This window comes from Oncorhynchus tshawytscha, linkage group LG13, assembly GCF_018296145.1.
Source record: "Oncorhynchus tshawytscha isolate Ot180627B linkage group LG13, Otsh_v2.0, whole genome shotgun sequence".
Taxonomy (NCBI): domain Eukaryota; kingdom Metazoa; phylum Chordata; class Actinopteri; order Salmoniformes; family Salmonidae; genus Oncorhynchus; species Oncorhynchus tshawytscha.
Genome location: NC_056441.1, coordinates 23,502,666 through 23,646,844, shown reverse-complemented (window position 1 = coordinate 23,646,844; position 144,179 = coordinate 23,502,666). Strand labels below are relative to the sequence as shown.

Sequence of the window (144,179 nt, the reverse complement as noted above, 5' to 3'; positions counted from 1 at the left end):
CTTTTTAAAGTAACTGTCAATTGAAAGTCTTAATAGGTCATATTCTGTTAACCCATAACCAATGTTATTGACTCATCCTATACTCTTATTTGTGGCCAAAGCATCAATTGAAGAAAATAAAACACTTAATCTCCACTTCAAACTTGTACCTTTAAACAGAAGTTTAAAAAATGCTTCCTCATAGAGGATGATGTCATTATCCCGTGCACGATGAGCTGGCCAATCAGCGGTCTACTTAACACTAATATGTTTAATGACTGTATACGCCCACCATTCTGATGTTGGGGTATGCCCACACCATTTCAACAGAGAAAAGGTAGATTTTTAACATACTTAATCATTTTTGGGTAGTAAAACTATTGTATTAACCTCATATTGTATTTAATTATAAGTCATAATTCATAGAAATCTGGAAACACCGGACAATTACTTTAACAGCCTTGTTGCAAACGGAGTGGATCAAATCAAATAAAACAAGCTTCATTCTTTTACATTTTTCATACAGGCCAGTAGTGGAGTGAATGCATAGTTGTTGGTCCTCTGTATTTTTAAGTATTGTGGAGGCAGCATCAGCAAGGACAGGGGAGTATGTCAGGGTCAAAAGAAATATGAATGCAGCAGAGTCCAGATAAAAGTGTTGAGGAAACCCTGCCTCAAGCTTCTTAATTAATACCTAACCTTGGCATACAGTTTTATCTTTCAGCAGGACAGTTTCCAATAGGTGGATGTACCTGGATGGTCCTGTCTCAGTCCTGACATCAATGACTCCCAACCAAATATACTAAGCTTGAGCAATGTTTTTGTGTGTTGCCCTAAGAGTGGTCCAAAGTTGGTCGATTCTCATTCAAAATGTTTCACAGCTGTAATGGCTGCCAAAGGTGCTTCCACCAAGTATTTACTCTGGGGTGTGAAGACATACGCAATGAAGACATCTTCATTTTTTTTAAAATTAATTTGGAAAATTGGACATTATCTTTCATTTTTGAAAGGTTGTACATCGAAAGGAAGAAAATCCAATGTAATACTTTAAAAAAATATATTTTTAAGGCAGCAACATGTGAAGACTCTGCCACCCCACTGGGCACACACTAGTTGAACGAACGTTGTTTCCACATCATTTCAATGAAATGACGTTGAACCAAAGTGGAATAGACGTTGAATTGACATCTTTGCCCAGTGGGAGGGGTGTGTAGAATTTCACTCTGCATTGACTGTAAGTGTGTGTTGAGCCTCAACTGAAAGCCATGATCTGTGTTTAATGTTTGACTGATGGCCCATTCATGTTTCTACTAGTACTGTAAGTGTTTTATGTTTTTCTCCTCTGTTTCCACAGGAATGCTGAGATACCTGCCTGACAATAGGTACGTGTCCATGTTGTTTGTGTCTGTCTGTTTCTGTATTATATTGATCTCTCTCTCCCCCTCTCTCTCTGACGCTCTCTTACCCTCCTTACCCCATTACAAAGGCTTTTAAATCAAAATAAATATGATAAGTGTGTCCTCTTATTACGTTTCTGAGCTGAATCATTTTCCAGAGGGAGAGCGAAGGAAGTAGAGGCTGAGCGGGAGAGAGAGAGAGATGGAGAATGAGAGATGGCTCTGTGTTGTAAAGTAGCCGGCCTATTAGGGTTTCTCATCTGGATTAGTGTTCAGAGAGAGGGATGAGGGAGGGAGGGATGGGGAGAGAGATGAGAAGAAAGGGAGAAGAGAATCAAAGGTTCTCAGATAAGACTGAGCACCTCTAGGTAATGACATCGGAGAGAGAGAGAGAGAAAGACAGATAAAAAATAACAATAAGAGGGAGGTAGACACAGATGCAATTTGTCATGTTTCTCCTTTCCCCAACAAGTGTATTTCCATCACAAATACAAACACAGTATCTGTCAACTATCCATGCCAAATACACACAGTGAATAGATCCTTGGGAAAGCTACGTTTTGTCACCGATCCAAGACGGGGATAAATATTGGAAATGGCATGACAGTCCTGTGCCAGCCTGCCTTCTGTTCACATATAGTGCCTTCAGAAAGTATTCCTACCCCTTGACTTATTCCACATTTTGTGGTGTTACAGCCTGAATTCAAAATGGATTAATAGATGTTTCTACCATGATGACAGTGAAAACATGTTTTTAGACATTTTAGCAAATTTATTGAGAATGAAATACAGTATTCACACACCGGGGTCAACACATGTTACAATCACCTGGCAGCTATTACAGCCGTGAGTTCTACTGGGTAAGTCTCTAAGAGCTTTGCACACCTGGATTGTACAATATTTGCCATTTATTATTTTCAAAATTCTTCAAGCTCTGTGAAATTGGTTGTTGATCATTGCTAGACAACCATTTTTCAGGTTTTGCCATAGATTTTCAAGCAGATTTAAGTCAAACCTAACTCTGTCATGGTCTTCTTGGTAAGTAACTCCAGTATATGTTTGGCCTTGTGTTTTAGGTTATTGTCCTGCTGAAATGTGAATTCATCTCCCTGGTCTGGTAGAAAGCAGACTGAACCAGGTTTTTGTCTAGGATTTGCTTAACTCCATTACGTTTATTTTCTATCCTGAAAAACTCAGTCCGTAACGATTACAAGCATACCCATAACATGATGCAGCCACCACTATGCTTGAAAATATAGAGGGTGGTACTCAGTAATGTGTTGCATTGTGTTCAGGACACAAAGGGAATTGCTTTGCCACATTTTCTGCAGTATTATTTCAGTGCCTTGTTGCAAACAAGATGCGTGTTTTGGAATATTTTTTATTCTGTAGTGGCTTCCTTCATTTCACTCTGTCAGTTAGGTTAGTATTGTGGAGTAACCTCTGTCAATTAGGTTAGTATTGTGGAGTAACTACAATGTTGATCCATCCTCAGTTTTCTCCTATCACAGTCATTAAAGTCTGTAACTGTTTTAAAGTCACCACTGGCCTCATGGTGAAATCCCTGAGCGGTTTCCTTCCTACCTGGCAACTGCATTAGGAAGGACGCCTGTTTCTTTGTAGTGACTGGGTGTATTGATACACCATCCAAAGTGTAATAACTTCACCATGCTCAAAGGGATATTCAATGTCTGCTTTTTTTAAATTGCAAGCATACCCATAACATGATGCAGCCACCACAATGCTTGAAAATATGGAGAGTGGTACACAGTAATGTGTTGTATTGGATTTTCCTCCAATATAACACTTTGTATTTAGAACAAAAAGTTCATTGCTTTGCCACATTCTTTGCAATATTACTTTAGGGCCTTGTTGCAAACAGGATGCATGTTTTGGAATGTTATTAATGTTTTTATAATAAATTCAGCCAATTTTCCCCATATTCCCAGGTATTCCAGAAATGCTGTTTGGAGGATTCCAGATTTCCTGCTTATTCCTTATTGATTCCAGAAATATTCTAACCAGGATTTCTGGGATTTTTGAGAAAGTTAACAGAATTTTGAAACCGTAAGCAGCACTGTGTCCAAGACAATAAAGTTGATCTTATACTGCACTCACAAAGACAGCCCCAGATGGACAGCAGATGGGATAAGGAAGCGTGGCCGGCTGCCTAAAGAAACCTGGCAAAGGACTAGGGAGAAGGAGATGAAAACTGGGCCTGTCATGGAAAGCAATCCCAAAAGATTGGCAGCAGTGGCACTCACTTGTGAAAAACCTTATGTTTCACATAGGAACGAAGCAGGTTCAGTGTGTAAGAACGAATTATCTAACAAATGAACAAACAAATGAATGAACAGATTTCATTGATGTGAATTGAAGTGTCTGTGTGTATCTGAGAGCCCAGCAACATGTTCTTACTGAGCTGCTTCAGACAAAGACAGAAAGCTCTCTGTATGACATCACATCATTAAAAGCCTGATTAGTCGACTGGCTTAACAATCCCTGATTAACACTGCAGCACTCATCTCAAGCCTATCGTTAGACACACACACACACGTATTGTATAGTCTCTCTGGCTCTCTCTGTCACTGTCTCCGTTCTTTAATTTTTAGAACAATAAAACCTTGTTAAAACTAGACTCTTTAGTTAAACTCTTCTCCCTTCACCCTCTGTTTCTCTCCTCCTCCCTCTTTCTCAACTCCTCGCTACCAATCCTCTCCTCTGTCCAGAATAACCCAGTTTCAACCTCACCTCCATATTCGCCTCTTTCTCTCCTCCTCATCCCTCCATATCCCCTCCCTCCTTTCCTCTATCAAACACTTTAAATTACACTTGAAAGATTAGTTCCACCAGACCCACTGGCCTGTGTGTGTGTGTGTGTGTGTGTGACAGGTTGGGGGAGTAGATCTGTCAGAGAAGGGCACTAGCCTGTCCAGCGCTTCGCTGCATTTACAATTAAATCAGAGGGAGCGAGAGGGATACGGAGGGGCGGGAGGAGAGAGGTTTGGAAGAAAGGACAGTGATGAGAGAGTAGAACCCCAGTTTTGCTCTTTCAAGAATTGAAACCCAGGTTTTTGCTGAATTTTGCAAAGAGCAATGTAATAGAATTTCATTACTTAATTCCTTCTTTTGAAAGAGAGAGAGTGTGTGCGAGGGAGATAGAGAGAGAGAAAAGAAGGAAGAGAGAGAGAGACAAAATAAGTAAACATTAGTAAGTATGCCACCTACATTTGGAGCAGCTATGTGACAATGGGTAAGCACATTCATATTTTACCATGTTCATTTTAATTGACTATTCTCTTTACTTATATCACTCTCTATGCAAAACACCTGCTCCCCTGTTGTACACACTGCTGCTGTGGTGACAGAATGAGAGCGCTGTGAAAAACACTGACCTTACTTCCTAAACAGAACACACGTTGTTACGGGGTGCTAATTTTGTCACAGCACCCTCCAGCATGGACATGTTGATGCATGATGGTTGGAGTGTGTGTAACTAGTGTAACTAGCAGTAGACGGAAAGGGATATTCGTACAACGTACACACTCGTGTGTGTGTGTGTGTGTGTGTGTGTGTGTGTGTGTGTGTGTGTGTGTGTGTGTGTGTGTGTGTGTGTGTGTGTGTGTGTGTGTGTGTGTGTGTGTGTGTGTGTGTGTGTGTGTGTGTGTGTGTGTGTGTGTGTGCGCGCGGGGGATGTATCATCATCATCTCTCTCTCTCTCTCTCTCTCTCTCTCTCTCTCTCTCTCTCTCAATTCAGTTTAAGGGGCTGTATTGGCATGGGAAACATATGTTTACATTGCCAAAGCAAGTAAAATAAATAATAAACAAAAGTGAAATAAACTATAAAAAGTGAACAGTAAATATTACATTCACAAAAGTTCCAAAATAATAAACACATTTCAAATGTCATTATGTCTATATACAGTGTTGTAACAATGTCCAAATGTCCAAATGGTACAAAAGGGAAAACAAATAAACATAAATATAGGTTGTATTTACAATGGTGTTTGTTCTTCACTGGTTGCCCTTTTCTCGTGGCAACAGGTCACACATCTTGCTGCTGTAATGGCACACTGTGGTATTTCACCCAATAGATATGGGAGTTTATCAAAATTGAATTTGTTTTCAAACTCTTTGTGGATCTGTGTAATCTGAGGGATATATATGTGTCTCTATGGCTCTCCAGTGTGCACACAAAATGAGGGCATTTTTCAATAGCAATGCTATGCTCACTGAGTTTGTACATAGTCAACGATTTCCTTAATTTTGGGTCAGTCACAGTGGTCAGATATTTTGCCACTGTGTACTCTCTTTTTAGGACCACATATCATTCTAGTTTGCACAGTTTTTTTGTAAATTCTTTCCAATGTGTCAGGTAATCATGATTTGGTTGGGTCAAGTTGTATTGCTGTCCTGGGGCTCTGTGGGGTCTGTTTGTGTTGGTGAACAGAGAGCCAGGACCAGCTTGCTTATGGGGCTCTTCTCCAAGTTAATTTCTTTGTGGGTGATGACTTTGTTATGGAAGGTTTGGGAATCACTTCCTTTTAGGTAGTTGTAGAATTTAACAGCTCTATTCTGGATTTGATCATTAGCGGGTATCGGAAGATTCTACTCTGTATGCATCATTTGATGTTTTACGTTGTACACGGAGGATTTTTGGGGCAGAATTCTGCATGCAGAGTCTCAAATTGGATGTTTGTCCCATTTTGTGAATTCTTGGTTGGTGAGTGGACCCCAGACCTCACAACCATGAAGGGCAATGGGTTTTTATCACTGATTCAAGTATTTTTAGCCAGATCCTGATTTGTATGTCAAATGTTATGTTCCTTTTGATGGCATAGAAGGACCTTCTTGCCTTGTCTCTCAGATCGTTCACAGCTTTGTGGAAGTTACCTGTGGCACTGATTTTTATGCCGAGGTGTGTATAGTTTTTTGTGTGCTCTAGGGCAACGGTGTCTAGATGAACTTTGTATTTGTGGTCCTGGCAACTGGACCTTTTTTGGAACACCATTATTTTTGTCTTACTGAGATTTACTGTCAGGGCCCTGGTCTGACAGAATCTGTGCTGAAGATCTAGGTGCTGCTGTAGACCCTCCTTGGTTGGGGACAGAAGCACCAGATCATCAGCAAACAGGAGAAATTTGACTTAAGATTTTAGTAAAGTGAGGTTGGGTGCTGCAGACTGTTCTAGTTCCTTCGCCAATTCGTTGATATATACACTACCGTTCAAAAGTTTGAGGTCACTTAGAAATGTCCTTGTTTTTGAATGAAAGAATATGCTTTTGTCTGTTAAAATCACATCAAATTTATGAGAAATACAGTGTAGACATTGTTCATGTTGTAAATGACTGTTGTAGCTGGAAACGGCAGATTTGTAGGGAATCAAATCAAATCAAATCAAATTTTATTTGTCACATACACATGGTTAGCAGATGTTAATGCGAGTGTAGCGAAATGCTTGTGCTTCTAGTTCCGACAATGCAGTAATAACCAACAAGTAATCTAGCTAACAATTCCAAAACTACTACCTTATAGACACAAGTGTAAGGGGATAAAGAATATGTACATAAAGATATATGAATGATACAGAGCGGCATAGGCAAGATACAGTAGATGGTATTGAGTACAGTATATACAAATGAGATGAGTATGTAAACAAAGTGGCATAGTTAAAGTGGCTAGTGATACATGTATTACATAAGGATGCAGTAGATGATATAGAGTACAGTATATACGTACACATACAGTGCCTTGCGAAAGTATTCGGCCCCCTTGAACTTTGCGACCTTTTGCCACATTTCAGGCTTCAAACATAAAGATATGAAACTGTATTTTTTTGTGAAGAATCAACAACAAGTGGGACACAATCATGAGGTGGAACAACATTTATTGGATATTTCAAACTTTTTTAACAAATCAAAAACTGAAAAATTGGGCGTGCAAAATTATTCAGCCCCTTTACTTTCAGTGCAGCAAACTCTCTCCAGAAGTTCAGTGAGGATCTCTGAATGATCCAATGTTGACCTAAATGACTAATGATGATAAATACAATCCACCTGTGTGTAATCAAGTCTCCGTATAAATGCACCTGCACTGTGAAAGTCTCAGAGGTCCGTTAAAAGCGCAGAGAGCATCATGAAGAACAAGGAACACACCAGGCAGGTCCGAGATACTGTTGTGAAGAAGTTTAAAGCTGGATTTGGATACAAAAATATTTCCCAAGCTTTAAACATCCCAAGGAGCACTGTGCAAGCGATAATATTGAAATGGAAGGAGTATCAGACCACTGCAAATCTACCAAGACCTGGCCGTCCCTCTAAACTTTCAGCTCATACAAGGAGAAGACTGATCAGAGATGCAGCCAAGAGGCCCATGATCACTCTGGATGAACTGCAGAGATCTACAGCTGAGGTGGGAGACTCTGTCCATAGGACAACAATCAGTCGTATATTGCACAAATCTGGCCTTTATGGAAGAGTGGCAAGAAGAAAGCCATTTCTTAAAGATATCCATAAATAGTGTCGTTTAAAGTTAGCCACAAGCCACCTGGGAGACACACCAAACATGTGGAAGAAGGTGCTCTGGTCAGATGAAACCAAAATTGAACTTTTTGGCAACAATGCAAAACGTTATGTTTGGCATAAAAGCAACACAGCTCATCACCCTGAACACACCATCCCCACTGTCAAACATGGTGGTGGCAGCATCATGGTTTGGGCCTGCTTTTCTTCAGCAGGGACAGGGAAGATGGTTAAAAATGATGGGAAGATGGATGGAGCCAAATACAGGACCATTCTGGAAGAAAACCTGATGGAGTCTGCAAAAGACCTGAGACTGGGACGGAGATTTGTCTTCCAACAAGACAATGATCCAAAACATAAAGCAAAATCTACAATGGAATGTTTCAAAAATAAACATATCCAGGTGTTAGAATGGCGAAGTCAAAGTCCAGACCTGAATCCAATCGAGAATCTGTGGAAAGAACTGAAAACTGCTGTTCACAAATGCTCTCCATCCAACCTCACTGAGCTCGAGCTGTTTTGCAAGGAGGAATGGGAAAAAAAATTCAGTCTCTCGATGTGCAAAACATACCCCAAGCGACTTACAGCTGTAATCACAGCAAAAGGTGGCGCTACAAAGTATTAACTTAAGGGGGCTGAATAATTTTGCACGCCCAATTTTTCAGTTTTTGATTTGTTAAAAAAGTTTGAAATATCCAATAAATGTCGTTCCACTTCATGATTGTGTCCCACTTGATGTTGATTCTTCACAAAAAAATACAGTTTTATATCTTTATATCTTTATGTTTGAAGCCTGAAATGTGGCAAAAGGTCGCAAAGTTCAAGGGGGCCGAATACTTTCGCAAGGTGAGATGAATAATGTAGGGTATGTAAACATTATATTAGGTAGCATTGTTTAAAGTGGCTAGTGATATATTTGACATAATTTCCCATCAATTCCCATTATTAAAGTGGCTGGAGTTGAGTCAGTGTGTTGGCAGCAGCCACTCAATGTTAGTGGTGGCTGTTTAACAGTCTGATGGCCTTGAGATAGAAGCTGTTTTTCAGTCTCTCGGTCCCAGCTTTGATGCACCTGTACTGACCTCGCTTTCTGGATGATAGCGGGGTGAACAGGCAGTGGCTCGGGTGGTTGTTGTCCTTGATGATCTTTATGGCCTTCCTGTGACATCAGGTGGTGTAGGTGTCCTGGAGGGCAGGTAGTTTGCCCCCGGTGATGCGTTGTGCAGACCTCACTACCCTCTGGAGAGCCTTACGGTTGTGGGCTGAGCAGTTGCCGTACCAGGCGGTGATACAGCCCGACAGGATGCTCTCGATTGTGCATCTGTAGAAGTTTGTGAGTGCTTTTGGTGACAAGCCGAATTTCTTCAGCCTCCTGAGGTTGAAGAGGCGCTGCTGCGCCTTCTTCACGATGCTGTCTGTGTGTGTGGGTGGACCAATTCAGTTTGTCTGTGATGTGTACGCCGAGGAACTTAAAACTTACTACCCTCTCCACTACTGTTCCATTGATGTGGATAGGGGGGTGTTCCCTCTGCTGTTTCCTGAAGTCCACAATCATCTCCTTAGTGTTGTTGACGTTGAGTGTGAGGTTATTTTCCTGACACCACACTCCGAGGGCCCTCACCTCCTCCCTGTAGGCCGTCTCGTCGTTGTTGGTAATCAAGCCTACCACTGTTGTGTCGTCCGCAAACTTGATGATTGAGTTGGAGGCGTGCGTGGCCACACAGTCGTGGGTGAACAGGGAGTACAGGAGAGGGCTCAGAACGCACCCTTGTGGGGCCCCAGTGTTGAGGATCAGCGGGGTGGAGATGTTGTTGCCTACCCTCACCACCTGGGGGCGGCCCGTCAGGAAGTCCAGTACCCAGTTGCACAGGGGGGGGGGTCGAGACCCAGGGTCTCGATCTTGATGACGAGCTTGGAGGGCACTATGGTGTTAAATGCCGAGCTGTAGTCGATGAACAGCATTCTCACATAGGTATTCCTCTTGTCCAGATGGGTTAGGGCAGTGTGCAGTGTGGTTGAGATTGCATCGTCTGTGGACCTATTTAGGCGGTAAGCAAATTGGAGTGGGTCTAGGGTGTCAGGTAGGGTGGAGGTGATATGGTCCTTGACTAGTCTCTCAAAGCACTTCATGATGATGGAAGTGAGTGCTACGGGGCGGTAGTCATTTAGCTCAGTTACCTTAGCTTTCTTGGGAACAGGAACAATGGTGGCCCTCTTGAAGCATGTGGGAACAACAGACTGGGATAAGGATTGATTGAATATGTCCGTAAACACACCAGCCAGCTGGTCTGCGCATGCTCTGATGGCGCGGCTGGGGATGCCGTCTGGGCCTGCAGCCTTGCGAGGGTTGACATGTTTAAATGTTTTCCTCACGTCGGCTGCAGTGAAGGAGAGTCCGCATGTTTTAGTTGCGGGCCGTGTCAGTGGCACTGTATTGTCCTCAAAGCGGGCAAAAAAGTTATTTAGTCTGCCTGGGAGCAAGACATCCTGGTCCGTGACGGGACTGGTTTTCTTTTTGTAATCAGTGATTGACTGTAGACCCTGCCACATACCTCTTGTGTCTGAGCCGTTGAATTGAGATTCTACTTTGTCTCTATACTAACACTTAGCTTGTTTGATTGCCTTGCGGAGGGAATAGTTACACTGTTTGTATTCCGTCATGTTTCCGGTCACCTTGCCCTGATTAAAAGCAGTGGTTCGCACTTTCAGTTTCACGCGAATGCTACCATCAATCCACGGTTTCTGGTTTGGGAATGTTTTAATCATTGCTATGGGAACGACATCTTCAACGCACGTTCTAATGAACTCGCTCACCGAATCAGCGTATTCGTCAATGTTGTTGTCTGACGCAATACGAAACATATCCCAGTCCACGTGATGGAAGCAGTCTTGGTGTGTGGAATCAGATTGGTCGGACCAGCGTTGAACAGACCTCAGCGCGGGAGCTTCTTGTTTTAGTTTCTGTCTGTAGGCAGGGATCAACAAAATGGAGTCGTGGTCAGCTTTCCTGAAAGGAGAGCGGGGCAGGGCCTTATATGCATCGCGGAAGTTGGAATAGCAATATCCAAGGTTTTTCCAGCCCTGGTTGCGCAATCGATATGCTGATAAAATTTAGGGAGTCTTGTTTTCAGATTAGCCTTGTTAAAATCCCCAGCTACAATGAATGCAGCCTCCGGATATATGGATTCCAGTTTGCAAAGAGTCAAATAAAGTTTGTTCAGAGCCATCGATGTGTCTGCTTGGAGGGGAATATATACGGCTGTGATTAATAATTATAAAATCAAGAGTCGGCTTTCTATTCCGCAACAAAGCCTCCTTCACTCACGCCGCCAAGCTTACCCTAGTAAAACTGACTATCCTACCGATCCTCGACTTCGGCGATGTCATCTACAAAATGGCTTCCAACACTCTACTCAGCAAACTGGATGCAGTCTATCACAGTGCCATCCGTTTTGTCACTAAAGCACCTTATACCACCCACCACTGCGACTTGTATGCTCTGGTCGGCTGGCCCTTGCTACATATTCGTCGCCAGACCCACTGGCTCCAGGTCATCTACAAGTCCATGCTAGGTAAAGCTCCGCCTTATCTCAGTTCACTGGTCACGATGGCAACACCCATCCGTAGCACGCGCTCCAGCAGGTGTATCTCACTGATCATCCCTAAAGCCAACACCTCATTTGGCCGCCTTTCGTTCCAGTACTCTGCTGCCTGTGACTGGAACGAATTGCAAAAATCGCTGAAGTTGGAGACTTTTATCTCCCTCACCAACTTCAAACATCAGCTATCTGAGCAGCTAACCGATCGCTGCAGCTGTACATAGTCTATTGGTAAATAGCCCACCCATTTTCACCTACCTCATCCCCATACTGTTTTTATTTATTTACTTTTCTGCTCTTTTGCACACCAATATCTCTACCTGTACATGACCATCTGATCATTTATCACTCCAGTGTTAATCTGCAAAATTGTAATTATTCGCCTACCTCCTCATGCCTTTTGCACACATTGTATATAGACTCCCCCTTTGTTTTCTACTGTGTTATTGACTTGTTAATTGTTTATTCCATGTGTAACTCTGTGTTGTCTGCTCACACTGCTATGCTTTATCTTGGCCAGGTCGCAGTTGCAAATGAGAACTTGTTCTCAACTAGCCTACCTGGTTAAATAAAGGTGAAATAAATAAATAAAAATAAATAATCACAGAGAATTCCCTTGGTAGATAATACGTTCGACATTTGATTGTGAGGAATTCTAAATCAGGTGAACAGAAGGACTTGAGTTCCTGTATGTTGTTGTGGCCACACCACATCACGTTAACCATGAAGCATACGCCCCCGCCCCTCTTCTTACCAGAAAGATGTTTGTTTCTGTTGGCGCGATGCGTGGAGAAACCAGCTGGCTGCACCGACTCCGATAGCGTCTCTCCAGTGAGCCATGTTTCCGTGAAGCAAAGAACGTTACAGTCTCTGATGTCCCTCTGGAATGCTACCCTTGCTCGGATTTCATCAACCTTGTTGTCAAGAGACTGGACATTGGCGAGGAGAATGCTAGGGAGTGGTGCACGATGTGCCCGTCTCCGGAGTCTGACCAGAAGACCGCTTCGTTTTCCCCTTTTACGAAGTCGTTTTTTGGGGTCGTCGGCTGGGATCCATTCCGTTGTCCTGGGTGAAAGGCAGAACACAGGATCCGCTTCGCGAAAGTCATATTCTTGGTCGTACTAATGGTGAGTTGACGCTGCTCTTATGTTCAGTAGTTCTTCTCGACTGTATGTAATGAAACCTAAGATGACCTGGGGTACCAATGTAAGAAATAACACGTAAAAAAACAAAAAACTGCATAGTTTCCTAGGAACGCGAAGCGAGGCGTCCATCTCTGTCGGCGCCGGAAGTATAATTTATATCTACATAGGCGTCCAGAGGCCCTTATCAGCAACCATCACTCCTGTGTTCCAATGGCACGTTGTGTTAGCTAATCCAAGTTTATCAATTTAAAAGACCAATTGATCATTAGAAAACCCTTTTTCAATTATGTTAGCACAGCTAAAAACGGTTGTTCTGATTAAAGAAGCAATAAAACTGGCCATCGTTAGACTAGTTGAGAATCTGGAGCATCAGCATTTGTGAGTTCAACTACAGGCTCAAAATGGGCAGAAACAAAGACCTTTCTTCTGAAACTCGTCAGTCTATTCTTGTTCTGAGAAATGAAGGCTATTCCATGCGAGAAATTGCCAAGAAACTGAAGATCTCGTACAACGCTGTGTACTACTCCCTTCACAGAACAGCGCAAACTGTCTCTAAACAGAATAGAAAGAGGAGTGGGAGGCCACAATGCACAACTGAGCAAGAGGACAAGTAAATTAGAGTGTCTAGTTTGAGAAACAGATGCCTCACAAGTCCGCAACTGGCAGCTTCATTCAACGGTGAATAGGTGACTCCGGGATGCTGTTGAAGAGGGTGGGGCTTAAGCTGCATCCCTGTCTCACTCCCTGGCCCTGTGGAAAGAAATGTACGTGTTTTTGCCAATATTAACCACACACTTTTTGTTCGTGTACATGGATTTTATAATGTTGTATGTTTCCCCCCACAAATCAAATCAAATGTTATTTGTCACATGCGTCAAATACAACAGGTGTAGACAATACATGGGGTGGCAGGTAGCCTAGTGGTTAGAGCGTTGGACTAGTAACTGAAAGGTTGCAAGTTCAAATCCCAGAGCTGACAAGGTACAAATCTGTCATTCTACCCCTGAACAGGCAGTTAACCCACTGTTCCTAGACCGTCATTGAAAATAAGAATTTGTTCTTAACTCACTTGCCTAGTTAAATAAAAGGTTTTTAAAAAATTACAATGAACAAGCCCTTAACCAACAATGCACTTTTAAGAAAATCCCTAAAAGAGAGAAAGAGATAAGAATAACAAATAATTAAAGAGCAGCAGTAAATAACAATAGCAGGGCTATATACAGGGGGTACCGGTACAGATTCAATGTGTTGGGGCACTTGTGTCGAGGTAATTATGTGCTTATAGGTAGAGTTATTAAAGTGGCTATGCAACGATAATAACAGAGAGTAGCAGCAGTGTGTGGGGGGGCAATGCAAATAGTCTGGGTAGCCATTTGATTAGCTGTTCAGGAGTCTTATGGCTTGGGGGAAGAAGCTGTTTTGAAGCCTCTTGGACCTAGACTTGGCGCTCTGGTACCGCTTGCCATACAGTAGCAGAAAGACAGTCTATGACTAGGGTGGCTGGAGTCTTTGACAATGTTTAGAGCCTTCCTCTGACACTGCCTGGTACAGAGGTCCTGGATGGCAGGAAGCTTGGCCCCGGTGCGTACTGGGCCATACGCACTAACCTCTGTAGTGCCTTGCGGTCTGAGGCCCGAGCAGTTGTCATACCAGGTAGTGATGCAACCAGTCAGGATGCTCTCGATGGTGCAGCTGTTAAACCTTTTGAGGATCTGAGGAACCAAAACCTTTTCAGTCTCCTGAGGGGAATAGGTTTTGTTGTGCCTGCTTCACGACTCTCTTGGTGTGCTTGGACCATGTTAATTTGTTGGTGATGTGAACGCCAAGGAACTTGAAGCTCTCAGCCTGCTCCACTACAGCCCCGTCAATGAGAATGGGGGTGTGCTCGGTCCTCCTATTCCTGTAGTCCACAATTATCTCCTTTGTCTTGATCACGTTATGGGAGAGGTTGTTGTCCTTGCACCACAGGGTCACGTCTCTGGCCTCCTCCCTATAGGCTGTCTCATCGTTGTCAGTGATCAGGCCTACCGCTGTTGTGTCATCAGTCAACTTAATGATGGTGTTGGAGTCATGCCTGGCCATGCAGTCATGAGTGAACAGAGAGTACAGGAGGGGACTGAGCATGCACCCCTGAGGGGCCCCAGTTTTGAGGATCAGCGTGGCAGATGTGTTGTTACCTACCCTTACCACCTCGGGGCGGCCCGTAGGGAAGTCCAGGATCCAGTTGCAGAGGGAGGTGTTTAGCTTAGTGATGAGCTTTGAGGGCATTATGGTGTTGAACGCTGTGCTGGTGTTCCTTTTGTCAAAGTGGGAAAGGGCAGTGTGGCGTGCAATAGAGATTGCATCATCTTTGGATCTGTTGGTGTGGCATGCAAATAGGAGTGAGTCTCGGATTTCTGGGATAATGGTATTAATGTGAGCCAAGGCCAGCCTTTCAAGACATTTCATGGCTACAGACGTGACTGCTACAGGTTGGTAGTCATTTAGGCTCTTTGCCACAGGGACTATGGTGGTCTGCTTGAAACATTTTGGTATTACAGACTCAGACAGGGAGAGTTTGAAAATGTCAGTGAAGACACTTGCCAGTTGGTCAGTGCATGCTCGGAGTACACATCCTGTTAGTCCGTCTGGCCCAGTGGCTGCGGAGAGCGTGATCACACAGTTGTCCGAAACAGCAGATGCTTTCATGCATGTTTCAGTGTTACTTACCTCAAAGCAAGCATAGTCTGGTGGACTCGTGTAGACTCGTGTCACTGGGCATCTCTCGGCTGTGCTTCTCTTTGTAGTCTGTAAAAGTGTGCAAGCCCTGCCACATCCGACGAGCATCGGAGCTAGTGTCATATGATTCGATCTTCGTCCTGTATTGATGCTTTGCCTGTTTGATGGTTCGTCGGAGGGCATAGTGGGATTTTTTATAAGCTTCCGGGTTAGAGTCCTGCTCCTTGAAAGCGAAAGTTCTACCCTTTAGCTCAGTGTGAATGTGGCCAGTAATCCATGGCTTCTGGTTGGGGTGTGTGCGTACAGTCACTGTGGGGACGACATCCTCAATGCACTTATTGATAAAGCCAGTGACTGATGTGGTGTACTCCTCAATGCCACCGTATTCCATTCTGTGCTAGCAAAACAGTCCTGTAGTTTAGCACCTGCTTCATCTGACTATTTTTTTATAGTCCGAGTCACTGGTGCTTCCTGCTTTAATTTTTGCTTGTAAGCAGGAATCAGGAGGATAGAGTTATGGTCAGATTTACCAAATGGAGGTCAATGGAGAGCTTTGTAAGCGTCTCGGTGTGTGGAGTAAAGGTGGTCTAGAATTTTTTTCCCCTCTGGTTGCACATCGAACATGCTGATAGAAATTGGGTAAAACTGATTTAAGTTTCACTGCATTAAAGTCCCCGGCCACTAGGAGCGCCGCCTCTGGATGATTTTTTTCCTGTTTGCTTAATGGGGAATATAGCTCATTAAGTGCAGTTTTAGTGCCAGCCTCGGTCTGTGGTGGTATGTAGACAGCTATGAAAAATACAGATGAAAACTCTCTAGGTAGATAGTGTGGTCCTCAGCTTATCATGAGATACTCTACCTCAGGCGAGCAAAACCTTTAGACTTCCTTAGATATCGTACACCAGCTATTGTTTACAAATATGCGTAGGCCCCCACCGTGTCTTACCAGAGGCTGCTGCTCTGTCCTGCCGATACAGTGTATAACCCGCCAACTGTATGTTCTTAATGTCATTGTTCAGCCACGACTCGGTGAAACATAAGATATTACAGTTTTTAATGTCCCGTTGATAGGAAAAACGTGCTTTCAGTTTGTCCCATTTATTTTCCAGCGATTGAACGCTAGTTAGCAGAATGGAAGGCAAGGGCAGATTAGCCACTCGTCGCCTTTTCCTCACAAGACATCCTGATCTCTTTCCGCGAAACCTACATTTTCTTTTCCAGCAATTGACGGTGATCTGGGCCTGGTCGGGTGTCTGTACATCCCTCGCGTCCGACTCATTGAAGAAGAACTCCTCATCAAATTTGAAATGAGTAATCCCAGTTCTGATGTCCAGAAGCTCTTTTCGGTCTTAAGAGACGGTAGCAGCAACATTATGTTCAAAACAAGTTACGAACAACGTGAAAAAACAAACAAAATAGCATGGTTGGTTAAGAGCCTATAAGACGGCAGCCCTCCCCTCCAACACCACTTTCCATCAATTTGTATAGCAGGCCCTCATGCCAGATTCAAAAGCAGAGTCAAAAGCTTTTTTGAAATCATCAAAGCTCGAGAAGACTTTGCTTTTGTTTTGCTTTGTTTGTTTGTCAATTCGGGTGTTCAGGGCGAATACGTGATCTGTCATACGGTATTTTGTGGGGATTTTTTGTTGTTGTTGACATTTGCTCAGTACATTGTTTTCACTGAGGAATTGTACGAGTTTGCTGTCAATGATAATGCAGAGGATTTTCCCAAGGTTGCTGTTGACGCATATCCCATTGTAGTTATTGGGGTTAAATGTGTCTCCACTTTTGTGGATTGGGTTGATCAGTCCTTGGTTCCAAATATTGGGGAATATGCCAGAGCTGAGGATGATGTTAGAGTTTAAACATAGCCAATTGGAATTTGTGGTCTGTATATTTTGTCATTTCATGTAAGATTCCATCAACACCACAGGCCTTTTTGGGTTGAAGGGTTTGTATTTTGTCCTGTAGTTCATTTAATGTAATTGGAGAATCCAGTGGGATCTTGTAGTCTTTCATAGTTGATTCTGGGATGTGTATTTGATCATGTATATGTTTTTGCTGTTTGTTCTTTGTTATAGAGCAAAAAATATTGGATAAGTGGTTTATCCATAAACCTCCATTTTGGATAGATACCTGTTTGTGTTGTTGTTTGTTTAGAATATACCAATTCTCCCAGAAGTGGTTAGATTCTATGGATTTTTCAATTACATTGAGCTGATTTCTGACGTGCTGATCCTTCTTTTTCCGTTGTTTATTTTTTTAATTGTTTTAGTGATTCACCATGGTGAAGGCGTAGGCTCAGGTTTTCTGGGTCTTTATGTTTTTTGGTTGGATAGGTTTCTCAATTTCTTTCTTAAGTTATTGCATTCTTCATCAAATCATTTGTCATTGTTGTTAATTTTCTTAAGTTGTCTGCTTGAAATGTTTAGATTTGAAAGGGAAGCTGAGAGGTCAAACTGTTATCCTGTTTAGGTTTTCTACTGCCAAGTTTACACTTTCACTATTAAAGTGAAGCATTTTGTCCAGTAACTTGTCTAGAAGGGGTTGAATTTGTGGTTGACCAATTGTTTCTTTCCCACACTACTTTCCTTCCATCTATAGCTTCTTAATAGTATTCAGTTCCTTTGGCTTTGATGCCTCATGATTGAGCATAGCACTGTTCAAGTAGAGTGTGATTTTGCTGTGATCTGATGGAGTGCAGTACTACAGTACTACTGCCAAGAGATGAGGTATAGGTGTACCTACCAAAGGAGTCCCCTCGAAGCCTGCTATTGACTATGTTCATACCCAGCGTTCGACAGAGCTGCAGGAGTTGTGACCCATTTTTGTTGGTCATGTTGTCATAGTTGTGTCTAGGGGGGCATATGGGGGAGGGAATGCTATCACCTCCAGGTAGGTATTTGTCCTCTTGTGTGTTGAGGGTGTCCGGTTCTTGCCCAGTTCTGGCATTTAGGTCACCACAGACTAGTACATGTCCCTGGGCCTCTAGGATGGAGAAGCTGTCATCGTTAATGTATGGGGATTCAGGTATTACACATGAAGACATTTTTCTCTGTTGAGATTCTTTCCTCATTAATTTCTAGCCAGATGTAAAATGTTCCTGTTTTAACTAATTTAATAAAGTGAGTTTGGTCTGCTCTATACCAAATTAGCATACCCCCTGAGTCTCTTCCCTGTTTCACACCTGGTAGTTTGGTGGATGGGACTACCAGCTCTCTGTAACCTAGAGGGCAACCAGTGGGTCCATCTCCTTTATACCATGTTTCTTGTAGGGTGACAATATCTGTATTTCCAATGTCTTTGATGAAGTCTTGGTTCCTGCTCTTTAGACCAAAGGCAGATGACCTCAGACCCTGAATATTCCAGGATAAGATAGTAAAACCTTTATGTTCCATAGTGTCTAGTGTTGTTTTTGTGTGGTTTAGGCCTGGACCATTACAGTAGGTGTGAGCAGAGCATGTTGAGCATCTGATACATACCTCTTAGGTCGCATGATGGGGCTTGGGCGGGTGTAATAGTGGGGGTTAGGCCTGTTGCTCTGCTCATGGCCTGGGCATATGTCCTGCTGTCATGTTGAGGTCCTTGCTGCGGGGGGCATGGGGTGGGCAGAAGGGGCATAGGTCTGATATGGGGGCCCTATATAGGGTGTGGCCAGTGTTTGCTTGGGATGGTCTTAGCCGGTTGGGGTGTGGGTGGTGATGCTGTGGTCTGGGTGTAGGTCCTCTTGGCGTGGCTTCTCTTGGGGGCAGGTCCTTCAGGAGGGCTCTTACAGGTCTGGGAGGGTGTCTCGCTGGTCTGGGCGAGCTGTCTGTTTTTCTGTTGCTCCTGTGTGAGGTGCTGGGGCTACGGTTGAGGGTGACGTCCTTCGGGGTCCTGGCAAAAGTTGGGATTGCTGCCTTAGAGAGGTGGACCTGGTTGTAAAGGCTGTTCAAGTCTAGGGTGGAGTGGTGGGCCAGGTAAACATTAGGTTTTGAGGCACAGTCCCTGGAAATGCTTGCATTCACCCGCTGTATTGTGGCAAGGCGATTGTCTTTTCGTGGTAGCAGGGTGGAGATAACCACTTGTGCGTTGGGCAAAGTGGAAGAAGTTTTTTCAATCACTCCCTTGAGTGCTGTGGCCACCCTTTCTTGCTGGGCCCTCGGGTCATTTGTGCCTGTGTGAATTATGATGTGGCTGGGGGACCCTAGTCTGTCCTCTGACAATAGCTCCAGGGCATGCCTAGTGTTTGGGCACCAGAGTTTAGACACTTTGTGTTTGGGAATAAGTTTATCCTCTGGCTTTTGCGTGTCCTCAGTGGATGTGTAGGGGTTGTCAAGAGAGCTGACAGTGGGCTGTTCTGCTGGTTCTCTAGGGGAGTGTCCTGCTCTCTGTCACACCTCAGCTTTGTCACCTCCTCCTTCAGTGCCATGTGTGCCACTTTAAGTTCAATTAAATTCAATTCAAGGGCTTTATTGGCATGGGAAACATGTGTTAACATTGCCAAAGCAAGTGAGGTAGACAACATACAAAGTGAATATATAAAGTGAAAAACAACAAAAATTAACAGTAAACATTACACATACAGAAGTTTCAAAACAGTAAAGACATTACAAATGTCATATTATATATATATACAGTGTTTTAGCATGTACAAATGGTTAAAGGACACAAGATAAAATAAATAAGCATAAATATGGGTTGTATTTACAATGGTGTTTGTTCTTCACTGGTTGCCCTTTTCTCGTGGCAGCAGGTCACAAATCTTGCTGCTATGATGGCACACTGTGGAATTTCACCCAGTAGATATGGGAGTTTTTCAAAATTGGATTTGTTTTCGAATTCTTTGTGGATCTGTGTAATCTGAGGGAAATATGTCTCTCTAATATGGTCATACATTGGGCAGGAGGTTAGGAAGTGCAGCTCAGTTTCCACCTCATTTTGTGGGCAGTGAGCACATAGCCTGTCTTCTCTTGAGAGCCATGTCTGCCTACGGCGGCCTTTCTCAATAGCAAGGCTATGCTCACTGAGTCTGTACATAGTCAAAGCTTTCCTTAATTTTGGGTCAGTCACAGTGGTCAGGTATTCTGCCGCTGTGTACTCTCTGTGTAGGGCCAAATAGCATTCTAGTTTGCTCTGTTTTTTTGTTAATTCTTTCCAATGTGTTAAGTAATTATCTTTTTGTTTTCTCATGATTTGGTTGGGTCTAATTGTGCTGTTGTACTGGGGCTCTGTAGGGTGTGTTTGTGTTTGTGAACAGAGCCCCAGGACCAGCTTGCTTAGGGGACTCTTCTCCAGGTTCATCTCTCTGTAGGTGATGGCTTTGTAATGGAAGGTTTGTGAATCACTTCCTTTTAGGTGGTTGTAGAATTTAACGGCTCTTTTCTGGATTTTGATAATTAGTGGGTATCGGCCTAATTCTGCTCTAAGTTCTTTCACCTCAGACTGTAGAGCAGCCAGCTCTCTCAGACAGCCGTCCATCTCCACCTTCTGCCCTCAGAGTCTTGTTGTGGGGGCTGTTGTTGTGCTGGTCTGTTTTATGTGTCTGTTCTGTCTGGATTGTGTGGACTAGCTCTCTGAGCTCCACCATGTCTCTCTCCAGCTCTGTGAATATATCCCTCTCAGTGATGGAGGACCAGTTGTGGACCTGGGTGTGATCAGTGCTGGAGGGGGGACTATCCTCGTCTGCAGGACAGTTTGAAGAGGTGTGATCAGACTGACTCAGGATGGGGGAGTCGTTGCAGAGAGAGAGATTTTCCTGCTGTGCTCTCTCTTTGATCCCGTAAAAGTCCTTCTTGAGGATGCCCTGCACCATTACTGTTCCAGACATGTACAAGTTGACGTGTACAAGTTGTTTCAATTTCCTCAATGTCTAGTATTCTGAGTGTCTAGCTTGGGCCAATACCCTCTCTCTTGACACAGGGGTAGTGTGCTCTTATAGCACTGTGCCATGCCAGGGGATGGTGTGTGTTAATATAGCACTGCGCCAGGGGATGGTGTGTGTTAATATAGCACCATGCCAGGGGATGGTGTGTGTTAATATAGCACCATGCCAGGGGATGGTCTGTGTTAATATAGCACCATGCCAGGGGATGGTGTGTGTTAACATAGCACCGCGCCAGGGGATGGTGTGTGTTAATATAGCACAGGGGATGGTGTGTGTTAATATAGCACTGCGCCAGGGGATGGTGTGTGTTAATATAGCACTGCGCCAGGGGATGGTGTGTGTTAATATAGCACTGTGCCATGCCAGGGGATGGTGTGTGTTAATATAGCACTGCGCCAGGGGATGGTGTGTGTTAATATAGCACTGTGCCATGCCAGGGGATGGTGTGTGTTAATATAGCACTGTGCCAGGGGATGGTGTGTGTTAATATAGCACTGCGCCAGGGGATGGTGTGTGTTAATATAGCACTGCGCCAGGGGATGGTGTGTGTTAATATAGCACTGTGCCAGGGGATGGTGTGTGTTAATATAGTACTGTGCCATGCCAGGGGATGGTGTGTGTTAATATAGCACTGTGCCAGGGGATGGTGTGTGTTAATATAGCACTGTGCCAGGGGATGGTGTGTGTTAATATAGCACTGTACCAGGGGATGGTGTGTGCTCTTATAGCACTGTGCCAGGGGATGGTGTGTGTTAATATAGCACTGTACCAGGGGATGGTGTGTGTTAATATAGCACTGTGACATGCCAGGGGATGGTGTGTGTTAATATAGCACTGTGCCATGCCAGGGGATGGTGTGTGTTAATATAGCACTGCGCCAGGGGATGGTGTGTGTTAATATAGCACTGCGCCAGGGGATGGTGTGTATTAATATAGCACTGTGCCATGCCAGGGGATGGTGTGTGTTAATATAGCACTGCGCCAGGGGATGGTGTGTGTTAATATAGCACTGCACCAGGGGATGTCTGTGTTAATATAGCACTGCGCCAGGGGATGGTGTGTGTTAATATAGCACCATGCCAGGGGATGGTCTTTGTGGAAAATGAAGTTGCTTAATTTCCCCTCTTTGTAGCAGTCAGCAAATAGTTTCTCTGGATCGTCCTTGAGGAGCTTTTTTTGTATTTATTCCATGCATTGTTATTTTTTTTATATCCATGGGCTACTGTATTGTAATGACCTCTCCACAGGGATAAGCCATTGGGGCTCTGTATTTTCAAGAGTTTTCACACCTCACTTCAAACTTCAGTGCTAATTGAAGTTGCAGCCAGATCAGTTCTGTCCTAGCAGCTTGGTAGCTTAGTAGCCTTATTTATTCATCTTTATATAACAAAATGACCTAGAGATTATTGTCTTTTACTTTTTGGCTTCAGAAGTAGGTTCAGACTGAACTCACTTAGTTTTGTGTTGGATGGTATTTCCAGGTTTCTTCTGCAGGTTTTGGTTTGTTAGACGTTTTTTCTTGAAAGTCCTTGATAGTAATAGTTCATTCATGTAATATTGACCAAAATCAAGGTTTCAGGTAAGTCATTTTGATTTGGATTGAAGGTTTTGAAGTACTTTGCGAAAAAAAATCCATCCAACTTTAAATCTATATTTTAGAACTAAGAACTCAGGAGCCCATGAGCTCACTACCTCTCTCTTTCTCTCTCTCTCCCACCTCTGCCTCACTCTATCTCTCTCTCTCACCTCTCTTTCTCTAGGTATCTCTCTCTTTAGGTATATCTCTACAACAGTGTAATTGATTCCCAACCCATCAATTTACCACACTGTCCAAAGGATGGTTTAATCACAGGTGAGCTGACATCAATGGTCTAGGGAAAACACACACACACACACACACACACACACACACACACACACACACACAAAACCAGTGGTTTTCTAGGTCACTCTCCACACCATGATATGTAATATTTATAAATGATGGGGACACATGCAGCCTGGGTTAGATACTACATTACATGATGTTTATTATACTGTATATACTTACATTTAGGTTGTATCCCAAATGGCACCCTGTTTCCTTCAAGTGTGTCTTTTATAAATTGACTCTAGCTCAAATCATATCAAATGCATATGCTTGAAGGTGGATTTGAGCTTATCATATAATGTAAAGGATTATGGATTAAACCAACGGATTTACATCAATTAAATGCAATGGATTCAACTAACATAGCCTACAGTTACAGCAGCTTTCTATGTTCCTAAGCTGATAGATAGAGATGTGTTGCTAATTAGATTCACTTAACAGAGAACCCTGTCACTCATACTCCCATATGTGACACATCATGAAATTACAGTATAGAGAGAACCAGTGTGAACTGAGTGAGTCCAATTAGACACACACACACACACGAACACACACACACACACACACACACACACACAAACTTACACACAAACACACACATATCATGTTCTTCTATCCTCGTATGGACCTAAAATTAATTTCCATTCAAAATCCTATTTTTCCTAACCCCTAACCCTAAACCTAACCCCTATGTTTAAAATAGCCTTTGTTCTCGTGGGGACATTTCCCACATCCCCATAAGGCATAATTTCCGTTATTTTATTATCCTTGTGGGAACCTTTGGGGATTTAAGATCCCCTCAAGGATAGAATAACCGACCCACACACACTCTGTACCTTTCAGACAGTGAACCCATTGAAGAAATGAACTACAGAACTGTATGAGTCAACAGGAGAGAACTGGTGTCTTGGACAGAAAAATTACTTTTTATTTTATTTAACCAGGCAAGTCAGTTATTTACAATGACGGCCAAACCCGGACGATGCTGGCCCAATTGAGCAACGCCCTATGAGACTCCCAATTACGGCCGGATGTGATGCAGCCTCGAACGAACCAGGTACTGCAGTGACACCTCTTGCACTGAGATGCAGTATCTTAGGCCACTGCGCCACTCGGGAGCCCTTCCACACATTTACCAGCATCACTGGGACAGGTCCACTGTTTTAGAACATTGCCAATTTCACCAAAATAGCCTCTCAATCACAATGTGTACTACAGTGTACTACCATTGGAATTACCTTAGTTCAAATACGTTTCAAACACACTTAGAGCCACAGTCTGTAACATTCCCAGTAAACTCAGCTCATGAGGTATCGCCATTGATTTGGAAGAATTTGACTTCTTAAATCTAGCTTCAAATCATGTATAAAAAAGGAATATTGCTAAAATGGAATGCCATTCCTTGAGCACAATGCATGACAGCGTAGAAATCAGGTGTATCTGTGAAAATGGAATGGAATGCATACTTCAGCTGGTTCACATTTGGTGCAGTGTGGATCTGAAATAAAGTGTGAGCAATGACATCATACAGGTTAGCTCATCAATTGTGAAAACGTCAGACGCGCGAGAGAGAGAATTAGAGAATAGATGAATGAATAGTCTTACTTGAGAAAAATGATTGGGAAGGGATAAGAGTTTAGACTGCTAAGAGGGTTGTTCTCGGCGATCAATTCGGGTGACAGTTTTCACACCTCAGATATTGTCATGTGGTGGAGACGTGAAAGGAAAATGAGTGAGGAAGAGAGAAAGAGATACAGAAAAAATGGAGAGAGCGTAAAAGAAGTGAAGAGTGGAGAGGGAGGGAGGGAGGGAGGGAGGGAGGGAGGGAGGGAGGGAGGGAGGGAGGGAGGGAGGGAGGGAGGGAGGGAGGGAGGGAGGGAGGGAGGGAGGGAGGGAGGGAGGGAGGGAGGGAGGGAGGGGCGGGACGGGACATATTGTAGAATGAGTCACGACAACCTGGGATCCCTGTCTCTTTCATTCTACACTCAATATATTATTCTATAGGGCTGAATTCAATCCATAATGCCGAAGTTCAGCACTATAGCACAATTTCAATTTAAAGGCAATGTTCCCGCATTCACAGAAACTGCATTCACGGTAAACTATGCATATGTCATCTCAATTGAAAATTACCTTTAAATTTCAACCTCTCTCTCTCTCTCTCTCTCTCTCTCTCTCTTTCACTCTCGCTTTTCCCTTTCAGATCTTGCACATCTTCCCCTTTTCCTTTGTCTCTCTCTCTCTCTCTCTCTCTGTCTCTCTCTGTCTCTCTCTCTCTGTCTCTCTCTCTCTGTCTCTCTCTCTCCCTCTCTCTCTGTCTCTGTCTCTTCCATTCATTCTCCAGCTGTTACATACTGTATGTAGCATCTCATCCTCTCTGTTCAATCTTTCTTTTCCAAATCTCCCTTACTCCCTCACTCCTCTCACATTAGCACAGCTTACATCCCTCCCTACCCCTCTCTCTTTCACCCACCCCCTCTATACCAACCCCTACCCCTCTCTCTTTCTCCCACCCCCTCTATACCAACCCCTACCCCTCTCTCTTTCTCTCACCCCCTCTATACCAACACCTACCCCTCTCTCTTTCTCTCACCCCCTCTATACCAACCCCTAACCCTCTCTCTTTCTCTCACCCCCTCTATACCAACCGCCACCCCTCTCTCTATCTCCCACCCCCTCTATACCAACCCTTACCCTTCTCTCTTTCTCCCAACCCCTCTATACCAACCCCTATCTCTCTCTCTGCCTCCCTGTTTGACTCTCTAGTGCTACATTCTCCTTCTGTCTGGCTCTTAGTCTCTTTCACACTCTTGTTCTCTCTTGCCCCTTTTTCTGACTCTCCCTCTCTCTCCTTTCGCTCCATCTCTCTGAGCCACTTTGACACTTTTCCTCCTTCTCTTTCTCTCTCTCTCTTTCCGCAATCACACACACACACACACACACACACACACACACACACACACACACACACACACACACACACACACACACACACACACACACACACACACACACACACACACACACACACACACACACTAGACACAGACACACACATACTCTCTCTCTCTTTCTCTCTCTCTCTCTCTCTCTCCCTCCCACAAATACATACACGCACACGCTTTCTCTCTCTCTCTCAGTCTCTCTCTCCTCTCTGACGAGGGAACATGTTGCCTAGGAGCAGCAGCAGCAGCAGTGTGCTACACGTGGAGACAACCTCTCTCTGTAATAAACCAGGGACAGGAGGAAGAAAGAAGGAACTGTCTTTTTTTTCCTTGTCTGACCAGACTCTTTGAGGAAGAGGAGGAGAAGGAAGAGGAAAAGGCTCAGTACACAGAGGGATTCAGGATTTGATTGTGACTAGGTGGACTAGCGAGAGGAGGAAAGAAGAGAAGAGAAGAGGAGGAGGAAAAGGAGGAGGAAAGGAGTCTTGATTTGTTTGTTTATCTAACAAAACTCCACAAAGAAGAAGAGGAGGAGGAAAAAGAGAAAGACCTAGTGGGTTTGGACTGGGATAGTGGGTTTTGCACACCCCAAAGTCGCTACCATGTGGCAGGAGGCCTTACGGACGCGGGGGCGCTACCTTTTGGAGCGCGGGGGAGAGGGGGGAGATGGGGGAGAGGGAGTAGATGCCCTGGGGGATGTGTTTGTAGGTTTTGGGGAGACCCCGACACAGGGACAGGTGTGTGTGGGTGTGCCGGGACAGAAGACCCAGGACTGGCTGTATGAGTCCTACTACCGTATGAGCCAACAACACCCTCTCATCGTGTTCCTACTGCTCATAGTGATGGGAGCATGCCTCGCTCTACTGGCTGTGTTCTTTGCCTCCGGACTGGTGAGTGTGAGTGAGTGAGTGAGTGTGTGTGTGTGTGTGTGTGTGTGTGTGTGTGTGTGTGTGTGTGTGTGTGTGTGTGTGTGTGTGTGTGTGTGTGTGTGTGTGTGTGTGTGTGTGTGTGTGTGTGTGTGTGTGTGTGTGTGTGTGTGTGGAGAAGCGGGTTGGGGAGGGACTGTGTGTGTGTTGGGATGGAGAGACTGTGTGTGTGTTGGGATGGAGGGACTGTGTGTGTGTTGGGATGGAGGGACTGTGTGTGTGTTGGGATGGAGGGACTGTGTGTGTGTTGGGATGGAGGGACTGTGTGTGTGTTGGGATGGAGGGACTGTGTGTGTGTTGGGATGGAGGGACTGTGTGTGTTGGGATGGAGGGACTGTGTGTGTGTTGGGATGGAGGGACTGTGTGTGTGTTGGGATGGAGGGACTGTGTGTGTGTTGGGATGGAGGGACTGTGTGTGTGTTGGGATGGAGGGACTGTGTGTGTGTTGGGATGGAGGGACTGTGTGTGTGTTGGGATGGAGGGACTGTGTGTGTGTTGGGATGGAGGGACTGTGTGTGTTGGGATGGAGGGACTGTGTGTGTGTTGGGATGGAGGGACTGTGTGTGTGTTGGGATGGAGGGACTGTGTGTGTGTTGGGATGGAGGGACTGTGTGTGTTGGGATGGAGGGACTGTGTGTGTTGGGATGGAGGGACTGTGTGTGTGTGTGTTGGGATGGAGGGACTGTGTGTGTGTTGGGATGGAGGGACTGTGTGTGTGTTGGGATGGAGGGAATGTGTGTATGTTGGGATGGAGGGACTGTGTGTGTTGGGATGGAGGGACTGTGTGTGTGTTGGGATGGAGGGACTGTGTGTATGTCATGTTGATATAAAATGCAGAGCTGTATTGACTGATTGGAGTGGTGCAGAATATGACAACAGGGCTTATTTCAAGTGCTGTTTCTGCTGTGGGACACACACACACACACTTGAAGAGCGCTGCCTATTACTGAAGTGTGTTCACTATTGTTTGCGTCTCAGCATGTATGTGACAATGAGAGATGAACAGGGCGAGAGAGGGCGGAGAGAGAGAGAAAGGAAGAGTGATGAAAAGAGAGAGAGACACGGTCAGAATGTGTGATTTATCATTCAGTCCATTGATGTGTTTTTCCTCTGCAGAGTGTTATAACACGTCTCGCCCCCACACACACACACACACACACACACACACACACACACACACACACACACACACACACACACACACACACACACACACACACACACACACACACACACACACACACACCTCGCCACCACAGCAGAAAAGTTAGAGTATTGCAGCATCAGCAACAGAGCCAGAAGGGTCCTAAGCTGTTTTCAATGTAACAGCAGAATATAAATTCATAACTCTTGATAGTTCTGGATGGATGTGAAAAAAATAACATATAGTGTGATTCAATGTGGGATTCAACCGTAGGTCTCTCTGCCACTAGAGGATTGACTATGGGAGATTTATCAAGGACTGTGACAATATAGCATGTATAAGTGGGTCAATGTGGAGCATGTACTGTATGTAACTGTTCAACAACAATTCCTTCTTTACTGCCTCTGAAGGAAATAAAGTTCTAATATAGGCTTAGTAATCATATAAACCTATCAGATGCTTTTATCTAAAGTGGCTTACAGTATAATGAATGCTTACATCTTTATGTATGATTCCAGTGGGAACAGAAATCCAAAACCTTGGCATGGTTAGTGCCATGCTCTTACCAAATGAGCAACACAGGACGGAATACATTATACTGAGTTGAACTCTGCCATGCACTGTGTTAAATAAAAACTCCAGCCATCTCATATTATCAGGCTGCCAGAATGCTATTATATAATCAAAGCTAGCTGTTTAGTTTCTAGATGTATCTTCATGCCATTTCTTCAGTCTTCTCTCTCTGATCTATTCCAGGAACACTCCAGCAACAGAACCACAGTGGGTTGTTCTTAGAATGTTTCCTTTCACCTAGTCAAAAACATTCCTGGAATAACACTCTTGGCTAAACCCTGAATGATTGATTATGATGTCGCCTCACAGGTTGTTATCAATGACGTCGTGTCCCGTTCCAATTGAAACATTCCATTCTCAGCTGGGAGGGCAAAAGCCCGTAACCTGCTCCCGTGCATTACAGCGCAAATCACCGCTGGAGCACACCTCAATCTCTCAATATAAGCCACCATTTCATTTGATATAAATACAAGTATACTAGCTATACCTGACAAGTATGTATAGTTTATATACATTTTCCATCCATTGTGGGCTCTGCCTATCAAGCAGCAGAAGGGTGCATTTTCCCATATAATGTAGCTAGGTACCTAGAGAAATGTTTGCAAGCTAGCTAGAAACTTTTCATACCTAGTATAGCTAACATATTTATCCCCATCCCCTTATCTACATTGTTTTACGATCTTTTAAAATCACTGTTGCTGCTGTGCAATGAGACAGACATGACATTGATTGATGGACCAAGTCAAATTGAATAACTAGCTAATGACAGATCATGCCAATTTGGCCAGCTAGGTAATAAGCTAACTTTCAGTGTATACAACTAGGTTAGCTAGCTAGCTAGTTATCTAAATATTGTTTGATTTGCTTCCCAGCTGACAGTAACCAGACAGACCACTAGGACAGGCTTGGACTCAAAATAAATCTTACTACATGTCCATCTCTTTACAAAAGCCTAAGCTATCTCTGACGAACCAAGCTAAATGACAGAAGTTGTTTGCTTAGCTAGCTAGCTAGCTAGACCTACATGTCAAAAAGATAGGCTACCCTCCGAAATGACATAAATACTAATTACAAAAGCCATGCAGCTATATGTTGTAGAGCTAAATAGAGCTAAATGTGCACAATTGCATTGTATGTAAAAATGTTTTATTAAATTAGTAGTTCTGCTTTTAATTGGGTGATCATATTACAACCAAATCATTCTAACATTTCTTAAACAATCCCTTGAATACCGCAAGCAGTTGTCAATAGTTTTAGCGGAACTGGGGTTCTCCCTGCACCCCAGCAGGCAAAACAAATGTTCTGCACCTTATTGGGACGTTTATTGATAACAACCTATGTATTATTGTCATTACTGTGTAAATATTTATATGGTTCATGTATTGTTCCGGTAGGAATGTTATAGTACCGTTACCCATCAGCCAACAAGAATGGCTCAATCAAATACTGTCCGTCTCACCTTGCTGGCTCTAGCCTTTTGGGGGCCCCAAGAGAGATTTGGGTGGGGGGCAGTTCCACATTATATCTGAGTAGGAATGATGAGCCAAATCAATGGGGGCCCCTGGGCACGTGCCCTGAATGCCCGGTCGGTTTTCGGCCATGATTACCACAAGTTTAGATAGCTGGCTAGGCTAACTACCAATCTAAACATTTTAGAAATTGCACCTTATGTATTCTACTATTCTTACTCTCAACAGTAAGTTGAGACCCTGACCGAGTTCCTAAAAAATAATTGGGGTTCTGGGGCCCCCGGAGCAACCACTTTTGTTGCTTATGCCTGGAACTGGCCCTGAGTCTCTATCTCTGCTCTCTCTCTACCTCACCTCTCTCTCCCTGATTCTCTCTTTCCTTTCTCGCTCTTTTCCTCTGTTTCTGTCACATATCTTACATACTAGCAAACAAACAATAGACAGAAAGCACTCCAGTAAGAGTTGTGTTTAATGCAGTCTGTGTACCTGTGGAAACATGAAGAGGATGTTGATGTTTATGTGGTCAGTACAACCACAGAAGCCTAACCAAAGCACCACTAGTACTGCTGAAATGTCAGACACAAAAACAACTGATCTGAGATTTTCTGTGTGTGTGTGTGTGTGGGAGCGTGCATGTGTCGTGAAGTTTTACCCTGAAACCCTGCCTGTGCTGTATCTCAGGAAGTCTCTCATTTCCTATCGAAGCTTATCTTGTGTTTTCAGAGAAAATATCCCTGAAGATTGCTCTCTCATATAGTCCTGAGGTTGCATTGCTTTAAAAGTGTGTGTGTGTGTGTGTGTGTGTGTGTGTGTGTGTAACCAAGTGATAACATGGAAAAAAGGATCATGCAGTAATTGTACCAGACTGTGTGTGTGCATTATACAGTTCAGGGGGTAACGCATTGTGACAGAATACTGGCCACCCATTGTAGGTTGCTATTTATTTCCCTGTTTAGTCCATTTGTTTATGTTTCCACACCCTGGCAATCTCTGGTTGTGAAAAGGACTGCTATTGGAACAGATAGTTAGAATGTTGAACTACTGTATGCCTTCCTGTATATTGGAACAGATTTGACTGTTGAACTACTTATTAATGTCAGTGTGGGTTACTACTGTAATGGTGAAACCCTTGTCTGGACTCGTGTTGTGAGGGTTGAGTCATAACCCGCAGTCCCTGCAGTTACACTACATGACCAAAAGTATGTGGACAAAAACATTGTTTATATACTATACACAAAAGTATGTGGACACCCCATCAAATTGGATTCTGCTATTTTAGGCTCACTCATTGTATAAAATCGAGCACACCGCCATGCAATCGCCATAGACAAACATTGGCAGTAGAATGGCCTGACTGAAGGGCTCAGTAATTTTCAACATGGCAGCGTCATAGGATGTCACCTCAGTTTGTCAAATGTCTAATGGGCACTAACTCCATGTTAATGCCCATGATTTTGGAATGAGATGTTTGACGAGCAGGTGTCCACGTACTTTTGGTCTTGTAATGTATATTAGCGGGTTAGGGTCAGTTGCGGGCCTCAGATTTTCACTTTGTCACATATAGTCGCTGATTGTCTGGCGCTTGCGGATGGGTTATTAGCAATTGCGGGCGGATGCGGGTGAACAAACAGCTGACCCCCGCAACATTAGTCTGGACACTTCTGTTGTTGTTGATGTTGCTGCACCCTCTGTCTCTATTCCAAGATATCCCAGGAAGAGACAGTGATCTGTGATAGCCTTCTTCACACACTTGTCTTCACACTTCACACACCGTCAAACACATGCGCACGCACGCATGCACACACACACACACACACACACACACACACACACACACACACACACACACACACACACACACACACACACACACACACACACACACACACACACACACACACAGACACACACATAGACTGTGGCACTCTTAACACTCTGACACTTTCACACTTCACACTGTCATGTTGTAACACTTCTAGAATAGAAAGCTCTAGGCTCTACAATGGTGGCTGTCCATTAAACATGACAGGGAGGGAGAGGCGAGATATGTCTAATAATCTGCATCATGTGTCGGATAAATTTTCAAGACTTTCAGAAAACATGGAAGTTGCATATTTTTTAAATTATAAATCATGCTACCTATGCTATTCATATACACACGCACACACACATATGGCGGTACGCAAACACACATGCACGAACCCTTCCCTGTTGCTGATAATTCCCTCCCTCTTCCCCCTTTTATAAAGGTGGATTCAGTCAGTCTGAGGTAAAAGGGAGGTAATTGTTCTTGTAGAGAACGGCAGCTGGTAACCTCCCCCCTCTCTCTTTATCCTGCCTGCGAAATAGGCTTAAATAGCTGTAAATGGTTTTAAATAGTTAACAGTATAAAATGTGCAAATGGCAGGAGTTTTCACCACAGATAGGCTTAATGAGAGCAGTAAAGTGGTGAAAGAGCAGGACTATTCAGTTATGTAGTTATAGACTGGGAAGAGATGAGCTGTTCGGTTTGTGTGTTCGTGTGCGTGTGTATGTGTATGTACACATGTGGGTTCCTGCAAGTGTGTGTGTGTGTGTGTGTGTGTGTGTGTGTGTGTGTGTGTGTGTGTGTGTGTGTGTGTGTACACATGTGGGTTCCTGCAAGCGTGTGTGTGTGTGTGTGTGTGTGTGTGTGTGTGTGTGTGTGTGTGTGTGTGTGTGTGTGTGTGTGTGTGTGTGTGTGTGTGTGTCAATAGCAGTGCGTGGGTAAAATGACTGGGGAAGCCAGAAAAAAAAGCAATTTTGCAACCTATGTGTTGTGCTAATTGGGTTGTTTGCTCTATAACCTGTTAGTTCATATGCCTGGACACCGTGATATATAGGCCTCAGACTGAGACAATAAGAAGAGACAGTGGCAGAATAAACTCAAGCACACCTTTGTTTTTTTTCACAAAACTGGATAGCAACCTCTATCCAGTGAAGTCCACAAAGCGTATTGAATGCAACAGACAGTTACATGACCTACAGCATGGTAAACAAGTTAATGTTTTCTGACATTTTCGGACCACTTAACAACTATTGATTTAGAACCATGGAGAGTTACCGCAAGTCGTAAAGAAAACAGGAGCTGCCTCCACTATTCCAGCACCATTTCAACTTCAACATCATCAAATCACCTCTGCTTAGTCTAATACAGTAACAACTAAAAGATACCAAAAATAATTTAGTCCAATCAACGTAAACAAAATATGATGTCCATGGTTCTGATTTCTGTGTGCATGCATGTACGTGCTCGTGCAAGAAGAAAAATAAGTTGACTATCCCTACTAGAGAAACACCAATGCCATCATCCTCTCTTTCATGTTGTCGAAACGGTCTGTGACTCTGTCATACAGTTCACGCTTTTATTTTCTGTTGTCCTAGGCTACCTGGCTATTTTCTGTTGTCCTAGGCTACCTGGCTATTTTCTGTTGTCCTAGGCTACCTGGCTATTTTCTGTTGTCCTAGGCTACCTGGCTATTTTCTGTTGTCCTAGGCTACCTGGCTATTTTTTTGTTATCCTAGGCTACCTGGCTATTTTTTTGTTGTCCTAGGCTACCTGGCTATTTTCTGTTGTCCTAGGCTACCTGGCTATTTTCTGTTGTCCTAGGCTACCTGGCTATTTTCTGTTGTCCTAGGCTACCTGGCTATTTTTTTTTGTTATCCTAGGCTACCTGGCTATTTTTTTGTTATCCTAGGCTACCTGGCTATTTTTTTCTAGGCTACCTGTCCTAGGCTACCTGGCTATTTTCTGTTGTCCTAGGCTACCTGGCTATTTTTTTGTTATCCTAGGCTACCTGGCTATATTTTGTTGTCCTAGGCTACCTGGCTATTTTCTGTTGTCCTAGGCTACCTGGCTATTTTCTGTTGTCCTAGGCTACCTGGCTATTTTCTGTTGTCCTAGGCTACCTGGCTATTTTTTTTCTGTTGTCCTAGGCTACCTGGCTATTTTCTGTTGTCCTAGGCTACCTGGCTATTTTCCTGTTGTCCTAGGCTACCTGGCTATTTTCTGTTGTCCTAGGCTACCTGGCTATTTTCTGTTGTCCTAGGCTACCTGGCTATTTTTTTGTTATCCTAGGCTACCTGGCTATTTTTTTTTGTTGTCCTAGGCTACCTGGCTATTTTCTGTTGTCCTAGGCTACCTGGCTATTTTCTGTTGTCCTAGGCTACCTGGCTATTTTCTGTTGTCCTAGGCTACCTGGCTATTTTCTGTTGTCCTAGGCTACCTGGCTATTTTCTGTTGTCCTAGGCTACCTGGCTATTTTTTTGTTATCCTAGGCTACCTGGCTATTTTTTTTTTTGTTGTCCTAGGCTACCTGGCTATTTTCTGTTGTCCTAGGCTACCTGGCTATTTTCTGTTGTCCTAGGCTACCTGGCTATTTTCTGTTGTCCTAGGCTACCTGGCTATTTTTTTGTTATCCTAGGCTACCTGGCTATTTTTTTGTTATCCTAGGCTACCTGGCTATTTTTTTTTTTCTTGTCCTAGGCTACCTGGCTATTTTCTGTTGTCCTAGGCTACCTGGCTATTTTTTTTGTTATCCTAGGCTACCTGGCTATATTTTGTTGTCCTAGGCTACCTGGCTATTTTCTGTTGTCCTAGGCTACCTGGCTATTTTCTGTTGTCCTAGGCTACCTGGCTATTTTCTGTTGTCCTAGGCTACCTGGCTATTTTCTGTTGTCCTAGGCTACCTGGCTATTTTCTGTTGTCCTAGGCTACCTGGCTATTTTCCTGTTGTCCTAGGCTACCTGGCTATTTTCTGTTGTCCTAGGCTACCTGGCTATTTTCTGTTGTCCTAGGCTACCTGGCTATTTTTTTGTTATCCTAGGCTACCTGGCTATTTTTTTGTTGTCCTAGGCTACCTGGCTATTTTCTGTTGTCCTAGGCTACCTGGCTATTTTCTGTTGTCCTAGGCTACCTGGCTATTTTCTGTTGTCCTAGGCTACCTGGCTATTTTCTGTTGTCCTAGGCTACCTGGCTATTTTCTGTTGTCCTAGGCTACCTGGCTATTTTTTTGTTATCCTAGGCTACCTGGCTATTTTTTTGTTGTCCTAGGCTACCTGGCTATTTTCTGTTGTCCTAGGCTACCTGGCTATTTTCTGTTGTCCTAGGCTACCTGGCTATTTTCTGTTGTCCTAGGCTACATGGCTATTTTTTTGTTATCCTAGGCTACCTGGCTATTTTTTTGTTATGCTAGGCTACCTGGCTATTTTTTGTTGTCCTAGGCTACCTGGCTATTGTTTTGTTATCCTAGGCTACCTGGCTATTTTTTTGTTGTCCTAGGCTACCTGGCAATATTTTTGTTGTCCTAGGCTACCTGGCTATTTTGTTGTTGTCCTAGGCTACCTGGCTATTTTGTTGTTGTCCTAGGCTACCTGGCAATTTTTTTGTTGTCCTAGTCTACCTGGCTATTTTGTTGTTGTCCTAGGCTACCTGGCTATTTTGTTGTTGTCCTAGGCTACCTGGCTATTTTGTTGTTGTCCTAGGCTACCTGACTATTTTTTGTTGTTGTCCTAGACTACCTGGCTATGTTTTGTTATTCTAGGCTACCTGGCTAAAATGCTTCCAAACTTACATTCATGGGTAACGTTAGCTAGTTAACATTAGCCTTCTACATCTAACTACATATTGAACTTCCATCCTCTCAGGCCAGGGGCACAATGTATGAATTAATGGTTGGATCAGAATCGCCTTTATAATCATCGGCCAGTACGGAGAATTAAGTCAAACCAAAAGTCCAAATCCCTATATCTATCCATGGCAAATTTAGGAACACAACTAGATGCAACAATCCAAGCTGGCTTCCATTGACATTCCACTTCCACTTGCATTTCATTCAATGCTACGGGCAGCAACAATGTCATACTCTTTATAACCAGACAGCATCAGAAAGATGGCCTGCACATACAGAAGGGCACTGTTTCGCTTGCTCGGATGCTTTCTCCGGTGCGATACATTCAGCCTCTTGTGAATTGAAGGACAATTATGAAACACAGAGAGACAAAAGATAAGATAAGTATTTTTTTTTGGGGGGGGGCTGACTTCCCTTGACATCCATGAATACACACCACTGGTGTGTGCATATGTATGTGTGTGTCTGCAAGTGTGTTCCTGCGAGCATGTGTGTGTGTGACAAAGGTAAACTAAGGCATTATGTTGCTAATCACACAGTTAGTGAGTCACTGCATTAATTGGTCTTTTATACACAGGATCAAATATTCATGAGCGTGGTTTAGGGATGAAATGAGCATTGGTATTAATGGCTGTGACCGTAGCGGTGTGTTTATTGTGTGTGTTGTGCATGCGTACGTAGATACGTATGTACATGTGTGTCTGCGCTCTGTGTATGCATTGTGAGTGTATATATATTTAAAGCTCATTATAATTCTCTCTGGGTGTTTGTTCTCTGTGATGCTTGGGACGTCAGTAGCTAGCTAGTAGTCCCCTGAGTAAATTTACTGCTGTTAATGCATTTCTCTACCCCCCTAACAATATGTCCCCTTCACCTCAGCCTGGCTCCAAACACCCCGACTCATACTTACTAGCATTGAAACGTAGAGCTCTAGCCTATTCTAGCATAGAAATATAAAGCACCCATGTGTTCTAGCATAGAAATATAAAGCACCCATGTGTTCTAGCATAGAAATATAAAGCACCCATGTGTTCTACCATAGAAATATAGAGCACCCATGTGTTCTACCATAGAAATATAAAGCACCCATGTGTTCTAGCATAGAAATATAGAGCACCCATGTGTTCTAGCATAGAAATATAGAGCACCCATGTGTTCTAGCATAGAAATATAAAGCACCCATGTGTTCTAGCATAGAAATATAAAGCACCCATGTGTTCTACCATAGAAATATAGAGCACCCATGTGTTCTACCATAGAAATATAAAGCACCCATGTGTTCTAGCATAGAAATATAGAGGACCCATGTGTTCTAGCATAGAAATATAGAGCACCCATGTGTTCTAGCATAGAAATATAGAGCACCCATGTGTTCTAGCATAGAAATATAAAGCACCCATGTGTTCTAGCATAGAAATATAGAGCACCCATGTGTTCTAGCATAGAAATATAAAGCACCCATGTGTTCTAGCATAGAAATATAAAGCACCCATGTGTTCTAGCATAGAAATATAATATACCCATGTGTTCTAGCATAGAAATATAGAGCACCCATGTGTTCTAGCATAGAAATATAAAGCACCCATGTGTTCTAGAATAGAAATATAAAGCACCCATGTGTTCTAGCATAGAAATATAGAGCACCCATGTGTTCTAGCATAGAAATATAAAGCACCCATGTGTTCTAGCATAGAAATATAAAGCACCCATGTGTTCTAGCATAGAAATATAATATACCCATGTGTTCTAGCATAGAAATATAGAGCACCCATGTGTTCTAGCATAGAAATATAAAGCACCCATGTGTTCTAGAATAGAAATATAAAATACCCATGTGTTCTAGCATAGAAATATAGAGCACCCATGTGTTCTAGCATAGAAATATAAAGCACCCATGTGTTCTAGCATAGAAGCGTAGAGCAACAATCTATTCAACCATAGAGGGGCGGGAGGTAGCCTAGCAGTAGAAGATAAGAGCATTGGACCAGTAACCAAAAGGTTGCTGGTTCGAATCCCAGAGCCAACGAGGTGAAAAATCTGTCTGTGCCCTTGAACAAGGCACTTAACCCTAATTGCTCCTGTAAGTTGCTCTGGATAAGAGTGTCTACTAAATGACCAAATAAATAAATCAAATAGAACTCTATTGAAGCATATTAGAACATTACTGCATTCTACCATAGAATCATCACAGAACAGCACTTGTCTACCATAGAACCAGAGAGCACCAGTGTATTCTACCATAGAACCAGGGAGCACCAGTGTATTCTACCATAGAATCATCACGGAGCAGCACTATTCTACCATAGAACCAGCGAGCACCAGTGTATTCTACCATAGAATCATCACAGAACAACACTATTCTACCATAGAACCTTATAACAAGAGTGTTTTCTACCATAGAATCATCACAGAACAAAACTATTCTACCATAGAATCATGAAATACAAATCATAAAGCTGCAGAATCATAGACTGTATTCTACTGTTCACAGGATCACCATATGCAGGGACTTCTGATAATATTCTAGGCTCTCAATGTGCTTATGCAAAATGTTCCTCACTTGCAAAATGATGGACTTTTCTGTATTGTTCTATAATTGATAAACTCTTAGAGGGTCAGAAGGGAAGGGTAAATATTTGATTCAGACCCTGTACTCTGGATGTCAGAGAATTAGGCCTTGACCTCCATCCGGCCTCTACCTCTAAGGCAACAGGCTCTCACAGTCTCACTGCAAAATTAGACATTTGTGCACGTTTCTCCAAATTTCAAATAGTTTATTTACACCTCAGTGCCAGTAACTGGGATTGAACATAAGACCCTCAAATTACACCACCATCCATGTCCACAATGCCCTAGCAAAACCCAAGCCTACTAGATTGTACTAATGCTCACTGTTGCCCCTAGTGGCCGGTTTTGACTTGATTTTGGCATTAATTATGACTTGGTTAAGTAAAACAGAAAATCATTCATTCCGATTCGTTTAGGTTTGGGATAGGGTTAAATTTAGGCATTAATTCTGATTGGTTAGGGTTTGCAATTGGCTTAATTAAATTCATGCATTAATTCTAATTGGTTGAGTTTAGAAAAACAACTCCAGGGTTTAGTTTAGCAATTGATTGCCTTTGTTAATTCATTGTGGAGGGTGCAGTGGTCTAAATTACAGTCTCTCATTATATAGATCTGGGTTAAATCCAAGCTCTTTTTTTACTCCAGTGGACAATTTTGACGCCGCCTCCCGACATCCTGGAGACCTACAAAAACATCAAATGTCACCTTGATTCTAGAGGGATCTTCTTGCTAATGGACCTCTGACTACAATACCACACCATCAGGCTACCTGTCACTTTAACCTGGGGGAGACACACACAGTAGCCAGGTGGGGTCATGTCAATGTAGCCTGATAGTGTTTTATTTAACTAAGCAAGTCAGTTAAGAACACATTCTTACTGCCTTGTTCAGGGGCAGAACAACAGATTTTTACCTTGTCAGCTCGGGGATTTGATCTTGCAACCTTCCAGTTATGTGCGTGCATGCGTGTGTGCGTGCGTGTGTGTGAGAGAGTGTGTTGGCATGTGTGTTGACAGGTTTTAAATGCTGACAGTGACAGTGGGAGGATAGAAGTGACACAGAAGTGGCACCTTCTCTGGTCTCTGTCTGTCTGTCTGTCTGTCTGTCTGTCTGTCTGTCTGTCTGTCTGTCTGTCTGTCTGTCTGTCTGTCTGTCTGTCTGTCTGTCTGTCTGTCTGTCTGTGTCTGTCTGTCTGTCTGTCTGTCTGTCTGTCTGTCTGTCTGTCTGTCTGTCTGTCTGTCTGTCTGTCTAATGAGTGCAAACATTTTTAATTGGCTAGGTGTATGTGATTTCTGCGGGAATTGAACACAAAACCAAAACCAATTTTACACACACACACACACACACACACACACACACACACACACACACACAGACACACACACACACACACACACACACACACACACACACACACACACACACAGACAGACACACACACACACACACACACACACACACACACACACACACACACACACACACACACACACACACACACACACACACACACACACATACACACATACACACATACACATACACACACACACACACTTGAAGGAGCTATTTACAGTTCTGAGGGGGGAGCAGAGAGAGAGGCGGTGTGAAGCTGTCTCCTTCAGGAATTGAGGACACAAAAAGTCTCGTTTTTCTCTCCTAGTCTTACTTCCCTCCACTCCCCCACCCTCCCTTCTCTCCCCCCGTCCGCTCCCTCTGTCTCTCTCTCCCTCCCTCTTTCCTTCTCTTTACTTCCCTTCCTCTCTCCTTCCCTCTCTCTCTCCAGAACATGGAGGACCACCTAGCGTTCCTGATCACCGTGCCCACCACCCTCTTCCTCTTCCTCTCCATCTTCATCCTGGTCTGCATAGAGTCCGTCTTCAACCGCATGCTCCGCCTCTTCTCCCTCCTTATATGGGCCTGCCTGGTTGCCATGGGTTACCTCTTCATGTTCTCCGGGGGATCCTCTGTCCTTGGGACCAGGTGAGATGGGGTGGGGTGGGGTGGGGTGGGGTGTGTGTGTGTGTGTGTGTGTGTGTGTGTGTGTGTGTGTGTGTGTGTGTGTGTGCCCGCATGCGTCAGGCGTGCGTGTTGGTCAGAGTTGTGTGTACATGTTTGTGTAGAAGAAGAAAACTGTCCATTAATACTTTATTGTCCATTTGTCCATTAAAGAGAATGTAGCTTTTTTGCTTTTCAACACAATCCCTGGAGATACACATTCAAGTGTTTGGAGTCACAGGGCCAGCCACGGTGCAGCACTCCTAGAACCATTATTTTAGTGGTTGAGTGCCTTGCTCAAGACCACTGTGGCTGGAGATGGTATTTAGAATCATTTACCACTAGATTTTCCTGTCAGATGTGGGATTTGACCTGGCGACCCCCCTCCCTAACCTCTACGCTACCAGCTTGTTGTGTGTGCGTATGTGCTTGTGTGTGTCTTGAATGTATTTGAGAGATAATAAGGTGTGTGCTAATTGTTCCTCATGTGTGATTTAAGTGTTAGGTCACAGGAGGGGAACGATCAGGAGACTGATACATGACCTTTCTAAATATAGGCCTATTCATGTTACTCTCCTTACCCTCTCTCCTTCCCTTTCTCATTCCAATTTCCTTTCCATTTTATCTCGCTCTCTCCCAGTCCCTCCCACGTCTCTCTGTCTCAACTTATTTCGCAAATTCTATTTATATCCCTCTGCCCCTCTACCTCACCTTACCAGGTCTCCTTCCATTTCACCCTCTCTCCCCCTCACTCCCCCTCTCCTTCTTACCTTCTCTCTGTCCCTCCTTTCCCTTCTGTTCCTCTCCTCCTTCCCTCTCTCTCTCAACCTTGCTCTCCTTTCCTTCTCCTACCTTCTCTCTGTCCCTCCTTCCCCCTCTGTTCCTCTCCTCCTTCTCTCTCTCTCTCCCCCTCTCCGTCTCTACCTCTCACTCCTTCGCTCCCCCTTGCACCTGTCCTCTCCCTCACCTCCCTCTCATTCTCCTACCATCTCTCCTTCCCTCCCTCCCTCCACCTCTGTTTCTCTTCTTCCATCCCCCTCTCCCTCTCTGCATCCCACTCTCCAGAGCCGCCTTTTCCTATACGCAGATCATGCGCTGAGTGCAGGGCCCTGCGGTCGCTTGGTGGCACCTGACCAAAAAGGAACTCAGTTGGGTAGTGCACCAGCAGTTTCCACTTGTTATGTCAGTCACTCAATTAGCCCATCTCAGCAAAAAAAAATGTAGGTTGCTAGGTGAGGTCGTCTAGCCAGCTATCTAAACCTTGTAGTAGGCATAATCATCACCAAATTACCGACCGGGCACGCAGGTCATGTGTTCAGGGCCCTGACCTCCAGGGGGCCCCTGTTGATTTTGTTAGTCACTCACACAGACATCATATGACCATGGCATAAGTCATGGCAAAATGTGTAAATTGTAGAAAATGTGCTTTAAAACTGTGAAATGTTCTCCGACCCATAGCAAAATGTGAAGAATTGTAGAAAGTGTGCTTAAAACTGCAACACTTTCTCTACACCCCTTGGCAAAATGTGTAGAATTGCAGGAAATGTACTTTAATCCTGCAAAAAACGTATCCACTGTCAAAACTGTTTTGCCCACGAGGTGGGAGGGACCCCCAACTAAATCTCGCTTAGGGCCCTCAAAACGCTAGAGGCGGCACTGACTCTCTCTCTCCCTCCCTCCCTCATACCCCCTCTCCCTCCCTCCCTCATCCCCTCTCTCCTCCTAGCTTCTCTCATCGTGGTGGAGCTATTTTTATCCATCTCTCCATCTGTGAGAGCATAATCATACTGCATTATTAAACAACCTTTCTCTCTCTCTTTCTCTTTCTCTTTCTCTCTCGCTCTCTCTCTCTCTCTCTCTCTCTCTCTCTCCCTCACTCTCTCTTTCTCCCTCACTCTCTCTCTTTCTCTCTCGCTCTCTCTCTCCCTCACTCTCTCTCTCTCTCTTTCTCTCTCTCTCGCTCACTCTCTCTCTCCCTCGCTCTGTCTCGCTCTCTCTCTTTCTCTCTCTCCCTATTTCTCTTTCACATTCTCTTTCTCTCTCGCTCTCTCTCTCCCTCTTTCTCTTTCACTTTCTCTCTCTACCCCTCTCTACCTCTCTCTCTCTTCCTGTTTCCTCCTTAAACAGACAGTAATCTCGTATCATTACTCCAGTGGTTATTCCACATTCTTAGCAGGCAGCTTGAGGAGGTAACAATGTTGAAAGGAAAACGAGTGTTATTATACATTGCCTTCAGAAAGCATTCAAACCACATTTTGTTGTGCTACAGCCTGGATTTAAAATGGATTCAATTGATATTTTTTCTTCTCACCCATCTACACACAATACCCCATAATGACAAAGTGAAAACATGTTTTTAGACATTTTAGCAAATTTATTGAAAATGAAATACAGAAATATCACATGTACATAAGTATACATAAGTGTATTTACATCAGCTTTGGCAGAAATTAGAGCTGTGAGTCTTTCTGGGTAAGTCTCTAAGAGCATGACATACGTGGATTGTACAATATTTGCAAGGTATTATTTTCTAAATTCTCCAAGCTCTGTTGATCATTGCCAGACAACCATGTTTAAGTCTTGCCATAGATTTTGAAGCAGATTTATGTCAAAAATGTAACTCAGCCATTCAGGAACATTCACTGTCATTTGGGAAGCAACTCCAGTGTATATTTGACCTTGTGTTTTAGGTTATTGTCCTGTCGAAAGGTGAATTCATCTCCCAGTGTCTGGTGGAAAGCAGACTGAACCAGGTTTTCCTCTATGATTTTGCCTGTGTTTACCTCCATTCTGTTTCTTGTTCATACTGAAAAACTTCCCAGTCCTTAATGATGACAAACATACCCATAACATGATGCAACCACCAGTATGCTTGAAAATATGGAGAGATACTCAGTAATGTATTGGATTTGCCCCAAACATAACACTTTGTATTCAGGATAAAAAGTGAATGCTTTGCCACATTTTCTGCAGTATTACTTTAGTGCCTTGTTGCAGGATGCATGTTTTGGAATATTTTTATTCTGTACAGGCTTCCTTCTTTTCACTCTGTCACAATGTTGTTGATCCATCCTCAGTTTTCTTCTAACACAGCCATTAACTGTTTAAAAGTCACCATTGGCCTCATGGTGAAATCCCTGAGCGGTTTCCTTCCTACCTGGCAACTGCGTTAGGAAGGACGCCTGTTTCTTTGTAGTGACTGGGTGTATTGATACACCATCCATGTAATTAATAACTTCACCATGTTCAAAGGAATATTCAATGTCTGTAACACAACAAAATGTGGAAATACTATCTGAAGGCACTGTATGACAGGTAGGTCAGTTATAGAACACCACTCAGGTGTCCTGTGATGATGGTAAATGGCTCAGACTATAAGAAGGAGATAAATGGCTCTTTGCTGTGAGTCAACCAGCCTGGAGCCAGGAGGAAGAACACTCTCAACCATATTGATGGAACCCAATGAGCTAAATAACACTGTCTGTAACTACTGCTGAGACTACAGTCTGTCCTCATACAGAGAGAGAGAGTGTGGGTAGGGATAAACAGAAAAATAGGGGCGGGGACTCCCTATAGACAGAGAGAGACCACAGGCCAGAGAGAAATAAATAATCTGAAAGTTTATAACAGGTTATGTTCTGCTTAGTAACAGAGGCTCTCACAATCTATCACCCCCCAAACACCACAACACACACACACACACACACACACACACACACACACACACACACACACACACACACACACACACACACACACACACACACACACACACACACACACACACACACACACACACACACACCACACCACACACAGAGCAGCCCTTTTAGCTGAGGAGTTGGTTGTGTCTGGGCCTGATTGAATCTCTCAGGAGAGAGCAGGTATTAGTGGAAGGCAGATTGTACTAGAGCTCCACACACCTGGTACCATCAAAACAATACAACCCTCCCTCACACTAACTTGGCTGGATGGCTGGCTCTGGAGCCTACCACACAGAGGAGAAGAGATGGAGAAAGGGAAGGAGAGAGAAGGGGTGGGGAGAGAGGAGATGGAGAGAGAATGGGTGGGAGGAGAGGAGATAGAAGGGGTGGGGAGAGAGGAGATGGAGAGAGAGAGAAAGGGATGGAGAGAGAGAGAAGGGGTGGGGAGAGAGGAGATGGAGAGAGAGAGAAAGGATGGAGAGAGAGAGAAGGGGTGGGGAGAGAGGAGATGGAGAGAGAGAGAAGGGATGGAGACAGAGAAGGAGAGAGAAGGAAGGGAAAGTAGGAGAGAGCTAGAGATATGAAGAGAGAGAAAGAGAGAGAGATGAGATGGGCGAAAAGACAGAGCGCTACAGAAAGAGAGAAAAGGAAAGAGAAAGTCAGAGTCATTGAGTGTGAGAGCGAGTGGGAGAGAGAAAGAATGAGAAAAAAAGGAGAAAGGTATGATTCAGTGAATGGGACAGGGGTCATTAGAATGCAGGGTTGAGAAGAAACAGGGAGACGGGATGCAAGGCTGGGAGGGTGGTTGAGAGGAGACGGGGAGATAATGAAGGCAGAGGGACTAGAGAAATGATAGGGTATTAGAATGCAGGGTTGAGAAGAAACAGGGAGAAAGCGAGATAAGGAAGGTAGAAGGAGTAGAGAAATGATAGGGTATATCAATTCCCCCTGTTCCAACTTAACTCTTTCCAGACCTCACACACACAAATTGGCTCCTGGAAAACTCAGGAGAGATGTGTCTCTATTTTAAAGGTCAACAGTCATAATCATGTTTTTCATGAAATTGGATGATATTTGGATGAAACCAAATCAATGTATGACCAACGTATGAAAAATGACTGTTGCTTCTACATTGATAAAGTTCCTGGTCCCCTCTCCAATGTCAAACACTTGGAAGACAGGATGTGGGATTATTAAGGGACAGGGTGACATCACCCTAACTCTCATTTTATTAATACACCAATGCTAACATGATATTACCTTAGCTAATTTAAATAAGTACTGCCTTGTAACCAACATCGGCGAATGCATGTTTCCGGAGGGGCGTGGTTTATATAGCTAGATAGCTACTCTACTGGTGCCAAAATTTGAATGTAGGGTTGTCAGTAATTAGTTTATACTCATTTATGACAAATATACTGTAATTATGTCTCCACTTTTATCTGTATCTGGTGTTTTAACAAGTTACTGGCTAGCTAGGTCTTCAGGCAGCATGGAACAAAAGGTGGGGAAGGGTCACTCAAAACTCTGATGCAGTTGTCATGTCAACACATCCATCAGTGCTGCTATGAACCACATCACAAGAGACACGAAAAACGGGAGATGGATAAAAAAAATGCAATTTCAACGTTTGTTTGAGTTGCGTTGTGTTTCACCAAATTTGCTTGAGATGATTTTACTGGAACACTGCTCACTGCATTCAAGTTTTTTGGCCATAAAATCTCCAAACAGCTGTCTGTCAATGCAAGCTCATGAATATATGCACCCCGCCCAGTCAGCATGTCTCTTCAAACTTTTTGGAAGTCAGCAATGAGAAAACATTTTTTATTTTATTTTTTATTAGCATTTCTACCCCCCAAGTCTCACACTATATAAGCTGTTGGAAAAGTAGGCCATATAACATTTGACTATAAAAAAATAAAGTGCTAGCAGCAACTAAGCTTTTTGTTTTTCTTTTATGATTGGGTTGGAGGTCAGAGTTGGTGGGTTGGTGGTAAGAATTGCAAAAATCGCTGAAGTTGGAGACTTTTATCTCCCTCACCAACTTCAAACATCAGCTATCTGAGCAGCTAACCGATCGCTGCAGCTGTACATAGTCTATTGGTAAATAGCCCACCCATTTTCACCTACCTCATCCCCATACTGTTTTTATTTATTTACTTTTCTGCTCTTTTGCACACCAATATCTCTACCTGTACATGACCATCTGATCATTTATCACTCCAGTGTTAATCTGCAAAATTGTAACTATTCGTCTACCTCCTCATGCCTTTTGCACACATTGTATATAGACTCCCCCTTTGTTTTCTACTGTGTTATTGACTTGTTAATTTGTTTATTCCATGTGTAACTCTGTGTTGTCTGCTCACACTGCTATGCTTTATCTTGGCCAGGTCGCAGTTGTAAATGAGAACTTGTTCTCAACTAGCCTACCTGGTTAAATAAAGGTGAAATAAAAAAATAAAAAATCTGTGTTGGAAAATAGCTGGGCTAGATAGTGTCACTGTCACTGTCAACCCCTCTCTCTACTCAATATCTTTCTATATCTCTCTATATCTCTCTTTCAACAACCTCTCTCTCCCTCTAGTAGTCAGTCTCTGTCATCTCTCTGTCTTTCCTTTTGTCCTCCTGAACCCTAATCCTGACCTTCTGTTGACTTCCTGTTCCACTTCCTACTTCCGGTCCCTGTCAGACACCACTATTGGTTGTTGTCCATGGTGCTGCGGGGAGTCAGGGTCACAGGTTGTGATGGGATACGCTCTGAGCCATGAGCCCCCTATCTGTTTTGTTTACTTCCTGCGTCCAGCTCCTCCTTTCCTGTTCTGATCCAGGTATATCAGTATTGCTATAACTATAACATGTGATATGATTTGTGCTGTTTTTAACAGATCTGTGCTGCTCAAGGTTCACAATACCACTGTTGTATGATGAGTAGACTTGTTATTGCACGCATGCTAATCTTGTCCATCCACACCAGATACGATCATCACACACAGGTTAAAATATAAAAACCAACTGTGAAACAACTGTACTCATTTGGGGGCATGTCAAACACACATGAAACATTCATGGACATTTAGCTAGCTTGCTATTGCTAGATAATTTGTCCTGGGAGATTAACATTGGGTTGTTATTTTAGAAGTGGCGTGTATTCATGGATGCCAAGGGAAGTCAGGCTTCCCCAAATATAAAAATATATATATACACTACCGGTCAAAAGTTTTAGAACACCAACTTATTCTTTATTTTTACTATTTTCTACATTGTAGAAAAATTAGTGAAGACATCAAAACTATGAAATAACACATACAGTGGGGCAAAAAAGTATTTAGTCAGCCACCAATTGTGCAAGTTCTCCCACTTAAAAAGATGAGAGAGGCCTGTAATTTTCATCATAGGTACACTTCAACTATGACAGACAAAATGAGAAGAAAAAATCCAGAAAATCACATTGTAGGATTTTTAATGAATCTATTTGCAAATTATGGTAGAAAATAAGTATTTGGTCACCTACAAACAAGCAAGATTTCTGGCTCTCACAGACCTGTAACTTCTTCTTTAAGAGGCTCCTCTGTCCTCCACTCGTTACCTGTACTAATGGCACCTGTTTGAACTTATTATCAGTATAAAAGACACCTGTCCACAACCTCAAACAGTCACACTCCAAACTCCACTCTGGCAAGACCAAAGACCTGTCAAAGGACACCAGAAACAAAATTGTAGACCTGCACCAGGCTGTGTGTCTGACTGATGTTGACATTGCCTCCTGTGAAGTATCAGATGAATGGAAAAACAAGATGGCAGACCTGGTTATGAAATATCACAGCATATTTTCCGGAGGGAAACTAGAATGTAGCGAAGCAAGAGACTTTGTGCATAGAATAAGACTGAACGATGAGAGGCCTTTCAGACTTCCTTACCTTAAAAGACACCTGTCCACAACCTCAAACAGTCACACTCCAAACTACACTATGGCCAAAACCAAAGAGCTGTCAAAGGACACCAGAAACAAAATTATAGACCTGCACCAGGCTGGGAAGACTGAATCTGCAATAGGTAAGCAGCATGGTTTGAAGAAATCAACTGTGGGAGCAATTATTAGGAAATGGAAGACATACAAGACCACTGATTATCTCCCTCGATCTGGGGCCCCACGCAAGATCTCACCCTGTGGGGTCAAAATGATCACAAGAACGGTGAGCAAAAATCCCAGAACCACACGGGGGGACCTAGTGAATGACCTGCAGAGAGCTGGGACCAAAGTAACAAAGCCTACCATCAGTAACACATTACGCCGCCAGGGACTCAAATCCTGCAGTGCCAGACGTGTCCCCCTGCTTAAGCCAGTACATGTCCAGGCCCGTCTGAAGTTTGCTAGAGAGAATTTGGATGATCCAGAAAAAGATTGGGAGAATGTCATATGGTCAGATGAAACCAAAATAGAACTTTTTGGTCAAAACTCAACTCGTCGTGTTTGGAGGACAAAGAATGCTGAGTTGCATCCAAAGAACACCATACCTACTGTGAAGCATGGGGGTGGAAACATGCTTTGGGGCTGTTTTTCTGCAAAGGGACCAGGACGACTGATCCGTGTAAAGGAAAGAATGAATGGGGCCATGTATCGTGAGATTTTGAGTGAAAACCTCCTTCCATCAGCAAGGGCATTGAAGATGAAACGTGGCTGGGTCTTTCAGCATGACAATGATCCCAAACACACCGCCCAGGCAACGAAGGAGTGGCTTCGTAAGAAGCATTTCAAGGTCCTGGAGTGGCCTAGCCAGTCTCCAGATCTCAACCCCATAGAAAATCTTTGGAGGGAGTTGAAAGTCTGTGTTGCCCAGCAAGAGCCCCAAAACATCACTGCTCTAGAGGAGATCTGCATGGAGGAATGGGCCAAAATACCAGCAACGGTGTGTGAAAACCTTGTGAAGACTTACAGAAAACGTTTGACCTCTGTCATTGCCAACAAAGGGTATATAACAAATTATTGAGATAAACTTTTGTTATTGACCAAAATACTTATTTTCCACCATAATTTGCAAATAAATTCATTAAAAATCCTACAATGTGATTTTCTGGATTTTTTTCCCCATTTTGTCTGTCATAGTTGAAGTGTACCTATGATGAAAATTACAGGTCTCTCTCATCTTTTTAAGTGGGAGAACTTGCACAATTGGTGGCTGACTAAATACCTTTTTGCCCCACTGTACGGAATCATGTAGTAACCAAAAAAGTGTTAAAGAAATAAAGAAAAACCCTTGAATGAGTAGGTGTTCTAAAACTTTTGACCGGTGGTGTTATTATATAATAATAATGATTTGTCTTTGGTCTCTGTGTTTTCATACTTTTCCGTAAATTTGCAAGTGGCTGAATCTCACCAGAAAAATCATCCGAGCAAGGGAAACAGCACCCCTCTGTCTCAGTATGTGTAGCCCATGTATCTGATGCTACCTGGACCGAAATAGTATGACATGTTGCTACCGTAGCATTTGATTGATTGATGCCAACAAGCATTTGAGCAGTTAAATTCCCCTCAAGGGGGGGCAATTTGGATTTGGCTCCACACCAATCAAATGACATCCTAAGCGAAATGTAATTTTCAGAAAAACGTGTGTTTCTGGTCTGCTTGTGTTGATGTCCTGCAGTAGCTAGCTTGCTACATCGGTCCTTTCCAAAGCCATGGAAGGAGATGGGGATTTGGACCTGTGGTTTTGACTTAATTCTCTGTACAGGCCAATGATCATGACGGCGATTCTGATCTAACAATAAAATGTACTGAAACATGTCCTCCATCTATTGAAAAGTACAGAGGGGTAATGGAAAACAATATCACAACCAGCCAATGGCCTTTCTGATGAATCAGATGCACTTCCAAGCACACTGGCAAATGTTGACCGATGGCAACAAAGTAAAATGCCTGAAAAAAAAGTTGCCACCGTCGTTCTCAACCGGTGTGTGACACTATCCCCAAAACATGAACAATTAGTCTGTGGTAGGCTGAAAGGAGAAGGGCCCTTTTCCATTGGCAGTCCTGTTATTGTAGAGCCCACAACGTACCGTGGAGAACAGAGGAGTTTGTTAGTGGGTCGTACTGTATGCCCACTCTGGGGTGACAAATGGATCCCCATTAATCTCCAAGATTGCCCAGTTACACTGAAGCACAATGCAAAACTGGCAGATGTACAGTCTTCTCCTGTATAGCTTTAGAAGACCTGGAGTTAAACAGCAGCTGCTGTGGACAATGTTATGATAAACAAGATGCTGCACAGAAAATCATTGGAACCACAACTGAACCGAACGCACATATGCTGATGTGTTGAAAGAAATGTGTCTGACTGATGTTGACATTGCCTCCTGTGAAGTATCAGATGAATGGAAAAACAAGATGGCAGACCTGGTTATGAAATATCACAGTATATTTTCCGGAGGGAAACTAGAATGTAGTGAAGGAAGAGACTTTGTGCATAGAATAAGACTGAACGATGAGAGGCCTTTCAGACTTCCTTACCAGAGTGCCACCATGTGACTTCCAAAAACTGAAACAAACCTTGAAGGAAATGGAAGAATGTGACATCCTCGGGAAATCGAATAGTGAGTGGGCATACCCTCTTGTTCTTGTCTGGAAACCAAATGGTGAACTCAGAATCTGTACAGATTTCTGATGGCTCAATGCGAGACCTGAGAAGGATGCTTATCCCCTAACAAATCAAGACGATCCACTGCCGTCAAATAAGTGGCACTTCCTTCTGCGTTTTAGGAAATTCTTGGGCCATGTGACGTCTCAAAAAGGGATTCAGACTGACGAGGGGAAAGGGACGGCCATCAGTGAGATGACATCCTCATGGAGATGGATGGGAAAACCCCTGGACTGAAGAGGGTCCAGTCATTTCTCAGAATGATGAACTATTACTCCCACTTTATCAAAGGGTTTTCAGAAATCGCTAAGCCACTGTACTGTTTAACAGCGGGACAGAAGACCATCCCACAGACTGACACCTGAAGTTAAAAGCAGCTGTGATAAACATGAAGTTGGTTACATGTACTGTATATATATTATATATACTGTGTAGATTTCTTTACTGGACTGATGGCCTGCATCTGATAGTCAGCCTTCCCTCTGCTGAGAAAAGACTGTTCCAGCTAATGGCGAAACTCAAGTCGCACTGAATTATTTCTTCCTCATGCAACAAATTAATAATGACCAGAGAAAGTGGAATATTCCTCGATATTTAAAAAAATACACAAGCCGCTAACAATAACAACGTTATTAACAAAGTTTATCGGAACACTTTGCAATACTCATTCATTGCAGCTGCAGTGCTGGTGGCTTATAAAGTTTATATGGTTTATAAAGGTGCTGAATAACAACTTTTACTGTATTCATAATCTCACAGTATCAATTTTTCTGGGCATTTGAGGCTTCTTTTTACAATCTATGGATTGAGGAAACTGCAGACACGGTGATCTGAGCTATCTGATTGGCCAGAGGTAGGCTTATAGGTGCACTTGATTTGCTCTCTGGGCCTGCCGGGTAGCCGGTGTTCTACCTTCAGACACATAAAATTATTCAAAATGGGAACAATATGCCTTCCCGGCGCTATTGCTGCTGAATCAAGTGCACCTACTTCAAACAGAATGAAACAAGTAAAAAAATAGGAATGCAAGGCTTTATCATAGTGTTTTTACAGAAATGTTTGGTGATCGACTAGGAATACCTTGGAGATCGACCAGCCGATCGCGATCGAAAGGTTGGTGACCACTGCTGGAGGCGAATAACCTCATAATATTTTAGGACTACATTTAGGCTGCATACACAAAATAGTGATGTGACTGACAGAACGTTCAGTTTATTAAGGCCAGGCACTACATCCTGATAGGGTCCTGTGGTGGCATGCACAGCAACAGGGAGCCAGGGAGACATGCAGTTAACCAAATCCCCTACTTTCATCTTGAAATAGAACTGTGACTTTATTCTTAAAATGTTTACTTTATTCTCTCAATTAAATTTGGAGTTTATTGTTGCTTTATTCTTAAAATGTTTCCACTTTGTTCTCTAATTATTTTTTATTTTTTAAAGTACTTTTGTGCAAAAATATCAAATAAATCCAAGTACCACCACCCTTTGCAATTGATTTCCCTCTTTACTTGACCCTAATACTACCCCTTCGGTTTCTATAGATTGTTGACAAAAAAAAGACAATTACTGATTGAAACAATGATTGAATAACAGTTTTGGACGAGATGGGTCCCGTTATGTCTGATGGTTTTGATTGAAGATCTGATAACATTCCATGTCAAAAATATTAAAAAATAGAGAAAATCAGAAAGGGGGAACATACTTTTTCACTGCACTGTGTGTGTACATTTATTTTGCAATGCTCTCGCACACAACGTGGCCAGGGTAGTTTCTATGTGAGGCTTTAGCTCGGTAGGCTAAAGCACACACTTGATCCATTAGTCATGATTAGATTTGCACAATTCTGGACATTTTTCCAAAATTCTGAGGTTTAATAAAAAATTCCAGTTGGAAGATTCCCGGAATCAAAAAGAAATACACAGGAAATCTAGAATCGTACAACCAGGATTTTTTGAAAACCTGGGTATTTTGGGAAAATGACTGGAATTTTGCAACCCTAGTCATGATTCATGCAGTAGACCAAACTTATATGAGTCACAAAAAAGTTTATGCTGATGCCTGGTGGAACAGAGAGCAGTGACAGAAGTGACTCCTTGTAACATTCTGTGACTTCCTCTCTCCCAGGTTGTCATTGTGTAACATGTTGTTAGGTTCTAATTCTTCAGAGTAAATAACTCACGGACACTAGAGAAGCTTAACCAAGTTGAATTCTTCCCAAAGGGTCGATACAGCTGTAATTCAGCCAAAAACATGTCCCCACCATCACAAGTATAGATACTCCACTTTAGACACCCCTCCTTCTCTCTAATCCTTACATTTTATGGTTCCACAGGAAGAGAGTAACAGGATAATAAACCATTATTTCTCCCATCAGGGCATCTGACCTGACCTCCTGACCACCTGACCTCAACCCCTCCTTCGCCTAATCCACAGATGTCCTCTCGTATCACCTATCGCACTCCCGTGGCTCTCTCCCATCCACCCAGCACATTCCACAGACACTCTGTCTTTCTACAGATCTCACTCCTTTATGTACTATGCGTCTGATCTATCATGTCTTTAATATCTCAATGTTCAAAGTTAACCCTGAATCCGACAATGTTAAATTGTCTCCCTGTAATGTTCAATGGGAGAATCTCAATTTGTTTTGCTCTCCTCCGTCCTCTCCTCTCCACTTTGAAACAGGTCAAAGGTAATCGAGGAGCAGAGGCGAGAAGAGGAAACGTGGCACTTGTATGAAATGAGACCCTCCTTCTCCATCAGGCAAAGGATGTTTAAAGGGGTGGAATCCCACAATAAATGTGTAAAGTGCTAAAAACTGAATTTAGCAAGATATTTTAATGCTAAAAGGATAAGATGCATATCATTTTAAAATGTGTGCATGCTTTTCTCCTTCAAGAAAACAACAGCTGATTCAAAGAGGGTGTGGCGGATATAATGACCGTGGACACCGCGAGGATAACCTTGTGCGTCCTCTGCCGAAGTAGATAATCGAGGAGGGGAGCAGACTCCTTTGTTTGCCTACTAACGAATTGACACTCTGCTTGACCACTCAACCACTTATTACTTTCTGGGTCACGGAGGAGAGGAGGACTGAGGAGTCAAGGAGAGGACAAACTTCTCCCCAATTGAGAATCTCCCCATGACTTCCTACTTTTGTGGTGTAACATGTTAAAGTGTCCCCCCTGTTATATCCTGTGTCTTCCTCTCTCTTAGGTCTCCTTCTTCCTGTTCGTCGTGTTTGTGGTGTAACATGTTAAAGTGTCCCCCTGTAATATCCTACCTCATCCTCTCTCCCAGATCTCATTCTTCCTGTTCACACTGTTTGTGGTGTAACATGTTAAAGTGTCCCCCTGTAATATCCTGTGTCTTCCTTTCTCCCAGGTCTCCTTCTTCCTGTTCATAGTGTTTGTGGTTTACACCATGCTGCCGTTCTCCATGAGAGGAGCAGTCATAGCCAGCATCATCACATGTTTATCACACACAATCACACTCAGTGTGTGTCTGGCGTCTACTGCAGAGGCCTTTGAACCACTGGTGTGGCAGGTAAGAGAACACACACACACACACCTTTGTTAAACACATACACACATGCACGAATGCAAAGTGATGGATGAGTACACACACACACACACACACACACACACACACACACACACACACACACACACACACACACACACACACCATGTATCTGATGCTGTCTGGCCAAAAATAGTATGACATGCCAGCATCAGATACATGGGCTACACATACAGTACATGCCCACTGCCTCTGCCGTGACAACAATAGCAGTATTATCAGCAGCATTCTTTTACTAAAGAAATGCTTATTATATCCCCCTAGAGTCTATGGGCCCAGGGCTGGGTGTCTACTAAGCTATCATATGGAATTGTTTTAACATGGTCATATCAAGGATCATTTAGCTATTTGATTTATAATTGTAGGACCCTTGTAGAAATCCCCACAAAAATATATAAAAAAATATTTGATGAAACACTGAATTTTTGCCTTACTGCTATTAGCCCATAGAAACGCATTGAATAACAAATTCACACATGGAAAACCAGATAGTCAAACATTTTATCAAAAGGAAGTCATTTTTAAAGTGTCTGTTCTGTATCTGAGATATAAGAAAGCTCAGGATTTATTTTATTTTTTACTGTGGAATTACCTGTATACCTTTTTTACATGGAAATGCCCTGTTCACTTCCATATATTTTTTGGCCCATGTACCGGTTTACATTCAGACGAGTCCCGTGACACTTGTGGGGGTCATAGAGCAAAACAGAAAAACACCATCGTGGGCGTGAGAGTCTCATCTTTCCATTCAAATTAGTATGTAGCCCAAACCGCTCGGACGCTATAGGCATTTTTCGTGAGAAGACCGATGTCTCCTGGTCTGACAAACACGCCATAGTTCGACCACCTTTCACCTCAGATGGAATTGAGACGCAGACCATGCAAAAAAGATATCTCTAGCTGAAACAGACGGATTTTGATGAGGATTTTAAAATTATTATCATTATTTATTATGTCTCAAGGGGCACATGAGGGCCCTCAAATGGAGAAATTATTGTATTATTATTTATTTATTATATATGTATATTTGTGTATTTACTTTTTATGCACAGCTCATGAGGCCCCTTGATGATGTGAGGCCTGAGGCAATTGCCTCTTCTGCCTAATGGTAAGTCAGTTTGAGCTGCGGATGATGACTCATACCTTTACAGAGTGCCCTCGAACAGAGCTGGAATAGCTGAGTGTGTGTGTGACTCATTGAGACCCATTCTATCCAGCACATTGGCATTTATTGAGATGACTCATGTACTGGAGGCAGCTCTGCAGATTGGTCTCTAGCTGGAACAGCCGTAAAGTCATCAAATCTGATTTGAAACCTATCCCTAACCTTAACCACACTGCTAACCCTAACCTTTAATTAAGACCAAAAAGCTCATTTTTATGAGCCTATCAGCTTTGCCTGGCCTACCTAGCAGAAACCACTCAGTTTTGACTCAGGGCAAGACTCTTGACAAGAAACGTAAAACTGCTTCTATCCAGGGTCCCTCTCTCTCTTTCTCTCTCTCCCTCTCTCCCTGTCTCTTTTTCTCTCTCTCTCTCTCTCTCTCTTTCTCTCTCTCTCTCTCTCCCTCTCTCTCTCTCTCCCTCTACTCTGTGTGTCCTCAGTACACTCTTCATTACCAGAGTAGAGCTCTCAGTCTAAATGAACTGTCCTATAAAGACTGACTAGGGCCGGGGCTAGAGGCTGAGCCTCTGTCCCAAATAGCATCATATTCTCTATGGGCCCTGGTCAAAAGTAATGCACAACATAGGGGATAGCCTGCCTTCTGGGATGCAGCCTTTGAATAAATTAACTGATCACAATAACCTGCTCTACAGAAGCTAGCTAGGTCAGTGGAGCTACAGCAGGCCTTAGTGGTCATTATGTCTGTGCTGCTGGTCAATGCTAACAATATAAGTGCCTATGCAGAAATAAAATGCTAGGATGTTGCTCACAAAGTCTGTCACGTACCTGTGTGTGCAGGCAGGCAGGCAAGTGCACATGCAAACACAGGTACACACACACACACACACAGCCACAGCCAGTCTCAATCCCTCTCAGGTAAACAAACGTGTATGTGTTTTTCTGTGCATGTGTGCGTGCGTGCGTGTGAGCAGGTACATGCCTGCCAAGCGTGTGACAGACTTTGAAGGGTGCATGTTTGTGTGCCTGCATACACACACACACACACACACACACACACACACACACACACACACACATACACATACACCATGGTTTACTGGAAAAACCCTTTCGAGGTCTCTGTAAATAAACGTAAATGTAATAAACGTACTTATTGCCTGGTCTTCTAAAGACCTGTGTCTATTTATTTACAGGGCTTTGATGAGCGTGATGTTGACCCAGTGGGGAACTAAATGAACAAGATGTGTGTACTAGGGCAGGTTTATAGGGCAATAATGTGTTATTGAGTTGTATAGATGGACATTGAGTGATTAGAATATAGGAGAGTGCATCTGCACTGGCGTCAGACACTAACCTTTAGTAGTCTCATCTTTGTGTGTGTTAGAGAGAGGGAGGAGATGAGAGAGAGAGATTTGTATTTCTCTTGATTGAGTCATTCACAGGTGACTCTTTCAGGATTTGATTCAAGTCTCCAATAGCATCTGTGTTCTTCTATACCCCTGCTTTTCCACCAGCTGACCATTGTGATGTTTCATCCTGTCTGTATGAGGCCCAGTTAGGGGGTCTCTCTGATGTGTGATGCCACTGGGATTGCCAGAGGTGAGACCAAGTCACTAATAATATTCAAGTCACAAGCTAGTTTCAAGTCTTAATGTCTGAGTATCATGTCGACTCAGAAGTAGAACGGGTCAAATCTTGAGTCAAGTCCAAGTCGTGTATTCTAAGTTGAGTCTCGAGTCGAGTTTAAAAAAATCTATACATGCAATGTCTTGTTCAACTACAAATTGTGACCTTGGGACTTTAAGGTTCTCTCTGACATTTTAGTCAGAAATTAGTTAGTCACATATAACAGATCTTTAGATGGTTCTTCATATGTCTGTGGAGATTTCTGAAAAAATACATTTTATGTCAAAACTAGAAAGTTCTATCTGCATAAGTCCATTTGAACTTGGCGCTTCAAGTTAAAATATGCAATCCAATCACAAGCCTGCACAAATACAGATGGACCAATCAGAACACGTCTTTGCCATGTCCCTCTAAGTATGGTCTAGCTAGTCTAGCCAGCAATAATGGCCCGCAAGCAAAAAAACAACAATGTCAGAAATCTTCAAGTAAATTATGTTGTCACATCGTTTTTCAGTGATGACAGTAATTTGTCTGACGATGATAATACATTTCTTAATGTATTTGATGATGTGTTCTGACTATCTTGGTAAAATTGCATGGAAATCTTAGTGGGGCAAACACATTTTTCTGGGTGGATGCATGCCAGCAAAGCCACTATACAGCTAAGCAGTAAACATTACAAATGATGTGGGTGAGACACATGGGCTACTAACAGCTTACAACACAACATACACTTAATATTACTTTCTTGGCTACAGTATACACATCTCTGTTGCATATTACATTATTTATGCAGCAGCATACAAGACATTTTTGGACTCACTTTGTTGTGCTGTAATCACTTGAACAGGAAGGTGACGCGGCGGTCCTTCTTGTGGGCTCCAGAAAGAGGCCCGAAATCCCAACTTAGAATTCAGAGTTGGATGACCGCTAAAAATTATTTTCCGTATTTTCCCAGTCAGACCTAGTTTTATCCGAGTTCCCAGTTGTCTTGAACTCACTGAAGTCTGAGATTTTCTAGTTCTGAGTTTCCAGTTGTTTTGAAAGTGGCAGAAGTCATGCTAGATTGATAGCATGGCCAATCTATTCAAACTTTCCTAGCCCATGGCATTACCCCCTTGTTTGTGATATCCAATTAGTAGTTACGATCTTGTCTCATCGCTCCAACTCCCCTACGGACTTGCCAAAATTTAAGCGCCAAGCCGCACTGCTTCTTGCTCATTTAACCAGGAAGCCAGCTGCACCAATGACTCAGAGGTAACACTGTCAAACTGACAACCGGAGTCAGCTTGCAGATGTCCGGCCCAACACAAGGAGCCGCTAGAGCCCGATGAGACAAGGGCATCCCGGACGGCTGAACCCTCCCCGAACCCGGATGATGTTGTGTCAATTGTCTTGCTTGCTAGCTAAGATTTTGAAAGTATGATGTTGACATGATCAGTCCAATCATAGCTACGGTAGATATAACATGATTTGACATCATTTTATCTGTGGCCAATGACCTTGAGCCTTCTTGGATGGGCACTTCTAATGCAACTATGGCAGCACCCAAGGGGCTTGAATTTTGTAGCTCTACCCGTAGATTTTGCGGCGACGTAGTGTCCCCATGAGTGACAGAACACTGAGCCAATCACGGCGCAGCTAGGGAACATTACCAACCCCTACGCTCTGTGTTTTTCGCTGGCTGCCCCACCACCACAGAAAACACTGAACTAGGCTGAAACACCTGCATTTTGGAGCTGCTCTACTTAAGAAAGCAAAAAAGAGACCATGTTTGTATGCGGGCTATTAACTCAATGATGATGTATTTTTGACATTGTTTGCAAATGGATATGTGAAGCATATTAATGCTAAAATAACATGCAAAACAGGAAACAAATTTAAAAAACAGCCCTGAATGACTCGTCGCCACTGGTCTTCTTAAAAACTGAACCTGTCTAACTCAGAAGAGTCAGCTGGAACCTTATAGCTGAACCCAGATTCACATGTCTGAGCCATAAGGTTCTATCTGAGATTGCACACCCCTACAAAAATTGATGTATAAATGTCAGGACTTTGATACTCTGTACTTTAGATACCTTTAAGGTGAGGACCTTCATGGGTTATGAAAGAAGAATTCACGACCAAAAAGTTCTGAAATCTGGGATGTGAAAACTTTGACGCTAAATATCTCAGAACTATGCTTTGCGCAGATAGAACCTTATTGTCCCAAGGTCACGAAATGTTTGTCTATTTATTGAGGCTACCAGAGAGCCCTTTTCATATTTTTTTCTACAGAACATTTTTATTATATAATAATTACTTTTAAAAACAAATTCAAAATGCAAGCATCATAAGTAAATGATACATTCCAAGCAATTTTGGCATACCAAAAGACCACTAAGCCCATGCTAGTAATTGTTGATTGACGCCCCATTGCTGGTGAGCTCGCAAAGTAAACAGATAATATTCTTAATCAAGTTTTGGAGCTGCATATTTATTTATGGCAATCTTCTCTCCCTACAATTTCACGGTGGCACCCGATCTTATAGCTGTACATCAAATCATCCCTCTATTCGCTTAACGTTTTGACCCGCGACCCCCTAAAAGGAGTGGTTGAAAGCTTGAGACCACAGCGCCCGACATGCACGCAGGGCGAAAAAGTGCGCACAGGATGAAATGAAAAAGAACGCACAATCGCTGCGCAAAGCTGTCTGTCATTACAGCCATAAACGATGCGTTTTAAAAACGCAAGATACCTAAATAAACTGCGTTTCACACCAGCGTTTTGAGCTTAAAGTCATTAATGTTAGTAGTCAATGTCAACTAGGGATATCATGTCACATTGTTACTTCTCTGGAGTCCAGACCTAGTAGGATCATACGGCCTACCTCTGTGCAACGGGGGTTGCAGGATCGGAAGGAAAGCATGATCTGTCTGTAACCTTTTTCTTCCTCACAAATATCGTAATTAGTTCGCCAGAAAATGTTACATCTTCATCCCATAGCTACGTATTGAAGGCAGTGTGATGTTACAGCTATCACTGAGGTATATCATTTTATATATATATATATATATATATTTATATATATCATTATAACCCACCCAAACTAGGCCTATCTGAAATATGATCAATGAAATCACCAGGTAGCCTATTGTTCTGGCAAAGATGCGTCCATAGCAGGTTGCTAAACTGTATTTATATGGATAATATTAACGTAGGTAGGCAGGATACTGTGTTAAACCGGATGTAATAAAACAAGCTCTTTCTTGTCACTAAACTGGATATGTGAGCCCGCCTTTTTATTGGTTCTGAAACAGATATTTTTAGACAAAATGTGGTGCATTGCCGTAGGCCTATATGTAGGTAACCAGATCGAATAAGCAAAGCGACTGTTGATTGACAGTTTTCTGGTCCAATCAGAGGGCCGAGTGTGAGTTTGACTATACGATCTTATTTTTTGCAAGGAGAGGGGAAGGGAGGGTAGGACTGGGAGAACGTGCTACACTGTCTCTGGATGTGTGGAGAATAGCCTAATCCACTTAGACTATGTGCCACAAAATGAGTGCCAAAACGTTACAAAACCCGGCCACATAATTTTAAGTAATCAGTCTCAAGTCAAAGTCGAGTCCCGAGTCTTGAGGCTCCAAGTCGACTCCAAGTCACAAGTTATTGAATTTTCAATCAAGTCCAGTCTCAAGTCATCAAATGTCAAGTCATGTGACTCGAGTCCACATCTAAGGTGACTGCATGCACAGCGGATGCGATGGAATGCTATTGGTTGACTGGTAAAATATACCAGTCTGTGAGTAATATTTATTTTCTAGGAGGACTAATTATATTGTATTCTCTTTTCTTTTATTATTCATTCTCCTGTCCCGTCCTCCCCTCCTCTACCTTATACCCTATACCCATTCCTTTCCTTGATCAGATCCTGGCTAACATCATTATCTTTACGTGTGGTAACCTGGCGGGAGCGTACCATAAGCACCTGATGGACCTGGCCCTCAGACAGACCTACCAGGACACCTGCAACTGCATCAAGTCCCCCATCAAACTGGAGTTTGAGAAACACCAGCAGGTAGGCCTGCTAGACACAGACAGTATAGACAACATCCCTACACTCTTAGAAAAACTTCTATCTAGAACCTAAAAGGGTTATTTGGCTGTCCCCATAGGAGAACCCTTTGAAGAACCCTGTTTGATTCCAGTTAGAAACCTTTTGGTTCCAAGTAGAACCGTTTTGGGTTCCATTTAGAACTCTTTCCGCAGAGGGTTCTAAATGTAACCAAAAATGGTTTAACCTTGAACCAAAAAGGGTTCTCCTATGGGGACAGACAAAGAACCCTTTTGGAACCCTTTTTTCTAAGAATGTACACACACATGCATGCACACAGACAGCGTATAAAGCATATTAAGTATTGTGTGTGTGTGTATGTGTGTGTGTGTGTATGTATGTGTGTGTGTGTGTGTGTGTGTGTGTGTGTGTGTGTGTGTGTGTGTGTGTGTGTATGTGTGTGTGTGTGTGTATGTGTGTGTGTGTATGTGTATGTGTATGTGTGTGTGTGTGTGTGTGTGTGTGTGTGTATGGGCGCCTTGGGGGATGTGACTCATAAATGGGGCTCAGTAAAGAGTAGAAAGTGGAGAGGGCCATTATATCCTTCACAGGCTAATTTTCCTAAAAACACAGAGGCAAATTAACACACATACACTTGCATGCACGTACAAACACACACACACACACATACATACACACATACACAAACTCTGAACCCATTTCCTAAAACACAGCAGCAAATTAACTCCAGAATAGGTTTGGGGACTGGATGGGGAACTGGATGGGATTGGTGGCTAAAAATAGACTTTGCTTGTTAACCTCCACTGTCTTCCCTCACTCCCTCCCTCCCTCGCTCTCCTCTCCCTCCATACAACTCTGAATTGAAAAAATTGTTGATCTATTTTGTTTAGGAAATTATGTTTGTGTTTTTTACAAAAACAAAAATCACCCAAAAAATCATAATCTCCTCACATTGAAATCCAGTCATTACTACATAGATATTAATGTCACCTTAATGTCACTGCGTTAAGGCATTATAACGCATGGCTGACTCTTACCTACCACCACATCCTCTGTTACTCTTAGAAGCTGGAACTAGAGTAACTACATGATTTATAGTTTATACATCACTTACAATGACCCGTTGAACTAGTGTCCTAAAGGGCAGGCCAGGGTTGAGAAAACGATTATTGGCGTAAGTAAATGGAGACTTAATAATCATGACAGTAGAAACTGGAGGAAATACATTGATTAAATGAGATAAAATGATATGTGTTCCTAGAGTTGAGAAGGTACCACATCTAAATGTTTGCTTCCCTTCCCAGACTGCTGCTGGAGAGATAATTGACCACATTGTGATTAGTGCTAGTCAGTCTGATTTATACTCACTGCAATCAAGGCCTACTGCAATCAATGCAACCACACACACACACACACACACACACACACACACACACACACACACACACACACACACACACACACACATACACACACACATACACACACACACACACACACACACGCACACATGCACACACACTCACGCACACACACACACAGACAAGGTTAATTGCAGACTGTGAGTCCGGTACATTTCCTGCCATTTAAAAGAGACTAAACACAGTGAATCAGAGGAGGCTGGTGAGAGGAGCCATAGGAGGACGGGCTCATTATAATGGCTGGAAAGGAAGAAATGGAATGATATCAAACATATGGAAACCACATTTTTGACTCCATTCCATTTATTTAATTCCAGACATTATAATGAGCCCATCCTCCTATAGCTCCTCTCACCAGCCTCCTCTGCAGGACATATATTTTAGTAACCTTCCATTAGTATTACTGTTATTACCCATTGAGAGGCCTGGTCCTGATACTGAATTATGCACTCATAAATATCAGTCTTTATGTGTGTATGTGTATGTTTTGTGTGTGTATGCGTACCTAAAGCAGTTAATTTGGACTTCACAGGACTTGTCCTCTCTCTCACAACAGGAAAGGTTACTGTTGTCCCTGCTCCCGGCCCATATCGCCCGTGTGATGAAGGCAGAGATCATTCAGAGGTTACAGGGACCAAGGGACAGGGATTTCGGCCGGGCAGAGGGAACCAACAACTTTCACAACCTCTATGTCCAACGACACACCAACGTTAGGTAAACATCTGTCTACTCTACTCTACTCTACTCTACTCTACTCTACTCTACTCTACTCTACTCTACTCTACTCTACTCTACTCTACTCTACTCTGCTCTGCTCTGCTCTGCTCTGCTCTGCTCTGCTCTACTCTACTCTACTCTACTCTACTCTCCATCCTAGATAGGTCATCTATGCTGTGTCCTGTTTGTGTTATTTGTGTTCATTAGTGTTCTGTAGTGATACTGATATGCTCAGTTAACCCAGGCTCCAGTCTACTGGATTCTATTGGTGATTACTGTTGAAATAGAGAGTTAAGTAGATCCTATATACATACAGTCAATGATCTCCTTCTGCAGATTGAAAGACAAGGAGCTCCACTGAACTCCAATCTGTAGTCATAAGGCCAGTCAAATCATTGTCTATGTATTGAAACTCTATTGGGTTGTTGTTAGTAATGCCTTTTCCATCATGGTGGTAGAACTGAGAGGGATGTAGCAATGTCCTCAGTTTGGAGTGGGTCTCACAAGTTTGTCTGCATGCAAAATCATCTGTCTGTGTGCATGGATATTTCTCGAGAGTGTAGAGCTCAGAAGTAGTTTACCATTGACCTCTATGATTATAGCTAATGGGTTTTCAGGGACTGAGATTCTCCCAGGCAGTTGGGAATGACTGCACCAAAGATGGTTGCTGTCCAACGTCATGTGGTGCTGAAAGGCAGCTCTTATTCAGATTCTGACTGCATAACTGTCGCTGTCCTTGGTGCTGAAATCTCAGATTAGAGGAGAAAAGAAAAGACTGCTGGGCCTCTTACTGAATGGGTATTCCTCTGTCACTTCTCTCTCTCTCTCTGTAGTATTCTGCAGAGCATAAGAAAAGAAAGAGAGGAGGAAAGTAGAAGACACTTGTTTTTTACTTTGTTTTAAGCCCTTTGAATCTCTTCCCTCTTTCTCTCTCTGTTTCTCTCTCTCTGTTTGTTTCAGTATTCTGTATGCAGACATAGTCGGGTTCACTAAACTGGCTGGTGACTGCTCACCCGGAGAACTGGTGCACATGCTGAATGAATTGTTCGGCAAGTTTGACCAGATTGCCAAGGTAATGTTACACACACACAGAGGGATGACACACACACGGATGTACACATGCTAGCACACACACACATACACACACACATGGACACACTCACACAGACAAACTAGCACACTATACCACATTAAGGTAGTTGTGCGTAATATCCGTGGGAAGTTTTCTCTCTTGCTGATCTGTCTGCTGTGTTTTCTCGGATGGAGTGTTAGCTGTTGATTCATGTCAGTACAGCTACAGGCCAACACACACACACACACACACACACACACACACACACACACACACACACACACACACACACACACACACACACACACACGCACACGCACACGCACACACACACTGCCTAGTGCCCCAGCAATTTGTTTGTTATATAATAGACAGAGGAGTTTGGATGTTTTGGCATTGCTGTAAGCAGCCTCACATCTAGTGGGAGTGTGTTTTGGTCATCGTTGTGTGTGTGAGAGGGCATTAGCACATCTGTGTAGGTGTATGTGTTCACTAGGGATGCACAGTAATGTAGTTCCACAAGCTATGCAAAGTTCCTACAAAGTTGATGAAAAGTAGATTTTTGAATATGGTAGTTTATGGCTATTTGCATAATCTGTAAACACCAGGTCATATTTTGATTTTCTTTGGATTTCTTATATTTTATTTAGACAAAGTGAGTTTTTTTATTCTGATTCTGAAAATCACTTTTTCTCTCTCTCTCTTTCCCTCCCTAGCTCTGTGCATCTGTTGCCCCCTCTCCCTATTCCTCTCCCTACTAACTCATGTCTCTCTCTCCCTCTCACCTACTCGCTCGCTCTCTTCTTTTCTCTCTCTCTCCTTTTCTCTCTCTCTCTCTCTCTCTCTCTCTCTCTCTCTCTCTCTCTTGCTCTCTCTCTCTCTCTCTCTCTCTCTCTCTCTCTCTCTCTCTCTCTCTCACTCGCTCCCGCTCCTCTCTCTCTCTCTTCCCTCTCCAGGAGAATGAGTGTATGCGTATAAAGATCCTGGGTGATTGTTATTACTGTGTATCAGGCCTACCAGAGTCTCTACCACACCATGCAGGCAACTGTGTCAAGATGGGACTGGACATGTGTGAGGCCATCAAGTAAAACACCAGCTCTCTGCTTTCACACATGCACATTTAACACACACAAACACACATACAACACACACACACAAACGTACGTACAGTTGAAGTCGGAAGTTTACAGAGCTGGTGTAACTGAGTCAGGTTTGTAGGCCTCCTTGCTCACACATGCTTTTTCAGTTCTGCCCACAAATGTTCTATGGGATTGAGGTCAGGGCTTTGTGATGGCCACGCCAATACCTTGACTTTGTTGTCCTTCAGCCATTTTGCAGCAACTTTGGAAGTATGCTTGGGGTCACTGTCCATTTGGAAGACCCATTTGCGACCAAGTTTTAACTTCCTGACTGATGTCTTGAGATGTTGCTTCAATATATCCAACTAATTTTCCAGTCCCTCATGATGCCATCTATTTTGTGAAGTGCACCAGTCCCTCCTGCAGCAAAGCACCCCCACAACATGATGCTGCCACCCCTGTGCTTCACGGTTGGGATGGTGTTCTTCGGCTTGCAAGCCTCCCCCTTTATCCTCCAAACATAACGATGGCCATTATGGCCAAACAGTTCTATTTTTGTTTCATCAGACCAGAGGACATTTCTCCAAAAAGTATGATCTTTGTCCCCATGTGCAGTTGCAAACTGTAGTCTGGCTTTTTTTATGGCGGTTTTGGAGCAGTGGCTTCTTCCTTGCTGAGCGGCCTTTCAGGTTATGTCTATATAGGACTCATTTTACTGTGGATATAGATACTTTTGTACCTGTTTCCTCCAGCATCTTCACTAGGTCCTTTGCTGTTGTTCTGGGATTGATTCGCACTTTTCCCACCAAAGTACGTTCATCTCTAGGAGACAGAACGCGTCTCATTCCTGAGCGGTATGACGGCTGCGTGGTCCCATGGTGTTTATACTTGCGTACTATTGTTTGTACAGATGAACGTGGTACCTTCAGGCATTTGGAAATTGCTCCCAAGGATGAACCAGACTTGTGGAGGTCTACAATTATTTTTCTGAGGTCTTGGCTGATTTCTTTTGATTTTCCCATGATGTCAAGCAAAGAGGCACTGAGTTTGAAGTTAGGCCTTGAAATACATCCACAGGTACACCTCCAATTGACTCAAATTATGTCAATTAGTCTATCATAACCTTCTAAAGCCATAACATAATTTTCTGGGAGTTTCCAAGCTGTTTAAAGGCACAGTCAACTTAGTGTATGTAAACTTCTGACCCACTGGAATTGTAATACAGTGAATTGTAAGTGAAATTATAGGACCGTAAACAATTGTTAGAAACATTACTTGTGTCTTGCACATGGTAGATGTCCTAACCGACTTGCCAAAACTATAGTTTGTTAACAAGAAATATGTGGAGTGGTTGAAAAACGAGTTTTAATGACTTCAACCTAAGCGTATGTAAACTTCCGACTTCAACTGTATGCACTAGCAGACAAACGCACACACACACACACACATGCACGAGCACATGCACACACAAACACAGGAATGTAGTCATGTACAAACACACACACACACACACAGGCACATAGACACGTACAAACACACACGCTCACACACAAGCCTCTATCCCAGCCAGACTGGGTCTCAGCTGTGTGTGAGCTGTAGTGCAAATACAATGTGAAATAGTGATGATAAACTAATCCTCTCCAGTGCGCCAGCGGGCTAAACACACACACACACACACACACACACACACACACACACACACACTACGCATTCACTCAGACAACCTTTGTCCTGAGACACATACACCCAAACTCAGAATATTTTTCACCCCATAGAAAAAGCAGAGGTTCATTTGAGGTTATACATTTTTACCTTAGGAAGGTGCGGGATGCTACTGGGGTTGACATCAATATGCGAGTCGGGGTGCATTCTGGGAACGTGCTGTGTGGCGTCATCGGCCTCCAGAAGTGGCAATACGATGTCTGGTCGCATGATGTCACTCTAGCCAATCACATGGAGGCAGGGGGCGTGCCAGGGTAAGATCAACCAATAGGGGGTCTGCTGTTTCTTGAAATATTTCCCAAGAGATATTTGCATTCACAAACCATTTGGCTTATGTTCATTAATCAACCTCCACCTCTTCCTCTCTCTTCCTTCCTCCCTCTCTCCACCTCTTCCTCTCTCTTCCTTCCTCCCCCTCTCCACCTCTTCCTCTCTCTTCCTTCCTCCCCCTCTCCACCTCTTCCCCTCTCTTCTCTCCTCCCTCTCTCCACCTCTTCCTCTCTCTTCCTTCCTCCCCCTCTCCACCTCTTCCTCTCTCTTCTCTCCTCCCTCTCTCCACCTCTTCCTCCTCTTCCTTCCTCCCCCTCGCCACCTCTTCCCTTTCTCTTCTCTCCTCCCTCTCTCCACCTCTTCCCTCTCTCTTCCTTCCTCCCTCTTTCCACCTCTTCCCTCTCTCTTCCTTCCTCCCTCTCTCCACCTCTTCCTCTCTCTTCCTTCCTCCCTCTCTCCACCTCTTCCTCTCTCTTCCTTCCTCCCTCTCTCCACCTCTTCCCTCTCTCTTCCTTCCTCCCTCTCTCCACCTCTTCCCTCTCTCTTCCTTCCTCCCTCTCTCCTCTCTTCCCTCTCTCTTCCTTCCTCCCTCTCTTCCCTCTCTCTTCCTTCCTCCCTCTCTCCACCTCTTCCCTCTCTCTTCCTTCCTCCCTCTCTCCACCTCTTCCCTCTCTCTTCCTTCCTCCCTCTCTCCACCTCTTCCCTCTCTCTTCTCTCCTCCCCCAGGCGTGTCCATATCTCCTCAGTAACATTGGAGCATCTGAAGGGCTCCTATAAGGTGGAACCAGGGGAGGGACAAAGTAGAGACTTTTACCTGAAGGAACACGAAGTCATCACCTACCTGGTCATCAACCCCAAGGTGAGACATGAGAATGTGGTCCAAAGGTGGTCCAAACACAACCACAGATATAACATACACTAAAAACTCACGCTTATAAACTACCGATTTATTGGGTATATGCTACTATTTATAATACATTAAAACTGCATGAAGCTGTTTGCTTGATTTGAGAAATAGATCTTAGAGAAGATAAAAAGGGGGGGAGAAATTATACTGCTCTCCATTTTCATTGGTTCACCAGGCTGAGAGGCGGAGCCCCCACCTGTGTACACGTTCTCGTTCTACATTGGACGGAGGGAAGATGAGGGCATCGGTCAGAATGACTCGATACCTGGAGTCGTGGGGGGCGGCAAAACCCTTTGCTAACCTGCACCACAGAGACAGCATGACTACTGAAAACGGCAAGATTAACACTACTGTGAGTAAACACACACACACACACACACACACACACACACACACACACACACACACACACACAAACACATTGATAAACACTCGTGTCCAGCCTCACATTCTGCGATTGTGTGTTTCAGGATGTTCCAATGGGCCAGTATCACTACCAGAGAAGAGAGAGGTGAGACTTTACCCCTACAGATGTGTCATCTTTACTTTACACCAGACCACAGACTTTACACCTACAGATCTGTCATCTTTACTTTACACCAGACCACAGACTTTACCCCTACAGATCTGTCATCTTTACTTTACACCAGACCACAGACTTTACCCCTACAGATCTGTCATCTTTACTTTACACCAGACCACAGACTTTACCCCTACAGATCTGTCATCTTTACTTTACACCAGACCACCAGACTTTACCCCTACAGATCTGTCATCTTTACTTTACACCAGACCACAGACTTTACCCCTACAGATCAGTCATCTTTACTTTACACCAGACCACAGACTTTACCCCTACAGATCAGTCATCTTTACTTTACACCAGACCACCAGACTTTACCCCTACAGATCAGTCATCTTTACTTTACACCAGACCACAGACTTTACCCCTACACATCAGTCATCTTTACTTTACACCAGACCACAGACTTTACCCCCTACAGATCAGTCATCTTTACTTTACACCAGACCACCAGATACAGTCATCTTTACTTTACACCAGACCACAGATCAGTCATCTTTACTTTACACCAGACCACAGACTTTACCCCTACAGATCAGTCATCTTTACTTTACACCAGACCAGACCACAGACTTTACCCCTACAGATCAGTCATCTTTACTTTACACCAGACCACAGACTTTACCCCTACAGATCAGTCATCTTTACTTTACACCAGACCACAGACTTTACCCCTACAGATCAGTCATCTTTACTTTACACCAGACCACAGACTTTACCCCTACAGATCAGTCATCTTTACTTTACACCAGACCACCAGACTTTACCCCTACAGATCAGTCATCTTTACTTTACACCAGACCACAGACTTTACCCCTACAGATCAGTCATCTTTACTTTACACCAGACCACAGACTTTACCCCTACAGATCAGTCATCTTTACTTTACACCAGACCACCAGACTTTACCCCTACAGATCAGTCATCTTTACTTTACACCAGACCACAGACTTTACCCCTACACATCAGTCATCTTTACTTTACACCAGACCACAGACTTTACCCCTACAGATCAGTCATCTTTACTTTACACCAGACCACCAGACTTTACCCCTACAGATCAGTCATCTTTACTTTACACCAGACCACCAGACTTTACCCCTACAGATCAGTCATCTTTACTCTACACCAGACCACAGACTTTACCCCTACAGATCAGTCATCTTTACTTTACACCAGACCACCAGACTTTACCCCTACAGATCAGTCATCTTTACTTTACACCAGACCACAGACTTTACCCCTACAGATCAGTCATCTTTACTCTACACCAGACCACCAGACTTTACCCCTACAGATCAGTCATCTTTACTTTACACCAGACCACCAGACCACAGACTTTACCCCTACAGATCAGTCATCTTTACTTTACACCAGACCACCAGACTTTACCCCTACAGATCAGTCATCTTTACTCTACACCAGACCACAGACTTTACCCCTACAGATCAGTCATCTTTACTTTACACCAGACCACCAGACTTTACCCCTACAGATCAGTCATCTTTACTTTACACCAGACCACAGACTTTACCCCTACAGATCAGTAATCTTTACTCTACACCAGACCACCAGACTTTAACCCTACAGATCAGTCATCTTTACATTACACCAGACCACCAGACTTTACCCCTACAGATCAGTCATCTTTACTTTACACCAGACCACAGACTTTACCCCTACAGATCAGTCATCTTTACTCTACACCAGACCACCATACTTTACCCCTACAGATCAGTCATCTTTACTTTACACCAGACCACAGACTTTACCCCTACAGATCAGTCATCTTTACTTTACACCAGACCACAGACTTTACCCCTACAGATCAGTCATCTTTACTTTACACCAGACCACTACAGATCAGACTTTACCCCTACAGATCAGTCATCTTTACTTTACACCAGACCACAGACTTTACCCCTACACATCAGTCATCTTTACTTTACACCAGACCACAGACTTTACCCCTACAGATCAGTCATCTTTACTTTACACCAGACCACCAGACTTTACCCCTACAGATCAGTCATCTTTACTTTACACCAGACCACCAGACTTTACCCCTACAGATCAGTCATCTTTACTTTACACCAGACCACAGACTTTACCCCTACAGATCAGTCATCTTTACTCTACACCAGACCACAGACTTTACCCCTACAGATCAGTCATCTTTACTTTACACCAGACCACAGACTTTTCCCCTACAGATCAGTCATCTTTACTTTACACCAGACCACCAGACTTTACCCCTACAGATCAGTCATCTTTACTTTACACCAGACCACCAGACTTTACCCCTACAGATCAGTCATCTTTACTTACACCAGACCACAGACTTTACCCCTACAGATCAGTCATCTTTACTTTACACCAGACCACCAGACTTTACCCCTACAGATCAGTCATCTTTACTTTACACCAGACCACAGACTTTACCCCTACAGATCAGTCATCTTTACTTTACACCAGACCACAGTCATCTTTACTTTACACCAGACCACAGATTTTACCCCTACAGATCAGTCATCTTTACTTTACACCAGACCACCAGACTTTACCCCTACAGATCAGTCATCTTTACTTTACACCAGACCACAGACTTTACCCCTACACATCAGTCATCTTTACTTTACACCAGACCACAGACTTTACCCCTACAGATCAGTCATCTTTACTTTACACCAGACCACAGACTTTACCCCTACACATCAGTCATCTTTACTTTACACCAGACCACAGACTTTACCCCTACACATCAGTCATCTTTACTTTACACCAGACCACAGACTTTACCCCTACAGATCAGTAATCTTTACTTTACACCAGACCACCAGACTTTACCCCTACAGATCAGTCATCTTTACTTTACACCAGACCACAGACTTTACCCCTACAGATCAGTCATCTTTACTTTACACCAGACCACCAGACTTTACTACACCCCTACAGATCAGTCATCTTTACTTTACACCAGACCTTTACAGACTTTACCCCACAGATCAGTCATCTTTACCAGACCACAGACTTTTACACCAGACCACCAGACTTTACCCCTACAGATCAGTCATCTTTACTTTACACCAGACAACCAGACTTTACCCCTACAGATCAGTCATCTTTACTCTACACCAGACCACAGACTTTACCCCTACAGATCAGTCATCTTTACTTTACACCAGACCACCAGATTTTACCCCTACCAATCAGTCATCTTTACTCTACACCAGACCACAGACTTTACCCCTACCAATCAGTCATCTTTACTTTACACCAGACCACAGACTTTACCCCTACAGATCAGTCATCTTTACACCAGACCACAGACTTTACCCCTACAGATCAGTCATCTTTACTTTACACCAGACCACCAGACTTTACCCCTACAGATCAGTCATCTTTACTTTACACCAGACCACAGACTTTACCCCTACCAGATCAGTCATCTTTACTTTACACCAGACCACAGACTTTTATCAGTCCCTACAGATCAGTCATCTTTACTTTACACCAGACCACCAGACTTTACCCCTACAGATCAGTCATCTTTACTTTACACCAGACCACAGACTTTACCCCTACAGATCAGTCATCTTTACTTTACACCAGACCACAGACTTTACCCCTACAGATCAGTCATCTTTATCTTTACTACACCAGACCACCAGACTTTACCCCTACAGATCAGTCATCTTTACATTACACCAGACCACCAGACTTTACCCCTACAGATCAGTCATCTTTACTTTACACCAGACCACCAGACTTTACCCCTACAGATCAGTCATCTTTACTTTACACCAGACCACAGACTTTACCCCTACAGATCAGTCATCTTTACTCTACACCAGACCACCATCTTTACTTTTACAGATCAGTCATCTTTTTTACACCAGTCACCACCAGACCACAGACTTTACCCCTACAGATCAGTCATCTTTACTTTACACCAGACCACCAGACTTTACCCCTACAGATCAGTCATCTTTACTTTACACCAGACCACAGACTTTACCCCTACAGATCAGTCATCTTTACTTTACACCAGACCACCAGACCCCTACAGATCAGTCATCTTTACTTTACACCAGACCACAGACTTTACCCCTACAGATCAGTCATCTTTACTTTACACCAGACCACCAGACTTTACCCCTACAGATCAGTCATCTTTACTTTACACCAGACCACAGACTTTACCCCTACAGATCAGTCATCTTTACTTTACACCAGACCACAGACTTTACCCCTACAGATCAGTCATCTTTACTTTACACCAGACCAGACCCAGACTTTACCCCTACAGATCAGTCATCTTTACTTTTTACACCAGACCACAGACTTTACCCCTACAGATCAGTCATCTTTACTTTACACCAGACCACAGACTTTACCCCTACAGATCAGTCATCTTTACTTTTACACCAGACCACAGACTTTACCCCTACAGATCAGTCATCTTTACTTTACACCAGACCACAGACTTTACCCCTACAGATCAGTCATCTTTACTTTACACCAGACCACAGACTTTACCCCTACAGATCAGTAATCTTTACTTTACACCAGACCACCAGACTTTACCCCTACAGATCAGTCATCTTTACTTTACACCAGACCACAGACTTTACCCCTACAGATCAGTCATCTTTACTTTACACCAGACCACCAGACTTTACCCCTACACATCAGTCATCTTTACTTTACACCAGACCACAGACTTTACCCCTACAGATCAGTCATCTTTACTTTACACCAGACCACCAGACTTTACCCCTACAGATCAGTCATCTTTACTTTACACCAGACCACCAGACTTTACCCCTACAGATCAGTCATCTTTACTTTACACCAGACCACCAGACTTTACCCCTACAGATCAGTCATCTTTACTCTACACCAGACCACAGACTTTACCCCTACAGATCAGTCATCTTTACTTTACACCAGACCACAGATCAGATTTTACCCCAGACTTTACCCCCAGATCAGTCATCTTTACTCTACACCAGACCACAGACTTTACCCCTACCAATCAGTCTCTTTACTTTACACCAGACCACAGACTTTACCCCTACAGATCAGTCATCTTTACTTTACACCAGACCACAGACTTTACCCCTACAGATCAGTCATCTTTACTTTACAGACCAGACCACCAGACTTTACCCCTACCAGATCAGTCATCTTTACTTCTACAGACCCAGACCACAGACTTTACCCTTTACCCCTACAGATCAGTCATCTTTACTCTACACCAGACCACAGACTTTACCCCTACAGATCAGTCATCTTTACTCTACACCAGACCACAGACTTTTCCCCTACAGATCAGTCATCTTTACTTTACACCAGACCACAGGCTTTACCCCTACGGATCAGTCATCTTTACTCTACACCAGACCACCAGACTTTACCCCTACAGATCAGTAATCTTTACTCTACACCAGACCACCAGACTTTAACCCTACAGATCAGTCATCTTTACATTACACCAGACCACCAGACTTTACCCCTACAGATCAGTCATCTTTACTTTACACCAGACCACCAGACTTTACCCCTACAGATCAGTCATCTTTACTTTACACCAGACCACAGACTTTACCCCTACAGATCAGTCATCTTTACTTTACACCAGACCACCAGACTTTACCCCTACAGATCAGTCATCTTTACTTTACACCAGACCACCAGACCACAGACTTTACCCCTACAGATCAGTCATCTTTACTTTACACCAGACCACCAGACTTTACCCCTACAGATCAGTCATCTTTATCTTTACTTACACCAGACCACCAGACTTTACCCCTACAGATCAGTCATCTTTACTTTACACCAGACCACCAGACTTTACCCCTACAGATCAGTCATCTTTACTTTACACCAGACCACCAGACTTTACCCCTACAGATCAGTCATCTTTACTTTACACCAGACCACCAGACTTTACCCCTACAGATCAGTCATCTTTACTTTACCCCACCAGACCACCAGACTTTACCCCTACAGATCAGTCATCTTTACTCTACACCAGACCACCAGACTTTACCCCTACAGATCAGTCATCTTTACTTTACACCAGACCACCAGACATTACCCCTACAGATCAGTCATCTTTACATTACACCAGACCACCAGACTTTACCCCTACAGATCAGTCATCTTTCCTTTACACCATTCATGTCTTAAGAACATCCAAACAGGATATAATATTGATCAACGTACTCATATTGTTGGCATCGCTGTACTGTATGTTCTGAATACAGAAAATTGCCTGTCGTTATTGTTCATACATCAAAATGTATTAAAGAAGGGTTTGATGGGTAAGATCATTCCGGCCTAACCTTGGTTTAATGTTATGACTGTTATGTTATTGGTTGTGTAGAACAATACACGGTTGATGTCACTATTTCCTGTGTCAAGACTGTCTAACCATCTGAGTAATGTTGTTCTCTCATCCTCCTCCAGGAATAGATCTATCTATAGACACCAACCTATGGCTCCTTTCTACACCACTATAGATTCCATTACAGATGTAGGACCTTCGTTTCAGCCAGTTTGCTACAGCAGCAAAATAATCCTGCAGCAACAGGAAATGTGTATTATTATGTGGATATTCTTTTAGGAGTTGCTAAAAAAAATGTCTGAAGGGAAAATCAAGTCTGAAATTTCAATGTGGAAATTACAAACTTCCGAAGCTTTATTAAACCTCAAATACACTACAAGTTTTACATTTCCTTCATTGCAGGAAAGTTCACCTGGAACAGGGTGATCAAATTAAGATCCTAGATCGGTGCATGATTCCTATTCATTACAGGTCATCCCCTCTCTTTGTAGGGCTATCTATGTTTGTCCTTGAGTATGCTGTGTCTTGTTCTTCCCCTCAGGACTAAATCTCAGAAGAGACGGTTTGAAGAGGAACTGGAAGAGAGGATGATCAGAACCATCGACGGCATCAACTCCCAGAAGTTAGTACGACTACACACCTGCTTTATTACTAGAACAGTGACAGCCATGTTGTTGTTATGCATCATCAAGTGTGGTAGGTGCTTCACATTGGTGGTAGATGAGGTGAATTCTCCACCTTATTAACTAAAGCTCTTTGAGACCTAGTGAAAAGCCTGTTGTATAATCCATTCATTATCATTTGTATGAAGCACTTAGTTCAGTACCTTTTATGTGACAAGTGGATTTACGTTCAATTTAATTCAATTCAGGAGTGCAGATACTTAAAGAGCAACATAAAATAACAGAGGAAACAATAGTTATTAAAAACATGACATGTAAATGGAGGAAAAAAACGTCCCAATTGCATCGAAATGATGGTTGGAAGGGAGGAAATTGTGAGGTGTCTTGTTTAATATCACTGATGAATTGCTGGTGTCTGTGTGAACCGCTGTCTGAGTGTCTCTGTGTTCTCTTCTCTGTAGGCAGTGGCTGAAGTCTGAGGACATCCAGAGGATCTCACTCTTCTTTCACAACAAGACTCTGGAGAAGGAGGTGCTGTAGGACAACACAGCACTGCAGTTCAGTCAAATGCAATTGAAAAATGAAAATGTCATATTTTGCCAGTGGCCCACTGCTGCCCCCAGACAAAAATGCAGTGACTCCATAAAAAAAAAGATGATTGCTGCGAAAGTTAGAATGTGTTAGATAGTAAGAATGTGTTAGAGAGTTAGAATGTGTTAGAGAGTTAGAATGTGTTAGAGAGTTAGAGTTAGAATGTGTTAGAGAGTTAAAATGTGTTAGAGAGTTAGAATGTGTTAGAGAGTTAGAATGTGTTAGAGAGTTAGAATGTGTTAGAGAGTTAGAATGTGTTAGAGAGTTAGAATGTGTTAGAGAGTTAGAATGTGTTAGAGAGTTAGAATGTGTTAGATAGTAAGAATGTGTTAGAGAGTTAGAATGTGTTAGAGAGTTAGAGTTAGAATGTGTTAGAGAGTTAAAATGTGTTAGAGAGTTAGAATGTGTTAGAGAGTTAGAATGTGTTAGAGAGTTAGAATGTGTTAGAGAGTTAGAATATGTTAGAGAGTTAGAATGTGTTAGAGAGTTAGAATATGTTAGAGAGTTAGAATGTGTTGAAGAGTTAGAATGTGTTAGATAGTTAGAATGGGAAGTTACAGTAAAGAATTGTTCCTTTTGACCACCAGCTGTTGACCATGTGTGTGTTGATGTCCCCAGTATCGAGCCACCACTCTGCCAGCCTTTAAATACTACGTCACCTGTGCCTGTCTCATCTTCTGCTGCATCTTCATAGTGCAGATACTGGTCCTGCCCAAGTAAGTCTGGACCCTACATAGTACACTACATAGTATGGATACAGTACTTGTCCTGTGCATCTGTACTCTTCACAGTGCCTTTCATAGTACTCTTCATGGTACCCACCAGTTCAATGCTACTTAGCATACAATCTGAAAAGTATGGTCTCATAGTGGGAATAGTAGATGTGCTAAAAGCCATTAAAGTCAGTGTTCTTTTCTTTATAAAAACCCAGAACTTTGCAATTACAGTGTCAAGAGACGAAATACATCTTTGATCGATTGAGTCTCACATCAATAAGGTCCCCAACTGCTGCTGCAAATGATACGCCTTAAGATACAGCAATTAAGAGTGAGAAAGAAAGAAAGATAGAGAAGAAAGAAAGAAAGAAAGAAAGAAAGAAAGAACAAAAAGGAAAGAAAACACAGATGAAAAGATATGAATAACGTCTGATGGTTAGAATGTTAATCAAAAGGTCTGGGTCTGAGATGTCGATGATGATGATGAAGATCTCTTTGATGATGACAAAGATAATGATGATGATGAATTCTCGTTATGAAAGGAAAAAAGGTCCAATGCACTGCGTCATCATTTAGTTAATTGTGTGTGTGTTTACAGGAGCCAGGAGGGGTAGAGCCATAGACAGAGACACTCTAGCATCTGAAAGCATCATTGATTTTCTCATTCAGACTAACGTCTCTTCCATTTAGACATGACATCATCATTTTATGACACGCCTAAATCAGCCGTCTACTTGGATAACTTCTGTTAGAAAATATAAACTGTATTCAGGAAATATAGGCCTGCCCTACTGCATAATAGGGGGAAGTATGTAGTACTTAGTGGAAGTGGGTCGCAGTTCACTGGTTCCAATTCAAATACATTATCGTTTTACTGCTCTCTATAGTACCCATCTGGAGGTAGTTAACACATTGTGTGTGTGTGTGTGTGTGTGTGTGTGTGCGTGTGTGTTACAGAACAGCAGTGTTGGGGATCTCCTTCGGCATGGCTTTCCTCCTTTTAGCTCTGATCTTGGTCATATGTTTCTCTAGCCACATCTTGGTAAGTTACACACACACACGCATGCAAACACACACACACACACACACACACACACACACACACACACACACACACAATTTATCAGAGTACCCACATCATCTACTCCTTTCTCTTCATACCTCTTCTCTCTCTCTCGCTCTCTCTCCGTCTCTCTTGTACTCTCTTACCCTGTCTCTCTCTCTCTTTCTGTCTGTCAATCTCTCTCTTTCTCTTGCTCTCTCTTCACTGTCTCTCTTTGTTCTCTCTCTCTCTCTCTGAAATCAACAAAGCATGAGAAGACTTTGCCTTTGTTTTGGTTTGTTTGTTTGTCAATTAGGGTGTGCAGGGTGAATACGTGGTCTGTCTATGATAATTTGTTAAAAAGCCAATTTGACATTTGCTCAGTACATTGTTTTCACTGAGGAAATGTACGAGTCTGCTGTTAATGATAATGCAGTGGATTTTCCCAAGGTTGCTGTTGACGCATATTAGTTATTGGGGTCAAATTTGTCCTCACTATTGTCGATTGGGGTGATCAGTCCTTGTTTCCAAATATTGGGGAAGTTGCAAGAGCTAAGGATGATGTTAAAGCGTTTTAGTATAGCCAATTGTCTGTATATTTTATCATTTCATTGAGGATACCATCAACACCACAGGCCTTTTTGGGTTGGAGGGTTTGTATTTTGTCCTGTAGTTCATTCAATGTAATTGGAGAATCCAGTGGGTTCTGGTAGTTTTTAATAGTTGATTCTAAGATTTGTATTTAATCATGTATATGTTTTTGCTGTTTGTTTTTTGTTATAGAGCCAAAAGGATTGGAGAAGTGGTTTACCCATACATCTCAATTTTGTATAGATAATTATTTGTGTTGTTGTTTGTTTAGAGTTTTCCAATTTTCCCAGAAGTGGTTGGAGTCTATGGATTCTTCAATTACATTGAGCTGATTTCTGATGTGCTGTTCTTTCTTTTTCCATAGTGTATTTTATATTGTTTTAGTGATTCACCATGGTGAATCTCTATCTCTCTTGCACTCTCTCTCGCTCTCTCTCTCTCGCTCTCTCTCTCTCAATGGGTCAGGCTGAATGAACGAGGTTGTCAGTGATGACCTTGGGTTTACTGTTGAAACCGAAAATCCTGTCTATTGTATGCAAGTGTGGAACACACTGAGAGAGAGAGAGAAGTGGGAGGGGGGAGAGAAGAGAGATGGATGAAGAGGGGGAGAGAGAGGAAGAATGAGCTGGGGAAGAGCGAGGGAAGAATAGAGAGGAATAGAGCGAGAGTCACTTTAGACTTTCTGTCTTCATTTAATGAGCCATCTTCATTTGATTAAAAACACCATAGTAACCTCCTCGCACCCAGAGAGAAAGAGACAGGAAGATAGAGAAGGGAGAGAGAGAGAGACAAACTATGGAGAAGGCTTACAGTGTATATTTGATTAAAGCTGCATGGTATTGCAGTCACACCGTATCATTCATTTATCAGCATATGGATTCTCAGATTGCAACAGCTTTGTCTGTCACACCAGCACTGGAGAACAGAGTGTGTGTGTGTGTGTGTGTGTGTGTGTGTGTGTGTGTGTGTGTGTGTGTGTGTGTGTGTGTGTGTGTGTGTGTGTGTGTGTGTGTGTGTGTGTGTGTGTGTGTGTGTGTGTGTGTGTGTGTGTGTGTGTGTGTGTGCGTGCGTGTGTTTGTGTGCGCGTGTGTGTGTGTGTGTGTGTGTGTGTGTGTGTGTGTGTGTGTGTGTGTGTGTGTGTGTGTGTGTGTGTGCGTGTGCGTGTGTGCGTGCGTGTGTGTGTGTGTGTGTGTGTGTGTGCGTGCGTGCGTGTGTTTGTGTGCGCGTGTGTGTGTGTGTGTGCGTGCATGCGTGTTTGCTTCAAAGACAGGCTGTATTCAGCCTGGAACATGGGGTTTTAAACGACAAGACACACACACACACACACTCCTGCATTAGCTGTGTCCTTACAGCAGCAGGGTGAGATGAGATGAAAATAAGAAAGACTGGAAAGTAAACAAATAACAAAGAACCCATAAACACTTTTCTCATCCTCTCTGAAGGCTTTAACCTGAGACCAGACAGTGGAGGAGAGATGAAGCCTGAAAGACTGTAGTCTGGGACTCATTATTTGGTGAAACACATTATTATACAACAACAGGCTGTCTGGCCCTGGTCCCTGCATGGTGTTCTGCCTTGAGATTTGTCCTTAAACCATTTGTGATGTCTCAGAGTGTCTCTGTATACTCTATCTGAGCCAACCCAAATCCTGTGATTGGTAGTAAACACAGTATAGACAGAAAGACAGAACAAAAGACAGATGGGAGGACATGGGATAGTATAGTGCTCAAGACTGCAAACAAACCAAACTGTTTTCAATATTTGAATTGCAAATTCTTATGATTAACAGTGACATGCTTACTTACACTCCCTTCCCAACAATGCAGAGAGAAATAACATGGGTTACCAGTACCGAGTCCATGTGCAGGAGTATGAAGTAACTGAGGTAGACATGTAACTAGGAATAAAGTGACAGATACTAATCAGTGTATGTGATGAGTCAAAGTTAGTGCAAAAAGGGTCAATGCAGATAGTCACAGAGTTAATTATTCACCAGTCTTATAGCTTGGGGGTAGAAGCTGTTCAGGGTCCTGTTGGTTCCAGACAGTACCACTTGCCCTGCGTTAGCAGAGAGAACAGTCTGTAACTTAGGTGGCTGGAGACTTTGGCAATTTTTAGGGCCTTCCTCTGACACCGCCTTGTATAGAAATCCTGGATGGCATGAAGCTTGACCCAGTGATGTACTGGGCCGTACACACTACCTTCTGTATCGCCTTGCGGTCGGATGCCAAGCAGTTTCCATACCAAGTGGTGATGCAGCCAGTCAAGATGCTCTCAACGGTGCAGCTGTAGAGCTTTTGGAGGATCTGAGGGCCCATGACAAATCTTTTCAGCCTCCTGATTGGGAAGAGGCATTGTCGTGCCCTCTTTTGAAATGTTCTTATTTCACCTTGATTTAACCAGGTAGGCCAGTTGAGAACACCTTTATTTAACCAGGTAGGCCAGTTGAGAACACCTTTATTTAACCAGGTAGGCCAGTTGAGAACTTTATTTAACCAGTTCTCATTTACTAGGTAGGCCTGAGAACACCTTTATTTAACCAGGTAGGCCTGGCCAAGATAAAGCAAAGCAGTTTGACAAAAACAACAACACAGAGTTACACATGGGATAAACAAACATACAATCAATAACACAATAGAAAAATCTGTATACAGTGTGTGTAAATGAAGGAGGTAAGGCAATAAATAGGCCATAGTGGAAAAGTAATGACAATTTAGCAATTAACACTGGAGTGATAGATGTGCAGATGAGGATGTGCAAGTAGAAATACTGGTGTGCAAAAGAGCAGAAAAACACAACAAATATGGGATGAGGTAGGTAGTTGGTAGGATGGGCTATTTACAGATGGGCTGTGTACAGCTGCAGCGAACGGTAAACTGCTCTGACAGCTGATGCTTTAAGTTAGTGAGGGAGATATGTCTCCAACTTCAGTGATTTTTGCAATTCATTCCCGTCATTGGCAGCAGAGAACTGGAGGAAAGGCGGCCAAAAGAGGTGTTGGCTTTGGGGATGACCAGTGAAATATACCTGCTGGAGCACGTGCTACAGGTGGGTGTTGCTATGGTGACCAGTGAGTTGAGATAAGGCGGGGCTTTACCTAGCAAAGACTTATAGATGATCTGGAGCCAGTGGGTTTGGTGATGAATATGTAGCGAGGACCAGCCAACAGGTCACAGTGGTGGGTAGTATATGGGACTTTGGTGACAAAACGGATGGCACTGTGATAGACTGCATCCAATTTGCTGAGTAGAGTGTTGAAGGCTATTTTGTAATTGACATTGCCGAAGTCAAGGATCGGTAGGATAGTCAGTTTTACGAGGGTATGTTTGGCAGCATGAGTGAAGGATGCTTTGTTGCGAATAGGAAGCCGATTCTAGATTTCATTTTTGATTGGAGGTGCTTAATTATGTGTCTGGAATGAGAGTTTACAGTCTAGCCAGACACCTAGGTATTTATAGTTGTCCACATATTCTAAGTCAGAACCGTCCAGAGTAGTGATGCTAGTCGGGCGGGTGCAGGCAGCGATCGGTTGGAGAGCATGCATTTAGTTTTTCTAGCATTTAAGAGCAGTTGGAGGCAACGGAAGGAGTGTTGTATGGCATTGAAGCTCTTCTGAAAGTTTGTTAACACAGTCTCCAAAGAAGGGGCCAGATGTATACAGAAAGGTGTCGTCTGCGTAGAGGTGGATCAGGGAATCACCCGCAGCAAGAGTGACATCATTGATATATACAGAGAAAAGAGTTGACTCTTCACGACTGTGTTGATGTGTTTGGACCATGATAGATCCTTAGAGATGTGGACACAGATGAACTTGATGATCAGCTCCTTTGTCTTGCTGACGTTGTCCTGGCACCACACTGCCAGGTCTCTCTGACCTCCTCCCTATAGGCTGTCTCGTCGTCATTGGTGATCAGGCCTACCACCTTTCTGTCATCAGCAGCATATCACCCTGCATCCCAATCCTGGCTTTCCTCTGAAGCTAAGCTGGGTTGGTCCTTGTCGGTCCCTGGATGGGATACCAGATGCTGCTGGAAGTGGTGTTGGAGGGCCAGTAGGAGGAACTCCTTCCTCTCTTCAAAAAAAATAAATGTCCCAGGCCAGTGATTGGGACATTGCCCTGCGTAAGGTGCTGTCTTTCGGATGGGACGTTAAACGGGTGTCCTGACTCTTTGTGGACACTAAAGATCCCATGGCACTTATCGTAAGAGTAGGGGTGTTAACCGTGGTGTCCTGGCTACATTCCCAATCTGGCCCTCATACCATCATGGCAACCTAGTCATCCCCAGCTTCCAATTGGCTCATTCATCCCCTCCCGCTCCCCTGTAACTATTCCCCAGGTTGTTGCTGAAAATGAGAATGTGTCCTCAGTCAACTTACCTGGTAAAATAAGGGGGTAAAAATGTATGATGGTGTTGGAGTTGTGGGTGAATAGGGAGTACAGGAGGGTACTAAGCACTCACCCCTGAGGGGTCCCTGGGTTTGAGGGTCAGCATGACAGGTGTGCTGTTGCCTACCCTTACCACCTGGGGGGGGGCAGTCAGGAAGTCCAGGATCCAGTTGCAGAGGAAAGTGTTCAGTTACAGGGTCCTTAGCTTTGTGATGAGCTTGGAGGGCACTATGGTGTTTAACACTGAGCTGTAGTCAATGAACAGCATTCTCACATAGGTGTTCCTCTTGTCCAGGTAGGAGAGGGCAGTGTGGAGTGCAATAGAGATTGCATCATCTGTGGATATGTTGGGGCGGTATTCAAATTGGAGTGGATCCAGGGTGTCTGAGATGATGGTGTTGATGTGAGCCATGACCAGCATTTCAAGCACTTCTTGGCTACAGATGTGAGTGCTATGAGGCGATAGTCATTTATACAGGTTATTGTAGCGTTTTTGGGCACAGGGACTATGGTGGTCTGCTTGAGCATGTAGGTACTACAGACTTGGCCAGGGAGAGGTTGAAAATGTCAGTGAAAACACTTGCCAGCTGTAATTTGTCTGGCCCTGTGGTCTTGTGAATGTTAACCTGTTTAACCTTTTACTGCATAGGCTAAATCAGGGACACACAGAGTGATTATTAGTAGTCTTAAACAAATCTACTTTGAAACAAAAGTACTTTATTTCCCTACCTCAAAAGGAAGACACCTGTACCATGTCTGATATACAGTCGAAATGCATAACATTTTGAGGTTGCATTCCAATATTACACTTTATGTTCATCACATAAGACTGAAATATAACAAAAGTGTTTGACATAGAAACACGGGATTTTCATCATTTTAAAAATATGAACATTCCACGCATGAGGCCAAAAAGAGCGCACTTTTGGTAATTGACTGCAGGAAAGGGCTACAGGTCGTACAACGGGCTACAGAGAACGTAATCAGCTTCAATGATAGTTTGTAAGCCCTGCCACATTCTCAGAACCGGCATAGTAGTAGTAGTTTCATTGAAGGGTAGCGGGATTTCTTAGAAGCATCCAGATAAGTGTCCTTGAAAGGGGCAGCTCTAGCCTTTAGCTCAGGCCAAGATGTTGCCTGTAATCCATGGCTTCTGGTTCGGATATGTACATACCGTCACTATGGGGACGACATCATCAATGCACTTATTAATGAAGCTGGTGACTGATGTGGTAAACTTCTCAATGTCATCGGACGAATCCCGGAACACATTCCAGTCTGTGCTAGCAAAACAGTCCTGTAGCTCAGCATCCACTTCATCGTACCATCTCCGTATTCAGCGCGTCACTGGTGCTGTTTGAGTTTTTGCTTGTAAGCAAGAATCATGAGGATAGAGTTAAAGGCAATTTATGCTTGATCCAAAAATGTGGTCAGAGGCTCCGTATTGAGGGTGTGACGCAGCGCCGTGTGTCTCAAAAATGTGGTCAGAGGCTCCGTATTGAGGGTGTGATGCAGCGCCGTGTGTCTCAAAATTGTGGTCAGAGGCTCCGTATTGAGGGTGTGACGCAGCGCCGTGTGTCTCAAAAATGTTGTGACAATGCGGAATGCTCCGTATAGCTCTGCATTGACATGTTTGGTTGACGGTTGGTGGTGTTGGACCTCACTTCCTTGACAACTTCCTTCACAACAGGTCTGCTCTGCTACGCGAAGCACAAGAAGTATGAATGCCCTGACTTTTGCAGAAGTCATATTGTAGTAAAGGCTGTGTGGCCACTGCAGACATCGGATTGACCATGTAGAGCATTTTATGGTCATATTTGCCAAACGGAGGGCCAGGGAGAGCTTTGTATGTGGAATAAAGATGATCTAGAGTTTTTTGCCTTTAGTTGCACAGGTGACATGCTGGTAGAAATGAGGTAAAACAGATTTCTGTTTTCCTGCATTAATATCACCGACCACTAGGAGCGCTGCCTCTGGATAAGTATTTTCTTGTTTGCTTATTCCCTATACAGCTCATTGAGTGTGGTCTTATTGACAGCACCAGTTTGTGGTGGTAAATAGATATAGATGAAAACTATTTTGGTCAATTGTATGGTTTACAGCTTATCATAAGCTATTCTAACTCCGGCGAGCAGAACCTCCCACCTTGAGCTTACCCGACGCTGCCGTCCTGTCGTGCTGATGCATATTATCCATGTCCTTATTCAGCCACAACTCCGAGAAACATAGGATATTACAGTTCTTCACGTCCCGTTGATAGGATTTATGTAATTGTAAAGTAGAAATCTTCATCCAAATCGAGATTAGTGGTCACTGTTCTGATGTCCAGAAGCTCTTTTCGGTCATAGGAAACGATGGCAGAAACATTATGTACAATTAAGATCAGCCAACAAAAAAGCCCCATAAAATTACAGAGTTGGTCAGGACTCTCTTTCTCTGGTAACTCTGTCCCTGGTCTCTCTCTCTTTCTCTGTCTCTGGTCTCTCTCTCTCTGGTCTCTTTCTCTTTCTCTCTACTTAAGATTTTACTCACTATTCTGATCTCTTTTCCCTGTCCCATTGTCATTTTATCTGTCCCCCTGCTTGTCTCACTGTCCCCTCTCTCTCTCTCCCTCCCTTTCTCCCTTCCTTCCTTCCTTCCTTCCTTCCTTCCTTCCTCCTTCTCTCTCTCTGTCTCTCTCAGCAGGGAGGTAAAGGATCGTGGTGCTCTCTCCCCTGGCTCCCTACTTCCTCACGCATCATCATCGCCAACAAACCCTGGCTCCGATTGGTCCTCACCATGACAACCACCGCTCTTATACTGGTCATGGCTGTGTTCAACATGGTGTGTGTGTGTGTGTGTGTGTGTGCGCGTGAGTGTAGAGGATGTGCCAGGCGAGTCTTCCGTTATAGCCATCAAAATGGTACTTGCAATGTAATGAATGTCATTCCACTGGTAGATCACACTGGAATACAGCCTAGTAGGGCTAAAATCTAACTTCTCTTCTTTCTCTCTTCAAAAACCTCTTTCCAGTTCTTCCTGGAAGATGAGGTTTTGACCACACACCCTACCATGAACCTGACCAATGACAGCATTCTCAGCTCCCACAGCCACACCCACCTCACGGATGGAAATAAGTTCTACTTACCTGTGAGTACATCTACCAGCCATGTAGGCACAGGTGGGCCACCCACAGGGAAGCCAAGCCCAAGTCCAATCAAACTGAAAAATCTGTTTAAAAAAATGTATGCTCTCTACTTGTCAGTCAAATCAATAAAATGTCATTTGTCACATGCTTCGTAAACAACAGGTGTAGACTAACAGTGAAATGCTTACTTTCGGCTCCTTTTCCAACAATGCATAGTTATAGAAATATACAAATAACATGGCTATATACAGGGAGTACCAGTACTGTTGTGTCGTCAGCAAATTTGATGATGGTGTTGGAGTCATGCGCTCCCCTGTAACTATTCCCTTGGTTGTTGCTGAAAATGAGAAAGTGTCCTCAATCAACTTACCTGGTAAAATAAGTGGGGAAAAATGTATGATGGTGTTGGAGTCGTGGGTGAACAGGGATTACTGGAGGGGATTAAGCACACACCCCTGAGGGGCCCCCGTGTTGATGCTCAGTGTGGCGGATGTGTTGTTGTCTACCCTCACCGCTTGGGGGAGGCCCGTCAGGAAGTCCAGGATCCGGTTGCAAAGGGAGGTGGTCAGTCCCAGGGTCCTGAGTTTGATGATGAGTTTGGAGGAGACTATGGTGTTGAATGCTGCGCTGTAGTCAATGAACAGCATTCTTACATGGGTATTCCTTTTGTCCAGGTGGGTGAGGGTAGTATGGAGTGCAATAGAGGTTGCATCATCTTGATTTTGATCTGTTGCGGCGGTATGTGAATTGGAATGGGTCCAGGGTGTCTGGGATGATGGTGTTGATGTGAGCCATGACCAGCCTTTCAAAACCTTTCATGGCTATAGATGTGAGTTCTAAGGGGTAATTTAGGCAGGTTACCTTGGTGTTCTTGGGCACAGGGACTATGGGGGTCTGCTTGAAACAAGTTGGTATTACAGACCTTGTCATGGGTCCCCAGATCCCCAAAAGTTGCACTATCAGGAGCATCCTGTTGGAATCGGCTAAACTTTGAACATTGAGATATTAAATACATGATAGAGAAGAAGCTTTGAATAGAAAGAGTCTGTAGAAAGCCAGAAGGTTTTGGAATGTGTTTGATGGAGGAGAGGAGAGCGACATGTTGATATAGGGAAGACAGATGAATATGTGTGGATTTGTTGAAGGAGGGTTTGAGGTCAGGAGGTGAGGGGTGAGGTCAGTTCCCCTTAAGGGAGTAATCAGGGTTTAGAATCTGGTTACCTTGTTCCTGTTGGGCATAAACTAAGGATGGAGAGAGGGAGTGTCTTAAGTAAGATGTATATAACTGTGATGGAGAAAAATGTTTTGCGGTCTGATTACAGCTGTACAGAACCTTTGGGTGTCCGTGGGTTATTAACCTCTCTAGTGTCCGTGGGTTATTTACTCAGAAAAATAAGAACCTAACAATCCTGACCGGTTGCATCAGCGCCTGGTATGGCAACTGCTCGGCATCCAACCTTTAGTCACTACAGAGGGTAGTGTGTACGGCCCAGTACATCAGTGGGGCCAAGCTTCTTGCAATCCAGGACCTACAGTTGAAGTCGGAAGTTTACAAACACCTTAGCCAAATACATTTAAACTTCGTTTTTCACAATTCCTGACATTTAATCCAAGTAAAAATTCCCTGTTTTAGGTCAGTTAGGATCACCACTTTATTTTAAGAATGTGAAATGTCAGAATAATAGTAGAGAGAATGATTTATTTCAGCTTTTATTTCTTTCATCACATTCCCAGTGGGTCAGAAGTTTACATACACTAAATTAGTATTTGGTAGCATTGCCTTTACATTGTTTAACTTGGGTCAAATGTTTCGGGTAGCCTTCCACAAGCTTCCACAATAAGTTGGGTGAATTTTGGCCCATTCCTACTGACAGAGCTGGTGTAACAGAATCAGGTTTGTAGGCTCGCACATGCTTTTTCAGGTCTGCCTACATATTTTCTATAGGATTGAGGTCAGGGCTTTGTGATGGCCACTCCAATACCTTGACTTTGTTGTCCTTCAGCCATTTTGCAACAACTTTGGATGTATGTTTGGAGTCATAGTCCATTTGGAAGACCCATTTGTGAGCAAGTTTTAACTTCCTGACTGATGTCTTGAGATCATGATGCCATCTATTTTGTGAAGTGCACCAGTCCCTCCTGCAGCAAAGCACCCCCACAACATGATGCTGCCACCCCCGTGCTTCACGGTTGGGATGGTGTTCTTCGGCTTGCAAGCCTCCCCATTTTTCCTCCAAACATAATGATGGTCATTAACAGTTCTATTTTTGTTTCATCAGACCAGAGGCCTTTCTCCAAAAAGTACAATCTTTGTCCCCATGTGCCGTTGCAAACCGTAGTCTGGCATTTCTATGGCAGTTTTGAAGCAGTGGCTTCTTCCTTGCTGAGCGGCCTATCAGGTTATGTCGATATAGGACTCATTTTACTGTGGATATAGATACGCTTGTAACTGTTTCCTCCAGCATCTTCACATGGTCCTTTGCTGTTGTTCTGGGATTGATTTGAGCTTTTCGCACCAAAGTGCGTTCATCTCTAGGAGACAGAATGCGTCTAATAAAATAACCTGTCTGTAAACAATTGTTGGAGAAATGACTTGTGTCATGCACAAAGTAGATGTCCTAACCAACTTGCCAAAACAATAGTTTGTTAACAAGATATTTTTGGAGTGGTTGAAAAATGAGTTTTAATGACTCCAACCTAAGTGTATGTAAACTTCCGACTTCAACTGAATATACTAGGCGTCAGTGGAAGGCCCCAAAAAATGTCAAAGACTCCAGTCACCCTAGTCATAGATTGTTCCCTCTGCTACAGCACGACAAGCGGTACCTGAGGGCAAAGTCTAGGTCCAAAAGGCTCCTTAACAGCTTCTACCCCCAAGCTACAAGACTGCTGAACAATTAATTAAATAGCCACCCGGACTATTTACATTGACACCCTCCCCCTTTGTTTTTACACTGCTGCTATTCACTATTTATTATTTATGCATAGTCACTTTACCCCCACCTACATTTACAAATGACCTTGACTAACCTGTACCCCCGCACATTGATTCGGTACCGGTACCCTCTGAATATGGCCTCATTTTATTGTGTTATTTTTTCTCCTCTTTTTTACTTTAGTTTATTTAGTAAATCTTTTCTTAACTTTATTTCTTGAACCTGATTGTTGGTTCAGTGTTTGTAAGTAAGCATTTTGCGATAAGGTTTATACCTGTCGTATTCGGCGCATGTAACACATACAATTTCATTTGATTTGAATTGATGTCTGTGCCCAGTGGGATACGTCACTGTGCTTCTATGGCTATATGCACCATGTCACTGTGCTTCTATGGCTATATGCACCATGTCACTGTGCTTCTATGGCTATATGCACCATGTCACTGTGCTTCTATGGCTATATGCACCATGTCACTGTGCTTCTATGGCTATATGCACCATGTCACTGTGCTTCTATGGCTATATGCACCATGTCACTGTGCTTCTATGGCTATATGCACCATGTCACTGTGCTTCTATGGCTATATGCACCATGTCACTGTGCTTCTATGGCTATATGCACCATGTCACTGTGCTTCTATGGCTATATGCACCATGTCACTGTGCTTCTATGGCTATATGCACCATGTCACTGTGCTTCTATGGCTATATGCACCATGCCACTGTGCTTCTATGGCTATATGCACCATGTCACTGTGCTTCTATGGCTATATGCACCATGTCACTGTGCTTCTATGGCTATATGCACCATGCCACTGTGCTTCTATGGCTATATGCACCATGTCACTGTGCTTCTATGGCTATATGCACCATGTCACTGTGCTTCTATGGCTATATGCACCATGCCACTGTGCTTCTATGGCTATATGCACCATGTCATTGTGCTTCTATGGCTATATGCACCATGTCATTGTGCTTCTATGGCTATATGCACCATGTCACTGTGCTTCTATGGCTATATGCACCATGTCATTGTGCTTCTATGGCTATATGCACCATGCCACTGTGCTTCTATGGCTATATGCACCATGTCATTGTGCTTCTATGGCTATATGCACCATGTCACTGTGCTTCTATGGCTATATGCACCATGTCACTGTGCTTCTATGGCTATATGCACCATGTCACTGTGCTTCTATGGCTATATGCACCATGTCACTGTGCTTCTATGGCTATATGCACCATGTCACTGTGCTTCTATGGCTATATGCACCATGTCACTGTGCTTCTATGGCTATATGCACCATGTCACTGTGCTTCTATGGCTATATGCACCATGTCACTGTGCTTCTATGGCTATATGCACCATGTCACTGTGCTTCTATGGCTATATGCACCATGTCACTGTGCTTCTATGGCTATATGCACCATGCCACTGCCTACTTCATTTGTTCATTTAGCAAACATGACAGCTCATAATCCAGTGCCTTTATCACAGTAAACACACTTACAGTATATTTGAACTTTAATTAGCTTAAAAATGCTATATGTTCGCTCTGCCTCATGGCAAAATGTGTAGAATAGCGTAAGATTGGCTATAAAACAGCATCATTTTCTCTCAGTCTCATGGCAAAATGTGTAGAATAGCATGAGATTAGCTGTTTCCTCTCCTAAAAAATACAGTACCAGTAAAAAGTGTGGACACACCTATTCATTCCAGTGTTTTTCTCAAAATAACACATATGGAATCATCTAGTAACCAAAAAAAGTGTTAAACAATCCAAATATATTTTAGATTTTAGATTCTTCAAAGTAGCCACCCTCGACGTAACTTCCGGCGCCGACAGAGATGGCCGCCTCGCTTCGCGTTCCTAGGAAACTAGGCAGTTTTTTGTTTTTTTACGTGTTATTTCTTACACTAGTACCCCAGGTCATCTTAGGTTTCATTACATACAGCCGAGAAGAACTACTGAATATAAGATCAGCGTCAACTCACCATCAGTACGACCAAGAATATGTTTTTCGCGATGCGGATCCTGTGTTCTGCCTTACAACCAGTGCCACGGAATGGTTCCCATGCAGCGACCCAAAAACGACTCAGAAAAGAGGGAAACGAAGCGGTCTTCTGGTCAGACTCCGGAGACGGGCACATCGTGCACCACTCCCTAGCATTCTTCTTGCCAATGTCCAGTCTCTTGACAACAAGGTTGATGAAATCCGAGCAAGGGTAGCATTCCAGAGGGATATCAGAGACTGTAACGTTCTCTGCTTCACGGAAACATGGCTAACTGGAGAGACGCAATCCGAAGCGGTGCAGCCAGCGGGTTTCTCCACGCATCACGCCGACAGAAACGAACATCTTTCTGGTAAGAAGAGGGGCGGGGGCGTATGCCTTATGGCCAACGTGACATGGTGTGATGAAAGAAACATACAGGAACTCAAATCCTTCTGTTCACCTGATTTAGAATTCCTCACAATCAAATATAGACCGCATTATCTACCAAGAGAATTCTCTTCGATTATAATCACAGCCGTATATATCCCCCCCCAAGCAGACACATCGATGGCTCTGAACAAACTTTATTTAACTCTCTGCAAACTGGAAACGATTTATCCGGAGGCTGCATTCATTGTAGCTGGGGATTTTAACAAGGCTAATCTGAAAACAAGACTCCCTAAATTTTATCAGCATATCGATTGCGCAACCAGGGGTGGAAAGACCCTGGATCATTGTTACTCTAACTTCCGCGACGCATATAAGGCCCTGCCCCGCCCCCCTTTCGGAAAAGCTGACCACGACTCCATTTTGTTGATCCCTGCCTACAGACAGAAACTAAAACAAGAAGCTCCCACGCTGAGGTCTGTCCAACACTGGTCCGACCAAGCTGACTCCACACTCCAAGACTGCTTCCATCACGTGGACTGGGAGATGTTTCGTATTGCGTCAGACAACAACATTGACGAATACGCTGATTCGGTGTGCGAGTTCATTAGAACGTGCGTTGAAGATGTCGTTCCCATAGCAACGATTAAAACATTCCCTAACCAGAAACCGTGGATTGATGGCAGCATTCGTGTGGAACTGAAGGCGCGAACCACTGCTTTTAATCAGGGCAAGGTGTCTGGTAACATGACTGAATACAAACAGTGCAGCTATTCCCTCCGCAAGGCTATCAAACAAGCTAAGCGCCAGTACAGAGACAAAGTAGAATCTCAATTCAACGGCTCAGACACAAGAGGCATGTGGCAGGGTCTACAGTCAATCACGGACTACAGGAAGAAACCCAGCCCAGTCACGGACCAGGATGTCTTGCTCCCAGGCAGACTAAATAACTTTTTGCCCGCTTTGAGGACAATACAGTGCCACTGACACGGCCTGCAACGAAAACATGCGGTCTCTCCTTCACTGCAGCCGAAGTGAGTAAGACATTTAAACGTGTTAACCCTCGCAAGGCTGCAGGCCCAGACGGCATCCCCAGCCGCGCCCTCAGAGCATGCGCAGACCAGCTGGCCGGTGTGTTTACGGACATATTCAACCAATCCCTATACCAGTCTGCTGTTCCCACATGCTTCAAGAGGGCCACCATTGTTCCTGTTCCCAAGAAAGCTAAGGTAACTGAGCTAAACGACTACCGCCCCGTAGCACTCACATCCGTCATCATGAAGTGCTTTGAGAGACTAGTCAAGGACCATATCACCTCCACCCTACCTGGCACCCTTGACCCACTCCAATTTGCTTACCGCCCAAATAGGTCCACAGACGATGCAATCTCAACCACACTGCACACTGCCCTAACCCATCTGGACAAGAGGAATACCTATGTGAGAATGCTGTTCATCGACTACAGCTCGGCATTCAACACCATAGTACCCTCCAAGCTCGTCATCAAGCTCGAGACCCTGGGTCTCGACCCCGCCCTGTGCAACTGGGTACTGGACTTCCTGACGGGCCGCCCCCAGGTGGTGAGGGTAGGCAACAACATCTCCTCCCCGCTGATCCTCAACACTGGGGCCCCACAAGGGTGCGTTCTGAGCCCTCTCCTGTACTCCCTGTTCACCCACGACTGCGTGGCCACGCACGCCTCCAACTCAATCATCAAGTTTGCGGACGACACAACAGTGGTAGGCTTGATTACCAACAACGACGAGACGGCCTACAGGGAGGAGGTGAGGGCCCTCGGAGTGTGGTGTCAGGAAAATAACCTCACACTCAACGTCAACAAAACTAAGGAGATGATTGTGGACTTCAGGAAACAGCAGAGGGAACACCCCCCCCATCCACATCGATGGAACAGTAGTGGAGAGGGTAGCAAGTTTTAAGTTCCTCGGCATACACATCACAGACAAACTGAATTGGTCCACTCACACAGACAGCATCGTGAGGAAGGCGCAGCAGCGCCTCTTCAACCTCAGGAGGCTGAAGAAATTCGGCTTGTCACCAAAAGCACTCACAAACTTCTACAGATGCACAATCGAGAGCATCCTGGCGGGCTGTATCACCGCCTGGTATGGCAACTGCACCGCCCTCAACCGTAAGGCTCTCCAGAGGGTAGTGAGGTCTGCACAACGCATCACCGGGGGCAAACTACCTGCCCTCCAGGACACCTACACCACCCGATGCTACAGGAAGGCCATAAAGATCATCAAGGACATCAACCACCCGAGCCACTGCCTGTTCACCCCACTGTCATCCAGAAGGCGAGGTCAGTACAGGTGCATCAAAGCTGGGACCGAGAGACTGAAAAACAGCTTCTATCTCAAGGCCATCAGACTGTTAAACAGCCACCACTAACATTGAGTGGCTACTGCCAACATACTGTCAATGACACTGACTCTACTCCAGCCACTTTAATCATGGGAATTGATGGGAAATGATGTAAATATATCACTAGCCACTTTAAACAATGCTACCTTATATAATGTTACTTACCCTACATTATTCATCTCATATGCATACGTAGATACTGTACTCTATATCATCGACTGCATCCTTATGTAATACATGTATCACTAGCCACTTTAACTATGCCACTTGGTTTACATACTCATCTCATATGTATATACTGTACTCGATATCATCTACTGTATCTTGCCTATGCTGCTCTGTACCATCACTCATTCATATATCCTTATGTACATATTCTTTATCCCCTTACACTGTGTATAAGACAGTAGTTTTTTTTGGAATTGTTAGTTAGATTACTTGTTGGTTATTACTGCATTGTCGGAACTAGAAGCACAAGCATTTCGCTACACTCGCATTAACATCTGCTAACCATGTGTATGTGACAAATAAAATTTGATTTGATTTGATTTGCCTTGATGACAGCTTAATGCGTTTGAGCCAATCAGTTGTGTTGTGACAAAGTAGGGGTGGTATACAGAAGATAGCCTTATTTGGTAAAAGACCAAGTCCATATTGTGGCAAGAAGAGCTCAAATAAGCAAAGAGAAACATACATTACTTTAAGACATGAAGGTCAGTTAATACTGAACATTTCAAGAACTTGGAAAAACCATCAAGTGCTATGATGAAACTGGCTCTCATGAAGACCGCCACAGGAAAGGAAGACCCAGAGTTACTTCTGCTGCAGAGGATAAGTTCATTAGAGTTAACTGCACCTCAGATTGCAGCCCAAATACATGCTTCAAAGAGTTCAAGTAACAGACACATCTCAACATCAATTGTTCAGAGGAGACTGCGTGAATCAGGCCATGGTCAGATTGCTGCAAAGAAACCACTACTAAAGGACACCAATCAGAAGAGACTTGCTTGGGCCAAGAAATACGAGCAATGGACATAAGACCGGTGGAAATCTGTCCTTTGATCTGATGAGTCCAAATTAGAGATTTTTGGTTCCAACCGCTGTGTCTTTGGGAGACGCAGAGGAGGTGAACGGATGATCTCCGCATGTGTGGTTCCCACCGTGAAGCATGGAGGAGGTGGGATGGTGTGGGTTTGCTTTGCTGGTGACACTGTTGGTGATTTATTTAGAATTCATGGCCCACTTAATCAGCATGGCTACCACAGCATTCTGCAGCAACACGCCATCTCATCTGGTTTGCGCTTCGTGGGACTATCATTTGTTTTTCAACAGGACAATGACCCAAAACACACTGTGTAAGGGCTACGTGACCAAGAAGGAGAGTGATGGAGTGCTGCGTCAGATGACCTGGCCTCCACAATCAACCGACCTCAACCAAATTGAGATGGTTTGGGATGAGTTGGTCTGCGGAGTGAAGAAAAAGCAGACAGTAAGTGCTCAGCATATGTGGGAACTCCTTCAAGACTATTGGAAAAGCATTCCTCATGAAGCTGGTTGAGAGAATGCCAAGAGTGTGCAAAGTTGTCATCAAAGGGAAGGGGTGGCTACTTTGAATAATCGAATTTGTTTAACACTTTTTGGTTACTATATGATTCAATTTGTGTTATTTCATGGTTTTGATGTCTTCACTATTATTTTTTAATGCAGAAAATCATACAAATAAAGAAAAACCCTTGAATGGTGTGTCCTAACTTTTGACTGGTACTGTATATATTGTTACTTTTTTTCACCCAACTAATCAAATCAAATGTATTTATATAGCCCTTCGTACATCAGCTGATATCTCAAAGTGCTGTACAGAAACCCAGCCTAAAACCCCAAACAGCAAGCAATGCAGGTGTAGAAGCACGGTGGCTAGGAAAAACTCCCTAGAAAGGCCAAAACCTAAGAAGAAACTTAGAGAGGAACCAGGCTATGTGGGGTGGCCAGTCCTCTTCTGGCTGTGCCGGGTGGAGATTATAACAGAACATGGCCAAGATGTTCAAATGTTCATAAATGACCAGCATGGTCGAATAATAATAAGGCAGAACAGTTGAAACTGGAGCAGCAGCACGGCCAGGTGGACTGGGGACAGCAAGGAGTCATCATGTCAGGTAGTCCTGGGGCATGGTCCTAGGGCTCAGGTCCTCCGAGAGAGAGAGAGAGAGAGAGAGAGAGAGAGAGAGAGAGAGAGAGAGAGAGAGAGAGAGAGAGAGAAGAGAGAGAATTAGAGAACGCACACTTAGATTCACACAGGACACCGAATAGGACAGGAGAGGTACTCCAGATATAACAAACTGACCCTAGCGCCCCGACACATTAACTACTGCAGCATAAATACTGGAGGCTGAGACAGGAGGGGTCATGAGACACTGTGGCCCCATCCGAGGACACCCCCAGACAGGGCCAAACAGGAAGGATATAACCCCACCCACTTTGCCAAAGCACAGCCCCCACACCACTAGAGGGATTTCTTCAACCACCAACTTACCATCCTGAGACAAGGCTGAGTATAGCCCACAAAGATCTCCGCCATGGCACAACCCAAGGGGGGGGCGCCAACCCAGACAGGATGACCACATCAGTGAATCAACCCACTCAGGTGACGCAACCCTTCCAGGGACGGCATGAGAGAGCCCCAGTAAGCCAGTGACTCAGCCCCTGTAATAGGGTTAGAGGCAGAGAATCCCAGTGGGAAGAGGGGAACCGGCCAGGCAGAGACAGCAAGGGCGGTTCATTGCTCCAGAGCCGTTCCGTTCACCTTCCCACTCCTGGGCCAGACTACACTCAATCATATGACCCACTCTTCAGTGAGGACTTAAAGGTTGAGACCGAGTTTGCGTCTCTGACATGGGTAGGCAGACCGTTCCATAAAAATGGAGCTCTATAGGAGAAAGCCCTGCCTCCAGCTGTTTGCTTAGAAATTCTAGGGACAATTAGGAGGCCTGCGTCTTGTGACCATAGCGTACGTGTAGGTATGTACGGCAGGACCAAATCAGAGAGATAGGTAGGAGCAAGCCCATGTAATGCTTTGTAGGTTAGCAGTAAAACCTTGAAATCAGCCCTTGCTTTGACAGGAAGCCAGTGTAGAGAGGCTAGCACTGGAGTAATATGATCAAATTTTTTGGTTCTAGTCAGGATTCTAGCAGCCGTATTTAGCACCAACTGAAGTTTATTTAGTGCTTTATCCGGGTAGCCGGAAAGTAGAGCACTGCAGTAGTCTAACCTAGAAGTGACAAAAGCATGGATTAATTTTTCTGCATCATTTTTGGACAGAAAGTTTCTGATTTTTGCAATGTTACGTAGATGGAAAAAAGCTGTCCTTGAAACAGTCTTGATATGTTCTTCAAAAGAGAGATCAGGGTCCAGAGTAACGCCGAGGTCCTTCACAGTTTTATTTGAGACGACTGTACAACCATTAAGATTAATTGTCAGATTCAACAGAAGATCTCTTTGTTTCTTGGGACCTAGAACAAGCATCTCTGTTTTGTCCGAGTTTAAAAGTAGAAAGTTTGCAGCCATCCACTTCCTTATGTCTGAAACACATGCTTCTAGCGAGGGCAATTTTGGGGCTTCACCACGTTTCATTGAAATGTACAGCTGTGTGTCATCCGCATAGCAGTGAAAGTTAACATTATGTTTTCGAATAACATCCCCAAGAGGTAAAATATATAGTGAAAATGTCTGGCTACGCTACTAACATCTACTCTGGGTCATACCTGGGTTTCAAATATTTATAATTACTTCAGGTGAAAAATGAGCTTTCGCTTTCCTTTCAGGAAGAGTCTGAATTTTGGGGATTATTCCATGGTTCCAATATTGGATTTCATTAAGTTCGTGTTCGTCACTAGCGTTCTGTTTTTATTAGTTCACAGTAGAAAAGTCCCTCCTTTGTAAACCATTTGAAGTCAACACTCATATGTCTTTAACCAGGGTCACAAAAGTAATGTTTGTTTACATTGTCTATCATAAACGTTGCGGTACATCAATCACAATCAATCCGTTTGTGTTTGTGTGTGACTGTAGACTGTTGACTGTTGATCTACTCGGTGTGTTTTCACAGCAGGCTTACAACAGCTGACAGAGAACTGAGAGACACTGTGCTGCTGTCAATGTGTCGTGGTGACACTGAGAGGGCTCTAGAAGTGGACTTGTTTTTTTGACTTGGATAGTATCTCAATAGTATAAAGTGGCTTCCTCTCCGTGTTTCCTCTCCTTCATCTTAATAGCTAAAAGTAGTTCAAGTTCATGGGAAACTGGCTCGCATCTGGTGTGGTGTCGCATCTGGTGTGGTGTCGCATCTGGTGTGGTGTCGCATCTGGTGTGGTGTCGCATCTGGTGTGGTGTCGCATCTGGTGTGGTGTCGCATCTGGTGTGGTGTCGCAACTGTTTTTCCCTCAATTGCATTTGAATTACTTGTGCGACAGCCCTAGTCTTCCCGCCTTGCTTCACACACTTCACACACAGCCTACATAATCACTCACTCCTAGCTACGTCTGTGGCAAGATCATCTCTGTCTGTAGGAAACAAAAACTCTGTCCTCCTGAGATTTTGTATTGATTTAGTGTTTATCAGCACTAGAGAAGACCCTTGCTGAATCGGGCTTGACAAGCTCATTACTGATGTTTTACACCTCATGGAACTCATGTGAACTGAAATAATTAATGAACAGATCCAGTCCATTTTCATACAGTTTTAATTTTAATTTTTTACCTTCTGTGTACAACTTTATCTAATAGTTAACAATAATATCTTACACATCATGATCCTCCTCCATAGTGTCCAACACCTCAATCTCATTACCCAATTTTATAAATAGTTTTTCTTTATACACTGGACCCATTTCTTTTGAATAATTGTGGTTATCTACTTTTCACCACTGATGCATATGCCCCTGTGGCCATTCACAGCCCGCAATCTGATTTAATGTGGCCCCTACTTCTAGTTCAGGCTTTCATTCACACATCTCCCTTCACCATTAGTCTTGACTGGGAGCCAATTCCCTCTATTTTCTGCATCAGTATTATTCCTTTATTTTTTTTCTCTTTTTTTTCACTTCTCTTTGCTAATAGAGACACTTCTCTTTGCTAATAGAGACACCTCTCCTTGCTAATAGCCCGGACCCATTTCTCATATCTTCTAAATGAATGGTGTTTACCCTCTTCAGCCAGTAATAGCTAGTCCTGATTCACTGCTCTCCACATATTCAGTTATACTATATACTTCACTCTTTATTGCTGACTCTTTCCTTCCTTCCTTCCTTCCTTCCTTCCTTCCTTCCTTCCTTCCTTCCTTCTTCCTTCCTTCCTTCCTTCCTTCCTTCCTTCCTTCCTTTTCTTTCTTTCTTTCTTTCTTTCTTTCTTTCTTTCTTTCTTTCTTTCTTTCTTTCTTTCTTTCTTTCTTTCTTTCTTTCTTTCTTTCCTTCCTTCCTTCCTTCCTTCCTTCCTTCCTTCCTTCCTTCCTTCCTTCCTTCCTTCCTTCCTTCCTTCCTTCCTTCCTTCCTTCCTTCCTTCCTTCCTTCCTTCCTCTAGTTCAGTAACTTGTTCTGATCCATTGCTCTGTGTTGGCCCAGCTCTCCCTTAATGGACCATAATACTTCCTCAGTGAAGTGACACTAAAGAGCCATATTCCATTTTTTTATAGGATATATGATATCCATTATAGTTTTGGGGGAGAAATGTTGACTGGACATTTTTGGGAGGAACTGTTGTTATGGCTTGCTAATGTAGACTCATAAAGTAGAGTCTAGTCTATTGTTTGACTCTCTCCATCTGTCCTACAGAGCCTTCAGAAAGATTTCATATCCCTTGATTTATTTCACATTTTGTTGTGTTACAGCCTGAATTCAAAATGGATTAGATATACATGTTTTTCTCACCTATCTCCAACAAATAACCTATAATGACAAAGTTCACATTTATTTCAAATGAAATACAGAAATATCTAATTTACATAAGTATCCACACCCCTGAGTCAATACATGTTTGAATTATCTCTGGCAGCGATTACAGCTCTGTGTCTTTCTGAGTAAGTCTCTAAGAGCTTTGCACACCTGGATTGTACAATAATTACACGTTCTTATTTTTGAAAGTTCTTCAAGCTTTGTCAAGTTGGTTGTTGATAATTGCGAGACAGCCATTTTCAAGTCTTGCCATAGATTTTCAAGCGGATTTAAGTCAAAATTGTAACTAGGCCACTCATGAATATTCAATGTTGGCTTGGTAATATACTCCAGTGTATATTTGGCCTTCTTTTAGGTTATTATCCTGCTGAAAGGTGAATTTGTCTCTCAGTGTCTGTTGGAAAGCAGACTGAACAAGGTTTTCCTCTAGGATTTTGCCTGTGCTTAGCTCCATTCCATTTATTTTAACTCCCTGGTCCTTGCCGATGACAAGCATACCCATAACAAGATGCAGCCACCACCATGCTTGAAAATATGAAGAGTGGTACTCAGTGATGTGTTCTGTTTGATTTGCCCCAAACATGATGCTTTGTATTCAGGGCATAAAGTACATTTCTTAGTCACATTTTTTGCAATTTTACATTAGTGCCTTGTGCATGTTTTGGAATATTTGTATTCTGTACAGGCTTTCTTCTTTTCACTCTGTCATTTAGGTTAGTATTGTGGAGTAACTACAATGTTGTTGATCCATCCTCAGCTTTCTCCTATCACAGCCATTAAACTCTGTAACTGTTTTAAAGTCTCCATTGGCCTCATGGTGAAATCCCTGAGCGGTTTCCTTCCTCTCCGGCAACTGATTTAGGAAGGACACCTGTATCTTTGTAGTGACTGGGTGTATTGATACACCATTCAAAGTGTAATTAATAACTTCACTATGCTATAAAGGATATTCAATGTCTGTTTTTTATTTTACCCATCTACCAGTAGGTGCCCTTCTTTGCAAAGCATTGGAAAACCTCCCTGGTCTTTGTGGTTGAATCTGTGTTTGAAATTCACTACTCGACTGAGGGAACTTACAGATTATTGTGTGGGGTACAGAGATGAGGTAGTCATTCAAAAATCATGTTAAACACTAGTATTGCACACGGAGTGAATGAATGCAACTTATTATGTGATTTATTGAACACATTTTTACTCCTGAACTTATTTAGGCTTACCATAACAAAGAGGTTGAATATTTATTGACTCAAGACATTTCAGCTTTTCATTATTAATTAATTTGTAAGAATTTCTAAAATCATAATTCCACATTGACATTATGGGGTATTGTGTGTAGGGCCAGTGACAAAATCAAAATCCAAAATCAAAATCCAAAATCGAAATGGGTGTGAATACTTTCGGAAGGCACTGTATATCATCTCAAAAGATTGGATATAAAATATTTTATTTACTTCTCATCCCTTCTTTCCCCTCCTCTTTCTCCCTCTCTTCTCTGTCCCATCCACCCTCTCCCGCCTCCTCTTTCTTTCTCCCCTCTCCCCCTTTTCTCTCTCTCTCTCTCACTCCCACCCTCCTTCTTCACCCTCCTCTCATTTTCTCTCTCTCTTGCTCTCTCTCTCTCCACCCCTCTGTATCTCTCACTGTAGTATTTTATCTACTGTTGTATCCTGGGTCTGGTGTCATGTTCTGTGTTCCTGAGGATCAACTACGAGCTGAAGATGGTTGTCATGCTAGTTGCCGTGGTGACCTACAACATCATCATCCTCCAGACACACGCACACCTGCTGGATGGATACAGTACTGCACTCTATAGCACACAGACACTGGACAGGTAAACACACAAACACATGCACACACACTGAACAGGCTAGAGAGACAGCTTTCCTTTTATGAAAACCCTGTTATTAACACAATAGTCCTTTCCTTCGGCCCTGATGTAATATATAGGGTAGAAGCCATAGACATACAGCCTTCAGGGAATGACTGTGCATGTGTGTGTAGGGTTGAGGCACACACACATGCACACACAAACCAACCAACCAACCCACCCACCCACCGTTAACACTGTTTCTTCCCTTACTGTGATTTGTGCAATAATAGGCCAGGATTCAGAGCCACAGACAAAGTCATTAGGGAATGTCTGTCAAAGCGATATTCCTTTCAACTGTCAATCAAAAGTTGTCACTATGGAATAGAACTCGGTTGCCGGGGTAATTGTTGTTCGGATCATGACTGACAGGTTCTATGATATTGGGTTTTTGTCTTCATAGAGTGGAATTTATTTTGCTGATAGAGAGAGAGAGAGAGAGAGAGAGAGAGAGAGAGAGAGAGAGAGAGAGAGAGACAGAGAGAGAGATTACATTGATTGTAAGTTGCACTTCATGGTGGTGAAAGACTTTAATTGTTTTGTTTTTATTCTTTCCTCACTCTTTTTCTCTATTCCTCACTCCCTCTCTCCTCAGGCCAGGCATTCTAAAGGATCTGAAGACGATGGGTTCTGTTTCTCTCTTCATCTTCTTCATCACTCTACTGGTGTTAGCACGACAGGTACAGTACCTGTTATAGCAATTTTTTAACATTTGATTTCACCTTTATTTAACCAGGTAGGCCAGTTGAGAACAAGTTCTCATTTACAACTGTGACCTGGCCAAGATAAAGTAAAGCAGTGCGACACAAACAACACAGAGTTACACATGGGATAAACAAACATACAGTCAATAACACAATAGAAAAGTCTATACACAGTGTGTGTAAATGAGGTAAGTTAAGGGAGGTAAGGCAATAAATAGGCCATAGTGAAATAATTACCATTTAGCAATTAAACACTGCAGTGATAGATGTGCAGAAGATGAATGTGCAAGTAGAGATACTGGGATGCAAAGGAGCAACAAAAAAACATATGGGGATGAGGTAGTTGGATGGGCTATTTACAGATGGGCTATGTACAGGTGCAGTGATCTGTGAACTGCTCTGACAGCTGGTGCTTAAAGTCTCCAGCTTCAGTGATTTTTGCAATTCGTTCCAGTCATTGGCAGCAGAGAACTGGAAGGAAAGGCGGCCAAAAGAGGAATTGGCTTTGGGGGTGACCAGTGAGATATACCTTCTGGAGCCCGCGCTATGAGTGGGTGCTGCTATGGTGACCAGTGAGCTGAGATAAGGAGGGGCGTTACCTAGCAAAGACTTACAGATGATCTGGAGCCAGTGGGTTTGGCTACGAATATAAAGTGAGGGCCAGCCAACGAGAGCATACAGGTCACAGTGGTGGGTAGTATATGGGGCTTTGGTGACAAAACGGATGGCACTCTGATAGACTGTGTCCAATTTTCTGAGTACAGTGTTGGAGGCTATTTTGTAAATGACATCGGTTTTGGATTGGAGGTGCTTAATATGTGTCTGGAAGGAGAATTTACAGTCTAACCAGACACCTAGGTATTTGTAGTTGTCCACACAGTCAGAACCGTCCAGAGTAGTGATGTTGGACAGGCAGGCAGGTGCGGGCAGCGATCGGTTGAAGAGCATACATTTAGTTTTACTTGCATTTAAGAGCAGTTGGTGGCCACGGAAGGAGAGTTGTAATGGCATTGAAGCTCGTCTGGAGGTTTGTTAACACAGTGTCCAAAGAAGGGCCAGAAGTATACAGAATGGGGACGTCTGCGTAGAGGTGGATCAGAGAATCACCAGTAGCTATGGACCATGTACTAAATATGTGTTAACTATGTAGTATCTATGTGATAGCTATGTACTGACTATATAACTTCTGACTTCTGCCTGCTTCAATGGTAGCAGGTGAAAATAGAACTCAGTAATTCACACAGATGGAAGACAGAGAGAGACAGCAAGATGGAGGGTGTTGTACTGTCTCTTCACTGAGGCAGGGGCTTAGGCATGGGTGGGTCTGGGTAGGCATGGGTGGGTCTGGGTAGGCATGGGTGGGTCTGGGTAGGCATGGGGGTGGGTCTGGGTGGGCATGGGTGGGTCTGGGTGGGCATGGGTGGGTCTGGGTGGGCATGGGTGGGTCTGGGTGGGCATGGGTGGGTCTGGGTCTGGGGGTGGGCATGGGTGGGTCTGGGTGGGCACAATCCCACCAACTGGGGAGCCAGGCCCAACCAATCTGATTGTTTGCTCTATGTGTCAGTGTTCCAAACGGGACATTATTTGTCTTTTTACCTAAGTTAGAGAGGCATGAATATCATACCCCCAAGATATGCTAACCTCTCACCATTACAATAACAGGGGAGGTTAGCATTCTTGGGGGATATGATATTTATGCCTCAGTAATTTTCTCACTGATCATTATTCACGCTTCATTCAGGATTATCCGTAATCATCCATGTTGAAGTGTTTAGAAACTTATTATACTCTTATTTACAGTAAAAGTGACTTCAATATGACAGTACATTATTTACCATTAGTTTATATTGAGCACAAAATAATCTAAAACACAAACTAAACAAACAGTAAATTCATCCAACAAGTTTGTAGAGTCACAAGCTTGATGTAGTCATGGCGTAATTGGAACATGGGACTAAATGCTAAGCGTATGAACACAGTGGCTTGCAAAGGTTCTCACACCCCATGGCATTTTTCCTATTTTGTTGCTTTACAATTTGGAATTAAAATATATTTTTGGGAGGGGTTTGTATCATTGGATTTACACAACATGCCTACCACTTTGAAGGTGCAAAATATTTTTTATTGTGAAACAAACAAGATATAAGTAAACAAATATTTAAAAAAGAAAACCTGAGCGTGCACAACTCTTCCCCCCCAAAGTCAACACTTTGTAGAGCCACCTTTTGCAGCAATTACAGTTGCAAGTCTCTTGGGGTATATCTCTATAAGCTTGGCACCTCTAGCCACTGGGATTTTTGCCCATTCTTCAAGGCAAAACTGCTCCAGCTCCTTCAAGTTGAGAGGTATTTGGTTTGTACCAGACATAGTGTTTTATTTGATGGCCAAAAAGCTCAATTTTAGTCTCATCTGACCAGAGTACCTTCTTCCATATGTTTGTGGAGTCTCCCACATGCCTTTTGGTGAACACCAAACGTGTTTGCTTATTTTTTTATTTTAGTAATGGCTTTTTTCTGGCCACTCTTCTGTAAAGCCCAGCTCTGTGGAGTGTACGGCTTAAAGTGGTCCTATGGACAGATACTCCAATATCCGCTGTGGAGCTTTGCAGCTCCTTCAGGGTTATCTTTGGTCTTTTTCTTGCCTCTGATTTAATGCCCTCCTTGCCTTGTCCGTGAGTTTTGGTGGGCGGGCCTCTCTTGGCAGGTTTGTTGTGGTGCCATATTCTTTCCATTTTTTAATAATGTATTTAGATGGTGCTCCGTGGGATGTTCAAAGTTTCTGATATTTTTTGTAACCCAACTCTGATCTGTATTTCTCCACAACTTTGTCCCTGACCTGTTTGGAGAACTCATTGGTCTTCATGGTGCCGCTTGCTTAGTGGTGTTTCAGACTCTGGGACCTTTCAGAACAGGTGTATATATACTGAGATCATGTGACAGATCATGTGACACTTAGATTGCATACAGGTGGACTTTATTTAACTAATTATGTGACTTCTGAAGGTAATTGGTTGCAGCAGGTCTTATTTAGGGGCTTCATAACAAATAGGCTGAATACATATACACGCACCACTTTTCAGTTTTTTATTTGTTTGAATTTTTTGAAACAAGTCATTTTTTTCATTTAATTTCACCAATTTGGACTATTTTGTGTATCTCCATTACATGAAATCCAAATAAAAATCTATTTAAATGACAGGTCGCAATGCAACAAAATAGGAAAAACACCAAGGAGGATAAATACTTTTGCAAGACACTGTACTGTATAAGTGAATTTGTGCCAATACTTTTTGTCCCTTAAAATGGGGGACTATGTACAAAAAGAGTTGTAATTTCTAAACGGTTCACCCGATATGGAGTAAAATACCCTCAAATGACAACTGACAGTCTGCACTAACCTCATAGTCATTGTATCATTTCACATTTCTGGAGCACACAGCCAAAACAAACAAAGAAATGTCACTGTCCCAATACTTTTGGAGCTCACTGTATATTGATAATAATAATACATTTTATTTAGCAGATGCTTTTCAGGATACTCAAGGACATGTTTAAATCAAATCTATTTAATTTAGGCCTATGTAAGGCATTTTTATTATGCTTGTAATTGTTTACCGGGGGGGACGAAACAATCAGCATATCAATTTCAGAAGAATGGTCGGCTTCTGGCACGTGTCACTTTGCAGTTATACCATGTGCAGTAAACAGTAGCTCCCCCTGTGTAGTCTAGGGTACATTGTGTGGGCTACACACCGTTAGCTAGCTAGCTAAGACTCACTAGCCAACTTGGCTGGCAAAAACAAGTAAAATGGCCAAACAAATCTCACAGTAAAAACATTTCTAGAGACTGTGTATGGAGAGGATGTTCTCGCATTTTCCAAGTTATTGGATATCAGTGATTGATTGCTTTGATCTAATCGGGGGCCTTAAAGAGAGTTTCAGGACATTCAGAGACAACGATCAGCACTACAACACTGTTTTAATTCCACACTGTTAGAAACCACGGAACACGCCTCCCCACTTCAACTCGCACTCTGTCCCATCCTCCACTCCAGTGAAATAAAAAAACAGTTACTTCAGCAACATTTTTATTTTATTTATTTATTTAACTAGGCAAGTCAGTTCAGAACAAATTCTTATTTACAATAACGGCCTACCCCGGCCAAACCTGGACGACGTTGGCCCAATTGTGCGCCGCCCAATGGGACTTCCAAACACGGCCGGATGTGATACAGCCTGGATTCGAACCAGGGACTGTAGTGACGCTTCTTGCACTGAGATGCAGCGCCTTGGACCGCTGCGCCACTCGGGAGCCCCGAATTGTGCCTCGCAAGTAGTAGGCTACAACAACTGACCACTGACCAGTGTTATCATATAGCTTAGCTACAACAACTGACCTCTGACCAGTGTTATCATATTACCTAGATACAACAACTGACCACTGACCAGTGTTATCATATAGCCCAGCTTGAGAAGTTTTGAAATATAAGGGACTCTATGTTATTTATAATAAGAGGTAGACCTACATGGAGAAAATGGGCAAATGCTTGAAACAATATTTATTTACAGTCAATGTAAATAGCCTATGATTTTGTGGAATTTAATTTAATTGGAAATAGATCATTGCCCTGTGCTTCTCTGCCCATGCATTATAGTTAGGCCCTATAGGCTCTTGGTCATTTAAAATACATTGTAGGCACACTTGATCTCCAGCGCCCAGCAGAGAATTGCACTCGGCTTGCATTTTGGCTCAGTGATCTCAACTTTTTTCACATTTTGTTGTCTTTTACAGCCGGAATTTAAAATGGATTAAAATGCGGTTTTGTGTCATTGTCCTACACACAATACCCAATAATGTCAAAGTGTAATTATGTTTTTCGAAATTTTTACTAATTAATTAAGAATTAAAAGTTGAAATGTCTTGAGTCAATAAGTATTAAACTTTGTTATGGCAAGCATAAATACATTCAGGAGTAAAAATATGCTTAACAAGTCACATAATAAGTTGCATGGACAACACTCTGAGTGCAATAATAGTGTTTAACATGATTTCTGAATGACTACCTCATCTCTGTACCCCAAACATACAAGTATTTGTCACTACAAAGACACTCACTTGCCGGAGAGGAGGGAAACCGTTCAGGGATTTCACCAACTGGCCAATGGTGACTTTAAAACAGTTACAGAACTTAATGGCTGTGACAGGAGAACACTGAGGATGGATCAACAACATTGTACTTACTCCACAATACTAAATTAATGGTAAAACTGCAAAAAAAATTGGCATTTATGTCCTGAATGGAAAGCGTTGTGTTTGGGGCAAAACTCAACACATCACCAAGTAGTCGTTTTTTTTAAGATAAAAAGAAACGGAATAGAGCTAAGTGCTATAGGAAAACCTGTTTCAGTCTGCTTTCCAACAGACACTGGGAGACAAAATCACCTTTCAGCAGGACAATAACCTAAAACACAAGGCCAAATATACACTGGAGTTGATTACCAAGACGACATTGAATGTTCGTGAAGGGCCTAGTTACAGTTTTGACTTAAATCAGCTTCATAATCTATGGCAAGGCTTGAAAATGTCTGTCTATCCATGATCAACAACCAACTTGACAGAGCTTGAAGATCTTTTTAAAGAAACATTTTTAAATATTGTACAATCCAGGTGTGCAAAGCTCTTTGAGACTTACCCAGAAAGACAGCTGTAAACGCTGCCAAAAGTAATTCTAACATAAATTGCAAACATTTCTAAAAACACATTTTCACTTTGTCATTATGAGGTATTGTGTGTAAATGGGTGAGGAAAAAAAGCAATTGAATCCATTTTGAATTTAGGCTGTAACAACAAAATGTGGAAAAAGTCAAGGGGTATGAATACTTTCTGAAGGCACTGTAGTCTATGGCTGCCCATTGTGATTATTACTGTTATATCAGGACATTATGTTCTAGTCTCAGTCTATTAATTATAGACTTATGGTTTATTATGTGTAGGTCTATGTGAGTCGCATTTTAAGAGCAAGACTCGTGGATTAACGTAATGTGAAATCACTTATTAGATGGTTTGTTGTGTGCGATCGATTGAAGTACACAGCAAATTGGCCAGTGTTACCTTGTATGGATTTTTCAGTGTAACATTTCTAGTGTTGATTCAGGAGTTAAATGAACCCTCAGGTGTAAAAGAACCCTAGTGTTAGTGTTAATAACCAGTGTTGAGTGGAGAGTAAAATGTTCCCATCAAAACTTCGCCCATCATGATCTAATTTCACAGCGTGCTCTACTGCAGCTAGAATTTTGTTTTGAATTAGTATCTGTGTTTTTACATGTACATTGATTGATTTATTAATCTTATTCTACAGAAAGACAAATAACATAGAGTTTTCTCAACTAATTCAATCAGTTAGTTAGATTTATTGCATCCGTTACTGAAGTGGCTGTTACAGTTGAAGTGGTTTAGGCCGTCTCCTTTCTTAATATTCCTTACCCTGACAGTTATTTTGGAAACAGGCTGCAGATGAATAAAGATGTTGGATGTGCTAACTCTGTCTGTATTTCAATAGGAATAACATATCACTTTACAAGCCAGCATAATGTAACTTTAAGGCCTGATGTCAGTGATAATTTAACATTGGAGAATTTGCTGTCTAGGATATAGGATAGGCTATGCTTTTATGATAATGAAATGATGATTTGAGTGCCTTAATCTGGCCCTGCCATCATCGTATGTTTGCCAAAACCACTGCTCTGGAGTACCATCCATCAGAGGTTTTCAGAGACAGTTTTGTGTACCCAGATATACCATTCCCAGTGGACCATAGCCAGCCCATACAGTTCCCCCTGTTGTCAAACTGGGTTATAGTCACCAGTAGGGTAGGGGCTGTGTTTTGGGGATGAAGTACATGTTTAATTTAATTGCAGTATTTGGTTAGCTGTATTTTAAACGATTTTACAATTGTAAACCTTTATTTCAAATATTTTCCGGGGGTGTTAAATAGTCTCTCCCTTGCAGGATCTGGCTCTAAGCCTGAGGTAATGATGAATTAAACAGATTAATGATTCATTAATTAAGCATCATCAGTAGTTGCCTTCTAAACAGCCTCTCATAATACCACTGTTCCTGCCTGACCTAGTTACTAGGCTTTCTCAACTCTTCGCAAGGATGACCTAACTAGTACACACACACACACACGTATATAAACGCCGGCCCACAGGTAGCCATAAGCTCTAATACAGGGCACAGACACAAACATACACACATACACCCACACACACACCGGGGTGTTTTGACCACCATCTCACAAATAACCAATGAGAAACCAACACATATACTTTATGCTAATCAGGCTTGGTGCTCAGCGTTTCCTGGAGTGAAGCTGCTATCCTCTGCTTCGTTGTCTTTTTACCGGAGCGCTCATTTTCCATCAATACAAATCATGCTCAAGGGCCAGTTGGTGAGATAGTTCTATGTCCCAAACGGCACTCTAATCCCTATAAAAGTGCAGTAGTTTTGACCAGGGCCCTTGTCAAAAGTAGTGCGCTATATAGAGAAAAGGGTCCCATTCGGGACAGAGTCTCTTATTCTGCCATCAGATTATCTCAATTTTGGATGGAAGGGGGATGATTAGTTGACAGTAGGAGTATTGTAGGTCTATGGGGGAGGAAAATGCCCCAAATTTTTTCCCATGTCATTAAAGTTAGGAGAATGTGTGACAGGAACGGTTATAGATTACAGGTGTAGCTTGAAGCAGTGACTCTCCAAGTGGACAATAAACGTTTTAAAAAACACTTTGAGAACGATGTGTTTGACCTAGCAGCACATTGACCCTTGTGTTCCGTTTTCAATTCTTTAATTGTTTCAGAAGTCTAGTCAGCACTGAGCAAATGAAAGCGTAGTCATTTCAGAGAGTAAAGTAAAATGATTTATAAATACTTTATGACCACCGTCTTTACCGTCTCTGTGTCCTCCTGTTAACAGAATGAATATTACTGTAGGTTGGACTTCCTGTGGAGGGACAAGTTCAAGAGAGAGTGTGAGGAGATTGAGACCATGGAGAACCTGAACAGGGTTCTACTAGAGAACGTTCTACCGGCCCATGTTGCAGAACACTTCCTGGGACGTAACTGGAAGAACGAGGTGAGGCAGCAACCATTCACAGGACATCAGAACCTTGAGAACTCAGAATCATAGATCGAAGCACATTCCCATTCTAAAATTCTTCAAAGAAGACACAAAGTAAATGCATTCTAGAACTAACTTTAGAACCACACATTCTAACCCTATATGGAACCAGTAGCATAGATCCATTCCACTGACCTGTGTCTGTGTGATTGTTTCTCCAGGATCTGTACCACCAGTCATATGAGTCGGTGTGTGTGATGTTCGCCTCCATCCCAGACTTTAAGGAGTTCTACACAGAGTCAGATGTCAACAAGGAGGGCCTGGAATGTCTCAGACTCCTCAACGAGATCATCGCTGACTTTGACGAGGTGAGTTACTCTGTCCTTATTGGCTGCTAATCACATCTGTGTGTTGGGCTGTTGTAGAATGTGTCACAGTAATATTACATCCGTTACTACTGATCATAACCGGATGTTAGACAATAAAGAGCATCTTCACTGATAACAGGAACAAATCTGTGACCGAACTGTCTGTACATCCTCGTTACAGTATTCTTGCTAATTGTCTACCCTCTCCCTCTCTCTGTGTGTGTGACAGCTGCTGTCCAAGGCTAAATTCTACCATCTCTCTCTCTCTCTCTCTCTCTGTGTGACAGCTGCTGTCCAAGGCTAAATTCTACCATCTCTCTCTCTCTCTCTCTCTCTGTGTGACAGCTGCTGTCCAAGCCTAAGTTCAGCGGGGTGGAGAAGATAAAGACTATTGGCAGCACTTATATGGCTGCTACTGGTCTCAACGCAACACCTGGACCTGAATACACACAGGTACATCTTTTACACACACACACACACACACACACACACACACACACACACACACACTGCAGAGAACACCAGAAGAAAAATATGTAATTAATGAATTAATTCACAAACACACATATACACACACGGTGGGAACTGGATGACATATACTGTATTTTAAACCCACAGAAATTACAGGTTTAAAGTTGTGTGATGGTGCTAAACAACTGAATGATTCTCCCTCTCTCTCCATTCCTCTACCCCCCTCCTCTCTCTTGTCCTTTTCTGTCTTCCTCGTCTCTCTTTCCTCTCTCTGTTCCTTTCCATTTTTTCTTTCTCCCTCACTCAATCTTCTACTCTCTCTCTCAGGAACATGACCGTCAGTACATGCACATCGGCACAATGATGGAGTTTGCCTTCGCTCTGGTCGGGAAACTAGACGTTATCAACAAACACTCTTTCAATGACTTCAGGCTACGAGTCGGTAAGAGAGAGAGAGAGAGTGTGTGTGTGTTTGTGTATGAGAGAGAGAGAGAGAGAGAGAGGAGAGAGAGAGAGAGATTGAGTTTTAAATACTCTTTATTGGGTCTGGGGGCCCACCACACAATAAATACTCATACAAAACCACAGTTACCACAGTTGACACAAAAACACAACTCCAATTCCTCCTCCACAGTAACTACACATAACAGCCTCTGTATACCCCATATACTCAAAAACAGATCGATATTGTTGACAAGTTTGTAATAGGCAAACTCAATCCTTAGTCTCGCTGCCAACATTCCCTCCAGCATTCCCACCACATCCACAGACCCCTGTCCCCGAATGCTGTTCTTTCGGGTCTTCCATATCGCTAATTTTGCTGCCCCTAACACAAAATTAAGCAACACAACTACACCCTTTTGACTGACTCTGTACTTTGGCCCAAATATATACAGTTGGGAAGAGAAAACCTCTCCCAACGTTGAGAACCAATCAGTGATCAGTTCAATCATCCCAACCAACCTGGGACACAATAAAAACAGATGTGCCAGAGATTCAGACCCAGCACAGAATGGACACCCCTCCCCAACAGTAGGATCCAGGTGTACCAGATGCATATTGGTGGCTATAGCTCCATGTATTATCCTCCATTGGAGGTCAGCTGTCCTCTTATCAATAGGCAGTTTATATAATGATCGCCAACAGCCTTTTGGAGAGGCACCTGGACCAATCACATCCGCCCACCTCGTCGATTTTACCCCTTCCAGGGAAGAGGCATGGGACACCTTTACACATATTCTGTACATGGCCTTCTTTCCCACCTCCTTGAACTCCCCCAGCTCCGGGGTATCAAAGGAAAGCAGCGTCCCCACATCCTCTTCAAATGCCCCCATCGCAGCACTAACAATCAGTGCAGGGAACACATAATCCAGACCCTCCTTCCACCGATCAGAATTGGAAGTGTCAGTCACATACTGCAGAAGAAGCACTGGCAAGGAATCGCAGACCTCATCGACGACCTTCCTCAGTAGACGAGATGATCGGATCCCCGCTCTTTCTCCCAGCTCCTCCAATCTGCTCCTGCTCTGCATCAGATGACCCAGCTTGGTACACCCCACGCCTAACAGGCATGAACGTAGGCTAGCTGAACCCAGAACACGGGACTGGATGGCAGTGTTGTGAAAAAGAGGCTCTTCAAAAAGCCACATCCCTGGTGGCGTGCAGGCCTTACGGGACTTGACAAAGACTCTCCAAGCCTGCATAACAGACTCATAAAATGGAGTCAGGCCAGTCAAATCACCCCCTCCAGCTTTAAGAGGAAAAGATGCTTGTCGAAGCCCAAACAGCCCGCTCTCCTCATCAATATGTAGGCTGTTTCGACCCAGCTAGAACAGTCTCTGTACAACAATCTCTGGGCTGCTTGGAGCCTGAAAGCCATGATCCTAGAGGAAATGTCCACCAGGCCTTGCCCACCCTCGTGCAGTGGCAGGTACAGGGCTGCAGCTTTAATCCAGTGTTGCCCAGACCAGAAGAAATTGACAAGGGTCCTCTGAAGCTCTTGTATCAGACCCTTTGGTGGCTGTAAAATCATTAGTCTGTGCCACAGGGTAGAAGCAGCAAGATTATTAGCTACCAGGACCCGTCCCCTATAAGACAGCTGGGGCAACACCCATTTCCACCTTGACAGTCTGGCACACACTTTCTCCACTACACCCTCCCAGTTCTTTTTTGAAAGAAATCGGAGCCTAGAAAAACCCCCAAAGTCTTCATTCCATCTCTGCCCCACTGAAGCCCCCCTGGTAACCATGGAGTAGACCCCATCTGAAGCTGACCTGCCCACAGCGCTTCACTCTTTCCCCAATTGACTTTAGCTGAGGAGGCCCCCTCATACACCTTTAAAGCGTTTGAGAGAACCTTAACATCCTCACCCCCTGTAATAAAAACTATCACGTCATCTGCATACGCAGACAGTGCTATCGTGGGACCCTTCGTTACACCTGGCACAAAGAAACCAGTAAGCTTCGCTCTTAAAAAACAAAGCATTTGTTCAATCGCCAGACTATATAACTGCCCTGAAATTGGGCATCCCTGCCTGATGCCCCTTTCGACAGGGATGGGGCAACTTAAACCACCACCCACCTTCACCATACACGAGGCTCCAGCATACAGTAAATTCACCCAAGACAGAAAAACATCCCCAAACCCAAAGGCTTTCATTATTTTAAACAAGTACTGGTGGTCCACACGATCAAAAGCCTTCTCCTGATCCAACGAAAGTAAACCCACATTTACATCAGACAGTTTACAAATGTCTAAAACATCTCTTATCAGAAACAAGTTGTCAACAATAGAGCAATCAGGTACACAGTAGGACTGGTCCTTGTGGATCAACAACCCCAGATACTCTTTCAACCTGTTTGAGAGACATTTAGAAACAATTTTATATTCTGCGCACAGCAAAGCAACAGGTCTCCAATTTTTTATGAGAGCCAAATCCCCCTTTTTTGGCAACAGTGAAAGCACTGCACGTTGACAGGATACAGGAAGAGAACCCTCATGAAAAGATTCACACATCACTTCATAAAAGTCCTCCCCAATAGACCCCCAAAAGTGCTTATAAAACTCAGATGGTAAACCATCGATGCCAGGGGCTCGGCCTGTTGAGAGCTGCATAACTGCTGTGGACAGCTCCTGCAGTGTAATGTCAGCGTCCAATGCGACTCTCTGCTCAGGTCCCAATTTAGGAAGACCATGTAACAACTGTTCAGTACACATAGAGTCACAATCCTCCGCCTTATAAAGGGACGAGTAGAAATCCACGGCATGTTGACGCATTTCAATATCATTCGTGGTCACCTTCCCATCAGGGAGACGAAGGCAGACCATCTGTTTACATTGAAATGTCGACTTTCCTAGGTTAAAAAAAAAAGCACTAGGAGCATCCATATCCTTGAGGGAAGCGAAACGAGACCTAATCAAGGCACCCTTCACTCTTTCATGCAGAAACGACCTCAGTTCATGTCTCTTGTCCTGTAAGTTCATGACTAGTCCAGGGTCATTCTGAGTGAGCAGCTTCAATTCAATAGATTTGATGTCCTGTTCAAGGGCCTTGATAGTCTCTTTAAATTCAGTTTGAGACAGAGCAGTATACTGTTGACAAAAAACTCATATTTGGGCCTTCCCAACCTCCCACCATTGTCTCAAGGACTCAAAATTCCCTTTTATACCCCTCCATTTTTCCCAAAACAACAAAAACCTGTCACAAAACATGACATCATGTAACAATTTAACATTAAAATACCAGTAAGGTGATGACCTTCGTGGACAGAACAAGTGAATATCAACAGTAACCATATGATGATCAGAGAAACCCACAGGAGTAATGGCACACTTTCCAACCCTACTACAGTATTGCTCAGATACATACAACCTGTCTAACCGTGCTGCACTGACACGACCTTCATTAATTTTTAGCCATGTGTACTGCCTAACTTTGGCATTCCTTACTCTCCACACATCAGAAAGCTCAAACTCAGTTAATAGGCCAGACAGGCAAGTGGCTGACCGCAGGTGAGGTTCTTCAGCGGTGCGATCAACAGTAAAATCCACTGTACAGTTCCAGTCACCTCCTAAAACCATACACCCCTCTTGGTCACACTGTCTTAACGTTTCCTTTAGTTGATCAAATACAGTAATACGCTCTGTACCCTCATTAGGAGCATAAACATTCAAAAAAAAAAAAAAAACCCCATAACATCCACCTTGACCAATAAAACCCGACCCTTGACAATCTCTGTTGTAGATACCACAGTCACCCCTAAGCCTGAGGAAAACAATATTGCCACCCGCAGCACTGAAATTAGTACCATGACTGAGTACATGCTGCCCCTCCCACCACATACCCCAGTCAACCTCATTTTCCTCATCGCTATGTGTCTCCTGTAGGAAAACTACATTAAGCCTTTTCTGTTTTATTACTTCTAATACCCAAGCCCTCTTATTCCTGTCCCTTCCCCCATTCATATTGAGAGAACCTACCCTTAGTACCTCCATGTAGAAAAGAGAAAAGAAAAGCAGAAGAAACCACAGAGAAACCAACGAGAAAAAAGACACCCTATGAAGCATGATCATCATCATTATTTTTTTTCTTCTCTTAACCTGAACACGTTTCCCACCACCTTTTGCTGCTGCAACAGCAGTAATAAATTTCCTCAAGCGAAACCGCTTCTTCTCACTCAGCTGGTCTAACCCCACCGTCTTCTGTAACATCACAGCTGACCTCACAAACTTATCAACATCAAAATAATCTGCCAATTTGACAGATTTCCCAAAAGTCTGATCCAGAAACTCATTTACCTCCTCTAGATCATAAACTGAGTCCGCACCAGCAGCTGTCATATCTAAAGAGATATCCATATCCTTCTCTTGATCCTCCTCAGCTGAGAACACAGACAACTGACTCCCCTCTACCACATCCCTTTCAACACTCTCCACTTGCACCTCATCACTCGTACCAGGCATCTCCTCCACTATCTGGGAGACTAGCCCCACCTGAACATCACTACTCATAGTGGGCATCTTCTCCACTAACTGAGAGCCTAGCTCCACATGAACCCCAGCACTCGTAGTGGGCATCTCCTCCACTACCTGGGAGCTTAGCTCCACATGCAAACCCTCCTGTACCTCATTACTCGTAGTGGGCATCTCCTCCACTACCTGGGAGCCTAGCTCCACATGAAAACCCTCCTGTACTTCATTACTCGTAGTGGGCATCTCCTCCACTACCTGGGAGCCTAGCTCCACATGAAAACCCTCCTGTACTTCATTACTCGTAGTGGGCATCTCCTCCACTACCTGGGAGCTTAGCTCCACATGCAAACCCTCCTGTACTTCATTACTCGTAGTGGGCAACTCCTCCACTACCTGGGAGCCTAGCTCCACATGCAAACCCTCCTGTACTTCATTACTCGTAGTGGGCAACTCCTCCACTACCTGGGAGCCTAGCTCCACATGAAAACCCTCCTGTACCTCATTACTCGTAGTGGGCATCTCCTCCACTACCTGGGAGTGGGCACTCGTAGTGGGCATCTCCTCCACTACCTGGGAGCTTAGCTCCACATGAAAACCCTCCTGTACTTCATTACTCGTAGTGGGCATCTCCTCCACTACCTGGGAGCTTAGCTCCACATGAAAACCCTCCTGTACCTCATTACTCGTAGTGGGCAACTCCTCCACTACCTGGGAGCCTAGCTCTACATGAACCCCAGCACTCGTAGTGGGCATCTCCTCCACTCCCTGGGAGCCTAGCTCCACATGAACCCCCTCCTTTACCCCAGCACTCATACTGGGCACCTGCTCACCAGTCTGAGGAACTGGCTCTTCAGATACATCCTTACCTTCTACAACAATACTTTTCTGTAGCATAACATTTCCTTCTAATACAAGTTGCAACCCCGTGCCCTCAACACGGATAACTTGTTCCTCAGCAACAGGTGCTTGTGGCTGCTCTACCGCTGTCAGCTCACCTCTCCCTACATCAGTGGGCCCAGGCGTTACGATGACCACCTGTGCCCCTCCCTCTGCCTTCTCCCTTTTCGGGCAAGCATGTCGCTTATGACCAACATCCCCACACTCAAAACACTGTTGACTACCCGTACTAGCATAAGCCATATACAATCTATTGTCATACTTGATTTTAAACGATAACTCTAAAGTCTGCTCCGGTGAGTCCAAAAACATAAACACCTGTCGCCGAAATGACATTACCTGTTTCAACGCCGGGTGTTTGCAACCCAACGGGACAACCTTAATTGAACTGGCGAACTTCCCAAAGCACAATAACTCGCGCTCCAATAGCTCATTAGGAATAAACGGTGGTACATTTGAAATCGTTACCCTTGTTGACGGAGAAAAAAGCGGCGTAACTTGAATAAACATTCCTTTAAGAAGTACACCATGCTCAACCATCCGATCAACTAGACACTCTTCTTTAAGAAATACCACCACAGCTTTATTCATCTGGGATGCATACGCAATATTCTCATAGCCTACCTTCTCTCCTACGGCGACCAGAAACTCCTCCACTGTGACAGCAGCTTCAGTAACACACCTAAAGCCATGCCGAAGTGACAGGGACGGCATCCCCATTCGGGCTGCCATCCCCGCCAAAATCAGGGTAATTTCGATACGAAAACAAAATACTTAATTCTACCACAACAAAAATAATAACGTTAATCATGCATCAACAAAAAAATGCCACCAAGAAATAGCAAACCGAAAGAAAGTTGTAAATATCTAACTCTCCACAACACACGCACTCCTTCACTCAAACAATTCCCAGCATGCACCAATCACTCCCAGCATGCAGAGAGAGAGAGAGAGAGAGAGAGAGAGAGAGAGAGAGAGAGAGAGAGAGAGTAGAGAGAGAGTGAGAGAGAGAGAGAGAGAGAGAGAGAGGTATAGTGTAATTGGTACAGTCCGACTCTGTCTTACATGTGACCTCTAACCCTTCTTCCTGGTTGTGTCAGGGATAAACCATGGTCCGGTGATTGCGGGGGTGATCGGAGCTCAAAAGCCTCAGTATGATATCTGGGGTAACAGTGTTAATGTGGCCAGCAGGATGGAGAGTACTGGGGTACTGGGAAAAATACAGGTACTCAATTAATACAGTTATACGAATAGTAATGCTACAGCAGTTTCCCAAACTCTATCTTGTTTCTTTTTCTCCCTAGCACTACACACCTGACTCGAATAATCAACTCATCATTAAGCTTTGATTATTTGAATCAGCAGTGTAGTTCTAGGACAAAACCCAAAATGTGCACCCTTGGGGAAACACTACTACAGTAATAATAGCCCCGTGCAGTTTTATGTTATACCACTAGGGGTCGCTGCAGAAATAGATCAAGGTTAATGAGAACGGTATACAGGTACAGAGCAAATGTAGACATATAATAATGCAGAACTATACAATATACTCGAAGCCACTATGAACTTATCTCTTTGACTATTCTCCTTTCCTGATTAAGTCTCCAGTTATTAATATGAATTTACCACAGAGATCCATTAAATGAATTTGAGTTAGATATGTACGTCTATAGAATATTCTGCCTACATGTGATGTTTTGGACATGCTGCTTTGAGGTCCCTTTCAGTCACTTGACATACCACACTATGGGGAGCCAACGACCAATCATAATCACCTGAAGAAATTACGCCCAACGGTCTAATGAATGTCGAGACCACCCTCAGAAGCCCCGCCTTCCTGGCTATAATACCAGGGCGCGCATTCATTTCCTCTATTCTTCGCTCTTCATCTCGCCTGAAGTAAGAACGTGTCACGCAATTTACAAACTTTTCAAGCACACGAGGCTACGAGATTCGGCTCCGACTTAGGTGTCTGTTGGTGGGGAGAGAGTACTTGTCCCTCTAGATATTATGAGTTTTTGGTCTTGGTATTGTTTTTTGTGTTTGTTAAAAACCCACTACTTTCCGCTCCACTTGTGTAGACTGTGCTTCCTTGCTTGAGTAAGATGGCCAGTGGTAAGAGTAAGTTAAAAATGGCTAACCAGCCGAGTTTGAATCTCCGACCGTGCCCAAGGGCATGTTTCACAATCAAAATGAAAGATACTCATGAGTGCTGTAATGTTTGCCTGGGGTGGAAACACGCTCATGTGACCATTGTCCCCGGCTGGGTTCAACTTCCATTTTGCGTCGGGTTGACTTTGTGAGAAAGATTGGGGCTGCAGGCGAAGGGTCTTCCGGTGAAGTGACCTCGGGGACGGGGTCGTCTGAGGCTGGGAGAGAGCAGCAGCAGCGGTGGGTTGACAGGCGTGTCATCACAGCCCATGTAAGGGATCATTCTGGTTTCTGTGGCAGTGGCAGTGTTCAGGGGATGATGTACCCCTGGTTGGCTCTGCAGGGTTTTCAGAGTGTGAAGCGGATGACATCAGTTCGGGGCAGCCTAAGCCCCAGCTTTGGATTTGGCGGGGGAGAGGGAACCATTGGTGGTTAATGCGCCTTTGATGGAGCTGTGTCGTAGGGCGGCAGATCACCTGGGTGTCTTCTCCCCCGCAGAGCAGCTCCTCCAGGTTTGGGGGAAGGGAAGCGTTGGTTACTCCTGTTTAAAGATTTTGCAGATGAGATAAAGGTGATCTGGGATTCCACTCATTCAGCCAGGCTGGTGCTACCAGGTTGTAGTGATTTCTTGAATGTAGACAAGGGTTTCCTAACTGGCAACCCACGGGTTGTCTTATTCGGCCCCCTAAGTTTTCTGAATAAAGTATACATACACAATATACATAAATACATACATACAGTACATACATATATACAGTCGAAGTTAGAAGTTTACATACATTTAGCCAAATACATTTAAACTCAGTTTTTCACAATTCCTTAAAGTAAAAATTCCCTGTCTTAGGTCAGTTAGTATCACCACTTTATTTTAAGAATGTGAAATGTCAGAATAATAGTAGAGAGAATGATTTATTTCAGCTTTTATTTCTTTCATCACATTCCCAGTGGGTCAGAAGTCTACATACACTCAATTAGTATTTGGTAGCATTGCCCTTACATTGTTTAACTTGGGTCAAACATTTCGGGTAGCCTTCCTCAAGCTTCCCACAATAAGTTGGGTGAATTTTGTCCCATTCCTCCTGACAGAGCTGGTGTAACTGAGTCAGATTTCTGCTCACAAATTTTCTATAGGATTGAGGTCAGGGCTTTGTGATGGCCACTCCAATATGTTGATTTTGTTGTCCTTAAGCCATTTTGCAACAACTTTGGAAGTATGATTGGGGTCATTGTCCATTTGGAAGACCCATTTGCGACCAAGCTTTAACTTCCTGACTGATGTCTTGAGATGTTACTTCAATATATCCACATAATTTTCCTGCCTCATGATGCCATCTATTTTGTGAAGTGCACCAGTCCCTCCTGCAGCAAAGCACCCCCACAACATGAGGCTGCCACCCCCGTGCTTCACGGTTGGGATGGTGTTCTTCGGCTTTCAAGCATCCCCCTTTATCCTCCAAACATAACGATGGTCATTATAGGCAAACAGTTCTATTTTTGTTTCATCAGACCAGTGAACATTTCTCCAAAAAGTACGTTCTTTGTCCCAATGTGCAGTTGCAAACCGTAGTCTGGCTTTTTTATGCCGGTTTTGGAGCAGTGGCTTCTTCCTTGCTGAGCGGCCTTTCAGGTTATGTCGATGTATGACTTGTTTTACTGTGGATATAGATACTTTTGGACCTGTTTCCTCCAGCATCTTCACAAGGTCCTTTGCTGTTGTTCTGGGATTGATTTGCACTTTTCGCACCAAAGTACGTTCATCTCTAGGAGATAATGATGATGACAGCTGCGTGGTCCCATGGTGTTTATACTTGCGTACTATTATTTGTTCAGATGAACGTGGTACCTTCAGGTGTTTGGAAATTGCTCCCAAGGATGAACCAGACTTGTGGAGGTCTACAATTTTTTTCTGAGGTCTTGGCTGATTTCTATTGACTTTCCCAAGCAAAGAAGCACTGAGTTTGAAGGTAGGCCTTGAAATACATCCACAGGTACACATCCAATTGACTCAAATGATGTCAATTAGCCAATCAGAAGCTTCTAAAGCCATGACATAATTTTCTGGAATTTTCCAAGCTGTTTAAAGGCACAGTCAACTTAGTTTATGTAAACTTCAGACCCACTGGAATTGTGATGCAGTGAATTATAAGTGAAATAATCTGTCTGTCAACAATTGTTGGAAAAATTACATGCGTCATGCACAGAGTAGATGTCCTAACCGACTTGCCAAGACTATAGTTTGTTAACAAGAAATTTGTGGAGTGGTTGAAAAACGAGTTTTAATGATTCCAATCTAAGTGTATGTAAACTTCCGCCTTCAACTGTATATTTATTTTTAATTGTTGGACATAAAAGACTGTTAAAGCACCAGGAAACCTGTTCCAAGTGATTTTCATTTTGTAAATATGTTCCAAAGTGTTCCTACGCATAATAGAGAGACACGTGATGGTAAAACAATGTTAGTATTGTTTGAAAATGTTATGTTTTAGTCAAATATTATATATGTTTGGGCATCTTGTGCTCAATTTGCAGTGTACAAATTTGTCGTTATTATGTTCCGGCGCCCCGACTACCAGCTCAAGAAGAAAATCGGCCCGCGGCTGAATCTAGTTGATGATCCCTGAAGTAGAGGGTGGATCGGTCGTTGAATGTGGTAACAATGCTGCAGCGGTATCATCATATCGCTATGCTGTATGAGCTGAATAAGACCGTGGAGGCGTAGAGTCGGATTCAGAGCTTTTCTCTACAAAATCCGTGCTATGGCTGTTTTTGTGCTGCGTCTGTCCCGCGGTACTATCCTGGCTGTCGGGGAAAGTTACTGGTTGCCGAAGTCCCCAAACCCGGTGTGGTATGAGAATTGCGGTACCATGAAAGCACATTGTTTCAACCCAAGGTTCCTTGGTGTTCAGGGGTATTGGGAGAGCGGTATCGTCCAGATGTGGGCATAATAAACACAGTTCCTTCCGCACGTTCAGACACACGGTTGTCAAGAGTGATGGATTTGAAAACAAGCATGACAACAACAACAAAAATGATCCCAGTCCTCATGGTGGTGCTCGGTCCCTTCAGGACATAATGTAGAGAGACTGGCAGAGTGCTCCGTCCAGTGGACGGTTCTGGCATTACTGCTCTGTCTGGCACGGTTTCAGCTGGGGCACTCTGTGCCTTTTCGCAAGTGCCTGAGCGGTACTAAATTGAAGGAATAAATGCGAGCCCCGTTATTATAGCTAGGGAGGCGGAGCTTCCGTGATTTCAGTTTTCCTCTGGTGAATAGGACTGGTCGTTGACTCCCCATAATATGTTATACCTCGTTCCCTCCTTCAGGGAATAGTAGTTATATTCATAACTGTATGTTTTCCTTGCTTGCAGGTAACTGAGGAGACAAGTCGTATCCTAGCGACGCTGGGCTACATGTGTTCATGTCGAGGCATCATCAACGTGAAGGGGAAGGGAGAGCTCAAAACCTTCTTCGTACACACGGAGATGACCAGATCGCTGTCTCAAGGGACTGTGATGCCTTGAACATCATACACTGAACATTACACATACATACACATGAACACACACACATGCAAACACACTTAAACTATACAAACAAATGTATCTACATACACACGGATAGACTTGCACGCACATACACACACATACGTGCATGCACAAATAAAGCACATACAAACATACGAGGACTTACACACACACGTAACACACGCACACAGTACTGCCTGCTGTAGTAGAACATATCAAACAACAGACTTTGTTTACAACAGTAACTCCAGACCACTTCATCTAACCAGACAGAATGGCAGACAGACAACATTTAGAACAACAAACAGAAGGCTGTACATACAGTATTACCTGCATCGTCCCTCCTTAGCTGGACACAGTAGTAACTGAACTTCACAGGGTAACGTTGTCCCTAGATACTGATCTTAGGTCAGTTTTGCATTCCCCTCTCCCCTAATGGTTAAGGTTAGGATGTGTTTAGGGTAAGCTGATCTTAGATCTGTGCGCAAGGGAAATTTCAACCTGGAGTGGATTTCATTGACTACCTGAGCGGGCGAGTGGTGCAGTGCAGACACAGATAGTCGAAGCCATCTTGGCACCGATAGTCCTTTCACTATTACAGTACTTTTAGTCAGAATTCTATTTAAAATGTGGTGCCAACATGAAGGGTTGTTTTCCAAACTGTCTATGGCTAGCCTCTCTCTACGGCTCTGGAGCTGAAAGCGACGTGGACCTCAAGAGCAGTCGGGGAATCAAGAGCTACTGGACTTTTGTAAGAAAACGAGAAAACAATATCAACAACAGGAGAATGTTTCCATGTTTTGACGCCATAATTTTCTTACTCATTAAAACATTTGTATATAAGTGAACCAATGTGCCTCCTGTCATTGAAAGTCAACTATTTATGACTGCACTGAAAAAGTCCACTAAGTAGTTTGATAAAGAGGTAGTTTGATCAAGTATTGTACTTTATTATGTACATTTGTAGTCGGAAGTTTACATACATTTAGCCAAATACATTTAAACTCAGTTTTTCACAATTCCTGACATTTAATCCTAGTAAACATTCCCTGTCATTGGTCAGTTAGGATCACCACTTTATTTTAAGAATGTGAAATGTCAGAATAATAGTACAGATAATGATTTATTTAAGCTTTTATTTCTTTCATCACATTGCCAGTGGGTCAGAAGTTTACATACACTCAATTAGTATTTGGTAGCATTGCCTGTGCGTCCGCACAGTTTGGGCTACACACTAATATGACCCCTCTATGGAAAGTGCGTCTCTCAACAACACATACAGTACCAGTCAAAAGTTTGGACACTCATTCAAGGGTTTTTCTTTATTTTTTTACTATTTTCTACATTGTAGGATAATAGTGACAACATCAAAACACTGAAATAACACATATGGAATCATGTGGTAACTAAAAAAGTGTTTAACAAATAAAAATATATTTGATATTTGAGATTATTCAAAGTAGCCACCCTTTGCCTCGATGACAGCTTTGCACACGCTCGGCATTCTCTCAACCACCAGTCACCTGGAATGCATTTCAATTAACAGGTGTGCCTTGTTAAAAGTTAATTTGTGGGATTTATTTCATCATTAATGCGTTTGAGCCAATTAGTTGCGTTGCGACAAGTTAGGGTTGGTATACAGAAGATAGCCCTATTTGGTAAAAGACCAAGTCCATATTATGGCATGAACAGCTCAAATAAGCAAAGAGAAACAACAGTCCATCATTACTTAGACATGAAGGTCCGTCAATCTGGAAAAGTTCAAGAACTTTGAAAGTTTCTTCAAGTGCAGTCGTGTCCAAACTTTTGACTGGTACTGTACATGTTGGTTGTTTTGCTCTAGGATGCCCACAAGCCTCACAAGACTCATCTGATGGTCCCTCGGTACCAGTTGAAAAAATGAATGGAAGTATACTGTATATGGAGGTAGTCCCCTTTTTTTAGCACTAAACTATCTGTTGTTTCATGTAGTGAATCTATTATTCATTGCGTTTGTATAGGCTAATAGCAGTAAGACCAAATAACATTTTTCATCACATAATTATTTTCTTTTTTTTTATATTTCAAGGGGTCTTAAAATTCAAACTCAAATAGATAAGTGATCCTTTGTATGACCTTCTTAAAACAATTATGTATAGCTTAGTAGGAATCCCTGTTCCCAGTGTCAACAAAACTCTCTATATCCTCTATATTGTTAAGTGTGTTCAGATGTGTTGGCCACGCCCACTAATTGGCCACGTTTGATCTTAATGAGTGCTTGTTTCCTTTGAAATGTGGTCTATTTGAATAGACTAAAATGAACTGATTTTTATGCCAGCATGGCATCCTGTTGGCGCAGTGGACTAGTTCCACAGATAGAATACAGAAGATCACAGCTTTGAATCTCACTGTTGCCATGTCACAATAAAAAATAAATGTGTTTGCATGATTAATGCCTAAACAAACACATTTCCATGGCTGTGTTTAGACAGGCAGCCCAATTCTGTTTTTCTTCTCACTAATTGGTCTTTTGATCAATCAGATCAGCTCTGAAAAGTTCTGATGTGATTGGTCAAAAGACCAATTAGTGGGAGAAATATCAGAATTGGGCTGCCTGTCTAAACACAGTCACAGTGTTCTATCTATGCTTGGAGTTCAAAATGGTTAATCCAAACTAAACTGGCAGTGTTATTAAAAGTCTTACTGAAACATGTTCTCAGAATGCTATCTAATTAACTTGAAATAACCTACAATGTTAATAAAACGTCCCAGGATAACTTTCAGGAAGACATAGTAAAAGGTTCTCAGAACCTGCAACCTAAAAATGTATGTTCCGTTTTACCGGTCGAGAAACGTGTGGCTTTGTTCACAGAATCAATGGGAAACCAAAAACGTACATTCCCAAAACGTCAAAGGAAACAAATCTGCTAGCTGGGCTGGTTCTACTATTTTTGGACATTTTCTGGTGTTATGTTGTGGAAAACTGAGCAGGTCGAACATAACATGTCAACCCAGTTATAAATAGACAGGCTAGAAAACAATTAAAAAACCATTTGTGAAGCTTGTGTAACAAATAGATGCCAGGAGTCATCAAAGAGAGGAGGGGAGAGTGTAATGGGTTGAAAACAAAGTCACTAAAAACAGACAGCCCTTTATTATAGGTCGGATCGTATCCAGCAAGGGAGTACAAATCAACCCAAAAGACTTTTGGAGGCTGTGTTGCGGCTAAAGGAGAGGGAGCCACAGACAGTTGGAGACATCAGAACACTGCTGGGATTTTTTGGCTACTACACGTCATTCATCCAAGATTTCTCCAGGATGGCCAAACCCTATTTTAGCTGCTACAAAGTCCATCAGAAGAAAAGGGGGAAACTGCCAAGCCCAAATCAACCAGAGGGAAAACCCAGGCCAAAAAGGTTAGCAATGGACAACGGCATCCCAAGAATCCAGTCCAGTGGACAGCTGTACACAGAGCCATTGTAGCTAAGTTGGTGGACATGCTAACCAATCCACCCATACTAGCATACCCAGACTGCGACTTACCAGTTGTGCTACACACTGACGCTTCCAATGAGGGTCTAGGAGCTGTCCTTTACCAACAGGAGACTACGTGTAATTGGGTATGGGTCCAGAACGATAACTCAAACAGAGAAAAACTACCACCTCCACTCTGGCAAACTTGAGTTTTTAGCACTTAAATGGGCAATCTGTGACAAATTTAGAGACTACCTATAGTACTATGCACCCACCTTTACCATATATACAGACAACAACCCTTTGACCTTTGTTCTGAGCACAGCTAGACTCAACGCAGTAGGTCACCGCTGGCTCGTAGAGTTGGCCGACTTCCACTTCGACCTGAAATACAGGCCTGGGAAAATGAAAGCAGACGCTGATGCACTGTCTCGTTGTCCTGTCGTTCTCCACAACCACTTGGGTGAATACACAGAATCTATGCCACCAGAAGTCATCTCAGCGGTATGGCAAGGAAGCAGAGCAGTGGAAAATGAGGATATTCCATGGGGGGCTGCGCTGCAAGTCAACTGTAGAGAGGGTGGTGTGTCACCTGAAGACGTGCCTGCCATCACACAATAAAAGCTATATACAGATGGTGCTTACCTATAGCTAGTACCCTACAATTTCAACAACTTATTTTCCAGTTCTCTTGATACCTTCCACATTGTACTGTTTTTATTATTATTATTTATATTTTTTATATGTACTACTGTATTACCAGAGCACAGCACGAGTTATGCTGCAATCAGAGAATCATCTTGCTGAAAAACAAAAGATGGAATCCAAATGAGAAAGAGAAAAAGCTCATGGGATCAGAAATGAGGAGACTAGTCTATGAGTGGAACAAACTGGTCATTTTTCTGGCCATTCATGCAGCGTGATGTAGAAGACTATGTGATCAGACAGTGCGAATGTATCAAGCAGAAACGTCCCTGTGTTCCAGAGAAAGCAGCTATGGTTTCTATCATCACCAGGGCACCCTTTGAGCTTCTTTCCATTGACTACATGTACCTTGAGCCAAGCAAAGGAGGCTATGAATATATTATTGTACTGGTCAATCATTTCACACGCTTACCACAGGCCTACCCAACGAAGAACAAGTCAGGAAAAACTGCAGCCGAGAAGATATTCCAAGACTTCATTCCTCGGTTTGGCTATCCTAGTAAGCTTCACCACCACCAAGGGAAAGAGTTCGAGAACATCTTGTTCCAGAGACTCCAGCAGCTTGCATGGATCTCACACTCTCAAACTACCCCATACCATCCACAAGGTAACCCTGTTGAAAGGATGAATAGAACACTCCTACAGATGTTCCGTACTCTGCAAGAAGAGAAGAAGACAGAGTGGAAAGACCATCTACTAAACATCGTCCATGCCTATAACTGTACAAGGCACGAGGCAATGGGATACTCACAATTTTTCCTCCTGTATGGCAGAGCCCAACACCTTCCTATCAACCTACTGTTCAACCTCGAACCAGAAACAGTGACAAGAACCCAACAAATATTAGCAGAGAAGTGGGCAACAAAATGCCAGACGTATACAAAATCGCTCTGAGAACAGTCAAAAGTCCTCCCCGAAAGGGAAGAAGTACTATGATAAAGGTGTAAAAGGTGCAGCTCTACAGTCAGGTGATCGAGTCCTTGTGAGGAACCTGCCGGAAAGAGGTAGTCCCGGGAAACTCCGTGCTTACTGGGAGAAGACAGTACACAGAGTTGTGGAAAGAATTGGAGAGGGTCCAGTGTATAAGATCCAGTCAGAATCTGGAGACAAAGCTCCTCGTGTGCTGCACTGGAACCTCCTGTTACCTGTAAATGACTTGCCAGTGCATCAAGCCACTCCAACCAAACCTGTGTAAACACCAAGACAAAAACAAAAACAAACAGTAACCTAATTGACCAAGAATCTTACAGTTCAGATGAAGAGGAAAGCTACTATACTAACAAGCACAGTCCTCGGGTCTATCAGGGCAATGTCAGACCACAACCAAGTCAACCAGAGTGGCGTACCAGACTGCAAGCTACAGGAGCTCAGACATTCAGCGGCACAGGATATAGAACAGATCTAGCAACAGTCTGAAGGACCTGAACAGCATGGAGTGGAGGATATAGTGTAGGAGGAACTCCAGGATGTTGTTATAGTACAGCAGCAAGAGGTCAATGGAAAGGAAGACTTACCTGTGAGAAGATCCATGCGCACTGGAAGGCCAAGATACATTTTTAGCTCTGAGAGTCTGGGACAACCGTCATACCAGTCATGGAGACAAGGAGCAAACACAGTTGTGCTCAATTCTTACAAGGTGCATGGAAACATGATGACTTATCCAGTGTTACAAGGAGGTTACTGGCGCGAAGGAAAAACACTTGTCTGGACATGCTAGACACTGACTAGAAATTGACTTGACTATAGACAGACAAACAAATAGATGCCAGGAGTCATCAAAGAGAGGAGGGGAGAGTGTAATGGGTTGAAAACAAAGTCACTAAAAACAGACAGCCCTTTATTATTCATATTTTTAACTCATTTGTTTATGTATTTGTCTTAATTAATCTACATTTTATATTCTACATGCTTTAGCATTAGTAGTCCATCAGGCCAATAGATGGCGATGTTGCAACGTGGTAGTAGGAGAAACAGCAAGTTCTGGCCAAGCGCACGCATCATTCTTCAGAATAAGAAAGCACCAGAACTTTGTAGACGTACACTTGAGTCCGTTCTTTTTTACTATGACAGGCCACTTCAGCTACAGAACTTCAGCTACACTTGCCTTCATTTGCCACTCCCTGTTGCACACAACATCCATTCTACCTGTCACAAGGGGATTCATGGCTGATTTAAGAAGATATCAACCCTGTTACGGTTAGGAGAATATTCCATCAATGTCCCACCAAACATGCACAGAACATGGTTGCCCGGTTATCATAACAAAATATATGAATGTTCTAGACACGTTTCAAATCAAATCACATTTTATTAGTCACATACAAATGCTTAGCAGATGTTATTGTGAGTGGAGCGAAATGTTTGTGCTTCAAGTTCCAACATTGCAGCAATATCTAACAAGTAATATCTAACAATTCCACAACAAATACCTAATACACACAAATCTAAGTAAAGGAATATAATATGAGCATATAAATATATGGATGAGCAATGTCAGAGCTGCATAGACTAAGATGCAATAGATGGTGTAGAATACAGCACTGTATATACAGTCGTGGCCAAAAGTTTGAGAATGACACAAATATTAACTTCCACAAAGTTTGCTGCTTCAGTGTCTTTAGATATTTTTGTCAGATGTGACTATGGAATACTGAAGTATAATTACAAGCATTTCATACGTGTCAAAGGCTTTTATTGACAATTACATGAAGTTGATGTAAAGAGTCAATATTTGCAGTGTTGACCCTTCTTTTTCAAGACCTCTGCAATCTGCCCTGGCATGCTGTCAATTAACTTCTGGGCCACATCCTGACTGATGGCAGCCCATTCTTGCATAATGAATGCTTGGAGTTTGTCAGAATTTGTGGGGTTTTGTTTGTACACCTGACTCTTGAGGATTGACCACAAGCTCTCAATAGGATTAAGGTCTGGGAAGTTTCCTGACCATGGACCCAAAATATTGATGTTTTGTTCCCGAGCCACTTAGTTACCACTTTTGCCTTATGGCATGGTGCTCCATCATGCTGGGAGAAGTTGCTCTCGGAGGATGTGTTGGTACCATTCTTTATTCATGGCTGTGTTCTTGGGCAAAATTGTGAGTGAGCTCACTCCCTTGGCTGAGAAGCAACCCCACACATGAATGGTCTCAGGATGCTTTACTGTTGGCATGACACAGGACTGATGGTAGCGCTCACCTTGTCTTCTCAGGACAAGATTTTTTACGGATGCCCCAAACAATCAGAAAGTGGATTCATCAGAGAAAATGACTTTACCCCCAGTCCTCAGCAGTCCAATCCCTGTACCTTTTGCAGAATATCAGTCTGTCCCTGATGTTTTTCCTGGAGAGAAGTGGCTTCTTTGCTGCCCTTCTTGACACCATGCCATCCTCCAAAAGACTTTGCCTCACTGTGCGTGCAGATGCACTCACATCTGCCTGCTGCCATTCCTAAGCAAGCTCTGTACTGGTGGTGCCCTGATCCCACAGCTGAATCAACTTTAGGAGACGCCCTGGCGCTTGCTGGACTTTCTTGGGCGCCCCGAAGCTTTCTTCACAATTGAACCGCTCTCCTTGAAGTTCTTGATGATCCGATAAATGGTTGATTTAGGTGCAATCTTACTGGCAGCAATATCCTTGCCTGTGAAGCTTTGTGCAAAGCAATGATGACGGCACGTGTTTCCTTGCAACCATGCTTGACAGAGGAAGAACAATGATTCCAAGCACCATCCTCCGTTTGAAGCTTACAGTCTGTTATTCGAACTCAATCAGCATGACAGAGTGATCTCCAGCCTTGTCCTCGTCAACACTCTCACCTGTGTTAACGAGAGAATCACTGACATGATATCAGCTGGTCCTTTTGTGACAGGGCTGAAATGCAGTGGAAATGTTTTCTTGGGATTCAGTTCATTTGCATGGTAAAGAGGGACTTTGCAATTCATCTGATCAGTCTTTATAACATTCTGGAGTATATGCAAATTGCCATCATACAAACTGAGGCAGCAGTTTATTAAAATATTAATATTAAAATATTAATATTAATTTGTAAAAATTAATATTTGTGTCATTGTCAAAACTTTTGGCCACGACTGTACACTGAACAATTTTCTTTACATAACATGTGAAGTGTTGGTCCCATGTTTCATGAGCTGAAATCAAATGTCCCAAAAATATTCCATAGGCACACAAATATGATTTATCTTAAATGTTGTGCACACATTTGTTTACATCCCTGTTAGTGAGCATTTCTCATTTGCCAAGATAATCCATCCACCTGACAGGTGCGGCATATCAAGAAACTGATTAAACAGCATGATCATTACACAGGTGCCCCTTGTGCTGGGGACAAAAAAAGGCCACTCTAAAATGTGCAGTTTTGTCACACAACACAATGCCACAGATGTCTCAAGTTTTGAGGGAGCGTGCAATTGGCATACAGACTGCAGGAATGTTCAACATAGCTGTTGCCAGAGAACCAACTGTTAATTTCTCTACCATAAGCCACCTCCAACGTCAGTACATTGAAACGGCCACACAACAGCAGGCCACGTGTATATGGTCGTGTGGGCGAGCAGTTTGCTGATGTTGAGAACAGAGTGCCCCGTGGTGGTGGTGGTGGAGTTGTGGTATGGGCTGGCATAACCTACAGACAATGAACACAATTGTATTTCATTGATGACAATTTCAATGCACAGAGATACTGTGACGAGATTCTGAGGACCATTGTCGTGCCATTCATCCGCCGCCATCACCTCATGTTTCAGCATGATAATGCACGGCCCCATGTTGCAAGTATTTGTACACAATTCCTGGAAGCTGAAAATGTCCCAGTTCTTCCATGGCTTGCATATTCACCATACATGTCACCCATTGAGCATGTTTGGGATGCTCTGGATCGATGTGTACGACAGCGTATTCCAGTTCCCGCCAATATCCAGCAACTTTGCACAGCCATTGAAGAGGAGTGGGACAACATTCCTTTGTTCAAAATCAACAGCCTGATCAACTCTATGTGAAGGAGATGTCGCACTGCAGGAGGCAAATTGTGGTCACGGGAGATACTGACTGGTTTTCTGATCCACGTCCCTACCTTTTATTTAAAGGCACACTACATGACCAAAAGTATGTTGACACCTGCTCGTCAAACATCTCATTCCAAAATAATGGGCATTAATATGGAGTTTCTCCCCCCTTTGCTGCTACAACAGCCTCCACTCTTCTGGGAAGGCTTTCCACTGGAACATTGCTGCAGGGACTTGCTTCCATTCAGTCTCAAGAGCATTAGTGAGGTCGGCTTTGATGTCTGGCGATTAGGCCTGGATTGCAGTCGGCATTCCAATTCATCCCAAAAGTGTTTCAATGGGGTTGAGGTCAGGTCTCTGTGCAGGCCAGTCAAGTTCTTACACACTGATCTCGACAAATCATTTCTGTATGGACCTCGCTTTGTGCACTGTGGCATTGCCATGCTGAAACAGGAAAGGGTCTTCCCCAAACTGTTGCCACAAAGTTGGAAGCACATAATCGTCTAGAATGTCATTGCTGTAGCGTTAAGATTTCCCTTTACTGGAACTAAGGGGCCTGGCCCAAACCATGAAAAACAGCCCCAGATCATTATTCCTCCCCACCAAACTTCACAGTTGGCTCTATGCATTAGGGCAGGTAGCGTTCTCCTGGCATCCGCCAAACCCATATTCTTCCGTTGAACTGCCAAATGGTGAAGCGTGATTCATCACTCTAGAGAACGCGTTTCCAGAGTCCAATGAGCTTTACACCACTCCAGCCGACGCTTGGCATGTCCATGGTGATCTTAGGCTTGTGTGTTGTTGCCCGGCCATGGAAACCCATTTCATGAAAAGTTACTGTGCTGACGTTGCTTCCACAGGCAGTTTGGAACGTGGTAGAGAGTTTCAACCGAGGACAGACTATTTTTTACGCGAGCTGTGCTTCAGTGCTAGACGGTCTCGGTCTGTGAGCTTGTGTGGCCTACCTCTTCACAGCTGAAACGCTGTTGCTCCTAGACGTTTCCACTTCACAATAACAGCACTTATAGTGGACCGGGGCAGCTCTAACAGGGCAGAAATTTGACAAACTGACTTTTTGGGAAGGTGGCATCCTATGGCAGTGCCACTTTGAAAGTCACTGAGCTCTTCAGTAAGGCAATTCTATTGCCAATGTTTGTCTATGGAGATTGCATGGCTGTGTGCTCGATTTTATACACCTGTCAGCAACAGGTGTGGCTGAAATAGCTGAATTTACTCATATGAAGGGATGTCCACATACTTTTGTATATATAGTGTATCTGTGACCAACAGATTTATATCTGTATTCCCAGTCATGTGAAATCTATCAATTAGGGTCTAATGAATTTATTTAAATTGACATATATTTATATGAACTGTAACTCAGTAAAATCTTTGAAATTGTTGCATGCTAGATTTATATTTATTTTCAGCATATGTTAGTGTCATTATTTGGCAACAGTTACAACATACGTACCTATCTGATCTAAATAAATTATAAAACTGGGTGGTTCTCGCCCTGAATGCTGATTGGCTGACAGCCGCACTATATCAGAACTTATACCAACGGTATGACAAATATTTATTTGTACTCCTCTAATTACGTTGGTAACTTTATAATAGCAATGAGGCACCTCAGGGTTTGTGGTATATGGCCAAGAACAGCACTTAGCCGTGGTATATTGGCCATATGCCACACATACTTGTGCCTTTTTGCTTAATGTTAAATGCCCATTTACTCTGTTCCATTTAACTGCACAATCCACTGTCTCATCAGCCTAGCCAGGCGATTTATAAACTTTATCTCCACTATAAAAAGCATCTAGACATGATCTCACATTTCTTTTAGACTAACATTTAGTTTCAACAGCGGAGATTTGTATAAACCTTGCTGTTTGTCTCTCCGACATTTGCAACATTGTTTCAATATTCAAATTTGATTCCAGCTGTCCCATAGTAATGAACCTTATCGTGAGTCGCGACGAGACAGCGTTTCTCAACCAGTCAAAATCATAAATCAGCTGGCATCGTTTTTATGGATATATACATAGAAATGTTAATTGAAAAAAGGTAAAACGAAACAAAGTGCAGCTAGTTTGCAGTCTTTCAGCTTCAGTTGGAAGTGATTGTGTTAGCTGTGTTGTTGGCTAGCTCCTCTGAACAACATGTTCCTGGCGAGAGAGCACATTTTCTATGCCAGGCAAAATCGTGTCTCATTAACTCATTGTTATGGATGTATCCAAATAAATTTCACTATAAAACAGCTTAAACAAATGCAAATGCAGGTACTGTTGTTATTCTGGCTGCACTGTTTGATGTGACTAAGTTAGCCGTAGTTGGCTAGCAAGCAAGGGATAAGAAAGTTGCCAGCTAGTATGGCCATGGAACATTTGAAACGAATGACTGCGTTGCATCCATACAGTAGATACAGAACAAAAAGAGAAAACGACTGGGTCGCATCTCTGGCAACCGAACTGATAGAACTAACCACCAGCCGGCTTGGGTAGCAATGCTAGATTTGTGTTGGGACTATATCTTGAGGACGATGAAATAGTATTAATAAATTAAACAAAATAACGTTTTTAATGAAAATATGTCAATCATTATCTGAATATATTCGTAACCTGTTGAATTAAAGTGATAATGCCCTCAAAGCCGATGTTTGGAGGATATATCGACTTCGTCTCGGGCCTAACATGTTTCTGAAACATGGCTCAGGTTGTAGTGTTGCTTCTGATAGAAACATACCCAGAACATGGTTGCCATGTTCTCAGAATATCAGAAATTGATATATTTACAGTAGCAATGATGAAGCCAGTTATACCAAAACAAAACAAAAACACATAGTTACATCTCAAAGTTTTAATGTGGAAAAACACAACATGTGAACAAATGTAATGTGGACAAGTTACAACAGAATCAATTGGGACCAATGTTTGGGGTAATATATTACTTACAGATATATATTCATTTTATGATTTAACGGAGTAATAAAACAAATTACTGTCTTCAAATGACCTGTTTATTACGTTCAGAAGCATTTTTCTACCAACATGTTATATACAGTGGGGAGAACAAGTATTTGATACACTGACGATTTTGCAGGTCTCCCTACTTAAAAAGCATGTAGAGGTCTGTAATTTTCAACTGTGAGAGACGGAATCTAAAACAAAAATCCAGAAAATCACATTGTATGATTTTTAAGTAATTAATTAGCATTTTATTGCATGACATAAGTATTTGATACATCAGAAAAGCAGAACTTAATATTTGGTACAGAAACCTTTGTTTGCAATTACAGAGATCATATGTTTCCTGTAGTTCTTGACTAGGTTTGCACACACTGCAGCAGGGATTTTGGCCCACTCCTCCATATAGACCTTCTCCAGATCCTTCAGGTTTTGGGGCTGTCGCTGGGCAGTACGGACTTTCAGCTCCCTCCAAAGATTTTCTATTGGGTTCAGGTCTGGAGACTGGCTAGGCCACTCCAGGACCGTGAGATGCTTCTTACGGAACCACTCCTTAGTTGCCCTGGCTGTGTGTTTCGGGTCGTTGTCATGCTGGAAATCCCAGCCACGACCCATCTTCAATGCTCTTACTGAGGGAAGGAGGTTGTTGGCCAAGATCTCGCGATACTTGGCCCCATCCATCCTCCCCTCAAAAACGAACAGGTCTGTCAGAGCTGGAATTCTTACTGGTTGGTAGGTGATCAAATACTAATGTCATGCAATAAAATGCAAATTAATGACTTAAAAATCACACAATGTGATTTTCTGGATTTTTGTTTTAGATTCCGTCTCTCACAGTTGAAGTGTACCTATGATAAAAATTACAGACCTCTACATGCTTTGTAAGTAGGAAAACCTGCAAAATCGGCAGTGTATCAAATACTTGTTCTCCCTACTGTATATATTTTTAAACCTTTGTCTAATGCTAACGGTATTCGTGCTGTAGGCTAACTCTTTTTTCAATAAGCTATTGTAAAGCCAAAAATCTAAGAAAGGATATCAGCGGTGTTATTATAACCTTTTCCTTGTAGAAATGCTCCCATTATTTTGAGTTAATAGAGGAGAAAGGGAACAACATTTTAGTCAAATACAAACTCAATTACAAATTTTACCATATTAGAATTCAATGGCTATAGTTCATTTTACATGTTTTGTTTGAGCAGCATTTTAAAACAAAAGTCGAAGTAAAAACACTATGGGTTTTGTTTAATTTGATTTTCATAATACCGAGCTAGGACTGATGGTTTGGTTAGCTACACTTAGCAGGTCTGGTTTTCTGGTTACCAAGGCAACTACTGTAGCTAAACTTGCCAGCTACTTCAGTGGATGTTGAACACATTTCTTGTGGTAAATGTGTTAAATTATAGTAATGGTATAAAAGAGATAATCAACTTGGGGCTCTAAGCATTCTCTGGAAAAGAATGCAACTCTGTGGAAGTTCATTCTTTTCTATTGGACACATAGCCCCTCATTTAAATACCATGTCATGTGCGTGTTTGGTGGGATGTTGATGGAATATTTTCCGCAGAAAACTGGACACATGAATGTTCTTGCAACGTCCTATGAAACGTGTCTAGAACATTAATATCATATATTCTGAGAACCTGGCAACCATTTCCTTTGTATGTTTGGTGCAGTGGCGATATTAGCATGTAAATCTTGGTGGGGCAAAAAAAATAATAATTGTATATGCATGCCAGCAACGCCACTACACAACACTAAACAATACATGAATTACACGATAACGGTGACAAACAGTGCCCACAAAGTGTTAGGGCCGACATAAAGCTGTCTCAACAGCAGTACCAACACCTTACCACTGCTACACCTGGCTATCAGCGGAGCCTTGTCTGGCAACAGTTCATTCAGCCTCATTTACTGCCTTTTAAAAGAACATAGCTGATGTGGCTGACTTGCTTAAACAAATGTGGTTTCTACTGACAACTGAGATGTACAAACTATGGCATAAAGGGAAGATGAGTGGATAAGAGGTAATCCGTCATTTCGATTAAGACAATAATGAGTGAGCAAGGATGGACATAGTCAATATAACTATTTGAAAAGAGACCAAATTATTAGGATGAGGCACATGGGCTATTAACAACCTACCACACAACATAAACTTAGTATTACTTTCTTAGCTACAGTCTACATATCTCCCTGGAATATAACATCATTTATGCAGCAACATACAATACATTTTTGGACTCACATTGTTATGCTGTGCTCACTTGAACAGGAAGGTGGTGTGGCATTCCTTCGTGGGCTACTTTTGTCATCAAAGTCTGTCATTCTTTGGATTTATGGTGCTTTGAAGACAACTGGGAACTCAGAAAAAAACAAGGTTGAATCATGATGTCAGTGATCTTCAGGTCAGAGCTCCTAGAAAGAGGCCAGAGTTCCCGACTTGCAATTCCAAGTTGGATGACTGTTCAAAACATATTTTCCCAGTAGGAGCTTGTTTTTTCAGAGTTCCCAGTTGTCTTGAACTCACTGAAGTCTGAGATTTCCCAGTTCCGAGTTTCCAGTTGTTTTGATTGCGGTAGAAGTCTGATGGATTGACAGCATGGCCAATGTTGAATGTTTATCCTTTTAAGCTTGGAAAAGAGACCCTTAAACGCAGACTTGGACCACACACCCATTCCACTGAATAGCAGGATATTAATTGCTTTACAATGCTTGCAGTTAGCAACCGATTCATTCCAAACCACTCATTTTTGAATTTGCGATTTCCAACATGTTGTGTAATGTTTATGTCCAATGGCTGATGAGCACCGATACGTTTTATCCATATTTTCTCTTCATTATTTATTTTCATATGACTAGGATTAAAAAGGATTTGTCAGTAGATTGACGACTTGATTCGTGATGATGACTGCTATCTACATTTTTGAATGTATGATGTTTACATGATCAATCCAATCAAAGCTGCTGTACATATAACTTGATTTGACGTCATTTTATCTGTGGCCAATGACCTTGAGCCTTCGTGGATGGGCACTTCTCATGTAACTCTATGGCAGCACCCAAGGGGCTAGAAAATGTTGAGATCTAACCTTAGACTTGGCGGTGACGAAGTGTCCCCATGAGTGACAGAATACTGAGCCAATCACGGCGCAACACTCCGTATTTTCTGCTGGCTTGCCCCACCACCACAGAAAACACTGAGCTAGGCTGAAACACCTGCATTTTGAAGCTGCCTTACTCAAGAAAACATAAAAGAGACCATGTTTGTATGTGGCTTGTGTTAACTCAAGGATAAATATATTTTTTACATTGTTTACAAACTGATATGTGACACGTATTCATGCCAAAATATCCCGTAAGTTGTAGTAGCAGTGGTCGAGTGTTTTAGCAGCTCGAGTACTACAGTCATTGTGTTGATGGTGCTGTATCAGATGACCTAGCCTCCACAATCACCCGACCTCAACCCAATTGAGATGGTTTGGTATGAGTTGGACCACAGAGTGAAGGAAAAGCAGCCAACAAGTGCTCATCATATGTGGGAACTCCTTCAAAACTATTGGAAAAGCATTCCAGGTGAAGCTGGTTGAGGGAATGAATGAGTAGATGTGTCCTTGACTGTTACTGTATATTTGTTTGCTAAACAGTTGGGGCTCAAAACCTGAATCCCGGGTCGCCACTTGGGGAATATTACAGGTAACATTACAAAAATGTCCTCTCTCCCTAGAATTGTTAGCTGGGCTGTAATTATTTTTTGCCACTTAATAGGCACTTACTATAGTATTTTTTATTTTTTATTTAACCTCTTGAGATGGGAAAATGTGCTCTTTTTTACAGAATGTTAAAATTAGGTGAGATCTAAAGTTTTTTTTGACCAAGTTACACTTTCAAACGGTACCGAATTGGTGGAACGACCCAGAATCTCTGTGTTTTACAACTGTAATTGGAGGTTGGTTGATGCTGTAACTGAGTTTGATCATAACTGTGTATCTATCTCCCCCAGTTCACACCACTCTCAGAAAGATAACACTTAACCTTACTGTAACTCTACAAGGATGTGTACGTACTGTATGTATGTGTGTGTGCATCCACTCGTTTAGCTAGCCAGCTTTTCCACTGTCCCAGAAAATAGACCAACCACTGATGCTGCTTCCTACCTGACAAGCCTAATCACTCTGACATAGTTGCAGCACAGCAGGCGTTGGGAAACATCCACCTCGCTAACAACCATCAGTGGCATACTGACAGCCAGCTGTTAGCTGTAGCTATTTACTCCATTCGACCTAACTACGCACTTGCCGGCTAGAGCAGATGCTGCCACACCTGCCTCCAGTCAAACACACTGTCAACAGGGAAAGTGTAGGGCTAGTTTCATGAAACTACAGCTAGATTTGGACTGGTCTAATAACAGGCTATTCAAATGTGCCTGGTAGGAATTGTCATAGACAGACGTCTAGGGGCCAAAACTCTGTGGTTTCAGAGTGAGCGCATTAACACCTGTGCCATAAAGGTCCAAACCCATTGACAGAGGTTATAACACACTATGGTTCAAGTACACATAGTGGTCATAATAACCGTATCATGGCATACAGGGAGGCTGCATCCCTTTACCCTCCCCAAATCCTAACACCACCCACTTAGATCAGCGTAGGAGCAACAGGTGTTACTGTACAGCTGCAGTATATTAATTTGCTCCAGTTACTCACAGCTGGAAAATAATCCTGCAGCAACAGAAAATATGAATTATTATGTGGATTACAATTAATGGAGAAAAAAATAATTCTCGAGATTGATAGGTTTTCTGTTAGGGCAAATCAAGTATGACATTTTAAAGTAGAAATTGTAATCATTAGAAACCTTTTGTTTTATCCTGCAACAACAGGATGACCAAATTAGCTAGCTACCCACTGGGCACAGACATCAATTCGACGTCTATTCTATGTTGGTTAAACGTAATTTCATTGAAATAATGTGGAAACAACATTGATTTTACCAGTGTGTGCCCAGTGGGTAGTTACCTTAGAGTACATGTCTAGTCCCCTGCTGTTGGAGTGCTCTCTATCGTTGCGGTGTAGTTTGTTGTCATCGTCCTCCACCGTAGGTATATGCAGTCGCATAAGGCTGCCTCTCGTGCTTATGGATTATTGGATAAGAAATATTAATTATAGGTTGCTGGATGTGTTTGTGTGTGTGTGTGTGTGTGTATGACAGAGAGGAGGGTGGAGGGAGGCAGCTGCAGACAGACAGACAGACAGACAGACACAGAGGGAGGACGTGGAAGACAGTGGGATACAACATTAGTGATTATATACTGTAGCTAGCCAGCTAAATATGTTACAGCAAGAGGTGTGATAGATAAGAGGGGGTGAGGGAGCAACATTAGTCTTGAAAACACCACCCTAGTATCGCCTTGGGTCGGGTTTTCAAAACTACCGTACTGAGAGGAAGAGAGGAAAGGTGAAGGGAGAGAGAGAAAAGAGAGAGGGGGAGACAAAGGGGTTTAGGGAGAGAAAGAGAAAAGGTGAGGGTAAGATGGACAAAAAAATAGATAGATATATTTTATAACTAGCTAGCTAAGGAAGTTAGCTAAACCGTTAGCTAGCAAGTAACTTAGCAACCATCCATACCTTGGAGTCACCGTTAGGATATGTTCTCTCTTTTGGTTCAGTTCGTCGTGGTGGAATGTAACTATACACAGATAGGATAACAAATCAAGTTTAGACTATAGCTATCTAGGTCTAAACAAAGAACTTTCCACACAGCTAAAACAGCTAATCTTCACTAATTAGCTAACCTAAAACAAAATAGCTACAAGGGGCGTGTATGGTTAATAAGATTCGAATCCAGTGCACACTCCACAGGTACACCACAGATATTTCACCGGATGTATAAATGTGAAGCATCTGGTTGGCGTTTTCACTCACTATCAAATATGGTGGCGAGAGAAAGCCCAGTGCCTGGCAGTGGGAGAAGATGGTGTGAGATGGATTTGGGTCAACATTCTGCAAATTTTCTCAATTAAACATTTGATCTATAGTAGAATATGTTACGAACAGAATGGACTAAGTTTTGTAGACTACGTTTGCCAAGTTTAAAAAAAAATGGCATTGTTTAGAAAGAGTGCAAGGTCAAATTGAGTTATTGCACACGGGCACTTCACATAGCAAGCGTTCCCTAATGGAAAAATGCATGCTAGAACATGCCTATACTGTAGGTTTCCACTATCTCATGTTTGGCTGTCCACCACCTTGCTTGTTCTGCCCATTCATTTGCTCCCAATGGAAATGACAGATTGTGGTCTATGTTGGGTTAGTTATACAGATCTTTGGGTGCAATATCACCTGATAGATCGCTGCAGCTCAATGATCTAAACGTGGCTTTCTCTTTTCATCCCATCTCCTTCATCTGCACTTGATCAATCTAAAAATAGTTACTTGAAAGCAAAATGGTGATATGCACCTTTACAAAATCACATGAAAATGCATTACAAAAATGACTAACAGTAACTGATATTATGCCAAATTTCCTAAAAAGTGTTGATCAAAAGGAAAAATAGACAGTATTTAGTTGTGAGGCAATGACAGCTCTCCAACTCTACAAAGAACATAATGCCCCAAAGAGTGCTAAATGGGTGTGATTATGAGCTAACATAATGACCAGTCCTGTCCTCTGCCTGGTCCACTGATTGCTTTGAGCTAGCAGTCTGTCTGTCCAATGTGTGGTCAGCTCACCCCAGCTCTGATTGCTTGTGGAACAGGCGGCGTGCGTGTGTGTCACGGGTGGCTGGTGGCACCTTAATTGGGGAGGAGAGGATCATAGAGATGGCTGGAACGGAATGAATGAAATGGTATCAAACACATGATACCACTCCATTCACTCCATTGCAGCCATTATTGTGAGCCGCTCTCCCTTCACCAGCCTCCTCTGTTGTGTTGTGTTGTGTGTGTGTGTGTGTGTGTTCCAGTGTTTTCCAGCCCTGAGAGAAAGTACAGATCAGAGTCAGTCACATCGATATCATCACTCTCTGTCACCTCTCCTTTAGAGAACTTCTGGTACAGGTCTCTGTCACCTCTCCTTTAGAGATCTTCTGGTACAGGTCTCTGTCACCTCTCCTTTAGAGATCTTCTGGTACAGGTCTCTGTCACCTCTCCTTTAGAGAGCTGCTGGTACAGGTCTCTGTCACCTCTCCTTTAGAGAACTGCTGGTACAGGTCTCTGTCACCTCTCCTTTAGAGAACTTCTGGTACAGGTCTCTGTCACCTCTCCTTTAGAGAACTTCTGGTACAGATCTCTGTCACCTCTCCTTTAGAGAACTTCTGGTACAGGTCTCTGTCACCTCTCCTTTAGAGATCTTCTGGTACAGGTTTCTGTCACCACTCCTTTGGATAGCTTCTGGTACAGGTCTCTGTCACCTCTCCTTTAGAGAGCTTCTGGTTCAGGTCTCTGTCACCTGTGTGTGTGTGTGTGTGTGTGTGTGTGTGTGTGTGTGTGTGTGTGTGTGTGTGTGTGTGTGTGTGTGTGTGTGTGTGTGTGTGTGTGTGTGTGTGTGTGTAATAACACTAATGGTCAGGTTGCCTGTCCTGTATGTTGGGACATATCAGAGTGGTGTGTGAGTTCTAACCAGTTGACACGGAGCGACAGGAGCACAATTGGAAATCCTAGTTAATCCTAACAACTCAAAGTGATGGCTCTGCACACACACACACACACACACACACACACACAGGCGCACAAAAAGCACATATGATAACGCACTATAAGAAGGTGTAAAAAATATGGGCCCATACAAATGGGCATACACACATACACAGATGTATCAATCTCTCCATCAATCTCCACACACACATACACAGATGCATCAATCTCCCCATCAATCTGCACACACACATACACAGATACATCAATCTCTCCATCAATCTCCACATACACAGATACATCAATCTCCACACACACATACACAGATACATCAATTTTTCCATCAATCTCCACACGCACATACACAGATACATCAACCTCTCCATCAATCTCCACACACACATACACAGATACATCAATATCTCCATCAATCTCCACACACACATACACAGATGCCCTATCTGTGTATGTGTGTCCATCTCACCCCCTGTCGATCTCTCTCTCTCTCTTTCTCTCTCTCTCTCTCTCTCCACCTGCTGTTGTTTTTCTCTCTGTCTACCATAATTACAGAGGAACAACAGGAGATAGGCCAATAAAAGACACACTGTGCAGCAAGCTGGGATGGGGTATCACACACTCGCGAGGGAGACGGGGAGCCCACACACACACACACACACACAGACACACAGACACACACACACACACACACACACACACAGACACACACACACACACACACAGACACAGACACACACAGACACACACACACACACACACACACACACACACACACACACACACACACACACACAGACAGACACACACCCCCACCCCCTCAAACACACACACACACACAGACACAGACACACACCCTCACACACACACACACACACACATTTACTCTAGAGGAGAAAACCAAAGAGAGAGAAAGAGAGATAAAAAAAGAAGAAAGAGAAATGTTCTATCTCATCATTCAACAAAGCTCTAAGATGTTAATGTCCCAGGCTCCCACAGAAAGACATCACAGATGGTGATGCAACTACTGGCCATTCAATCTGATAGACGTCTGGCTGTTTCAGGAGCCCATGAAAGGCAGCATACACCTGTTTGAATAGATCCCATCTTATGAGAGAGGGAAAGAAAGAGATAAAGGAGAGTGAAGATAGAATGCAAAAAAATCCTCTGTGTACAGGGTAAATCACCAAATAATGCATGCAGAACAGAATTAGGCCGATACCTGCTAATTATCAAAATCCAGAAAAGAGACGTTAAATTCTACAACCACCTAAAAGGAAGCGATTCCCAAACCTCCCGTAACAAGAGAGATTAACCTAGAGAAGCAAGCTATTCCTGGAGTTCTGTTCACAAACAGACCCCACAGAGCCCCA

The 144,179-nt window shown here is 43.1% G+C and overlaps 1 protein-coding gene across 1 annotated transcript; it reads left to right on the top strand.

Moving 5' to 3' along the window:
• The first annotated feature begins 26,260 nt into the window (after positions 1-26,260).
• LOC112265839 (adenylate cyclase type 2-like) lies at positions 26,261-123,862 on the top strand. The gene is given in 26 exon segments (XM_042295439.1): positions 26,261-26,931; positions 40,156-40,330; positions 40,333-40,352; positions 54,093-54,254; positions 60,954-61,103; positions 63,078-63,235; positions 64,199-64,310; positions 65,267-65,394; positions 67,207-67,365; positions 68,108-68,240; positions 68,464-68,640; positions 68,759-68,799; positions 75,768-75,848; positions 76,311-76,380; positions 77,059-77,156; positions 78,114-78,198; positions 85,859-85,999; positions 86,189-86,305; positions 101,592-101,776; positions 102,408-102,492; positions 110,491-110,649; positions 110,856-111,002; positions 111,348-111,455; positions 111,801-111,915; positions 118,442-118,566; positions 122,859-123,862. Coding segments are annotated over 26 exon segments (3,372 nt in total). The 5' UTR covers positions 26,261-26,643; the 3' UTR covers positions 123,012-123,862.
• Positions 123,863-144,179: the final 20,317 nt, after the last annotated feature.